The following is a 124,822-nucleotide window of genomic DNA, read 5'->3' as shown; positions in this document are numbered from 1 at the left end:
CCAGAGTGGTTCAGGCAGGGCTGAAGGTGAGGGTGGTCACCGGGCCCCAGAAGGCCGGGGTGGGCCTGGCAGAGGAAGAGCGGCGATGGAAGCTGCTGTAGCTCGTCCCCGGGGTGAGCGGGCACCAGGTGGCCTAGGACCTGCTGGAGATGTAGCGCCCTTGGCTGTAAGGCCTAGACGTGGACAAGTGGTGCTGTATCCTTTTCATGGAGCCTCCCTGGGCACGGTCAGTGGTATGGTGGTGGGAAACTTGCCGGCAGCCTGAAGAAGGGATAGAAGGGAGCATGTCGGCGACCCGGGGCAGCAGGATTGGGCACCCTGGTCGGAAAGGGAGTTGTCAAGGCCCGAGGAGCCTGGAGGGAGGGGGAAGATGGACCGAAGGATTAGGGAGGCAGCTCAGGGTGGTCACAGGTTGTGGTCGGGAGCATGGGCATCCTGGGGTAAAAACGGGCCTCTTAGGTGTGAGGAAGCCCGAGATATCAGCAGATGCAGTAATGGACGGTGCCTTAACCGTGTCTCTCCCAGCACACTCAGAGTGCCTTTCCAGTCGCCCCTGGAGGCAGACATGGCTCGCAGATCTCTGCTCCCAGATGCCCAACGCCACCAAGGATTGATTCGGAAGGAATTTGCGGTGAATGGCAGTGACCTGCTTGTGTCAGTTCCAGACGAGTTTGCTTTGGGGAGTTGGGGGTGGCAGGCGCTGTGGTCTGAGCTCCCTCTTAAGCATGCTGTGATGGAGACACTGAGGGGCTTGGTCTAAGGAGGGGGGCTGGTACCCTGGACCTACAGGAGCAATCTTCCCTTTCACCTGATTTTCTTTTCCCTGCTTTTAGTAGATGGACTGCTGAAGACCTTGCTTTCATCCGACTTTCCATGAACCCATTCCTCGATCAGCTTTCCCTGGTGATTCGGAACATTCGGAGCCTTGGGCTCCCACCTCGCCGAAGCCTAAGCTGAGGAGAGGGGCTGAGGCCTAACCTTGTGTCCCCTACTCAGTGGGCATAGGGAATTCAACCTAAGAGTCATTGCCACTTTGTTATTTGAGTGTAAGTTTTTGCCTGTACTGGCCTTTGGTCTCTTGGTTCACTTACTTTGTTTCCCTGCTGCTTGAGGAGTGGGATGCTTCAGTGTTTATTACAGCAGAAAATAAAACTAAGTCACGTTTTGTGCCCCAGTTTCTTTTTAGCTAAGGCACTTCTGGATTTTAAAAACACTTTTTATCTTTGTTCTTGTGTTAGAGGGAAGGTTCTGAAATTCAGATGTTTGAATTCAATTACAAGGGAATTGAAAACAATTTTGGAAAATGAAAATCGGACCCTATATTCAGCACTAAATACTGTCAACATTTAATAATATTTTCTGGTTGTACTTGCAGATTAAAGTATAACAGCATGTGATGCAGAAGTTATCAAGTTTAAATTTTTTCCTGAATTTTTTTCATTTAATATACTAGCTTTTGCACTTTCTAAAATATCTTAAGAAATGTGTTATTGAATAGATAGAAGATGCATCATAATGTAATTATTGGGACTTCCCAGGCAGTCCAGTGGATAAGACTCTGCACTTCCAGCGTAAGGGCTGCAGGTTCAATCCCTGGCAGCAGACCTAAGATCCCACATGTCATGTGGCATGGCCAAAAAATTAAGATTGTGTCTTTAAATTTAAAAAAAAAAAACAATAATTATGGGACATTTGTTTCCACTTTTTTCAGTACTATGGTTAATGATTTAGTGGAATTTATAAATCTTTCCATTAATGGTTATTTCCTTAAAGTATTAATATATTCCAAGAATTAGAAATACAGACCTAAATGTCTACTTGTTTCTTTTAATTTATCTTTTTAATTGGAGGCTAATTACTTTACAGTATTGTATTGGTTTTGCCATACATTGACATGTCCAGGCTCCCTGCTGGGGTCCTCTTGGCCACAGAGCAGGGGACAGACACAGGCAGTAGAGCAGGTCTTCGCACACCCTAAAACTGACTGGGGGCCAGAATCAACAGAAACTGGGAAGGTGGGAAGGTGGGACTGGGATGATCCACACACAGGAAAGGGTCAGCCACTGCTGGAGCCTCTCCCCCTCCTGTGGGGCTAGGAGTTGGGGAAGGCCGCTGGCCTTGGATCTGGAGGGCTGAGCGGACTCTCTGGCCAGGGGGTGGGGCTCAGGGGCCGAATTGAAGTACAACCCCTGATGCAGTCACCTCCCGTGGCACCAGTGGTCCCTGGCAGATGAACCCAATGCCCAGGCAGTGCTGCCCCAGCCCCATGGTCTCCCCCAGCTGTACCTTGCCTGTTGACTTGACCCCCTTCCAGACAGAAGTAGACCAGCAGGCTGATACAGGGTCACCTCCCAGTTGAGGTACCCTGGTACCTCCAGCCCTCCGGACAGCCTCAAGACACTGTTCCTGGGGAGGGAAAGGCCATGAGAGTTGTGCCAGCAGAGGGCAAGACACTGCGGGTGTCCAGGGCAACATGGCCCTTCCCTTGAGTCTAGCTGGTTCCTCTGGTGCTTCTGAGGGGCACGGGGCACGCCCACAGCCTGGAGTCCCTGCAGTCTCTGTGCCCGGACCCCAGGCGGCCCTGCCCCATGACTTCCGCAGTGGGCCCAACATTAGTCCCCGCTTCCCTCCCCAGGTGGTCAGGAACAGCCCACTCCACATCCCTGGTCTCGCACCCCCATATGTATGCACCTGCACATGCCCACATGCACAGAAAAGGACGCAGACTTGAGCTATGTGTGGGAGACAAATGGGATCGACCAGGCCTGGCCCTGGTGCTCGACTCCCTTCCAGATGTTGAAGTCAGCAGGATGGTCACATGTGAACATGGCAGCAGAGGTGTAAAGGGAAGGGGCTCACTTGATGTTTCCACATTTGGCAGGAAACATTGACGTGCTCATAAACACCTAAGAGGTACATCCGGGGACCTGCGTCAGGGCCTGATTGCGCAGGCATTCTCAGTGCCCATAGTGACGTCACCCGCCCAGGGGCGTGGTTTCCTTTGGGTACCTCAGACGCTCCAGGTGGCAGTGGTGGGCTGACCTGCAGCGTGAGTGGTCATGGAGGCCGCAGACCCAGGTGCTGGCAGGGGTGGTGTGGCGGGAGATGCTGAAGGCCAGGGAGGTCTGGATGGGCCTGGTGACCCAAATGGCCCTGAAGGGCACGAGGGCCTCGGAGGTGCGGGAGAGGCGGGTGCGGCCGTGGCTGGAGCCCCGGAGCTGGTGCAGGCACCTCATGCTCCAGGACCTGGTGGAGACGCCATGCCAGGGCCGGGTGGTCACGCTGCTCCAGGACCAGGTGGACATATGGCGCCAGGGCCTGGTGTCCACGGTGCCCTGGGACCAGGAGGACACGCCAGGCTGTGGACTCTTGGACATGCTGCATCGGGACATGGTGGGTGTGTGCTGCCCATGGCCAGAGGACCAAGAAGCCAACTTCTCAATTTGTATCCTATTTGAAGAGAGGCCAGGGGTGTGGGGTGGAGCGAGGAGGAACAGGCCTCCTGTAAACAGTGGAATGGAGAGAAGACAGTCAGCCTGCAGATAGGAAGGGCTGTGGAAGGGGAGGCCAAGAAGATGGCTGGAGGGTCTGGCCTCGGGGGCATGGGTCAGGGGTGGCAGGGAGAGATGGAGTGGGGAGATGGCCTGAGGGACTGGAAGGGCGGGGAGCAGACTCAGGGTGGGGATGGAGACAAGTGAGAACGGCCAGAAGGAAACAGGACTCCGAATGAAGAGTAGGCCTGAGGCACAGGCAAGGTTGGTGTGAGATGGTCCCTTAACCTCGCCACCACCAGCTCCATCGTCGTGCTCTTCCCATCACCCATGGAGGCAGAGATGGCCCACCAGTCCCTGAGCCCACACATCCAGCCATACCACAGGGCAGTAGGGAAGGAGCTCACAGTGAACCACAGCATCCTAGCAATGTTAGTTTGCAAAGGGGCCTGGGTGGGTGGCAGGTGTCTGGAGTCATTCTAATAGTGAATTGGAGACCACCGAAATAGGAAGTCTAAGGATGTAGACATGTGCAGTGAGCCTATCACCAGCTGAGGGGGCAGAATTAGGGGAACAGTTCCCACATTTAATTTTAATTTCTTTTTCCCTCCCTTTCAGCCAGCTGACTGCTGAAGATGGTGGCCAGCTCCAAACTTCCATCATGTTCTGTCTCAAGCAGCTTTTCCTGTTGCTTGGGATCAACCAACCAATTACAGGGCACTTTGTGCCCCTGGTTATCCCTAAGCCTAAGCCAAGAAAGAGCGCCTAAGATTAACCTAGGCAGTGCATCCTTCCCCAGGGCATTGATTCCTACACTGGTTGCTGATTTATTATGAGGGCCTAATTGTTTGCTTATATTGGCTTTTGGGCACTCTTGGCCCTGTTGTTTTCAACTGGCTGGAGGAGGAGGGTGTTTCAATATTTCTTGTAGCATAAAATAAAGCTGAACTATCATTCTGTGTCTGAATATACTTTCAAATACTGTGCCTCCACAGTTTCTTGCCTTGGAGAACCAAGGATACTTGGTTTCAAGGAAAGGGTCTGGGCTTCAGATAGTCTAGTAGGACAATGTAATTGAAGACAATTTAGGAAATGGAAGAAAATTTAAATATATTATGGCTTCTCATTCAGCATTAACTGCTGTCAGCAGTTTGGAATATTTTTTTAGTTTTAAACTGGCATTTATATGGCTCAGCCAGTAAAAAATCCACCTGCAATGTGGGAGACCCAGGTTCGATCCCTGGGTTGGGAAGATCCCCTGAGAAGGGAAAGGCTATACATTCCAGCATTCTGACCTGAATGTTTATCCATCTATTTGCCATGAAGTGATGGGACCGGATGCCATGATCTTAGTTTTCTAAATGTTGAGCTTTAAACCAACTTTTTCACTCTCCTTTCACTTTCATCAAGAGACTCTTTAGTTCTTCTTCACTTTCTGCCATAAGGGTGGTCTCATCTGCATATCTGAGGTTATTGATATTTCTCCCAGCAATCTTGATTCCAGCTTGTGCTTCTTCCAGCCCAGCATTTCTCATGATGTACTCTGCATCAAAGTTATAAAAGCAGGGTGACAATATACAGCCTTGACATACTCCTTTCCCTATTGGAACCAGTCTGTTGTTCCATGCCCAGTTCTAACTGTTGCTTCCTGACATGCATACAGATTTCTCAAGAGGAAGTTCAGGTGGTCTAGTATTCCCATCTCTTGTTAAACATTTAATATGTTTCCATTTGTCCCTAATAATGCTTCGGTGGAATTCTTCTGTATAAGTCTTTGCCTGACTGGTTATGTCCTCAAGATAGATTCCAAAGGGTAGAAGTACTGAGTTAAAAATTTACTTTTCTATTGATTTTTTAAGGTTATTTGCCTAGAGTAGGTAGTTGCTACTCAAAAGTGTGCCTCCCCCCCCCCCCCCAGTATTCTAGTTTGCCGACCACCTTTTATCAGTAGGTCTGATTCCTCCCAAAGTAAAAAGCTTAGCTTGCAGAAGATCAAACAACTCAGAAACACTAGAACTCTAACTTTATGGCCTATTGACCTTGTTTCAGATCAATGTAGAAAAGTTTGGGGACAATTAGTTAAGTCTTTAGGGGAGCAGTTAGCTTCCTCCAATGTCTAGTATTTCCTGCAACCTCACCAAATTTGCTGATAGTTTTAGTAGTTCTGTGAATTACACTGCATTTTCTACATGTATGATCAGGTTATCTGCAGATAAGGTGTGCACAGTCACTCAGTTGTGTCTGACTCTTTGCAACCGCATGGATTATAGCCTGCCAGGTTCCTCTGTCCATGGAATTTTCCAGGTAAGAACACTCGAGTGGGTTGTCATCCTCCAGGGGATCTTCCTGACCTAGGAATCGAGCCCACATCTGCATTGGCAAGCAGATTCTTTACCACTGTGCCATCTGGGAAGTGGCACAGTGTTAAAACAGAAAGAAAGTAAATGTGCATCTTCACTGAATAAAGATTCAGTAAATCAGAATAAGCCCATCCCTTGAGGGCTCAGTGGTAAAGAACCCACCTTCCAATGCAAGAGACTAAGATTCCATCCCTGATTCAGGAAGATCCCCTGGAGTAGGAAAGGACAACTGATCCAGTATTCTTCCCTGGGAAATCCCATGGACAGAGGATTCTGGTGGGCTGCAATCCATAGGGTTGTGGAATAGAATACAATTGAGCAACTAAACAACAAAACAATAAAGAAATCAGAAGAAGTTGAGAATCTGTGTGAGGAGATGATACATTCCTGTTTTAAGAGTATGCTCCCACTATGTGACTGGGTATTACTTTTGACCTTTTTTTAATTTGTGTGGGTCTCAGTTGCAGCATGCAGGATCTTCAATGCATCATGTGGGCTCTTATTTAATAGTTGCAGCATGTGGGATCTAGTCAGCTCACAAGGAATTGAACCTGGGCCACCTGCATTGGAATTGTGGAGTCTTAGCCAATGGACCACCAGGGAAGTCCCTGACATAAGTATTTTCTTTATTTCGGATAATAATCGTCTGCTCTGTTAGATTAACGGGCTTCCCAGGTGGCACAGTGGTAAAGAATCCGCCTGCTAATGCAGGAGATGCAAAAGATGCAGTTTCAAACCCTGGATGGAGAAGATCCCTTTAGAAGGAAATGGCAACCCAATCCAGTATTCTTGCCTGGAAAATTCCAGGGACAGAGGAGACTGGTGGTCTACATTCTATGGGGTTGCAAAGAGTTGAACATGACTGAGTGACTGAGCATGCACGCTCTATTAGATTAAGAAATAATCTTTCCCAGTCTTTCCTTTAGAACATTGGAAATTGATTTTGAACTTGATGTAAAGTGTATACCACTGTCAAGGACATGTATGAGTTTTGTAACCCAGCAACCATTTTCCTTCTCTTGGTACTGGTATGCTGTCACCCTGGAAAATTGCCCCTTTCCTTTTCTCTCAGCCGTTGTGACTGTGATAGAGTTGACTTCACCTCTGATTCCAGGGGTGGGCATGTGGCCCAGGCCTGCCCAATTGGAGCACTGCTTTCCTCCAGCTGTGGTGATATCATCCAACCAGTGACACTTTGGGTCTCTAGGAGAGACAGGCTGGCAAAAGACAGAGGGGGAGTTGGAGCAAGAAGGCAAATCTCAGGGAACAAAATGCTGGATCCAGCCATGCCTAAAGACAAACTACTTTTGTACCTTGTAATTACACAGACCCAGAAATTCTCCCTTTGGCTTAAAAACCAATGTGGATATTCTTGGTCATTTTTGTTCTACTTGTTTTTCACTTGCAATAGCAAAGTCTTGACTATTAGTGAATTGAAGAATCATAATTTTCTTTCTTACTTAATTAACGTGGTCTGAAGACTTGGTCCTTCATTATTACTTCAAGGGAGAAATAGGCCTATTTTGTTACTAAGGGATTAGTTCCTTGCTAATCAACCCATATCATGGTAGAAAAGGAGCCCAATGAGTCAAAGGAGGGGAGGGACACTGCAAGGGGCAGCTGGATTAAGGGGAGAAGGAGGGTGACCATCCCTTTCCAGACAGGGCACCCAGAATTGACCCAAAATTGGGCCATATAGTAGATATGGCAAAGCCTGTGTCATCCACAGTACTTTAAGAGCTGTATAATATTCCTCAGAATGCATAATCCATAGTTATTTTAACCAATCTCTTGTATATAGGTCTTTAGGCTGTTTGAAATTTGTCAGTATTATAAACAAAGCTGAAATGGATATCCCGTACATTTGCTTTTGTGTAACACATTATGTGGAGAAGGAAATGGCAACCCACTCCAGTATTCTGGCCTGGGAAATCCCATGGACAGAGGAGCCTGGTGGGCTACAGTCCATGGGTTTTAAGAGTCAGACATGCCTGAGTGACTAAACTACTACCACCAACACATGATGTACAATAATTCTGATTTAACAAGGATTGTTGTGTCAAAAAGTAATTTCTTTTTAAAATGTTTTATACATGTTACCAAATTGCCCTCCAAAAAGGTTGCATGAATTTGATTCCAACCGGTTGGGTATGAAAGTGTCCAGCTTCTGACTTACTACCCTGATGTTGTCAGCTTGTTGTTTAGTCGCTAAGTTGTGCCCAACTCTTTTGCAACCCCATGAACTGTAGCATAGCAGGCTCCTCTGTCTATGTCCATGGGGTTTTCCAGACAAGATAATGGAATGGGTTGCCATTTCTTTCTTCAGGGGATATTCCTGAGCCAGGGATTGAATTCATGTCTCGTGCTTGGCAGGTAGATTCTTTATTTTACCACCGAGCCACCTGGGAAGCCCATTTGTCAGCTTAGCCTGGCATAATAAAATAATAATAAAATACCACAGACCAGTGGTTTAAGGGCTTCCCTGGTGGTTCAGCTGGTAAAGAATCCTCCTGCAATGCAGGAGACCCTGGTTCGATTCCTGGGTTGGGAAGATCCCCTGGAGAAGGGATAGGCCACCCACTTCAGTGTTCTTGGGCTTCCCTGGTGGCTCAGATGGTAAAGAATCTTCCTGCAATTTGGGAGACCTGGGTTCAATCCCTGGGTTGGGAAGATCCCCTGTAGGAGGGCAAGGCAACCCACTCCAGTATTCTTGCCTGGAGAATCCCTGTGGACAGAGGAGCCTGGCAGGCTACAGTCCATGGGGTTGCAAAGAGTTGGACATGGCTGAGCGACTAAGCATAGCACATTAGGAACAATGTTTATGAAAAAATTTGCCAATTTAGGGGCGGTCCTATGATGGCAGAGGAATAGGACAGGGAGACCACTTTCTCCCCCACAAATTCATCAAAAGATCATTTGAATGCTGAGCAACTTACACAAAACAACTTCTGAACACTGGCGGAGGACACCAGGCACCCAGAAAGGCAGTCCATTCTCTTCAAAAGGAGGTAGGACAAAATATAAAAGACATAAAGAGAGACAAAAGAGTTAGGGATGGAGACCCATCCTGGGGAAGGAGTCATGAAGGAGGAGAAGTTTCCAAACAGCAGGAAACCCTCTCACCAGCGTGTCTGTGGGGAGTTTTGGAATCTCAGAGGGCAACAAAACTGAGATAAAGAAAACAAAAAGAAAACCCACAGAATACGCACCTAACCACCACTCCCAGCAGAGAAGTACCCCAGATGCTTGCGTCCGCAACCAGCAAGTGGCGGCTGGACAGGGAGGCGCGGGTTGCATGCCTAGGGTAAGGCCCAGGCCTGAATGCCCTGAGGACAACCTGAGGGAGCTAACATGAGATAGCAACCCAGCCCCAGAGATGGCACCCTCCACCAAACTGTGAGCAGGCCTCCAGTTGCTAATCACGTCTTCCTGGGATCCTGGACAGTTGACATCTGCCAGGAGTGTCGCAGCCTGACATCAGCTCCCCAGAGGAGATACACCAGAGACGGCGCTCTCATGGCGCACCTGGGACACCGAGCAGCTGGGACTATGGAGGAGACTAAGACGCACGGCCCACCTGGGATAGTGCACTTGCCAAGCACCTGGTCGCATGAGCTGCTTGGACCTGGGAACGGCAAAAAACGCACGCCCAACCAAGTCCGTGCCCTTGCAGAATGCCTGAGAACCTGAATCTGAGCAGCTCAGTCCTGGGAAGTGAACAAAACACAGGGCCCGCATTGAACAGTTCCCATGCAGAGCAACCTGGAGCCTTAGCAGTGTAGACCAGGAAAATACACGCCACCGTGAGCTGGGGCAAACCCCATGTGGTCCATACACTATGAACACTCCCCACACATGCCAGTGATATTTGTTTGCAGTGTTCTTAAAGAGATGGGAATACCAGACCACCTCACTGCCCTCTTGAGAAATCTCCATGCAGGTCAGGAAGCAAGAGTTAGAACTGGACATGGAACAACAGACTGGTTCCAAATAGAAAAGGAGTATAACAAGGCTGTATATTGTCACCCTGCTTATTTAACTTACATGCAGAGTACATCCTGTGAAATGCCGGGCTGGATGAAGTACAAGCTGGAATCAAGACTTCTGAGAAAAATATCAATAACCTCAGATATGCAAATGAAAGTGAAGAGAGAGTGAAAAAGTTGGCTTAAAGCTCAAAATTCAGAAAACTAAGAGCATGGCATCTGGTCCCTTCAATTCATGGCAAATAGATGGGTAAACAGTGGAAACAGTGACAGGCTTTATTTTTGGTGGCTCCAAAATCACTGCAGATAGTGACTTCAGTCATGAAATTAAAACACGCTTACTCCTTGGAAGAAAAGTTATGACCAACCAAGACAGCATATTAAAAATCAGACATTACTTTGCCAACAAAGGTCTGTCTAGTCAAGGCTATGGTTTTTCCACTAGTCATGTATGGATGTGACAGTTGGACTATACAGAAAGCTGAGCGCCGAAGAATTGATGCTTTTGAACTGTGGTGTTGGAGAAGACTCTTGAGAGTCCCCTGGACTGCAAAGAGATCCAACCAGTTCATCCTAAAGGAGATCACTCCTGAATGTCCACTGGAAGAACTGATGTTGAAGCTGAAACTCCAATACTTTGGCCACCTGATGCGAAGAGCTGACTCATTTGAAAAGACCCTGATGCTGGGAAAGACTGAAGGCAGGAGAAGGGGATGACAGAGGATGAGATGGTTGGATGGCATCACCGACTCAATGGACATGAGTTTGAGTAAACTCTGGGAGTTGGTGATGGACAGGGAGGCCTGGCGTGCTACAGTCCATGGGGTCGCAAAGAGTCGGACACGATTGAGTGACTGAACTGAACTGAACTCCCTCCCCACAACTGAACAAGTGAGCCTAAATAAGTGACCACTTTCGCCCCCTTGTGTCAAGGTGAAAATTAGAAACTAAAGAGACGTGCAAACAGAGAAAGCCAAAATAAACAAAGAAGAGGGAACTGCTCTGCAAGTGACAGGTGCAACAGATTAAAACCCTGTATTTAAAATTGACTAAGCATTGGAGGGGCCTGAAGACCTTGAGAAGAAGTGTAAGCTGGAACAAGGAACTATCTGAAACTAAACTGACCCCACACTGCCCTCAACAGCTCCAGAGAAATACCTAGATACATTTTTACTATTACCATTTTTTAATCTTTTTTAGTTTTTTTTTAGTTCTTTATTACTCCTTTTTCATTTTTATAACCTACTATTACCTTTCAAAAAAGACCCTACTATTAAAGCAAATTTCATAGATAAAGATAGATAGATTTTATTTTGTATTTTTAATATTGTATTTTTGAGAATCTAACCTGAAAATAGACACTAGAGTTTCAATCTTTGTTCTTTGGTATTGTTATTCATTTTGTTCCTTTTAGAATACAATCTTCAGTGAGTGTTTTTGCTTAGGGGTATGATTACTGGCTAAATTGCTCTCTCCCCTTTTGACTCTTCCTCTTCTCCTCCTGGTCACCTCTATCTCCCTCCTCCCTCTTCTCTTCTCCATGTAACTCTGTGAACCTCTTTGGATGCTGCTCACTGTGGAGAATCTTTTCACCATTAACCTAGATTTTTTATCATCTGTGCTACATGGATGGAGAAGTCTTGAGGCTACTGTAAGAATAAGACTGCATGCCAGAGGTAGGAGGCTTAAATCCAAAACTTGAGAACACCAGAAAACTCCTGACTCCAGGGAACATGAAGTGACAAGAGCTCATCCAAAAGCCTCCATACCTACACGGAAACCAAGCTCCACCCAAGAGCCAACAAGTTCCAGAGCAAGACATACTGCGCTGATTCTCCAGCAACACAGGGACACAGCCCTGAGCATTAACTGCCCAAAGTCACGCCAAACTCATAGATACCCCAAAAATCACACTGGAAACTTCACTGCAATCCAGAGAGAAGAGATCCAGCTCCACCCACCAGAACACAGACACAAGTTTCCCTAACCAGGAAATCTTGACAAGCCACTCATCCAACCCACCCACAGGGAGCAACCTCCAAAATAAAGAGGAACCACAAACTTCCAGCCTAGAGAAAGACCACCCCAAACACAGCAATCTAAACAAATGAAAAGGCAGAGAAATAGTCAGCAGGTAAAGGAACATGATAAATGCCCACCAAACCAAACCAAAGATGAGGAGATAGGGAGTCTACCTGAAAAAGAATTCAGAATAATTATAGCAAAGATGATCCAAAATCTTGAAAACAAAATGGAGTTACAAATAAATAGACTAGAGACAAGGACTGAGAAGATGCAAGAAATGTTTAACAAGGACCTAGCAGAAATAGAAAAGAGTCAATCCATAATGAATAATGCAATAACTGAGATCAAAACCACTATGGAGGGAACCAACAGTAGAATAACTGAGGCAAAGGATAGGATAAGTGAGGTGGAAGATAGAATGGTGGAAATAAATGAGGCAGAGAGGAAAAAAGAATTAAAAGAAATGAGGACAGCCTCAGAGACCTCTGGGACAATGTTAAATGACCCAACATTCAAATCATAGGAGTCCCAGAAGAAGAATACAAAAAAAAGGGGGGGCATGGGAAAACACTTGAGGAGATAATAGTTGAAAACTTCCCTAAAATGGGGAAGGAAATAGCCACCCAAGTCCAAGAAACCCAGCAAGGATCTCATTCAAATATGAAGGAGAAATCAAAAGTTTTACAGACTAGCAAAAGCTGAGAGAATTCAGCACCACCAAACCAGCTCTTCAACAAATGCTAAAGGATCTTGTCTAGACAGGAAACACAGAAAAGGTTTATAAACTCGAACCCAAAATAACAAAGTAAATGGCAATGGGATCATGCTGCTGCTAAGTCGCTTCATGCCGGGGTCCAGCCTTGGCAGGATCCAGGGGGTACCCTCAGGATGAACGGCGTAGGCGAGAGAGAGAGAGAAGACACGTGAGACCAGCCTTGATAGGGCCAAGTCTCAGGATGACCAGAGAGAGAGAGAGAGCAGATGGGGGTATTTGCAGGGTCTGGCAATGGTTTATTTTTTACCATAGCTTTTATACCCTTACTCAGAACATTTTCAAGGTACAAGATGCTTACTCATGCTTACACAGGATTAGTATTATATCATTTTGTTTTTTAGGAAAAGCAGGATGTTTTTTGCTTTCTAATTCTATAGTAAATCTTAGCACATGATCTTCTGGCCTTGGGGCTTATTAACATTTTATGCAGGTCAGGTGACTGTAAACCTATTTTCTGTTTCTATGGTGACCTTAACTGAAAGGTAGCAGTCTCATAGGGCAACAGTACACAGTAGAAGTATAACCTTGTTAATATAAAAATGAATCCTTCTGCAGAAGTTGTCAGTTGCGTTTATCTAAGAAGTTTACCCCACACTGACTCTGCAACTTTGGTGAGGCAGCCCCTGCCTAGCACTCTTGTCTAATAATTAACAACCGTTTCATTGTTACCACACTAGGGCTAAGCTCTTATTTTTCTAGATCTATATTAACAATGGTTTCTATAACACAACCTTAGCACATTAAAAGCAAAAACACAGCAAGCAAAACACAGCAAGCAAACGTCAACCCAATAACCACCTTTAGAATAATTTTTCTTATGGTTTCTAATAGGACTCCTTCACCCCTCAAAAAGGCTCTATGTCTATTAGGGCTTTTATATAATCAGGTTCTTTATGCTATTTTATGATTAGGATATTATAAGCAATCATGCATATTAGTACCAAGGGCATAAACGCATTTGGCAAACAAACTACCAGCAAAGGACTTTAAATTAAAACACTCCTTTCACCCTGGATAATCTCATGAAATACCACCACCTGGGAAACTTATTGATTAAAGTTCTAAATTGATTCTTATTTGGGAAGAGATCAGGGAAGGCCTTCTGCCTGTGCCACAGAAATTAGGGAGTAGTCTATTGAAGCAAGCATCAGAAAGACAGATATTATCTTTAAGGTGAGCACCGGGGGCAACTTTTCAGAATCCCTGAAAACCTGATCTGCCTTGCCTGTCAGGCTTTCTCCTCGTGACCTGTCATGGGTGGGATCTCATGAGCTGGCCTTTTCGAAACCCCTGAAAACCTGATCCGCCTTGCCTGTCAGGTTTTCTCCCTCATGACCTTGTCATGGGTAGGGTCTCATGTGTTGGCTCCCGGCAGCTTGAGTCGTGTCCGACTCTGTGTGACCCCATAGATGGCAGCCCACCAGGCCCCCCTGTCCCTGGGATTCTCCAGGCAAGAACATTGGAGTGGGTTGCCATTTCCTTCTCCAATGCATGAAAGGAAAAGTGAAAGTGAAGTCGCTCAGTCGTGTCCGACTCTTAGCGACCCCATGGACTACAGCCTACCAGGCACCTCCATCCACGGAATTTTCCAGGCAAGAGAACTGGAGTGGGTTGCCATTGCCTTCTCTGCAATGGGCTCATACTTATCAATAATTACCTTAAATGTAAATAGGTTGAATACCCCAACCAAAAGACAAAGACTGGCTGAATGGATACAAAACCAAGACCCCTATATATGCTGTCAACAAGAGACCCACCTCAAACCTAGGGACACATACAGACTGAAAGTGAAGGGCTGGAAAAAGATATTCCATGCAAATAGAGACCAAAAGAAAGCAGGAGTAGCAATACTCATATCAGATAAAATAGACTTTGAAATAAAGGCCGTGAAAAGAGACAAAGAAGGACACTAACGTATTGATCAAAGGATCAATCCAAGAAGAAGATATAACAATTATATAAGCACCCAACATAGGAGAAGCACAATATGTAAGGGAAATGCTAACAAGTATGAAAAGGGAAATTAACAGTAACAAAATAATAGTGGGAGACTTTAATACCCCACTCACACCTATGGATAGATCAACCAAACAGAAAATTAGCAAGGAAACACTAACTTTAAATGGACCAGTTAGACCTAATTGATATCTGTGGGACATTTCACCCCAAAACAATGAATTTCACCTTTTTCTCAAGTGTACATGGAACATTCTCCAGGATAGATCACATCCTGGGCCATAAATCTAGCCTTGGTAAATTTTTAAAAAATGTAATCATTTCAAGCATCTTTTCTGATCACAATGCAGTAAGATTAGATGTCAACTACAGGAAAAAAAACTATTAAAAATATAAACATATGGAGGCTAAAGAACATGCTTCAGAATAACCAACAAATCACAGAAGAAATCAAAAAAGAAATCAAAGTATGCATAGAAACAAATGAAAATGAAAACACAACCCAAAACCTATGGGATTCAGTAAAAGCAGTGCTAAAGGGAAGTTTCATAGCAATACAAGCTTACCTCAAGAAACAAGAGAAAAATCAAATACATAACCTAACTTTACACCTAAAGCAACAAGAAAAAGAATAAATTAAAAACTCCAGGGTTAGTAGAAGGAAAGAAATCATTAAAATTAGGGTAGAAATAAGTGAAAAAGAAACAAAGGAGACTACTGCAAAACTCACCAAAACTAAAAGCTGGTTCTTTCAGAAGATAAATAAAATAGACAAACCAGTAGCCAGACATATCACGAAAAAAATGGAGATGAATCAAATCAACAAAATTAGAAATGAAAATGGAGAAATCACAATAGACAACACAGAAATACAAAGGATTGTAAGAAACTACTATCAGCAACTATATGCCAATAAAATGGACAACTTGGAAGAAATGGACAAATTCTTATAAAAGTATAACTTTCCAAAACTGAACCAGGAAGAAATAGAAAATCTTAACAGACCCATCACAAGCACAGAAATTGAAACAGGAATCAAAAATCTTTCAACAAACAAAAGCCCAGAACCAGATGGCTTCACAGCTGAATTCCACCAAAAATTTAGAGAAGAGCTAACATCTATCCTACTCAAACTCTTCCAGAAAATTGCAGAGGAAGGTAAACTGCCAAACTCATTCTATGAGGCATCCAACACCCTAATACCAAAACCAGACAAAGATGCCAAAAAAGGAAACTACAGGCCAATATCACTGATGAACACAGGAGCAAAAATCCTCAACAAAATTCTAGCAAACAGAATCCAACAACATATTAAAATGATCATACACCGTGACCAAGTGGGTTTATCACAGGGATGCAAGGATTCTTCAGTATTCACAAATCAATCCATGTGATACGCCACATTAACAAATTGAAAGATAAAAACCATATGATTGTCTCAATAGATGCAGAGAAAGCCTTTGACAAAATTCAACACCCATTTATGATAAAAACCCTCCAGAAAGCAGGCATGGAAGGAACATACTTCAACATGATAAAAGCCATATATGATAAACCCACAGCAAACATTATCCTCAATGGTGAAAAACTGACAGCATTTCCCCTAAAGTCAGGGTTCCCAATCTCAGCACTACTATTAACATAGTTTTGGAAGTTTTGGCCATAGCAATCAGAGCAGAAAAAGAAATAAAAGGACTCCAGATTGGAAAAGAAGTAAAACTCTCACTGTTTGCAAATGAGATGATCCTCTACATAGAAAACCCTAAAGACTCCACCAGAAAATTACTAGAGGTAATCAACGAATATAGTAAAGTTGCAGGATATAAAATTAACACACAGAAATCCCTTGCATTCCTATAAACTAACAATGAGAAAACAGAAAGAGAAATTAAGGAAACAATTCCATTCACCATTGCGAGGAAAAGAATAAAATACTTAGGAATATATCTACCTAAAGAAACAATGACCTATATAAAAAATTATAAAACACTGATGAAAGAAATCAAAGAGGACACAAATAGATGGGGAAATAGACCATCTTCATGGATCAGAAGAATCAATATAGTGAAAATGAGTACACTTTCTAACACCATACACAAAAATAAACACAAAATGAACTAAAGATCTAAATTTAAGACCAGAAACTATAAAACTCCTAGAGGAAAACATAGGCAAAACACTTTCCGACATAAATCATAGAAGGATCCTCCATGACCCACCTCCCAGAGTAATGGAAATAGAAGCAAAAAGAAACAAATGGGACCTAACTAAACTGAAAAGCTTTTGCACAATGAAGGAAACTATAAGAAAGATGAAAAGACAGCCTTCAGAATGGGAGAAAATAATAGCAAATGAAGCAACTGACAAAGAATTCATCTCAAATATATACAAGCAGCTCATGCACCTCAATTCCAGAAAAATAAATGACCCAATCAAAAAATGGGCCAAAGAACTAAACAGACATTTCTCCAAAGAAGACATACAGATGGCTAACAAACACATGAAAAATGCTCAACATCACTCATTACCGGAGAAATGCAAATCAAAACCACAATGAGATACCATCTCACACCGGTCAGAATGGCTGCTATCAAAAAGTCTACAAACAATAAATGCTGGAGAGGGTGCAGAGAAAAGAGAACCCTCTTAAACTGTTGGTGGGAATGCAAACTAGTACAGCCACTATGGAGAACAGTGTGGAGATTCCTTAAAAAACTGGGAATAGAACTCCCATATGACTCAGCAATCCCACTGCTGGGCATACGCACTGAGGAAACCAGAACTGAAAGAGACAAGTGTACCCCAGTGTTCATTGCAGCACTGTTTACAATAACTAGGACATGCAAGCAACCTAGATATCCATCGGCAGACAAATGGATAAGAAAGCTGTGGTACATATACACAATGTAATATTACTCAGCTATTAAAAAGAATGCATTTAAATCAGTTCTAATGAGGTGGATGAAACTGGAGCCTATTATACAGAGTGAAGTAAGTCAGAAAGAAAAACACCAATACAGTATATTAGTGCATATATATGGAGTTTAGAAAGATGGTATATGCTATATGACCCAGCAACCCCACGCCTGGGCATACACACCGAGGAAACCAGATCTGAAAGAGACACGTGCACCCCAATGTTCATCGCAGCACTGTTTATAATAGCCAGGACATGGAAGCAACCTAGATGCCCATCAGCAGATGAAAGTATAAGGAAGCTGTGGTACATATACACAATGGAATATTACTCAGTCATTAAAAAGAATTCATTTGAATCAGTTCTAATGAGATGGATGAAACTGGAGCCCATTATACAGAGTGAAGTAAGCCAGAAAGATAAAGACCTATACAGTATACTAACACATATATATGGAATTTAATAAGATGGTAATGATAACCCTATATGCAAAACAGAAAAAGAGACACAGACATACAGAACAGACTTTTGGACTCTGTGGGAGAAGGCGAGGGTGGGATGTTCTGAGAGAATAGCATTGAAACAAGTATACTATCAAGGGTGAAACAGATCACCAGCCCAGGTTGGATACATGAGACAAGTGCTCAGGGCTGGTGCAATGGGAAGACCCAGAGGGATGGGATGGGGAGGGAGGTGGGAGGGGGGATCGGGATGGGGAACACATGTAAATCCATGGCTGATTCATGTCAATGTATGGCAAAAACCACTACAATATTGTAAAGTAATTAGCCTCCAACTAATAAAAATAAATGGAGAAAAAAAAAGAAAGATGGTAACCATGACCCTATGTGCGAGACAGCAAAAGAACACAGATGTATAGAACAGACTTTTGGACTCTGTGGGAGAAGGCGAGGGTGGGATGATTTGAGAGGATAGCCTTGAAACATGTATATTACCATATGTGAAATAGATCACCAGTCCAGGTTCAATGCATGAGACAGGGTGCTCAAGGCCAGCAAACTGGGACCACCCTAAGGGGAGGGATAGGGAGGGGGGTGGGAGGGAGGTTCAGGATGGGGGATACATGTACACCCATGGCTGATTCTTGTCAATATATGGCAAAAATCACTACAATGTTGCAAAGTAATTAGCCTCCAATTAAAACAAATAAATTAAAAAAACTAAAAACAGAACTACCACATGACCCAGCCATCCCACTTCTGAGCATATACCCAGAAAAAAACATAATTCAAAAATATATATGCACTCCAGTGTTCACAGCAGCACTTTTTATATCCAAGACAGGGAAGCAATCTAAATGTCCATCAATAGACAAATGGATTTAAAAAGATGTGGTATATATATACAGTGAAATATCAGCCATAAAAGAGAAAAGAAAACATCCCATTTGCAGCAATATGGATGGACATAAAGATTGTGATACTGAGTGAAGTCAGTCAGGGAAAGCAATATCATATGATATTGCTTATATGTGAAATCTAAAAAAAATGGTAGAAATGAACTTATTTACAAAACAGAAATAGAGTCAGAGATGTAGAAAACAAACTTATGGTAACCAGGGAGACAGCAGGGGGTGGGTGGGAACAAATTGGGAGATTGGGATTGACATATACACTCTACTATATATAAAATAGATAACTAATAAGCACCTACTGTATAGCACAGGGAACACTACTCAGTACTCTGTAATGGCCTATATGGAAAAGAATCTAAAAAAGAGTGGATATATGTATAAGTGAATCATTTTGTTGTACACCTGAAACTAACACAGAATTGTAAATCAACTATTGTTGTTCAGTCGCCTGGTTGTGTTCGACTCTTTGCGACCCCATAGACTTCAGCACCCCAGGTCTCTCTATCCCTCACCATCTCCTGGAGTTTGCCCAAGTTCATTTCTGATGCTGTCCAGCCATCTCATCCTCTGACTCCCTATTCTCCTTCTGCCCTCAATCTTTCCCAGCATCAGGGACTTTTCCAATGAGTCGTCTGTTCGCATCAGATGACCAAAATACTGGAGCTTCAGCTTCAGCATCTGTCCTTCCAGTGAATATTCAGGGTTTTCCTTTAGGATTGACTTATTTCATCTCCTTTCTGTCCAAGGCACTTTCAGGAGTCTTCTCTAGCACCACTGCTCGAAGGCATCAATTCTTTGGCACTCAGCTTTCTTTTTTTTTTTTTTTATTTTTTTTTTTTTTTTTTTTTTTTGGCACTCAGCTTTCTTAACTGTCTAGCTCTCACAACCATACGTGACCACTGGGAAGACCTTAGCCTTGACTATAGGGACCTTTGTCGGCAGAGTAATGTCTCTGATTTCAACAGCCTGTCTAGGTTTGTCATCCTTTTCTTGCCAATCATCTTCTGATTTCATGGCTGCAGTCACCATCTGTGGTGATTTTGAAGCCCAAGAAGAGGAAATCTACAACTACTTGTACCTTTCCCCCTTCTATTTGCCATGCAGTAATGGGGCTGGATCATGATTTTTTTAAATATTTAGTCTTAAGCCAGATTTTTCATTCTCCTCCTTCACCCTCATCAAGAGGCTCTTTAGTTCCTCTTTGCTTTCTGCCGTTAAGAGTGGTATCATCTGCGTATCTGAGGTTGTTGATGTTTCTCCCGCCTATCTTGATTTTGGCTTGTAACTCATCCAGCTTGGCATTTCATGATGTGCTCACCATATAGATCAAACAGACAGCATTTAGATTAAGCAGACAGCCCTGTAGTTTTCCTTTCTCAATCTTGAACCAATCAGTTGTTCCATATAGGGTTCTACCTGTTGCTTTTTGACCTGCATACAGGTTTCTCAGGAGACAGGTAAGATGGTCTGGAATTCCCATCTCTCTAAAAGCTTTCCACAGTTTGTCATGATCCACATAGTCAAAGGCCTTAGCACAGTCGATGAAAGAGAGGTAGATGTTTTTCTGAAACTACCTTGCTTTCTCTATGATCCAGCAAATGTTGAAAATTTGACCTCTAGTTCCTCTTCCTTTTCTAAAATGGACTTCTCTGGTGGCTCAGACGGTAAAGCATCTGCCTACAATGCAGGAGATCCAGGTTTGATCCCTGGGTCAGGAAGATCCTCTGGAGAAGGAAATGGAAACCCACTCCAGTACTCTTGCCTGGAAAATCCCATGGATGGAGGAGTGTGATAGGCTACAGTCCATGGGGTCACAAAGAGTTGGACATGACTGAGAGACTTCACTTTCACTTTCTTTCTTGTGGACATCTGGAAGCTCTTGGTTGGCATAATGCTGAAGCCTAGCATGCAAGATTTTAAGCATGACCTTACTAGCATGGGACATGATTTGGCCCCTTTCATGCATCATAGCCTTGTTGTGGCAAAGGGGCTTGCATAACTCAATGAAGCTATGAGCCATGACGTACAGAGCCACCCAAGACAGATGGGTCATAGCAGAAGAGTTCTGACAAAACGTGATCCACTGGAGGAGGGAATGGCAAACCACCCCAGTATACTTGCCGTGAGAACCTCATGAACTGTAAAAAAAAAAAAAGGCCAAATCAATGATACTGCAATATAAATTAAAAAAAAAAACATGTCATTTGCAAATATTTTCTCCCATTCAGTAGGTGACCTTTTTGTTTTTATCAATAGTTTCCTTCACTGTGGAAAATTTCCTGTTTGAATAGGTCCCATTTGTGTATTTCTGCTTGTATTTCTGTTTCCTGGGATGTCCTATGCAACCTGTCCTGTTCAGGGTGCCTTGTGGCATTGAGTGCTTGGTGGTTTAACTGTATACTGTTCACTGTCCTTAAGAAGTTGTTTTGTGGGGATTCTTTGGCACCTCCTTTTGCTAGGCATTTAATGGTACTATTATGGGATGGATTGTGCCTCAGACTGAATGTTTGTGTCCTCTCAAAATTCATGTGTTGAAATCCTGACCTGAAAAATGATGGACTTTGGAGGTGGGCCTTTGGGAGATGATCTGGGTCATGAGAGTAGAGCCCTCATGAATGGGATTAGTGCCCTGACAAAAGAGACCCCAAAGAGCTCGCTCACCCATTCTGCCATGTGAGGACACAAGAAGGTGGTTGTTTATGAAGTACAAGTAGGCCATTTCCAGACACAAGTTCTGTTGGTATCATGACCTTGGACTTCCAGCCTGTCTGTAGTAGACTGTGCTAGTCTGCGATAGCAGCCCAACCTGACTAGCCAGTGTCCCCCAAAAGATGTTTAAGACCTAAGCTCCACTGCCTGTAAATGTGACCATATTTGGAAATGGGGTCTCTTTAGATGTAATCAAGTTAAGATGTAGTCATACATCTTGGGGTGTATTAGGCTTGGGGTGGCCCTAATCCAATGATTGGTGCCCTTATAAGAAAAGAAAATGAGACATAGAGACACACAGGGAGAAGGCCATATAAAAACAAGGCAGAGACTGAAGTGACACATCTAAGAGTCAAAAAACACCAAGGACCACAGGCCACCAATGTGAGGCTGGGAGCAAGGTGTGGAACAGGATTGCCCTCAGAGTCTGAAGCATGAGGTGCCCCTGCTCCCAACTGGATTTCAGAAAGAGAATAAATCTTTGTTAAGCTGTCCAGTTTGTGGTCATGGGTTACAGCAGCCCTGAGAAAGTCACATGGGTGCCAGCAGCCCAGGAACTCTTGGAACCAAATTTAGGCCTTGAAGTCCCTAAAGCACCCCAGCTATTCAAACCCAGACAGCACAGAGCGAGGCCCACAGCCCCAAACTCATGCTTTGCTCTCCTGTGTCTGTGAGCACCTCATCAACACTCCCTGCAGCCCCAGCACCGGGGTGAGTTGGGTTGACTTTCGGCCTCCCTTGTGTTCAGTTCCAGAACCAACATCCTTGGGGCACAGTAGCCTCAGTGGCCTCCTTCTCAGACTCTCATTTCCTCTCAGCTTTCACTCTCTTGTTGGTTCTCAACTGCTTTAACAGACTTGAAGAATACTTCATCTGTCATCTGTAGTTATTTTCAGCAGAAAAATCTGACTACTACTGCCCATGGTTAGAGAAGCCCAGGCTTGTTCTGTCACACTCCTGGATGCTGACAGAATCCTCATTCTGGTACAGCAGACATCTACGTGAGTCTGAGAGATCAATCCCCACCTTGCCCCAGACCCACAACGCTCAGACGCAATGGAACCCGCAGAATTCACAGAACAGCCCCATCCCTGGGTCTCCCCGCTTCCAGACGCCCAGTCCTACCACACGCCCTGTGCTCTGCTCCACCCAGGATGCGGTAGTATCGGCTGTGCCTGCACCCCGCCCCTGACACGCACACCCCTGTCTGTGGGGGGTTCTCCTCTAAGGAAAGGACAGACCGGGGGCACCTGCATTGAGAGACCAAGGCAGACAGTCTCCTGTTCTCTTCTGACTTGCGGTTGAGTGCACACAGGGCTTCTCAGCAAGCTCATTGCCTATCCTCGCGCTGGTCCAGGGGTTCCGCCCTCTAGTGGACAGAGATGTAAAACAAATCAGAAATGATTGGAGACTCCAACAGGGCAATGGATTTAGGATGGAGACTTTAAATGAAGGTGATGTTTCAACTCCAAGCTGAACAACAGAAAGAAACCAGTCACGCAAAGATTTGGGAAAGGGCATTCCCTGCCATACGTAGGGCTGGGGAGGAGGGGGGCAACAGGGGCAAAAGCCTAAAGATACCGTCAAGGAAGGGGAAGAGGGTGACATTGACTCTTGGTAGGAACATGCCATTCAACCTCTGGCACTCAGGGATGGCCAACTGTGGCTGACTTCTTGCAGCCTAAGGTCGGGACCCTGGGCTGATCCAGCTCCCTTTTGAGTCCCTGTCTGAGAAAACAGGGCTGGCAAGAGAATGTAGTTTGTTCCAGCTAACATTTGACTGAGCAACCCCCCTTTCTCCGAGTCTTTCCTAAGAAGGCTCCCCACATGTGAACCCCTGCTCTGTCCCTTTGAGATGTCCATGTACCTCCAACAACCCAGAAGAGGCCTTCTTGGGGACCTGAGAGCCATTCCCTTGAAATGGAATCCTCAGGAAGGACAGGGCCTGAGTCTCCCCATCTCTGAGTAGGATGGAATCATAACATCCAAGAACTGACCCCGGGGACGGATGCTGCTGACCTCACCACATTGACCCTGACCAACCCGCCATGAGTTTTCACTTGAGACCCTGCTCGCTGACCCCACCTCACTCTCCTTTCAAATCACCGGGACCCCTGTTCCTATCAGAAGGGTGCCCGGCGCTTTCACCTGCTGACAGTGGTTACCAAATAAAACCAGTTCCTACCCCTTTACCTGAAGGCCGGCTGAGCTGCTCCTCGACTGCATATCCTAATGCTGCTGACACGAGACAGACGAGGACTGGGAGGGCAGAGATGTGGAGTTAGTATCTATTGGGGACCAGGTTTCCATTAGGGAAGACGAAAAGGTTCTGGGAATGGATGGTGGGGTGGTTGCCCAACCATGTGAATATGCTTCTTGCCACTGAACTGAACTGCACTGAACTGTGCACTTAAAATGGTTAAAATGGTAAATCTTATGTGTATTTTACTACCAAAAAAAAAAAAAAAAACACCTGCACCATGAAGTGTTTGGGGAACACCTTTGAAAATAAACTTTTAACAATCAGCTTTTAAAAACATAATTTGCAGCTTGGAATTACATGCTTTTAGGTTTAAAGAGTGAGTCACATTATCTTTGAAGTTGCAGGAATTAACGAGCAGTTAGTTAGCAGTCAGTATGTGTGTGTGTGTGTGTGTGTGTATCTGTGTTTTGTTGTGAGCACCCAATGCAGTCCCTGGGGATGTGCTCAGAGAAGTGCAACTGTTAGGAAGTCAGTGCTCACCAATGACTGGGTAACACAAGCACAAAAGCCAGGGGTGGCCACCCCTGTGGTTAGCAGAGCAGTTAATGCAACTGAGAACATGGGCACCTCTGCCATAGAGCACTGTTTAAGATGCTTGTGGCAGCCCCACACCACCACTAGACTCTTAGGAAATCACTTTTGCTTCTCACTCTATGTTCAGTTGGTTGCACTTAGCTGCTCTCAGAGTCAGCAGGGAAGGTCACAGCACAGGTCAGTGTGTGGTCAGCACTTTTTCTCATCCCATTCTGAGTATCCACACAATGGTAACCTCGATGGGGCTAAAGAAGTCTTTGCAAAGAAATGAAGAAATGCAACAAAGGCTCATGATGGTTCGCCACAAGCAAAACAAATGCAGATGGACTGCAACTGAGTCCCATCGGCTGCAGCAGGGCCACCTGGCCCACCCCATGGATGCAGTGGCAATGTGCTCCAAATTGTACCCACCTGGATTTGGGGGGCCGCCCCCCACACACACAGTGTAGTGTGCAGTTTGACCCTAGGTTGAGATGTCTGCCTTGGAGTCTTGTGGTTTCTATCTTGACTCCAGTTCTAGCTCTGCCCTGGCCAAGGCTGTTCAAGCGGCCCCCTTGCCATAGCTTCACCACCATGAAGGAAGGAGACACTCGGCTACGTCAGGGCAGAGGTTGCAGAAACCATGAAGCAGCCACACTGCACACCACCCGCCTGCAAAACACGGCTGCTGCAGTCCTATTTCCTTTCCTCTGATTCTCCATCCACCCCGGGGGAACAGCATGCAAACAACAGTCTGCTCTCAGCAGCGACTGAAATGGAAGTCAAACCTTGGATGGTCTCATTTTATGGATGAGGAGCCTGAGACTCAGAAAGGTAGTCACCAGTACAAGCCTCACACCGCAGATGGGCCTAGGGAACACACTGCTGGGCTCCAGCTCCTCTCCAAGGAGCCACTGCTGCTCTCTGCGCCTCAGCAAAGCCTGCCGAGGGACGTGTCAGGCCTGGCCCTTCCAATGATGTCCTTTTGCGGCCAAGGAAGCCACTCAGCCCTGACGCCTTTCTGACCCATCAGCGGGTAGGGGACCACGGAAGGCCTCCAATTCACCACGGAGGTGGAGCAGCAGCTGTTTTCTAACAGCAGACTCCTATATGCTGTCACCTAAATGCTCTCTTCGGCCTCCTATCAAATAGAGCTAGGGACTTCTCTGGTGGTCCAGTGGGTAAGAATCCGCCTGCCAGTGTGGGGAGCCCTGGGCCGGGAAGACCCCACATGCCAATGAGCAACTACTGAGCCTGCTCACCTAGAGCCCAGGCTCTGCAACAAGAGAAGACACTGTAGGGAGAAGCCGGCGCACAGCAACTAGAAAAAGCCCTCGGAACAACAAAGACCCAGCAGAGCCGAAAAGAAAGAAGTAAGACATTTTTGAAAAAAAGACAGCTAGGCATCCCACATTATGGGTGGAAATGTGTTCCCTCCAAGAAGACACCAGGCAGTCCTCACCCGCTGGCCCTGAGGATGCCACCACATGTGGAGACTAGGTCTTCTCAGGGGTGACTGAGTTAAAGGGAGGTCACGAGGGTGGCCCTAATCCAATGGGACTGTGTCCTTATAAAAGTGGACACTTAGAGACTCAGACACGCATGGAGGGAAGACAACATGAAGACACAGGGCACAGACAGCCTCTCCCATCCCAGGAGAGAGGCCTGGAACACACCCTCCCTCACGGCCATCAGGAGAAACTGACCCTGCCCAGGCCTGGATCGTGGACTTCCGGCCTCCACGACTGGGAGACAATACGTTTCTGTTGTTTGCAGCACAACCCCCCCAAGTGTGCACACACAGCTCGGAAGCAAGCAGTCTGCCCTCGTACCATCTGCTGCCAGCCACTCGCAGGCAAACCCCTTGGCTGCACCCACCCCAGACCAAGTTCACAGGAACATACACTCTCTATCTATCAAAGTAATACATACAAATGAGGGGCATCTGGAAAATACATAAACACGTAAGGTAAACTTAAATCACTGGTAATCCTACCACCACAGCTATCCAAATGGTAGCAGGGCGCGCACAACAGCTCTCCCTCTTTTATTGGGGTCACACTTCATACATCGCTGCATCTGCTGGCTTTTTCACACCCACGTGATCGAGTGGGTTCCAGGTGACGAGGTATCCACCACTCCAGAAGTGCTGCCTCCTACTCCACAGCCTTTGGTGGCTACAGATGCTACTGCAGCCAGCACCCTGACAGTGCCGAAGTCGCCGGGTTAAGGAGGCTGGGACACTCCCTATGTGCTTGTCCATCCCGCCCGACCAGCCCCATGGCAATGGGTCCCCACACCTTGTCAACAGGGCACAGGAAGTCGGCATTTGTTGCCATTTTGACATCACTTTTTGTCTAGTTTGAGTCTGTGTTGTTCTAGTCATTCATGAGGAAGAAATGCTTTTGTATTGTGCTTATTTGATTGCTCTTAACATGCCTTTTCTTAACCAGGTAATGGAGCAGGGTGTGTGGAAGCAATGGGCAATGCCAACATGGAGGTCCTATCTGTCCATCTACACCACCCAAACCCACAGTCGTGAGGGTCCAGGGGCCACAGCTGACCCTGCAGGCAGGCTGCTTCCCTCACGGGAGGAATCCAGCCCCTTGTTTCAGAAGGCTGGTTGAAAACCCTCAGTCTCTCACGTCCCGTCAGCCCCACGGGAGGCAGGAGGCCGGGTGTGAGGGGTGCCCAGCCTGCAGGAAGAGAAGGTTCCAGACAACAGAGGGTCCCAGCTGGTGCCTGGTCCCCAGCCAGCCCCAAAGCAGCTGCTTTGGGGCACAGGTGGAACGTGTGTGAAGCTCCCACTACAGTCGCTGTGCTGCCTAGGTGGGGGCGTCTGCCCGAGCTGTAGCAACACTCCTGGGTTGAGGGCGCAGAGAATGTCCACCTCACACCACTCTGGGGTCTCTCCTTCTTTCAGAGGAGGAGGCTGGTCAGAGAAGCACTCTGGTGCACCTGTCATCATCTTAGAAGCACGAAACCAATCCCTACCCAGCCAGGAGCCACCACCCAGGATGCAAGTGGTCCAACAGAGCCACCCTCTTTCTTTTTCCAAGCTGCGTGCATCAGCCCCAGCAGGGGTGTCCAGCTGGAGATGACAGGGCCTGAAGCTCGACAGTCCCTGAGCCTGCAAGCACCTACCCCACTTTCAACTCTGTTTTTCCTCACCTCAGTGTCACCTGCCTCTGCAGAGCACAGCGGTCACCATCACCCCGGAAAACAAGCCCTCTGACAGAGCTGCCAATCCCAGAGATGCCTGCATTCGAACGCATCTGTCCTTATCTGTAGGCTCCAGAAGATGACCCTGTGCTGGGCTGAACGGTGGCCAACACAGATGCACATGTCCTGGCCCCCAGAACGTGTGACTGTGATCTTACTTGGGAAAAGGGTCTTTGTGGATGTGATGAAAGCAAGCATCTGGAGACGAAGTCATCCTGGATGACTCGGGGTGGGGGAGGCTCCAAATCCAGTAAGTGTCCTTGAAAGAGAAGAAAGACATGCAGACAGAAGTGGAGACCACGTAGAGACAGAGGCAGACGCTGGAGAGACACGTCCACCTACCAAGAACACTGAGGAAGACCACTGGGAGCTGGAAGAGAGGCCTCTAGAAGGAACAAAGCCTGCCCACACCTGGATTTCAGACTTAGGCCTCCAGAAGTGGGAAAGAATGAATTCTAGATGGTTTAAGCCACCAAGTTTGTAGTCACCTGCTCCAGCAACAACAGGAAACTAATACATTCCCCCAAAATGGCAAGTGCTCTTGTAGAAAAATTGCAGGATATGGTTTGAAAGAGCATCCATGAGCAGAGAACCTCTCTGTGCCTTTAACATGTTCCTGAGGACCATTTGCAACTGAACACTTGGGCTTCAGGAAGTAGACCAGTCTACCCCTGCAGATGACAAGAAAGCCCCCAGCCCAGGTTTATTTTCAGAACAGGATGCTGGCTGGGTCATCATCCATCCAGACTGATATCCCAATCCTAGTCCGCCCTGGCACTGCCAGATAGCAGGGAGTCCCACACAAAACCCAGGGACGGGAGTCTGTGCCATCCCGTTTCCAACCAGGCAGCCCCCAGGGCACAGAGGGATGCTGAGCGCTGAGAAGGAAACCACAATTATAGGGTTGATACCCACAGCATTGACATCCTCGGAAATATCCAGATTCTTGCAAAACTATAAGGAAGAGTTCTCTGGTGTTGGTACTCTGCCAGAAATGGTGAAGTGGCTTCTGTTGGCCAGGCTGGGGCATCTGGGACTGGCACAGGGAATAGCATCACAGACTTTGGTGGCAGCGCTTCTGGGGAGGACCAGGGTGAACTGCAGCGTCAGGCAGCACGGGGCAAGTGTACCTGTGGCATGCATACCTCCTCAGACCAAGAGGTGGTGACAACGCTGTGCAGGATAAACAGAACGACAAGAGAACAGGCTCCAGTGCAAACACACCGGTACCAAGTCAGGAGGAAGAGATAACTGCAGGTTACATCACACACAAAAAGAGTCGATCCCCCAATGACCAAAGAGCTCTTGTAAGTCAAGGAATAAAAGACTAACAGCCCAACAGAAAAATAGGTAAAAAAAATCCAAGCAGGCAATTTATACCAGAACTGAAAAGGACCCTTCAAGCTCTGAAGAGCTAAGTCAAGCTCACTCTTAACTGAGAGGAGCTCACTCTTGGACACCCATCATTCATGGCAGAGCTGTGGGGAGAGCAGGAAGGCACACCAGGGTAGGGGCCCCAGCGCTGTCTAGCCCCATGGATACTCAATGGTGCTGCTTTGAAGGATCCAATCCAAGGTACGTATGAGAGATGCACAAGGATTTTGTACCACAGCGATAACCCCGATGTCCATTAGTAGCAGACAATGTCAGTCCCATGTGCTGCAGCTGCCAAGGGAACAGCACCCAGCTTACAAGACCTGCGCCCCGGACACTGGGCCAGGTGGCTGGGAGGAAGGCTCTGCCCACCTCAGCCTGGGAAGCCGGTGTCCAGGAGCTCCAGCTGTGGCTTGTGACCTTCCCAGCAAAGGTGGAAAAAGTGTGAACCCCAGAGCCAAGCAGCTCAGGCAGACAGAACGAATCAAAAGGGCACAGTGGTGAGCCACACTGGGGCTCCGTGTTGCCCTAAGTGAAGTGAACCTGTGGACGAGGGTGTAGAAGCATGGGGCCCTGTTGCTAGGTCTTGGGGCTCAGAGAGGGCGCCCACTCTGTGTCAGCTGCCCCTAGTTCAGGCCCAGGCAGACAGGAGAGGAAAGCAGCAGAGAGCACAGTCCTGGGCTGCCTGGCGGCCTGCAGCCCTACTCGATGCACTCCATGACGTGTATCTGCAGGGTGTCCATGTCAGGAGCCTGATACTGACACTTGGGGCAGCAGAAGTTGGGCGGCTCGTCAGGGGGGCTTCTCCTCTGGCTGGGCAGGGTCAGGTGAAAGGAGTGATGAGCTGGGGAAAGAGATCAGGCACCAGTTGGGGTGGGCTTTGTGTGTGCGTCCCCCTGCACCAAGTGTGGGGCAAGGCGAGGACCAACACCTGGGCTATGATCACCTGAGTCACCAAGGCTAGCATCTCCCCTTTCGGCCTGCCCCTGGGGTGCGGGTGTACTGATGGGGAGAAGGGGGCCACGTCCAGTTCCCTCTTCCCCCATAGTATTGGGATCCATCATGCCTCCTCCCACTGCTCGCTCACCTGGGGCAGGGGCTAAGGGGGGCTGGGAGACCTCAACGTGCCGTTTCCTCATGTCTTCAATCCTTTGAGAAAAGAAAAGAAAGCGTCCAATCAACACATCTGGGTCACGTCTCCAGCATGCACAAGGCTGGGGGAAGGATGGGATGCAAGGCGGGGAGGGGGAGGCCAGCCCCCCTTGACCCAACGGGCCCAGGACCCAGCGCCACTGCTTGTGGGGCCTGTACTCCAACACCCACCTGGCTGACTCCTGACAGCTGGTCTTCAGCCTGCTGTATTCCCTCTGCAGCTGCTCCAGCTGTTCTTGTAGGAATTCCTTCTTCTCAGCCAGCTTCTCCCGGGCCTGCCTCTCAGCCTGGAAGTCCGCCTTGTAGATATCCGCCTGGCAAAACCAAGAGAGGGGTGGCGTGTGCTGTCCATCGGCCACTCTGTGCCAGGCCCGGGGAACAGACAGGGGACAACAGAGCCCCTCAGCACAAAGACGGTCCCCACCAGGGCGTTGCGAGTTCAAGGAACGTCTCGAAGGGCTCAGAGGCTTTCTAAGAGGTCACTGCCAAATGACGCCCGAGACGTGCCTAGTCCTAGCCCTCGTGTCCTAGCCTGCGCCCCCGCAGGCCAGCCACAGGGGTAAGCCCTCACCTGGGCTTTTAGCACCGGGACAGTCTCCATCACGATCTTGTGCTGTTCCGCCTCCTCCTTCAGCTTGTCGATCACTTCCTGTTTGGCTACCAGGGCCTCCTCGGCCTGCTGGAGCTGCTGCTTGAGATCTTCCAGCTGCAGTCCCTAGATGTGGGGGACAGGGAGCTGACGGAGCCTCATCCAGCCCGGCCATGGAGGCCGGGCCGTCCCCGGGCCGGCTGCTGCTCCTGGGGAGGAGGACCAAGAGGAACCAAAGACGGGGTGCTGTGCAAGGCATGGGAAAGGCAGAGGAGGCCAGAAAGAACCGCTGGAGTCACCTGACACAACCTCCCCCAGGCTGACATTCCATCCTGAGCTGTACAGTCCTCCTCCAACACTCCAAGGGACAGGGGCCACTCACTCCACACGCACCAGTCTCATGCCCTAGTGCTCCACTACGTGCCTGCTAAGCCGAGTCTCATAGGTCCTCCTGCGACGCCACCTCACAGATGCCCCACAACCCCCTTTCCTGCCCGGGCCTCCGCCCCACCCACAGAGACACACTCACACACACAGATGCACGCACACGCACACACACACACACACACACAAACACCCAGCCTTCCCTCTTGAGGTCAAAGGGCCACGGTTTTGTAACTAATTCTTCATCATGTGACCCAGTTTCAGGCTTTACCCTTATAAGTCTCTTCCAGGTATGTTTCTGTTTTAACTATATCCTTGAAATGTGATCACTAAAAACTACACTCAGGATAGGTCTGATGATGACCAACGAGGCACAGGGCTCCCAGCTACCTTCAATACTGGTACGGAAACATTCCCAAGGGACGCCTGGCAGGCGGAAGCAGCCATGGAGACAAGCATGATCCTGCTCAGAGCAGAGAATCTGGAGCCCCGCCCCCAGTCCACCATGGGCAGCAAACAACACAGTCCAAGCATCTCCACCTCCCCCCAGTCTGGCCTGACCTGTCACTCCAGGGCCCTGACCAAGCTCTAGGATGAATCGAATATCCCTCTCCAAAGCTAGCTCTGTGAGTCTGTTAAGGCAGGGCCTTGACTTCCAATATCCCGGATCTGGCGGGGAGGGGATCAGCTCCCAGACTGCAGGGAGAGGAGACAGGGGCAGGTCAGTCCCCAACACCCAGAGGACACCTCTCCTGTACTCACTCGGTTCCGCTCACTGCTCACCATGCTGCTCTTGATGTGGTTGTCATACTCTTGGAAGAGCTGGTGATAGGCCACCTGTAGCTGGGCCAGCTTCCGCCTGAGGAAAAGAAACCACGTTGTCCTGATCCAGCCACAGCGTTCAATTCCACCCCCTTCCTTCTCCTCAAGGCCAAAGGCCAGAATGAGGCTTTTGGGGTGCCTCCGGGTCTTGCAAGCCGTCAGCTCCGAGGCAAGTTTTGCTACCTAGTTCATATCCTTTTCCTTAAATCACACGTTTTCGAAAAAGTATAGAAAGCAATGTGTATCACAAAGCAGAGCTTTGGTCCAACTACACATCTCTGTCAGGTTGGCTTTTCTTCATGTACTTCAATCAAAACATATCACAACAAAAACTAAATAACTTCAATCAAAACACTATAACAACAAAAAAGAAAAACAATAAAAAACCTGTCACAACAGACTGACCGAAGCAGCAGCAGACAGGAGAGTCCAGCAGTTTTTAGTGAACCAGAGACAATAACGAATGAAATTTATAAAAATGTAATACAACATCAGTCTCAAAGTATTTATTCTGGAAGACATAGTTCTTTTTCAGAAGAATATGTATTTTTATGTGCAAAAAATAAAACTAAAGACAGCTGTCCTGTCCCCTTCAAAAAAGTCAACTTCATGAAAATCCAGAAAAGCAGGAGGATGGTTTAAGATGAAAGAAGACTCAAAAGACACCCCAACAAAGATAAAGCAGGATCCTCAACAGGACGCTGTGAATATGTGGGCCAGAGGGTGGAATCAGAATGTGGACGGGAGAGTAAAGGATGTCACCCTCTCCAGGACGCCTCTCTGGGGTGTGACGATGGTCAGGGACAGCGTTGGGCTCCCCCCAACAGCAGCCCACTTACTTCTCCTCTGAGGCGGCCTGGCGCTCCATGCGCAGGGCAGCCTCCATGTTCTGGTTCTGCAGGCGCAGCTGGTCCACCTGCACGCTGTGCCGCTGCTGCAGGGCCTCCCGCTCGCTCTCCAGCTGCCGGGCCTGCTCGCTGGCCGCCCGGGCCCTGCGAAGAAGCGGAGGTCACAGGCAGGCCGAGGGCGGGGGGCTACCGGCCAGCCCAGCACCCCCGCCACATGGTGCCGAGACAGACACCAGGGCGGGGGACCAGTCCTGGCACAGAGCGACGAAGGGGGAGGACTCCAGGTGACACTGGGATGGGCGCTAGCCGGGGAGACAGGACGACTGTGGGGCGCCTGGCTCAGGGTGGGTTTGGGCTGGGGACAGCCATCCAGGAAGGCTGTTCTGGGGGTGAAGGAGGTGGTCCCAGGGGAGAGGAGCCCCAGGACCTGCCCATGAGGTTACAACAGGCGGGTGCTGGGTGTGCTGGCCAGAGCCGTCTAGTGGACGGGTCAGGAGGGACTGCAAGGAAAGAAGCAGAGACAGCCAGCCTTGATAGAATTTCTAGAAGGTGGAGAGGGAGAAGTAACAAATGGGGGGCAGCAAGAAAGGGGCACTGCTCCAGAAGCCATGCAGGCTCCACACCTGCCCAAAGAGCCTCCGACTTCCTGCCTGCGGGGACACAGCACTGATGGCCCAGCACCCCCCACCGCCCCGGGTCTCCTATGTCCACACAGCACCCTGCACTCTGGGTCCAGGCTTCGGCCAGGCCACCTGCTGGACTGAGGCTGCCTCAGCCCCACTGCAGGGTGATGGCGAGGGGCTGCTGGAGATCGGCTCTGGTCCCAGCATCTCTCCACGCCTGGGCCAGTCTAACAGACGCAGATCCCGTCTGTGAGCTGACAAAACCCAGCCCTGTCACTGCCATCATCGGATGGGACTGCCACCTGCCAGGGGCCCGATGGGAGACGCCTCCTGCCCTGAGCTGTCTAGCTCAGCAGGTACGTGCTCAGCCAAGGGGGTAGGAGTGGAGGTGGAGTGATAGGAAAGCAAGGCACCCAAGAGCCTATAATTGCTGGAATAACGGCCCTCCAGGGTCGTTAGAGGACCAAAAGCAGTTACAAAACTGCACTGACAGCATCCCAACTCCAGCAGCTTCTTTTAGGTGCAAAGAAAAAAAGATAGGCAGAGAAGATACCAGAGTGTCCTAAAAATTACATGTGCCTTTTCGCAACATGGAGTGACAGAGGCATGTCTGGGAAGACGGCAGGATGTAACAATCCCAGAGCCAGCAGGCTCAGCCTTGAGTGGCCTCCCCCCTCACCGTCTCTTTCCTAGAGGGCAGCAAACTCACACGTGCTTACCTCCTGCCTGCTCCCCCAGCCGCCTTCAGGAAGGCATCCCAGACACCACCCGGGGCACCCTGATCACCTCTCGTGCTGTGAGAGCTGGGGCCACCCTGTAGCCCGAACCCATCAGTCTGGGGCATCTGCAGTGGGGCAGCGTGAGAACCACAGAAACATCCGTGCCCTTTGACCCAATAACCTCACTTGCAGGAAACTCCCTCTGCAGAAGAGAGCAACCAGAGGACCTAAGGACGCTAACTACAAAAGGGCTGGTGTGCAAGGCTGGCCTGGGGGTGGTGCCTGAGCAGTAGGCTGGTGTGAGTCCTTGACATCGATGAGACACTTTCCCTACTGATAAGGGTGGTCTCTGTGCCTCAGCTGTTGGCACCACACGGTGGTTTATGGGGCGCACCTGCTTTCCTCTGGGGGTCGGGAAGTTTGGCATGTGAATGACAGCCATCAACCATCAATAATACTCGCGGTGCCGAGTCTCGAGTGGGCTCCCTAGGTCTCCAGGGGGACCTCTGTTGCTGCCGGTGAAGTAACCGTGCTGGGGGCCCCCTCAAGGGAGGGGGACAGGGAACCAAAGGCGTGGGGGTCTTCACCCCTGACCTGTGTCTTCTGCCCTTGGGGGTCCTGGTGTATGCCCATTCCTTGTCATCAACCTCAGCTGGGAGGGCTTCCCTGCAGCCCACAGGCTTGCCCTTCCATGCCACTCCAGAAACACCCACTCAGTAAAGAAGCCAAACTCCAGCAGAAGATCAGAGAGCCCACAGGTGCACTGGGACCCAGATCCTGGACACCCAGTACCCCCAGTCCTGTGTGTCCTGTCACAGAGGACATCTCCAGAGGCTCCCAAAGGGTCCTGTTGTCCCTGGCAGTGGCCTTGGACTGGGATCACCCTCCCTGCCACCTCACCTGCTCTCCAAAGCCTGGCGCTCCTTAGTGGCAGCCTCCAAGCGACTCTGGCTCTCCTGCAGCTCCCCCAGCAAGGATGTCACCTGGGCTTTCACTGAGGCCTTGTCCTCAGCCATCTGCTGCATGAAAAAAAAAAAAAGAGCCACTATCTGTCAGCAGTGGTTTCTTGCCAGCTGCTTGCCCCTTGCACCCTCAAGTCCCAGGGGAAGCCTGGAAACACAGTGACAGGCCTCCTGAGGGCTGCCCTCAGCAGCCCCCCTCACCTAACCTCCACCTCTGGAAGCATCTCCCCCTCATCCAGGCAACTGAAGCGGTGGAAAGAGATCCCGTCCTGTGAGCCCCTCCTCCCAGGCCTTCCTCATCCCCGCAGATGGGGGGAAAGGAGAGGCAGGGACGTGGGAGCCTTTCCACCTCTGAGATTCAGTGCTAGGGAAGGCAAGACTCAAACAGAGTGACAAAGATACACACTCCACTCCACGGGCCCCAGGCCACTGGAAGGTGATGTGGACAGACACCATTTCCAGAAGACTTGTACAGCAACAAGATGCAAGAGTTGGCCCAACTCCCCTTTGCCCAGCTCCCCTCATCAAGCTGTCCAGACTACAGTCCCCTGAGACCGAGGCCTGCTCAAGCCCTGGGTCAAGCCCCAGTCCTCGGCTTTCCCCGCCCCTCAGTACCAACCACCACACAGACCTCCCAGCCAGGCCTGGGGGCCTGCACATGCGCACTGATGCACTCACACACATGCACCCAGCCCCATCCACCATTCCTTCTCAAGGGCAGTCTCGAGCCCGTGACCCTCTCCATGTACACGCATGTGAGGATGACCTGCTCTGTCTTAAGGCCTTCAGTACCCTCCACAGGCTGAGAGTTTCCAGAGTCCCACCTCCAGGACCGACTTGTCTCTTGCAACCCAACTTAGCTATCTGACTGCCTGTCTAACTTCTCCACCTTGAAGCCCATGGGCACACCCTATGGATTAACGCCCACACTGCAGCCCACCACTGGGCCCAGCCTGAGAGCCCCTTGCTGGTAGGCTGCAATAAGCTTGCTCAGGCTCCCAGTTCCACCCCTGTGGCTGTAGGAGTTCCCCAGGGCTACCCAAAAAGACCACAAATTTGGCAGGCGGTTAAGATAACAGGAACAGATTGCTTTCTAGAGGCCAGGAGCCCAAGAGCAAGGTGTCAGCAGTGCTGGATCGTTCTGAGGACTTCGGGGAAGGATCAGCTCCAGGCCACTGCCTTGACTTCTGGGGGTGGCCAGCGGTCCTTGGTATTCATCAGCTGTAGCTGCATCACTCCATCTCTGCCTCCATCATCATGTGACCATCTTCCCTGTGAGTCTGTTTCTCTTCTAAGGACACCAGTCATTGGATTTAAACCCATCCTCAGCTACTGTGTCCTCACCTTAACTTGGTTATATCTGCAAAGACCTCATGTTTAACTAAGGTCACATTCTGAGGTACTAGGGTTTAGGATATGGACATTTCTTTGGGGGAAACATAACAATCCATAATATCCCCCACACTCCAGAGGAATCCACATAGCACAGCTCCCTCCCCCGGTTCCTGTCACACTCAGGATCAAAGCCTGAATCCTTCCACTGGCTTACTAATCCCACATGACTTGTCCCCACCATGACTACCTCCTCAGCCCCTCTCCATTCTGCCCCAGCTATGCTTGCCTCTTTAGTCTTCCCTGAACATTACAGGTATGCTCCTGCCTCAGGACCTTTGCACATACTTTCCTCTCCTCTAAAACAGTCTTTCCCCAGATATCCATATGGCTCATGTCCTCACTGTCTTCCAGGCTTACTCGACGGCAACTTAGTGAGGCCTTCCCCACCTAAGAGTGCAAATAGCCCACACCACCTGTCCTGTTAGATGAATATCTCCACTTGGCTATCTAGTCATCCTCTCAAAACTAACCTCGGTAAAACTACACTCCTGATCATCCCCAGAGGCCAGTTCCACTCATGGCCTTCCTTGTTACCAGTAGATGGCTAACCCATGATCTAGTTGGCAGGACAAAACCTTCAAGTCTTTCTTGAGTCCCATCTATCTCTCACAGCTCATGTCGGATACATCAGGAAATCCTGTCAAGATGTATCTTAGAATCTATTTGATGACACTTAGCAGGTCGGAGAAGGCAATGGCACCCCACTCCAGTACTCTTGCCTGGAAAATCCCATGGACAGAGGAGCCTGGTAGGCTGCAGTCCATGAGGTCGCTAAGAGTCGGACACGACTGAGCAACTTCACTTTCACTTTTCACTCTCATGCGCTGGAAATGGCAACCCACTCCAGTGTTCTGGCCTGGAGAATCCCAGGGACGGGGTAGCCTGGTGGGCTGCCGTCTATGGGGTCGCACAGAGTTGGACATGACTGAAGTGACTTAGCAGCAGCAGCAGGTAATGGTACTATTTTACGTGTGACAGTGCTGTTGTGGTTATGTTTCTTTCAAAGTCATTTCTTAGAGATCCACATGGAACTTTTTATGGAAGAAATCACACGGTGTCTGGAATCTGGTTCTAAAAAATGGGTAAAATCCTAGGTATCTACCTGAAAGAAATGAAAACTCATGTCGGCACAGGAATGTTCATAGCAGCATTACTCCTAACAGTCAGAATGGAAATGACCTACATGTCCATCAAATGAAGACTGAATAAAAAAATACGTAGTCTCTCTCTATACTGGAATATCATCCAGCCATAAAGTGAAATGAGGTACTTGGACAAACTACAGCATGGATGAACCTCAAAAACATGATGCTGAGTGAAAGTAGCCAGACACAAGAGCCACACATTGCAGGATTCCACTCACAGGAGATGTGCAGGTACCTGGGGCTTGGGGGGATGGGACTGCGGAGTGACCACTCATGGGGACACTGTTTCTTCCTAGGGTTTCTTCTTGTGGTTTTGGAACTACATAAAGGAAAGAGATGGTTGGCCAACTCTAAGACTATACCAAAAACTACTGAATTCTACACTTTCAAGGGGGGAATTTTATGGTATATGAGTTTTATTCTGGTTTCTCCAGGGTTAGCATCTTACCCCCATCACCTGCTGTCCATGTGCAAGAGTTTCTCTTATGTACACACCTGAGGTACAACTGACGAGGTGAGGGTAACCTGAACTTTCAACTTGAAGAAAAAATGCCAGGTGGTTTTTCAAAGCAGTGTCACCAACTGATGCTTCCAGCAGCAACATGAAGCCATGGCCTCTCCAATACCCACTACTGTCAGACTTGTCAGCTACCAATAGGGCTTTGGCAGTGGCTCTGATCGCTACTGTGAAGACAGCATCCCATCCCGTGAGTACAGGGCAGGCAGATGCTCTGCAGGCATTCTGAGAACAGCAGCCTTCTCCTCCTCCCTTCTGCACTGGTTCAGGGTGGTAGTGGCTTTACTGGTGGCCCCAAGGTGGTATGGCCATGGCCTAACCTGCAATTAGGCCTAACTTGAGCGCCGAAGAATTGATGCTTTTGAACTATGATGTTGGAAAAGACTCTTGAGAGTCCCTTGGACTGCTAGGAGATCCAACCAGTCCAGCCTAAAGGAAATCAGTCCTGAATGTTCATTGCAAGGACTGATGCTGAAGCTGAAACTCCAATACTTTGGCCACCTGATGCGAAGAACTGACTCACTGGAAAAGACCCTGATGCTGGGAAAGATTGAAGGCAGAAGGAGAAGGGGACGACAGAGGATGAGATGGTTGGATGGCATCACTGACTCAATGGACATGAGTTTTGAGTAAACTCTGGGAATTGGTGATGGACAGGGAGGCCTGGTGTGCTGCAACTCATGGGGTCGCAAAGAGTCGGAAACAACTGAGTGACTGAACTAAGCTAAACTAACCCGCAGTACGTGTCAATGGCATCTGATCTGGAGACACGGTCACTGCAGATGTGGTGGTGTGAAGATGAGGTCATACTGGAGGAGGGCGGGCCTCTGATCCAGTGACTGCTGAGAACTACAAAAGACTCGGACACTTGAGCAAGTTCTACTGTGATTTCTTGCAGCCTAAGGTCACGACCCTAGGCTGACCCAGCTCCCTTTTCAGTTCCCATCTGAGAAAACAGGGCCGGCAAAAGAATGTACGGTTTGTTCCAACCAACATTTGACTGAGCCCCCTCTCTCTGAGTCTTTCCTAAGAAGGCTCCCCACATGTGAACCCCTACTCTGTCCCTTTGAGATGTCCGTGTACCTCCAACAACTCAGGAGAGGCTTTCTCGGGACCTGAGAGCCATTCCTTTGAAACGGAATCCTCAGGAAGGACAGGGCCTGAGTCTCCCCATCTCTGAGTAGGATGGAATCATAACATCCAAGAACTAACCCCAGGGACGGACATTGCTGACCTCACCACATTGACCCTGACCAACCCACCATGGGTTTTCACTCGAGACCCTGCTCACTGACCCCACCTCACTCTCCCTTCAAACCACCGGCACCCCTGTGCCAATCAGAAGGGTGCCTGGCGCTTTTGCCTGCTGACAGTGGTTACCAAACAAAACCGGTTCCTACCCCTTTACCTAAAGGCCAGGTGAGCTGCTCTTTGACACTTGTGTCTTCATAAGAAGATGAGGAAAGATGCCCAGACACCCGGGGTGAAGGCCACGTGACAGTGTGTTTGCAAACCATGGAACACTGAGTCCTCCCAGCCAGTACCTGAGGCTAGGAGACAGGCGTGGACCAGATCCTGCCCTCAGAAGGAACCGTACCTGTCCATGCCTGGATCATGGACTTCCGGCCTCCACAACTGGCAGACTACACGTTTCTGTGGCTTCTGACTACCCTGTTTGTGGTACTCCGTTACAGTAGCCCCAGGAACCTGAGACACTTCCCAAGGGCCCCGCTGGGCTGTCTACGCCGCCAGCAGCATGATTTCTGGCCGGACCCTGGGCCACACATACCAGCTTGATCTCCAGGGCCCAAAGATCAAGTACCTAAGGTGAGCCATGCAGGCGCCCCAAGCCTCCAGGAGTGACCCCCCCGCCACAAGTCCCCAGAGGGCACACTGTCATGCATGGCCCCGTCTCTCCTGGACTTGCCCTACGTTCCTTTAGCTTTGCTGATTTCAACCCGTATCCCAGCCAGCGGCTCACCCTAATGCCATAACTGGGAGGACAACAGCTTTCCCCAACTCCAGGAGCCCCCTACCCCGGCACCCCCAGGCAGGCGGCCAGGTCCCTACCTGCTGGCACGTCTTCAGGCACTCCACCTCCTTCAGGGCCTGCTCCCTCTGCTGGCGCAGTTCACGCTTCTCCAGGCTCAGCCTCACCACCAAGTCCCGGGCCTCCTGGAACTTCTGCATGAGGAAGGCCTTCTCCTCCCTCTGGCTGCCCTGGAAACGTTGCAGCTCCTCACAGCGCTCGCGCAGCATCTGGTTGCTCTGGCGGATGGCGTCTGCAAAGATGGCTGGGGCCAGGTGAGCCCAGGGCCTGCGGCCCCCCACCACCCCGAGGACTCCCCCACTGGGATGACTCCCCAATGCTCCCTTGTTTTGCCAGTCACTTTCAAGGTCAGCTGCACAAATGACATGCCCCCAGTGTCCATGAGACCTTCACTTAAAAGCACGTGTCAAGGAGTCCCTAGTGGCCTCATGGTTGGGATCCAGTGCTTTTACTGCCCTGGCCCGGGTTCAATTCCTGGTCAGGGAACTGAGGTCCCACAAGCCGCACAGTGTGGCAAAAAAAAAAAAAAAAAAAAAAAGTCAAATGTCAGTTTCTCTGTTCTTTGTAAGTGACTCTGAAACTCATCTGCCTTCTGTGTGGGTCAGAGCAGGCCCCTGGGTCACTGCCTTCGGGATCAGACTGGGGGCAAACTTCCCTGAGCTCTGCTGGCCCCAGACTGAGGGAGGTCTTGGGGGGGGCAGGGCCAGAAGTCTGGGAGCAAGTGAGTTCTCTGAGCCTCACCATCCTCATGTATACATTCAATGGGGACAAGCATCCCCATCTCACAGAGACAGGACAGATAACATGGAAAAGCAGCCAAAGTGCCTGGTGCATGAGACAGCTTCAAGAACCACTTTGTCCTCCTCTTCCCGGGCAGTCAGCAAGGGCTGAGGAAAGGAGGGCCACCCACCCGGGGACAGCCCCAGGCAGCAGCCCACCATGGGTACTGACAAAATGGATCCATGGCTTGTGAAGGTGCTAGCCACCACAGAACTGGATTAGAGGGGGCCCCCTCTCTGGTCAGAACCCCTGACGAGCTAAATAGGCCTACTGATGGAACATTCTTTAGCTAGAACTGCAATGGCTCCTGAGCCTGGCTCCAGAGCCATCTTCTACGCACCACTGTCCCTGTGAGACTCCAGCCCTGCAAGGGAGCAAATGATCTGAGACAGGACTTCCTGCCTCAGGCCCACAGTACCCCCACCGGCCCCCACTGTCCTGGGGATGAGCTCAGACCACACATGTAGCTGTGGAGAGTGAGCTGTCTCCCTGCCCCAAACCTGGCTGCCAGCTCAATGTGGCCCCAACACAGAAACATATTTAACGACATCTGAGGGATATTGTTGGTTGTCTTAACTGCGGGGGGGGGGGGCGATTGAGAGGCTCATGCTCCACCCACAGTGACCCGGACGTCCCTTCCCCAAAGCACCCAAGGGCCCTTCCTAGGAAGCCCCTGCCTAGCCCAGAGCAGACCACGCCCCTTCCAGATAGCCGCACCCTTGCTCAGATAGCCGCACCCCTTTCCAGGATACTGTTTGATGCTTCTGTCCACGGGGTCACAGAGAGTCAGACACACGACTGAGCGACCGAATAACAACAATGGCTGATCAGTACGGAAGCACAGGGGCCTGGCGGTCTTGGCCCGACAGGGACAACCCAGAAAGGTCACCTCAGCTCCAGAGCTCCTTGGAGAGGGGGCAGCCCAGCTTCTCCCTCTGCCCGTCCCTGGTTCTGCACTGCCCTGCCCTTCCCATCACATCCCCTCCCCTCCTCAGTGTTGGTCCTGACTCTAAACATTCTGGATGGCACTCTGTAGCTAAGAGCCACTTCCAGAGAACCCCAAGGGAAACGAAGGAGGAGGCTGGCTAAGCCAGAGCCACGAACTGGCTCTCAGGCGCCTGCCCAACCCAGTCCCAGAAAATGCAGAGGCACTGGGTGAGTAGGGTCAATCCTCCAGCAGGACCTGCTTCCCAGACATTTGACTCTGCCCACCTGCTGTCGCCCTCACCTCGGAGCTCTTGATTCTCCTCCAGACAGCGCTGGAAGGTCTCAGGGGTGCCCTGCTCTGAAGGCACGTGGAGCATGGTTGGCTTCCCCAGAGAAGACTCTTCACCCAGCATGTCCTGGTCCCCTGCTGGGCCACCACTCGGCTGCACCATCTCACACAGTGGACTCTTCCAGGGGGGCCTGCTCATCCAACACGTCAGGGCCTGAAAGAGAGTTAGCAGGGGGAGGATATGAAGAGACCTATGCAGAATTCTCCTACCCTGCAGGATGAGGAGTCCTGGCGTCACACTTCAAGCAGAATATGAGCATGCTGGCAAGTGGAAAGAGATGCTAACATGGGCTTTCTGGTCTAAGAGGTAGCACATAATCCCATTCCAAAGGGAGGTGCAGGCTCTTCTGTGGGGCTTGGAAAGGTAATGGTTCAGCACTGCTTGTAAACTGTAAGCTGAAGTTAAGAACATCACCAGAGAGGAGAAATCACAGAGAAAATTGGTTTTGGAGGGATATGTCGGTGTGCTGGAAATCCTACCCCCCCATACACACACTTCCAAGCATGAGTGGAGGTGAGTGGCCCCTCACCTAGTATAGTGAGTTGAATGATGACCCCCAATAAAGTATGTCCATGTTCTGACACCCAGAACCTGTGACTGTGAACTGCAGAAAAGGGTCTTTGCAGATGCGATAAAATTAAGGATCTGGAGATAAGATAATCCTGGATGAGAAAGGCCCTAAATCCAACAAATGTCCTTATGAGACACAGAAGAGGAGAGACACAGACACAGAGGAGACGCCACATGAAAATAGAGGCAGAGACAGGAGGGATGTGGCCACAAGCCCAGGGACCCCTGGAGCCCCCAGAGGCTGGACAAAGCCCAAAGGACCCTGCCCTGGAGCCTCCGAAGGAAGCATGGCCTTACCAACACCTTGACCTCAGGCTCTTGGTTTCCAGAGCCAGGAAAGGATAAACTTCTGTTGTTTTAAGCCCCTGCCCCCGCTCGTGGCCATCTCTTACAGCAACCCTAGGAAATCCATAGACAAGTAAGAGGGTCTTCACAGAGATCACTTGGAGCCTGGTGAGTGTTCTTTGGAACAGAGGGGCTGAAGTGGATCATCCCGTATTTGATGTGTACTGAGACATCTGAAAGCAGGGCCTGGACTCACAGATGAAGGCAGGGAGGCAGAGAAAGCCTGAGCCATTTGTGTTCTCTTGTGACCTGGAGTACAGAGAGGGAGTCTACACCAGACAGCATCAACCTGGAGCCCTTTTAAGTCCTGCCCAAGAAGACTGGCTACATGAAGAGGAAGCTAATCCCAAGAGAAGTTTCCAGGAGTAGGGCCTGAGCTGCAGCCAGAGACTAGAACACCAAACGAACTTGGACATTTCACTATTACACTGATGCTTCACTAAACACCTTACTAACCCACTGGCAGTATCTGATGGATCACTGATCCCTGATTGCAGAACAGCCCACTCTCCTGGTTTCCCGCCTACCTCACTGGCTGCTCCCTCTCAGGCTCTTTCACTGGCCCATCCTCATCAACCCAGCCCTTCATGTGGTTGTGCCCCAGGGCTCTGTCCTGGGACCTTTTCTCTAACTTCAGTCACTCCAATACTAATTCCATCCAGACTCAAAACTGTAGCCCTCATCTTAACGCTGATGATGCCCCAAATCAGAACTCTTTCCTGAACTCCCAACTCACACATCAAATTCCAGATCTCCACTTGGATATCTAGTCATCCTTTCAAAACTAACCTCGGTAAAACTACACTCCTGATCATCCCCAGAGGCCAGTTCCATTCATGGCCTTCTTTGTTACCAGTAGATGGCTAACCCATGCTCTAGTCAGCAGAACAAAACCTTCAAGTCCTTCTTGAGTCCCATCTATCTCTCACAACTCATGTCGGATCCATCAGGAAATCCTGTGAAAATGTATCTTAGAATCTATTTGATGACACTTAGCAGGTAATGGTACTCTTTTACATGTGATAGTGCTGGGGTGGTTATGTTTCTTTCAAAGTCATTTATTAGAGATGCACACGGAAATGTTTATGAAAGAAATCACATGGTGTCTGGGTTTGGTTCTAAATAATGGGTGAACTCCTACGTATCTACCTAAAAGAAATGAAAACTCATGTCCGCACAGGAATGTTTGTAGCAGCATTACTCCTAACAGCCAGAGTGGAAATGACCCAGATGTTTATCAACTGATAAACAGACAAAATCTAGCACACTCCCACGCTGCAACATTATGCTAATAAAAAGAAACAACTCATAAAAGACCACATATTATGATTCCACTTACGTGAAATGTCCAGAATAGGTAAATACATAGAGACAGAAAGACTAGTGGATGCTTAGAGCAGGGGTAGATGGTGTGGTGAGAGTGATGGCTGAAGTTTATGGGGTTTCTTTTTGGAGTGATGAAAATGTTCTGGAATTAATGGTGATAGTTGTGTAAGTCTGTGAATGCACTGAAAAACCAGTGAAGTGTATACTTTAAATGGATGATTTGCGAGGATGATATTTGGATGATATTGGATGATATTTGGATGACAATGTGAATTATATTTCAACAAAGCTGTTTTTGAGGAGTATGAATTAAAAATAGCCACGAGTTGGTAACTGTTGAAGCTGGGAAGTGAGTACATTGAATTTACTAGACCATTCTACTTTTCTACGCCTTTGAAATTTTACACAATAAAATGATAAAAGTAATATCAACGTTCACTTAATTACTGTAATAACCTCCTAAAAGTCACCTGGCTCCTACACGTGCCACCCCCATAGTCAGTTCTCCCCACTGTGCCAGACCAGTCAGCCTAAAAGGTGATTCTGATCACATCCCTCCTCTGCTGGGATCCCTATCATAGATCCTCATTGCCAACAGCTTAAAACCCAAAGTCCCTACCACTACCTACAAGGCCATGCACTATCTGTTCTCCCATTAAAGTGAAAGTCGCTCAGTTGTGTCCGACTCTTTGCGACCCCATGGACTGTACAGTTCATGGAATTCTCCAGGCCAGAATACTTGACTGGGTAGCCTTTCCCTTCTCCAGGGGATCTTCCCAACCCAGGGATCGAACCCAGGTCTCCCACATTGCAGGCGGATTCTTTACCAACTGAGACACCAGGGAAGCCCAAGAATACTGGAATGGGTAGCCTATCCCTTCTCGAGAGGACCTTCCCGACCCAGGAATCAAACCGGCTTCCACTCTTAAGTATTCTCCTCGCTCACTCTACTCCAGGTATAGCGGCCTCGTTACTGAGTTACTGAACATGTCAGGATGGCTCATTCATCCCCAAGTCACAGAAGATACGAGATCCAGGAGACACTCATCGTTTTGCAAAGGAGCAAAATGATGCACATGAGGTAAAATACTTAGTCGGCAAGTCATATTTGACGCCTTTTTAAAGAACTTTAACCTGAAATGCACAGACGATGAACAGAAAATGTCTCCGACCTATAAGAGTCATTCACAAACTAGGGGTGTGGACAAGACGCGCTGGCGGAGGAAGAAAAGGCGGAAACAAACCCGCTCGCCGCCAAAGTAACCTGAGTCCTCAATCGGCCTGCCTCCACCGGTGTTCTGGAAGTGCGCAGCAGAACCCGGCCGGACCGAACAAGAGGGAGAAGCCTGGTCATCCGGGGGGGGGGGGGGCGGTATCGGAGGCGGCAGAACGCCCACCGATGATACCCTGTCTTCGGAAGAGGGCCACACCTGTCAGCTGAGTCGGTCCGACGTGAGAAGGGCGGCAACAGCGGGCCCCGAGCGTTCCTCGGACCCCCGGCGCTCCGAGAAAATCCGGGTTCCGCTGTAGCCCTTCCCTTCTCCCGCTGCCAACTTCTCACTTCCGGCTTCCGGTGTCTAAGCTGTGGGATCCGGAAGTAAAAGGCTCAGGTCCCGCCCCTGCCCGACCGGCCAACGGAAGGTACAAAGGAGGCTGCCCAAGACAGAAACCTGAACCTGACAGCGTTGGTTGGCCTGTGGGACATTCCCCAGTAATTAGCGTCGCGACCTGCATTCCTCCTTGTCTGTCCAGCAGGGGCGGCACCCAGCCACCAGACGTTTGGCCGTTCCCCCCCGCCCCCCGCTAGGGTTGGAACCACGACGAGGCTATTATCTAAGAGGGCCGGTTTGACCTGCTCCGGCGACCTGTCCGGCGAAGGGACGGAGCTGCAGAAGACCCCACCCACCAAAGGGTCAAGGGGCGGGGTCAAGCAGCTGGCGGAAGTGGAGACCTGCGCAGGACCTCCCCGGGGCCCCGCGCCGAAAGCCGGACTCTAGGGGCGGGGTCGGGCCAGGGATGGGGACGCGGGCGAGCTGCGGGGAGCTGCAGGCGGACTCGCGAGGTAGCGGGGACACGGCGCAGCCGCAGCTGAGACAGCAGGCGGCCCGCGGCTCAGCGGCCGGCGCAGGTGCTCGAGGGGCAGGGCGGGCCAGGGCTGGGGCCTCCACGCGGAGCGGGGGGAGGGCCCGAGGTGGGGGGAGGGCCCCGGCCTGGCCGGGATGCGCGCGCACCTGCCCGCGCCCTCGACCCTCCCCGCCCCACGAGGGAGGGGCCTGCGGAGGCCACACCCCCGTATCTCGCCTGAGGCCGGTCAGCTCAGCCCGGGTTCCCGCCCCCGCCGGTTAAATGGGCTGGCGGGGCACAGCCCGGGGAAACGGCCGGGGACTCGGGGTCTGCGGGCGTGTCGGGTGAGAGCGGCGAAGCACAGGTAACCGAGTGGGCGGTCACGGTGCTGCGAGGCACTTTGATTGCCCAGACTTGGGAACGGGGCAAAATCCAGAGGGTGTAACCGAACTCCTGGTACCCTGCGTTGCCCTCATGGGACCCCCGAGGAGACAGAGACCCCGAGAGGGCCAGGGACTTGCTGGGGGTCTGCCCAGCGTGGCAGGAGGAGGGCTGGAGCAACACTCCCATCAGCTGCACTACCTCGCACGCCTCGCATGCTCCAGCTCATTGTGGAGTTTCTGCCTGCATTCTGGGCGACATGGTCTTAGGCAGATCGTATGCTGCTCCAGCGGCGTTTTACTCAGTCGCCCCAGAGCTGAGGCCCTAGTAAGAATCCAGTAATGCTTTGGGTCATTTTGTAATATACACCACGGAAGAAGGTTGCCCAGAGAGGATGGCCGGAGCCCAGGGCCAGCAGTTTGTAATCTCCTGAACATCCTGCTCCCCGGGTATTCACAGTCAGTGGTTTCAGTAATGAAACATCTGCTGGAGGAGAGCCCAAAGGACCCCTCCAGAAAGGGACCAGCTTCTCAGTGCTCTTCTCAGCTCCTGCCTTGTCAACTGAGTTTTTCCTTCACTAGAGAGCGCCATGGCAGAGCAGGTGGCTCTGAGCCGGACCCAGGTGTGCGGGATCCTGCGAGAAGAGCTGTACCAGGGTGATGACTTCCATCAGGCCGATACCCACATCTTTATCATCATGGGTGCATCGGTGAGTCTCCCCTACCAAGCCCCACAGCTTAAAAGCAGCAGAAGGGACCTCACGGTGCCTGTGGTTTCCCAACTGCTTGCCACTGGGCCCCTCGGGCTCTTGCTCCTGCTCAGGGGCCGCTGTCAACCGGTTACCACCCAGTGTACACACACCATGAGGCGTTTCTGAAGTGCGTGTGTAGCCATTGAGTGTAGACCTCTGTCCTGGAGCTGGGAGGCCCTTCAAGACTATCTGGTTGGACTTCCTCCTCCACAGGGAAGACAGAGAGGTAAACAGGGGAAGCAGTCCATTCCAGAAGGATGTTTTCCAAACATGTTTCTGACTTGACAGATGTCACACAGTCAGTGCCAAAGGTAGGATCCAGGGCCCAATCTCTACCTTGTCTGTCTACCCTCAAGCTCCCTGAGGACACACACTTGACCCTTCTTGAAACCCCATCTCTTTGCCCTGACTTCCAAGGCCTCCCGAGGAGCTGAGACCAGCCCCATTGTCCAGCTAGTGGAACTGCCACTTTGCTGTGATCAGAAAGGCCAGAGACTAGAAGCAAAGGCAGAAACAGAGCATGCTGACCATACATGTCGGGGGTGACGGAACATGAGAGGGTGGGTGGGTCCTCGGAGAGCCATGACTGGCCCTCCTCCCCGACTAAAAGCACTCCCTCTGTGTGCCACGTGGAAATAAGATCAACTCGGTGGCAAGACATGAGAAAGGGCTGGAACACTGTCAACATTTCATCTCGAAGGGAAACTTTGCACCCTGGACGGGACTGAGAATCTGCTCCCTGGGATTACGAGCATCTCTGCTGGTGACTTACTGTATAAACCTGAAGCGAGAGCTCCACCAAGCTAGTGAGCTCTTTCTTCACAGGGCAGGCATGGCCTCTCTGTCCCTTCCACACCCTGTCCCCTCAGCTCTGGAGGAATTTGGCTCTTCATTCATGTATCGTAACAGGCCAACACCCTTTGCAGAACATGCTTCCTGCCAGTTGTGTGATTTTGGTCAGAACTTGGAAAAAGAGCCAGAATGCAGAGCAGGGGGCTTTGTGGAGTGAGGAGGGCTGTGCTGGTGGAAGGGAAGGCTGCCTGAAACTCTCCCCTGACCGTCTTATCACCCCAAGACTGTAGGGTGCCCAGGAGGGGCGCACAAGGGGCAGCTTAGCCCCCACCCTGGCCCCAGCCTCGTCCCTTAGAGGAGCCAGAAACCTTAACACCTGGGACTTGGTCCAAGAAATAGGTTGACAAAGAAAGTTACTTGGGATTATTTTTCCTCCTTCCCCCAGCCCCATCCCAGCCTGTCCCAAGACACTCCAGCAGAGGGTCCCCGGCCTCAGTAAATGGCCTATGACCCCAGACCTTCAACTCCGATTAAACACCTCACTGAGAGCATCCAAGTGTGTTCTGTGGCCTGGGCCAAGTGTCTCCTCCTCTCTCAACCCCGCGGTCTCCACTTGGCAATAGAAGTCTTTGGAGCACCAAGGGCCCCTGGGGCTCTGCTGAGCCGATTCAGTGACTCCTCCCTGCCTTCATATGTGGCAGCCTTGACGTTGGGCAACACTGTTTCTTTGCAATACAAGCAGTTCCCCTTTGCTGTTCTCTGCTCCAAGAGCAATCAGCAGAGGCTTCTAGGGCAGAAAGGGGAAGTGCCGGCTGCAGCCAGGCAGGGCGGGGCCGGGGGAGGACCAGGGCTTAGGAAGAAGAACCTTTTTTTGTTGTTGTTTTATTTCTCCCCTTCCTGCTGGGATGTGTGGGAGGCAGGCTGGCAGAACAAACCTGCTTCTCTGGGAGACCAGGGAGTTCTCCGCAGCACAGCAGGCACCTGCCCTGAGGCCCCCCCCCCACAACGTGGGAGCCGTGCCTGGGGGCTGGGCCCCAAGGTGAGCGCGTGTGACAGCAAACACTGCCAGGCCTTCACGCCCCTGGCCTTGAGAGGCGCCAAGACCCGCAGAGCCAGGGCCTTGGAGCAGAGCCTGCGATTCCAAAAAGGATGAGCTGTCCTCCACTGCTCTCCTCCCTGCCGGCCTTGCCCAACCCGCATCCAGCACGCGCCCAGGTTCCTCCCCGTCCGAAGGCTGGCCAGACCCGATGGCCTTGCAGCTGCAGCCGCTCCCTGCTCCCTCCTCTGGACTCCCACCCTCAGTAGGAGGGCAGTGGAGAAACTTACTGGACCTGGTCTGGAGTCTTCTGGAACCCGAGAACCCATTTCTCCTTCCAGACTGGTGTTGAGAGAGGAACCCTGGGCCTGCCGGACTGGAGCCACTCTAACCCCCAGCGGAAACAGAGAGAGCGACTGGGATGAGAGAAAGAACAGGCTGAGGAGCCCCCCTCAGGCAGAAGTGGCTCACTGCAGGGTCCGCAGGGCAGCCTTCGCCTCTGGGCCTCAGTTTCCCCATCTGGGCCATGGGCTCGATGAGTGCTCCAGGGCCCATCCTGGAGATGGGGTCCTGCCAGGGCTGAGCTGGAGGACCCGGGCCCTCTCTCCTCTGGGGGTGCTTCTGGGCCGCCTCTCCTCCGGGGGCAATAAGATTCCTGCTGTGTCATGATGACTCTGACGCTCCCCCAAAGGGCTGATGAGTCATGAGCCCCGCGGCCCAGAAGGGAGGCTGAGCAGATCCTTGACCCGAGGGTGATAGAGCCCACCCCTGCCCAGCCTCCCCAGTTCTACTTCCGTGTGCTCCACCCTAAAACCCTGTGAGACCGAGGGCTCCTTAAGCTGGAGACATGAGATAAGATCGGGGTGCTGGCAGGCCAGATGTAAGTGGCTGGAAATCTGCAGCAGGCCCTGCTCCTGCTAAGTCACCACATGGCCCCAGATTCCTCCAGACCCCGCGAGTGCTGTGCTCTCGGCCCACGTTACTTCTGGCAGATCAATCAGGCCCAGGCTCCTGGGTAGGGGGGGCCCCCTAGGCCTCTGCGCCCCCCCACCAGTCCAGTTCCTACCTCGCTTCTCCCTCGGGTGAGTGACTCAGAGCCCCAGGCTGCTGGTGGCAGGGCTGAGCTGAACAAGGCAAGCAGGTTCCACCCCTTGCTAATCCCGAAGGGACCAGTGAGGGCAGACTGGTGTGGGGCGCCGTGACTCAGCAGACGGGACACTGGCCTACTGGAATTTGATCGGAAGCAAACATTCCTCTGGGCCAGGCAGGCCGGGAGGTGACCACTGATGGGGGACTGATGGCTTCTCCTGCTGGAGCCCCACGACAGGAGGGGGGTGGCAGAAAGCGGGCACTGCTGGGCACTGGGAGGAGAGGGGCCATAGGGTTGCAGCTGGGCTCCAGGGAGACCCCAGCCGGGGGTCAGAGACCAACCTTGAGGTGCTGCTGTCTCCGGGCTTCCCAGGGAAGGTGGCCAGCAGGAGGGGGCCCTGCTCCAGAGCCCTTGGCAATCAGTTTTGAGCGGCTGGCAGACAGGGGGCAGGGGCTGCGACACAGGGCACCCTGGTTTGGGAGCCACCCACTGGAGCACTCCAGGTTCCACTGGAGTCCAGAGGTGGTGGAGAGATACTGGCCCATGTGGGCTGGACACTAGCCAAGACCTGGACTGGAACAAACATGTAGACTCGTTCACATGCAGGTGCCGGCTTGGCCCAGGAGACAGAGGGTGAAGCCACAAACGGGGACTGAGCGTGCAAACCTCAAAAGTGGCCCGTCCTCGCCCCCAGCCAGAGGGGGACTCGCCTACCTGGTAGCTCCCCGAGTACTTTCCTCACGGCCCATCTAGGGGTACAGGTTGCAATCGGTTCTGGTCCTGGAGCTCCTCTCTGCAACAGTCCACAGATGTTACCACGTCCAGTGCTGACGTGACTCCTAAAGGGTCATTTTGCCCTGAAGCCTCAGGTCCTCACCCCTGGAGATGGTTTTCCTACCTGGGGTGAATCTAACAGCTCTGCCCAGCAGCCCTCACTGATGTCAGGGCAGGGGGCATGAAAGGGTGTCTGCTCTGCACCCAGGCCATGCTCAGGCTCACCACCTCTTCCACCCAGAGTGGAGAATTCCTTTGTCAGGTCACCAAAAGCAAACATGTGGCTGCAGCTATGGCAGCTAAACCGGCCTGGAGAGAGGGACTGGGTGACTTCGTGGGATGACCACATTGTTGCTCACAGTTGCTGTGTCTTCACACACTTGCCGTTATCTTGGAAAGTTTCACACAGTCAACAGCAAGCGTGATACGCAGCCAGGGCCGCCATCTGCTCAGTTCTTCTTTTCAGTCTTTTTATGTGTAGGCAACATTCACATACATCAAAAGACATCTTTTCTGTCCAATCAGTTCCGACCTTTATAACCAGAGACAACGTTTCCATCTCCCCAGCCAGTCCACCTCCTGCTCTGGACTCACTTCTGTCACTGTGGCTCTGTTTTGCCTTTTCTAAAGCTTCCCTTAAATGGACTCAGGGTGTTGAGTCTTGTGTGTCCAGCATTCTGGTTCTGAGAATCGCTTGTGCTGAGTAGGTCACTGGCTCATCCCTTTTTTCTTGGTTTGTAATCTTTGTTCTTGTCTCCTGCGCAGCTTGCAGGATCTTAGTTCCCCGACCAGGGATCGAACCCGAAACCCCATGTGGTGGAGTCCTAACCACTGGACCACCAGGGTATCCCCCTGGCTCATCCCTTGGTATTGCTGAGTTGGTGTCCCACTGTGTGGATATCCAGCTTGTCCATTCCCTGTTGATGGCCTTTCACTGTGTCCCAGCTCAGGGCTATTGGGAATTATGGCTGCTGTGAACCTTGGTGCAAGTGTTTGCTCCACACCACCTCCGACACCAGATGGGGTTAGTTTTTTTCAGATTACAACCTTCCAGGTGAGGGTCAAGCTGGATCTCACTGTGGTTTAATTTGTATTTTTGTGACAACTGGTCATCTTGAACACTTTCTTGTGTGTTTAGTAACCATCGATTCATCTTGTGAAGTATGTGGTCAAGCCTTTACCGATCTTGAATTCTTTTTCTGTTTTGTTGTAGAGTGGGTTTTTTTCTTTTTAATTGACCTTTTTAACCACGTTCAAGTGTACTAACCAGTGGCATTTAACACATTTCATGATATTGAGGGGAGTGGGTTATATATTCTAGATACTACATGTGGTGAATGTTTTCTCCCAGTCTGTGGCTTGTCTATTCATCTTGTGTTTTGTTTTGTTTTGTTTCCCAATTCATCTTCTTAATAGTGTCTTATGATGACCAAGAGTTTCTAATTTTGCTCAAGCCTTCATTCATCCACTTTTCCAGTTACTGCACTCTGTGTCCTAGCTAAGAAATCTGTTTCTACTGCCATCTACTAACTTTTTCAAACCTAAAATCTCATTAATTGTAATAATTGGCATAAAGCTTAGTTTCAAGTGGTTTTCTTTCTTTAAATGGACAGGTGGTCAGCTAGAGACCAGGCCTGCATGACACTTCCTTCCCACCTTGTCATGTGTCTTGTTCTCTGCCTGCCGCTGGTGGGGCTTCTGTTGGGGTGTTGAGTAAAGAGCCAAAGACAGGCCCTCTTTTCTTGCTCCTGGTTGTTGAAAGAGGATTATTTCAACCTTTCCCTACAGTATATGATGTTTGTGGAGTTTTTAACAGGGGCTGCTTAGCAAGGTGAGAAAGTTCCCTTTTATGCCTAGTCTGGGAAAAGGTCCTATCATGCTAGGTGTTTAAATTTCTGGAACATTTAATATCCGTCTGGTGAGTTTTAACAAGGTTCCTAGATTAAAGACTCTAAAGGAGTAGACATATGACTTAGAGCTTTTTTTCCTCTAATCTGTTCATGTAGTGAATGTTAATGATTTTTTTTTTTTTTTTTTTGCTTTTCAGTATCAAACCAAGCTTTCACTTGCAGGATGATCCCAACTTAGTTCGGACATACTCCATGTTTGACATTGCAGGGTTGGGTTTTCTGGTATCTCCTGCAGAACTGTTTGCACCTGTATCTGTGTTCTTGATGAGATAGGCTAGGGACCACCTCTGCGCATTTCTCAGCCTCTCTGGCCGCAGGGTCCCAGGGCCACCACGCAGCTTGGCTCCCCAGTCAGGCTTTGCCTCCGACTGGTGGTCTCTGTCCGTGGCATTTTGTGAGACCTGTTGGCAGAGCTGTCTCTGTCAGGGGTGGTTGTCAGGGGCCGAGCTGGGCTTGCTGGGAAGGGTGTGAACATCATCCTGTCTCCATAATGACCATTACCTCCCCAAGTCACTCGCTCCATTGTGGTATATTGGAATTTTCCAGAAAAGTGTCCATTTCATATAACTTGTGAGATGTGGGATAAGGTTGTTCACAAAACCCTCTGCGGTCTTTCCTGTCAGTAGTTTTGTCCCACTGCCCCCATGATTCTTGGTAACTTTTTAAAAAGCAATCTTGCCCAGGGGTCTGTTTGAATTAATTTAATTAGTCTTTTTCAAAAACCAAAATGGGGCTTTGTTGAGCTGTTCTTTTGGCTTGTTTTCCATTTTATTCATTTTTACTTTGCAGTGTTTCCTGCCTTGTAATTTGTTTGGCTTTTAAATTTTGCTGTCTATTTTCTAGGGCTTCCCTGGTGGCTCAGTAGTAAAGAATCTGCCTGCAATGCAGGAGACTTGGGTTCAATCCCTGAGCCAGGAAGATCTCCTGGAGGAGGTAACGGCTACCCACTCCAGTATCCTTGCCTGGCGCATTCCATGGACAGCAGAGCCTGACGGGCTGCAGTCCATGGGGTCGCAAAGAGTCGGACATGACCGAGCGACAATGGATGGTCTTTTCGAACTTTCTCAGTTAAATGCTGAGTTCATCAGCTTTGAGCCATTCTTTTTTTTTTTTTTTGCTAACATAAGCATTTAAAGTCATACCTCAGTTTTGTCACGTGCTACTTCCAATGCCATTCAGTTCCAGTGAGTCTAGTATTTTCTTTAGCCCATGAGCTCTTTAGAAGCAGGCTTCTTGTGTTGGTTTTGGTTTTGCCCATTCAACCACAAGACGAGTCTCTGGATCACGGGACCAGCAGGTTAATGGGTTATCTCCTGGCCAGCGTGAGGTCTCTTTCCCTTAAGGTGCCCCCCAGCAATGTGCAGGTACTCCAGGCCAGGGTCAAGGGCTAGACTGGGCCCCAGTTCAAGCAGCTCAGGCTGCACACAGGGGGCAGGACAAGAGTGCGCAGGTCTCCCCCCATGGGGGTGATCTGGGGCATGTCCTCAGCTCCTAACCACACCTGTTTCTCTGCCTCAGGGGGACCTGGCCAAGAAGAAGATCTACCCCACCATCTGGTAAGCCTGTGTCCCCACCGCCCCCTGAGGCCCCGTGCCCCCTCGCCCTTGCCACAGCCGTGCTCTGCCCTCAGGTGGCTGTTCCGGGATGGCCTTTTGCCCGAAGACACCTACATCGTGGGCTATGCCCGCTCCCGCCTCACAGTGGCTGACATCCGCAAGCAGAGCGAGCCCTTCTTCAAAGTGAGTGGCTTCTGGAGTCTCGGCAGATGGCACACCCCCTCTCCCTGTCCCATCACAGAGGCCCTTTGTCCCACCCCTCCTGTGCCAGGCCACCCCTTCCCTGGCACCTCCCAGCCCCCTATGACCTGGGCTCACCACTTCCTTCCCACTGTACCCTGTGACCTCTCAAACATGGAGATGCCTACCTTCTCTCAACACACAGTACTTGGGTGGCATGACTTTGGAGAGAGGGCTTTCTCCCAGGTCCCAATTTGCTGGACTCTGGCTTCTGTCTTAGGGCAATGAGGCCCCCACCCACCACCCCCATGGGCATGCAGAGCTGGAGCTGTAAGTGACCCCAGTGCGAGGCTAGGATGGCTGACCTCTCAGGGAGCCCGCTCTGCCTGTGGGCTCACAGGAGAGGAAGGGCAGGGGGCCAAGATCCTTGTGTCCGTGTTGCCCAGGCTACCCCGGAGGAGAAGTCCAAGCTGGAGGAGTTCTTTGCCCGCAACTCCTACGTGGCCGGCCAGTATGATGACGCCGCCTCCTACGAGCGCCTCAACAGCCACATAAATGCCCTTCATCAGGGCACACAGACCAACCGCCTCTTCTACCTGGCCTTGCCCCCAACTGTCTACGAGGCTGTCACCAAAAACATCCACGAGACCTGCATGAGCCATACGTAAGGCTGGTCTTTCTCCCTCCCTTCCTGCCTCCAGGGTGTGCCCTACCCTGGTGCGACCTGCCCCAGCAAGCTAAGCAAAGCCCACGGGGCCAACCGGCCTAGGGAGTCTGAAAAAGATAGATGGCCCTGGTTTACTTCCATGAATTCAGTCTGCAGAGAACGGGCATTTTCCGTTTTCTGGAAGTTCCCCAAAAATGCTCACACCCTTATTTACCATCCAGATCCCTATATAGACCCTCAGGGTCAGCTCGCAGAAATCCCACTGTCCCTGGCAGCAGTCCCGACTAACACCACAAGGTGGTAGTGTTGCTCCACGAAACTTTTTCACTGCTGCCGGTTTATTCTCAGGCTCTCGGCATTTCCCACGGTCCCCTCAACCACCACGAGGTGGTAGCATTGCTCCGCGAAACTTTCGCGGCTGATGGCTCACTCTCAGGCTTTTGGCACTTCCCACGGTCTCCTCGACCACCACCAGGGGGCGGTGTTGCTCCATGGGAACCCTGCTGCCTGTGACACAGTAGCACCTGTGTGCTTGCTTATGTCTCTCAAGCCAGGGCCGTGTCTGTTTCACTTTGTCCCAGGTTTGGATGTGGAATGGCCGCATTAACTCTCCGTTAGGATAAAGGGGGCTTCCCTTGTAGCTCAGTCGGTAAAGCATCTGCCTGCAGTGCAGGAGACCCAGGTTCGATCCCTGGGTGGGGAAGATCCCCTAGGGAAGGACATGGCGACCCACTCTAGTATCTTTCTCTGGAAAATCTCATGGACAGAGGAGCCTGGTGGCCTGCAGTCCATGGGGTCACAAAGAGTTGGGCACGACTGAGCAACTAACACTTACTTCCCCAGGTTCAAACTCTCAGGGGGAGCTTTGCCTTTGGTATCCCCTCCCCCTATTTCCCCACTAGCTCAGGGCACCCCCAGACCCCACAGGACCCCTGCATTGCCAGGAGGGAGCAGAGAGGGCAGGAGGCGCTCCTCCTACTCGCCTGCTGGTCAGGCTAGAAGGCTTCCAAGGAAGCTTTGAGCCGAGGACTGGGAATTAGAAGGGGTGTCCTCTGGGCAGAGCCTGGAGGAGACCCATCCCTGCAGAACTTGGCTGGCCCAGCTGACTGCTGAGAGGAGGCGGGGAGTCTCTGCCTTCACTCCCTAGGGAATGGAGGGTGGACAGGGATTGGATGCTGAGCCCTGCCCCCCACCCAGGGAGGGTGATGCAGTTTTGGGCTCTCACAGAGGTTGGAACCGCATCATCGTGGAGAAGCCCTTCGGGAGGGACCTGCAGAGCTCCGACCGACTGTCCAACCACATCTCTTCCCTGTTCCGTGAGGACCAAATCTACCGCATCGACCACTACCTGGGCAAAGAGATGGTCCAGAACCTCATGGTGCTGAGGTGCGCTGGGGCCGGGGCTGGGGCCTAGGGGTCCTGGGCAGCCCCTTTCTGATGCACAGTCAGCCTCTATGTGCCCCTACCCCAGGTTTGCCAACAGGATCTTCGGGCCCATTTGGAACCGGGACAACATCGCCTGCGTCATCCTCACCTTCAAAGAGCCCTTTGGCACTGAGGGTCGTGGGGGCTACTTTGATGAATTTGGGATCATCCGGTGAGAGCCCAGCTCCCTTATCTGGGGAGCTGGGCACAGGCACCATCCCACTCCCCTGCAGGTCCCCCCGCCCCACTCTGGGTTCCTGGCCCCCCAAGGTTCAAGTTGGGCAGCATGAGGGTCTGAGCAGTCAGTGGGGACTGTAAAGGGTGGGGTCACTGTCTTCTACCTTTACTTAAAGGGACCTGGCAGACATTGGGGATCAGGAAGGAAGCTCACTGCTGGTTGCTGGAAGGCCAAGTTTGAGGCCCTGAGTGCCCGGAAGGTGGCCGACAGGGAGGGGCTAAGGGAGCTCACACCTCACTCCTTCCTGCCCCCAGGGACGTGATGCAGAACCACCTCCTGCAGATGCTGTGTCTGGTGGCCATGGAGAAGCCTGCCTCCACCGACTCGGATGACGTGCGTGATGAGAAGGTAGGTGGGGCCGCCCCCTCCCTGCCCAGCCCCCTTTCCCTAGTCACCCATCCTGAGCACCAGATGCCCTGGGCCAGGAGGTGGGCAGCCTGTCAGAGAACTGGCAGGGCCATGTGACCAGGCTTCTCCTGGAGAAGAAGCAAGGGTGGGGTGAGGTGGTCCCAGAGAGCCCTCGTGGGACAGAGCCTGAAGCCTGGCTTTGGCAGCAGGAGCAAAGCTGCACACAGGACACCTCCTGACTATCGGGGCCACTCACCCATCCAGGAAGGCCACTCCTGGGCGTTAACATGGCTCCCTGGCACCCAGTGTTCTCTTTACCCAAGGGCTTTGTCTTCCCGGCTCTCGTGTAGGTCAAGGTGTTGAAATGTATCTCAGAGGTGCAGGCGAGCAACGTGGTCCTGGGCCAGTATGTGGGGAACCCCGACGGAGAGGGGGAGGCCACCAAAGGGTACCTGGATGACCCCACGGTGCCCCGTGGGTCTACCACGGCCACCTTTGCGGCCGCCGTCCTCTACGTGGAGAACGAGCGCTGGGACGGTAGGTGGTGCTGCCGCCCCGCGGGGATGGGAGCCGGCCCCTGCAGCCGGCCAAGCGCTCCCCAAAGCCGGCTGTGTCCATCCCCCATCTCCTCACAGGGGTGCCCTTCATCCTGCGCTGCGGCAAAGCCCTGAACGAGCGCAAGGCCGAGGTGCGCCTACAGTTCCGTGACGTGGCCGGGGACATCTTCCGGCAGCAGTGCAAGCGCAACGAGCTGGTGATCCGCGTGCAGCCCAATGAGGCTGTGTACACCAAGATGATGACCAAGAAGCCCGGCATGTTCTTCAACCCCGAGGAGTCGGAGCTTGACCTGACCTATGGCAACCGATACAAGGTGGGCGCCTGCCTGCCCCCTGGGCAGGGGCGGCGGCCCAGGGCTCCGCAGGGCTCAGCACCTTGGTGACACCCTGTGGCCTGCCCGCAGAATGTGAAGCTCCCTGACGCCTACGAGCGCCTCATCCTGGACGTCTTTTGCGGGAGCCAGATGCACTTCGTACGCAGGTGAGGAAAGGCTCCCTCCTCTCTCCTCCCCCTCCCTCCTCTCCAGTACCCTCTCCATCCCCTTGACCCACCATCCCCCTCTTCATCCCCCTCCCTCCCCCCTACACCCTCCCTCTCCCTCCTCCATCCCTCTCCCTCCGTGGTCCCACTGGCCTCCCATCCCCACCCCTGTCCCTTCAGTGATGAACTGCGGGAGGCCTGGCGAATCTTCACTCCACTGCTGCACCACATCGAACGTGAGAAGGCCCAGCCCATCCCTTACGTGTATGGCAGGTATGTCTAGTAGGAGTTGAGGGGGACAAGACAGGGTGTGGATGGGGGGTGACGGGGGCAGGGGGGTAAGGGGGCACCTTGGGACTCAGGACTCCCTCACCGCTCCCCACCACCTATCCCCCTGCCAGCCGGGGCCCTGTGGAGGCAGACGAGCTGATGAAGCGTGTGGGCTTCCAGTACGAGGGCACCTACAAGTGGGTGAACCCCCACAAGCTCTGAGCCGGCTCCCCCTCCCATGTGCCTTGGCCCCGCCCACCTCTCTCCCTCCACATACCCCCCACCAGACCCAGCTCCAGAGGACTCGGGACCACCGCCCCCAGCCCCACATTCCTGCCCCGGGCTGGGGCCACCCCCCCACCCGCCCCTCAGCCCAATCACATTCCTCGGCCAGCCAGCACTGTGAACCCACCCGCACCCTGCCCCAGCCAGCCTGTGTCCCCGGAACTGAGCCCCCCCGCCACCCGGAGCAAGCAAGAGGAGGACTATAGTTGGGGAAGACGGGGGCAAGGTCCTCAGAAGGCCGGGGATGCAGCCCCCGCACCCCTAATCTCGGCGCCACTCCACATTCCTGGTCCCCCCGTGAAAGGGACCTCCATGCCGCCCAGCACCCTCCCTGCGCTGGGCCCTCCGAACGTCTGTGTGCCCCCCAGCCCCCCCACCACCATAACTCAGCACTCCACAGCCGCCACGTCTCACCCCCACAAACCCGCCCCCCCCCCCGCCCCAAGGTGGCACCCTCGCCACCGGAAAAGCGAAAGCAGCAAAGTGCCATTAAATCAGCAAACTTAAGCCACCCGGCTCTGGGTCCTTTCTTGCCTCCTGCGACTGTGGAGGGGCGACCCTGCGGCTGCCTGCCCACCTGCCCTGTCCCCAGCATCAGCTCACCCCAACGCCCACTTCCCTTGCCGCCGGGTTGGGTGGGCACGTGGGTGACCTCCGCCCCTGACCACACATCCTGCCCCAACCGAGCTATGGGATCTTGTCAGAAGACCACTTGCGGCATAAGAACAGGTCATGTTCCTTTACCCCCCCCCCCACTCCTGCCATGACAAAGTATTTAGGAAGGAGTAGCTAAGGGACTTGGGGGCAGAAACCAAGGAGGACAGGCGAGTCCAGGGCACACAACAGCCTGACACCACAGAGAGGCACACAGCTGGCCTTCGCGCCTGAGACCAAGGGCAGGCCCCCTCCAGGGGCTCTGCTGGCTTCCTTGAGCCTGGCCGCCTCTGGCTCCGTCTTCACATAAGCTTCTCCCTTGAATAGGACACCAGTCATCCTGGACTGGAGGCCCGATCTCCCCCAGGATAACCTTAATCTCAACTAGCCGGATTATCTCTGCACACGCCTCATTGCTGAACAAGGGCACGTCCCAAGGGGCCAGGTGAGCCTGCCCACCAAAGGCAGCGCCGCCCCACCCCCCGGGTGTCTGTCCGGCCCGTCCCCTTGACAAAGCACCAGGAAGGGGGCTGCAGCCGCTCCTGTGGTCCCTGCCCTGAGCCTGAGTTCTGGGACGTGTGGCTGACCTGAAGCACACAGATAGGATGCTCCTTGTTTGCCGGGATGTTTCATGGAAGCACCAAGCCAGCCGCCCAACATGTGACCTGGGCAGGCAAGGTCCACTGCCCGAGTCCCCATGGCTATCAGGGGTCACGGGGCCAGGAAGGCCTGTGACCGTGGGGCCAGGCCCGCAGGCTGTTTGTTGGCAAGAGCTTGGCCACCGTGGCTCCTCACGAGCTGTGTAGGGAGACCGCCAGGTTCAGGTGGACCTAGACAGAGCAGAAGGACTTGCTGAGCCGGGGACAGCTGGAATCCAGACCCCATGGTGCCTTCAGGTCCTCACAGAGCAGCTGAGAAGGCCCCGTGTGGACAGGCCGAGAGGCCACACTTCATTTGGGGTGGGGACGCTGGCCTTGGTTCTCTTCCCTGTGCCGGCCTGAGGAAGGGGCAGTGAGTAGTCAAGAGTCACAGAGGGTGTCCTAGAGATCCCTTTGCTCCTCTCTAATGCTCTGGCTCCTGCATAGCTACAGAGAGTCCTGTCCTGTCCTGGACGCTATGGGGCAGCTGTGTGCCCACAGAGGCCAGACGCTGTGCTTAGTAGCTCAGTCATGTCTGATTCTTCACGACCCTGTGGACTGTAGCCCACCAGGCTCCTCTGTCCATGGAATTCTCCAGGCCAGAACACTGGAGTGGGTTGCCATTCCCTTCTTCCAGGGGCTCTTCCCCACCCAGGGATCGAACCATGGTCTCTGGCATTGCAGGTGGATTCTTTACCATCTGAGCCACCAGGGAAGCCCTCAGGGGAAAAAGCAAAGAAACGAAGGAGCTTTTCTTGACCCTGCTGGGGTCTTTGTGCTCAGGGCCCCCTCACACAGCTCCACAGACACCTACAGACTTTGGGGGACCCAGTAGAGTTGAGTGCTGGGGAGAGTCGTCCCAAGCCCCTTGGGAAGCCTTCCAGGATGGCATCACTGAGGACACTTAACAGCGTGGAGGATCCATGTAGGGGCAGGAACTGGAAGTGGAGGAGAGACTAAGCTCCTCCTGGGCCCCCAACATGTGATGACCACGTGGGATCAGGGAGGGTGGGGTGGGGACCCCCGATCTGATCCTCTCTGAGTGTCCCCACCATGACAGAGGGCCCAGGCCATGGCAGTTAGTGGATAGCTCAGATCTGGGCTCTACCCTGTGGCAGAGATGAGAGGGCCCTGGTAAGGATGCTCAACTCTCACCGGATGCCCGGTGCCAATGAAGGACCTGAGAGGGACAGTAGCTGTAATCTCGGCTCTAGGAGCTTGCAATGCAGAAGAAGCATGAGATTCTGGTTGTTGTTCATTCACTCAGGCGTGTCTGGCTCCTTGAGAACACATGGACTGCAGCACACCAGGCTTCCCTGTCCTTCACCATCTCCCAGAGTTTGCTCAAACTCTTGTCCATTGAGTCGGTGATGCCATCCAACCATCTCATCCTCTGTCGTCCCCTTCTCCTCCTGTCCTCAGTCTTTCCCAACATCAGGGTCTTTTCCAATGAGAAAAGGCTCTTTGCATCAGGTGGCCAAAGTATTGGAGCTTCAGCTTCAGCATCACTCCTTCCAATGAGTATTCAGGGTTGATTTCCTTTAGGATGGACTGGTTTGATCTCCTTGCTGTCCAAGGGACTCTCAAGAGTGTTCTCCAGCACCACAGTTTGAAAGCATCAATTCTTTGGCACTCAGCCTTTGTTATTGTCCACGTCTCACATCTGTACATGATTACTGCAAAAACCATAGCTTTGACTAGATGGAACTTTGTCAGCAAAATGATGTCTCTGCTTTTTAATACGCTGTCTGGTTTTGTCATAGTTTTTCTTCCAAGGAGCAAGCGTCTTTTAACTTCATGGCTGAAGGCACCATCTGTAGTGATTGTGGAGCCCAAGAAAATAGTCTGTCACTGTTTCCATTGTTTCCCCATCCATTTGCCATGAAGTGATGGAACCAGATGCCATGATCTTAGTTTTTTGAATGTTGAGTTTGAAGCCAGCTTTTTTCACTCTTCTCTTTCAACCTCATCAAGAGGCTCTTTAGTTCCTCTTTGCTTCCTGCCATAAGGGTGGTATCATCTGCATATCTGAGGTTATTGATATTTCTCCCATCAGTCTTGATTCCAGCTTGTGATCCATCCAGCGTGGCATTTCTCATGATGTACTATACAAATAAGTTAAATAATCAGGGTGACAATATACTGCCTTGACGTACTCCTTTTCCTATTTGGAACCAGTCTGTTGTTCCATGTCCAGTTCTAACTGTTGCTTCCTGACCTGCATACAGGTTTCTTAAGAGGCAGGTCAGGTGGTCTGGTATTCCCATCTCTTTAAGAATTTTCCAGTTTGTTGTGATCCACACAGTCAGAGACTTTAGTGTAGTCAATGAAGCAGAAGTAGATGTTTTTCTGAAATTGGCTTTTTCTATGATCCAACAGATGTTGGCAATTTGATCTCTGGTTCTTCTGCCTTTTCTAAATCCAGCTTGTACATCTGGAAGTTCTAAGTTCACATACTATTGAAGCCTAGCTTGAAGGATTTTGAACATTACTTTGCTAGCATGTGAAATGAGTGCAATTGTAGGGTAGTTTGAACATTCTTTGGCACATTGCCTTTCTTTGTGATTGGAATGAAAACTGACCTTTTGCAGTCCTGTGGCCACTGCTGAGTTTTCCAAATTTACTGGCACATTGAGTGCAGCACTTTCCCAGCATCATCTTTTAGGATTTGAAACAGCTCAACTGGAATTCCAACACCTCCACTCGCTTTGTTCATCATGATGCTTCCTAAGGCCCACTTGACTTCACACTCAAGGATGTCTGGCTCTAGGTGAGTGATCACACCATTGTGGCTATCTGGGTCATTAAGACCTTTTTGTATAGTTCTATGTATTCTTGCTACCTCTTAATATCTTCTGCTTCTGTTAGGTCCATACCGCGTCTGTCCTTTATTGTGCCCATCTTTGCATGAAATGTTCCCTTGGTGTCTCTAATTTTTTTAAGAGGTCTCTAGTCTTTCCCATTCTATTGTTTTCCACTTTCTTTTGCATTGTTCACTTAAGAAGCCTTTCTTACCTCTCCTTGCTATTCTTTGGAACTCTGTGTTCAATTGAGTATATCTTTCCCTTTCTCCATTACTGGTTCTGGTTAAGAGCATTCAACTGTCACCTCCATTCCAGGTGCCTACAAGGGGCACAAGCTTGAAGCGGGGGAGGACCCTGTGAGGACAGTCACTGGTCCCCTCATCCCTGAATAGTCCTTAGGGCCTCACTGAGGCACACCTTGGTACCTACTCTGGCAGTGGCAGAGGTGTCCTTCCTTGGGTGAGGGCATTCAACTGTCACTGGCGACCCGGTTGCCTAATCTAAGGTCCAGGCAAGAGGTCCCGTTTGCGGACAGTCACCTGTTACCTCAGCTGCGGGTGCCTACTTGGGAGTAGAGGCAGGAGATGCCAGCACAAGGGCATGAGCACACAGGCCCCCGTGAGCCCTGTCACTTGACAACTCCGCATGCGACATCTGCACAGAGAGGGCAACGAGGGATTGGCTGAGGGTGCAGGTTCTGGGTGCCCACAGTTGGCACAAGGAGCCAAGCAAACCAGGAACTAGCACTGCGGCTATGGGAGCTGCCCTGGGGACGAGCAGGAGGGCCCAGAGGGGACATTCTGCACTGGGGCGTGTGGGTTGTGAGGGTCTCATCCTCTCTAAGTCCCCGTAGAAAAATATTCCCAGAGAAACAAAGCCACCCCCTGAAGCACAGAAGACTGGGGAGGAGTCCTGGGCCTCTGGCCCTGCACCAGTGTGGTATCCCTGGGGTTGATGAATGTGTCGTTGGGCCCTCAGGGGGACTCATTAAACCAGCCTTTCCAAAATGTCTGCTCTGAGCAAGACGTAAACAGAGTCCTCTAAGCACTAGCAGTCTCCCCGCTGCCTGGTGCCTGGCTGGCAGCTCCAGAGTGGGGACCAGCCTCCAGCTTTGGCTATTGGGCACCACAACACCCAGCATTGCAGGAAAGACCAGCGAGGATGGCATGGTGCCCAGGGCTTGGTACTCACAGACAGGTGGTGTTGTCCAGTCAGTCATGTCTGACTCTTTGTGACCCCATGGACTTCAGCATCCCAGGCTTCCCTGTCCTTCACCATCTCCCGGAAGTTGCTCAAACTCATGTACATTGAGTTGGTGATGCCATCCAACCATCTCATCCTCTGTTGTCCCCTTTTCCTCCTGCATTCAATCTCCCAACATCAGGGTCTTTTCCAATGAGTCAGTTCTTCGCATCAAGTGGCCAAAGTACTGGAGCTTCAGCTTCAGCATCAGTCCTTCCAATAAATATTTAGGACTGATGTCCTTTAGGATTTTCTGGTTTGATCTCCCTGCAGTCCAAGGGACTCTCAAGAGTCTTCAGCACCACAGTTTAAAAGCATCAATTCTTCAGTGCTCAGCTTTCTTTATAGTCCAACTCTCACATCCATACATGACTACTGGAAAAACCATAGCTTTGAGTAGATGGACCTTTGTTGGCAAAGTGCTTTCTCTGCTTTTTAATACTCGTCTAGGTTTGTGATACCTTTTCTTCCAAGGAGCCAGCATATTTGAATTTCATAGCTGCAGTCAACATTTGCAGTGATTTTGGAGCCCAGGAAAATAAAGTCTATCACCATTTCCATTGTTTCCCCATCTATTTGTCAAGAAGTGATGGGATCAGATGCCATGATCTCACAGATAGGTGAGAGCTTGGCAAATGATCAGTACTACATGATCCCAAATACTAATCGCTGACAGCTGCAGCAGGGGACTGAAACATCACCTTGATCTTATATGGAGAATGGGTGGGGTGGGGTGGAGTGTTGTGGATGCCAGTGTAGAAGTTCCTGTATGCTAACCAGAGCTCTGTCACTTGTCTAGCTCTATCAACTTTCTCTGGTATTTTTGGTTCTTTCCTTAGGGAATTTTCCCATAAGTGAGGTGATTGGGTCAAAGGGCACGAACGTTTCTGTGGTTCTCACGCCACCGGGCTGCAGACGCCCCAGACCGATGGGTTCAGGCTACAGGGTAGCCCCAGCTCTCCAAGCCCAGGTAGTGATCAGGGTGCCGCAGGCGGTGTCTGGGGTGCCTTCCTGAAGGAGGCTGGGCAAGCAGGCAGGAGGTAAGCGCGTGTGAGCATGCCGCTCTCTGGAAAACAGACCGGCCAGCGGGGAGGCCGCTCAAGGCTGAGCCTGCTGGCTCCTGGATCGTCGCATCCTGCAGTTTCCCCAGACACGCCTCTGCCACTCCGTGTTGCGAAAACGTACAGATTTGAACTTTGAAAGAATTTCTCATTACGTACCCGGATCCCGCCGCCCATTTGTAGGCTTCAGATCTGAGCACACTGCAGGAGCGTAGCCCCGCCCTCAAAGCCTGGGAAGGCGGGGCTCTCACCTCTGAGCGAAGTCTCAGGGGAGACGTCAGGGGCGGGGCCGACCGTGGCCCCTCCCCTCCGGAACCCTGCCCGGGGGCTCCGCCGGAGCGCGCGTCGGGGGTGGGGCCAATTCTGGCCCCTCCTACCCGGTAGCCGGCTGCCCAGCGCTAGCCGGTGACGGCGGTGGCAGTCGCGGGCCGTGCTCTCGCCCCGGGTCGCCATTGCCGGGCCTCTTGAGCTGCCCCGCGCAGCTCCCTGGCCTCGCCAAGTACAGCGAGGCGGCTGGCCTCACGACGCTGCCCCCGATCCGGCTCGCATCCCTCCCCCGCGGCGTCAGGCAAGTCTCCGGCCGGCCCGGCCCGCGTCGCCGGCCTCCATGCCTGGAGGGGTGGGGGCGGCCTCCCGCGGGAGGGACCCGCATCTGGGAGAACCACTTCCACTCTCCAATCCCAGAGGCTCCCGGGGGCTCGATCGTGAGCCGCCCGGTTCCCGCATTCCCTCCGGTCCCAGCCGGGCTCCTCTCCACCTCCCCGAGGGGCCTGACCAGGGAGTTGGACCAGCAAATCGGTGCACCGATCACGCCCGCACCATAACTGGGGCCCACCACGAGGTCGTCCCTGACCGCCACCCAAACCTGCTGTTCTGCTTTGTTGCCCCCTCCCCAGAGTGCAGGGTCCCTAAAGGCTGCACCTGTCGGCTGCCCCAGCCCAGCGAGAGAAGTGGACATGAGGTTGGCAGGTGGGTGGCTTCCACCGTGAAAGGGAGAGACTTGGAAAGCAGACTCGGCTGGAGGCCCAGCTGCCCGGAGGTCTTTCTGGAAGGGCGGGGAGGGCAGGAGTGATGGGACCACTGGGTTTGTTGGGTTTTGCAGAAACTCTAGTGCAATGACCTTGAGCAAATCCTTTCACTTCTGAGGACTTCAGCTCCCAGCTCTCTCAGTCGTTTGAAGAGTGGTACGATAGTCTGTTTCTCCCAAACAGGGTGACTGGCCACTCTTTGGAAAAAGAGCTATGTGAGAGACGCCCCAAGGAGTGCAGCAGCTGGGTGGACAGGGAGATGCAGTGGTCTTAGACAAGAAGCTGATCAAAGTGGCCCTGGGCTCTGATGGGAACCCACTGCCAGTTCTGCTGTTGCCTGGACAGTTGAGACGAAGCAGGCTTGGGGTCCCATCAGTTTCGGGGTGGACTTCCTAGCGGCGAAGGTTGCAGCACTACGAATGTATCCCAGGGAGGCTGGCCCATGAGGAACTGGCTGGGAAATGTGGCCTCAAGAGTGGTCAGGGCTGGGCTGGGAAAACAAGAGTCACTGCTCTGTGAATGTCAGTTCAAGGCTGGGAGCAGAGGAGGGCACTTATACAGATAGTGGAGGCAGGAAGGGAGAGTGAGAGAAGGGTATGGACACAGGATTTGGGGACTCCCCATGTCACTCTGCCATGTTTTCACTTGCTGCACTGTATGAATGGAGGGCTCATTTGCTGAAAGACAAAATACCGGAAGAATAGAGTTTACTTATTTGGGGTAGAAGAGAGAAGATGAGTTCTGTTTTAATATTTAGTTTGAGACACCTGTGAAATATCCAAATAGCAATAGTGAAGTAGCAGTTGGCTATATAGATATGGCTCAGAAGACAGGACAGAGCCAGAGATAAACGTTAAGGACAAGGAGATGGATGACATGATCTGGGAAGAATCCATGGAAGGAGATGAGAAGGCCATGTGGGACAGAAACCAGGACAACGCAGGTCTTCAGGGCAGAGTCTCGGAGGACAAGAAGGGTGAGGAGCATCCTATGGGCTTCCAGGGTGCCAGCCTAAAAGGGTTTCTGCGGGAGGGCTTCAGCCTGGAGACAACGAGGGCCCACAGATAACCCCGGGGCGCTGACCCCAAGAAGGTCCTGCACTGGGGGCCTTGGCGACAGGCTGTCCTATGGGGCTGATGGAAGCCCGGGCAGAGGGAAGGAGATCGGAAGACAGAGGGACCAGGAGGGAAGTCTATGCAAGGAGGAAGGAGCCAGCCTATGTGACTCTGGAGGGGCCTGCGAGGAGGGAAAGGGAGCGGATGGAGGCCAGCGGCCAGCTGGGGACGTGATCCCCAAGGAGGCCTGTCCTCCTGCATCTTCGGAGGACGGGAGATATTGACAATAGAGGACGAAGAGTGAGACAGAGTGAGCTATTCCAAGAACCCCAGGCAGGGTGGGGAGCTGGGTGCCCAGCTCACAGCAGGGGAAGGGAGGGCTGCCTGGTCTTCTAAAGGGGTAGGAGCCTTCTCCTCCATTGTTGCAGGAGAAAGGAGGGCAGGGCGGTGGAGACTCAAATGCATGGGGACCTCAGGGGTTAGGGGGCTTCTCCATCAGCACGGGAAGGGGGCAAAGCCCTCTCGAGTAGGGGCTCTGGAAGTCCCCTCCACACCGCCAGGGAGAACCAAGCCAAGAGCCTTCCAGGTGCAGTGGTCTTTCCTCCTTCACCCACCAGGAGCTGATCCCCCTCTCGTGCCTGGTGGGCGGCCGCAGGTCCTCCCCCTTTCTGTTCTCCCATCCCTTCCTCCCCAGCGGATGAGGAGTCCGCTCATGAGAAGGCCTGGGGTCGTCTGGGAGCTCGCTGCCCTCAGAGGTGGCCTTGCTCATCTCTGTCCTGCCTCCAGGCCCCCTTCGCATCGTGGCCCTGGTCATCACCGTGGCTGTCACCTGGATCGTAGTCAGCATCCTCCTCGGTGGCCTTGGCTTTCCTCGGATCCAGCAACTCTTCACCAGTGAGTGTGGGACTTTCCCTCGCCCCGCTACAAGGGTCACTGGCGGCAGGCACCCGGACCTGCAGACTGAGGCTCAAGAGAGGGCTGGCAATAGTCTGGTTTGTCTGTCTCTCCCGGGGGGACACTGAGAGCTTTCCCTGCTGGTCTGCCTCTTGGCGTCCGGCATAGCCTGACCCTTGCCACCCAGTTGCTTTGGCTGGACACACCAATCCCCACTCATTAGAATTCATTCAGTTCAGTTGGAGTCACTGGGGCCTGAGTAGGGGGTGGGGGGGGCCTCGGCTGAATCTTGGGGATGACGCCCTTGTTGGTCCCCGGAGGCTTTCCACTGGGTTCTGAGATGGGGAGGGAACTTGACCCCTTCTTGCCGGGGACACCTCACCTCTAAGGACTTTTCACGAGTCCCATCTACCCTTACCTGGAGCAGAGAGCTTTGCATGTGAACGTTTAGACTTGCCCAGGAATGTATGTGCCAGGCATAGACCCTGGCCCCTGATCCTGGCTTGCCCTCCACGTTGACTTCCTGGTACAGGACCAGGCTGCCCTACTAACAGAAACAACTCTCTGTACCCACAGGCCAAGAGAACTCAGTGACTGCAGGTAAGGTTCCTCTCACCACTGCTGCTGCAGTGTGCCTACCCCCTCTGACAACCTTTGTGACAGCCATGCTTGTACCCAGCCCACCAGGGTTTCTCTTCTCCATTTACCCCTCCCCATACTATAGCCCACTGGAGATGCTTGCATGCTGGGAGTCCAGAGAACAAGTTACCTCCTTCCAGAATACCTAGGGGGTCAGGCATAGGGTAGACATCACCATTCTGAAAGGGAGGAATTGTAAGGAATAAAGAGGTCATCAGTCTCAAGCAAGTCCAAATCCCAGCAGAGCAGATCCATTCCATTTCAAAGCCTAAGAAGAATCCCTGGGCCTTTGAGGGGGTGGAGGTTGGTGGGGCTCTGGAACACAGAGGACGATCTTACCCTCCCTCTGGGCCCAAGCCAACTGTGGCCTCTGCAGCTATTGACCGGCCTTTGGAATTATCCTTCCTCCCTTCCATCCTTTGTCTCTCTCAGTCCAGCCTGGAAGTGTTCCTACTTGTATACAAGTCTCAAAAACCTTGTTGATCTCCTGTGGAATTCATGAGGATCTAAGCCATAGACTAGAGAGTCCTCCAGATCATTCCTGGATAACGTCATCTCTCTCTCCTGGTTTCTGATGACACAGCTGAGTGGGTCCACAAGTCACCCGCCTAGCTCTTAACAAACAGGTGTCCAGCCACACCCTGGGTTTTGTCTACTGAGCATGCCCTTCTCATTCGTTTTTTTTTTTTTTTTTTTTTTGCAATATGGTTAGGCTGAGAATTTTCCAGACCTTCACTTCTGGTTCTTTCATGCTTAACTGGCCTCTCTTCCCTCCCGTGTTATTGTGAGTGACAAGGAGAAATCCTCAACACTCTGCTTAGAAATCTCCAAGTTCAGCCCTCATGAGTTGTACCTTCCACAAAACACTAGAACACAATTTGGCCAAGTTCCTTGCCACTTGATGACAAGGGTGGCCTTTTGGCCAGTGTCCTCAAACACATTCCTCATTTCTGTCTGAGAGTTCACCAGAAGCACCTTTAGCATTCACATTTCTAGTGACATTCTGGGCACAGTGATGTGTGTATTCTCCACTAGGGTAGAAGCTTTCTCTACTGTTCTTCTCCCTTCTTTCTGAGCCCTTAGCAGAATTACCTCTAATGGCCATATGTCTACTAACAGTCTCTTCAAGGCAATCTAGACCTTTTCTAAGAAGTACCTCAGAATCCTACAGCCTCTACCCATTACCCGGTTGGAGAGTCATTTCCACATTTTGGGGGATTTATTACAGTAGCACCACACTTCCTAGTCTCAAACTCTGTATCAATTTCCTGGGGTGGGCATACCAAAATGGCAGAAACTGGGTAGTTTAAACAGTAGAAGGGTGTTCTTTCTGTTCTGGAAGCTCCAAGTCTGAGATCTAGGTATTGAAAGGCTACTCTCATCCCAGAGGCTCAAGGGGAGGCTCCTTCTGGCATCTTCCAGCTTCTGGTAGCCCCAGGTGGCCCCTGGCTTGTGACTTCATCCCTTCTGTCTCAGCGCCCATCTTCACGTGGCCTTCTCCTCCACGTCTGTGTCTTCTGTCTTCTAAGACCACAAGTCATTAGATTTAAAGTGATTACTGAAGTTGCTCAGTCATGTCCAACTCTTTGTGACCCCATGGACTGTAGCCTACCAGGCTCCTCTGTCCATGGGATTTTCCAGGCAAGAGTACTGGAGCAGGTGGCCATTTCCTTCTCCAGTCATTAGATTTAGGGCCCACCCTATTCCAGGGTGATCTCCTCTAAATGAATTATTATGTCAGTAACCCTGTTTCCACTGAAGGTCACATTTTGAGGTCCTGGGGCTTCAGAGCCTCTTCTGTGGGAACACAGTTCACCTCATAACACACCATCCTCCTGGTGGCTCTCCTACTATCCCCTGTTCTCCCACCAGTGGCCAAAGAGCCTCCCTGGGGGTCCCTGACCTCGACCTGAGCCATGTCTCCTCCGCACCCCAGTTCCCTGGTCTGTGATCACTCATTCGTCCCTATGGGCTGGGCCTGACCACCCCCTCTCAGGTGTCCAGTGCCTCCAGGGCCAGGCCCAGGAATCATGCTGGTTGTCCCCACAGAGCCGCGGGCCAGGAAGTACAAATGCGGTCTGCCCCAGCCATGCCCCGAGGAGCACCTGGCCTTCCGTGTGGTCAGTGGTGCTGCCAATGTCATTGGACCCAAGATCTGCCTGGAAGACAGGATGTGAGCCTCTCGGGACGGGGCGGGGGTGGGGTGGGGAGGGAAGCAGGGGCTGTGTGCTGTTGATGGGCCATTGGAAAGCTCTGTCCCCCTACCAGGCTCATGAGCAGTGTCAAGGACAACGTGGGCCGGGGACTGAACATCGCCCTGGTGAATGGTGAGTTCCCCACGGAGGAGAGACACAAAGCTGGGTGGCAGCCTGCCACCTTCTGTCCACATGCCCACTCTGGGAAGTCCCAGTGGGGCCTGGGGCAGTGGGGGATGGTGTTTGGAAACTGAAGGCTCCACAGAGGAGGTGACCCGATGGACGAGAGCAGGGTAGCAATGAAGATCTCAAACTTTACAGGGATGGGAGGCTGCTGCCTGGGGAGCCCCCAGAGGGCCACCAATGCCTGGCAGCCTCGGGTGGGTCCTGGCATGTGAACCAGCAGCATGGTGGGCATGCACATGTTGGGGGTGTGGCGGGGAGGAGCTTCTGGAAGGGCTGCTGATTCTGGTAGGCTCCAAGTGGCATCACCCTGGCAGCTCCTGCAGCAGTGCCCAATTCTTCCCTCTACCCAGGGGTAAATGGAGACCTCATCGAGGCCCGCGCCTTCGACATGTGGGCGGGAGGTGAGTCAGGCCGCCGCTACCACTTTCTGACTGTGGGAATGACAGCTCCTTTGCCCTGAATGCTGTTCCCTCTGTAGGTTCCCCCAGGCAGCTCAAGCACTCCCTTGCATTCAGAAAAGGTGGGGAGAAGGACCGGTGTACGGTCAGGGCTTTGGCCCTGGCTTCTTACTTGTTTTCTGGGCTTCCCTGGTAGCTCAGATGGTAAAGCATCTGCCTGTAATGTGGGAGACTTGGGTTCGATCCCTGGGTCCGATCCCTGGGTCGGGAAGATCCCCTGGAGAAGGAAATGGCAACCCTCTCCAGTACACTTGCCTGGAGAAATCCCATGGACGAAGGAACCCGGTGGGCTACAGTCCATGGGGTTGCAAAGAGTCAGCCACGACTGAGCCCTTTTTCTTTCTTTCCTTACTTGTTTCCTAAACTCTTCTATTTCTTCTTATTTGGTTTCTAAACTCACTTGGTGACCTGGCTTGGCATGAATCCCTGGCCCACTCCCTGCTTTAGTTTCCTCATTTGAAGAACAGGGGTTGGTGAGGGAGGGGTGCTCAGAGGTGGCCAGTGCTCCATGGGACCTGTCCCCCCAGATGTCAACGACCTGCTGAAGTTCATCCGACCACTTCACGAGGGCACCCTGGTGTTTGTGGCTTCCTACGACGACCCAGCCACCAAGTAAGTGATGGCCGAGGCTGACCTCAGCCTCATCCATCTAGGGTCATGGCTCACCTCTCTTCCTTCTGTGCGGCAGGATGAATGAAGAGACCCGGAAGCTTTTCAGTGATCTGGGCAGCAAGAACGTCAAGGACCTGGCCTTCCGGGACAGCTGGGTGTTTGTGGGGGCCAAGGGTGTGCAGAACAAGAGCCCCTTTGAGCAGGTATGAGCACGAAGCCTGGTACCCCCACTGCCTGGCCCAGAGCAGTCTGCCCGCCCCTCTGGCCTGCATCCTCCAAGGTCCCCTTCTGTTTATGCCACGGCCTTCCCTGAATTCTGCCCAGCACACCTCCCCCTGCCCCATGGTGGTCCTGGCTCCCTCACCATCTGCACAGGGAGGGCAGTAACTGATCTTCTCTCTCTTGTCTGGATTCCCCCTAAAGAACCTTTGAACGGGAAAACTTTCACATGAGCAAGAGTCACGGTTAAGACACCTCCTCTTATATATCTTCAAGATGCTCATCAGACGTCTTAGCAGTCCTTTGGTTAAGACTCCCTGCTTCCACTGTCAGGGGCAGGAGGCAGGGGGCATGGGTTCTATCCCTGGTCAGGGAACTGAGATCCCTCATGCCACATGATACAGTACCACCCCTACCCCCAAAAGACTCTCAGTGATGTCCCATCCCTGCCAAACCCAGGACCCCAGTTCACCCTGTACACCCTGCTCCCCAGCTGCCCTAATTGGGAAACCCCCAAACCCTGCTACCCACAACAGGGCAAGGCAAACAGGCCGTTCCAGTGGTTTCTGGAAGGCTCCAGCTGCCAAAAGAGTGGCTCGGCTCCCAGACAAGAAATGTCCCTTTGGGCCTCACTCTTGGCACAGCTTTCATGGGCTCCCTGCAAGCGAGGTGAGGGCTGGGACACACCCCGTCCTTCCCTTCCCAGCATGGGCCAGGCCCACTGGAGTTCCAAGAAGCTGACCCCCTCCAGCTGTAAGGGGACAGCTGCCGCCATCTTTACATGAAAACACTGAGGCACTGGCAGATGGGGCTGGGTGCCCAGAGAGTGCCCGCTTGGTTGACCCCGGCCCAAGGGGACAGAGGGTCTATCTGGCCCCGGTGGCTGAGGACTGAGTCCATGCCTTCTTCTACCCCACAGCACGTGAAGAATAGCAAGCACACCAATAAGTATGAAGGCTGGCCCGAGGCGCTGGAAATGGAGGGCTGCATTCCCAGGAGGCCTGCAGCCAGCTAGGGGCCAGGCTCACAGACGAGACTGAGCAAGGCTGCGTGTGCCCGGCCCCTGATGAGGCGCCAGCACAGGGCTAAGGCCCCGACCTCACGCCCAGCACGTTGGGGCTTTGAGGTGGTGACCAGCGACCAGACCATGACTAGTAGTGGGGCTGCGCAGCAGACCCTGTCGCACTTTGTGTCTGGGGGGAACCCCAAGTACCCGTCTCCTATTCTGAAAGCTGCTCCCCTAGTCCACCCCCAGCCAGGCGAGTCCCAAGCACCTGCAGCCCCAGGTTTGGTAGTGGCTGCCTAGAAGGTTCGGGCACCTTCCAGAACCTCTACATCCCAGAGTGCATTGCGGCTCCATGGGCCAGGCCTGTTTCTAGCATGATTTGTCGTGCTGGGCCACCTGGCCACCTCCAGGGAGGGGCGGCCACCTTGGAGCCAGGCCAGCTGTGTGCTGAAGTTGTGGCCTGATGGCAGTCTCTGGAGTGGCGGGTGGCCACCCCTGTGGTTTGTCAGAGGGCCTGCCTTCTCCATGACCTCTTAATAAACTGGTGGCCCCAATAGGATGAAGTGTGTTCAGAGGGGCAGTCAGGGTTGTTGGTGTCCTGGGGGAGGGACAGATCCCCAAGGCTCAACCGACTCGCCTCCACACCTTTCATAGGGGGCCTGTGTCTCCAGGGCGCATGTCGTCCACAGGCCCCTCTGCCCAATGGGCATCCCTGTAGTTTTGCCTGGAAAACTGATTCTGGCTGCCAGAAACTGGCTGAATCCCTTGGACACAGGCCTGTAGGGACAGGAGTGGAGATTCAAATCAATCCAGGAGGCTTCCCCCTCCCGCCCGGCCTCCCTCAAGAGCTGGCATGTCTCCCCGCAGTGCTCAGCTTTAGATAGCTTTGAAATCAGGGCACGAGAGATCAAGGTGGGGGGCCAATTGGCACTTCTCAGAGATCACAGCTCTATTTCCCTGCATTGGGTGAGAACCAGCAAGAAATAATAAGGAGTTTTGCTGGAAAAGTGCACAACGGGGTGCAGAAATGGCCTGGTGTTAGGAAAAGGAGGGAAGGCAGTTTGGACTTCCCAGGTAGAGGAATCCATCAGGCACCAGCCAGGTCGCGTTGAGGGTGCCATGGCGGGGGGCAGTGGACATTTGAGTCCCCCTCTAGGGGTTAAGTGCTGCCGGAGTGTGAGTGCATCATCAGAAAAGAAAGGTATTTAAAAAAAAAGAAAGAAAGAAAAGGAAGGTATTTAAGGAGGCGCAGAAGAGAGAGAAGCCCGGGATGGCCCAGGAAGAGAGGCTGTGGCTGTGGGGCCACGGTCACGGCCATGAAGGGTCAGAGAGTTGCAGATGTGAGGGCGGCCTGGATTGCTTGCCTGGGAGATGGTGATCACACGAGCTGAAGATCAGCCTGACCCCGTGCCAAGAACTTGAGGTGTTTTCATTTTTACATTGACTTTGTTTTCTAGAATTTTAGGTTCCCAGCAAAGTTGAGCAGAAAGTCCAGAGTTCCCTCATACAGCCTCCACTGGAACATCATCACCACCCAAAGTCCAGGGTGGACATTGGGGTTCCCTCTTGGTGTCGTGCACTCTGTTTGACAAGTGTTCATAACGACAAGTGATAGCTGAGTCACTAAGTCATGTCTGACTCTTCTGACCCCATGGACTGTAGCCTGCTAGGCTTCTCTGTCCATGAGATTCTCCAGGCAAGGATACTGGAGTGGGTTGCCATTTCCTTCCCCAGGGAATCTTTCTGACCCAGGAAATTGAACTCAGGTCTCCTGCATTGCAGGCAGACTCTTTACCAAGTGAGCTACGAGGGAAGATGCAATGACCAAGTACTTACCATTATAGTATCATCTATGTTATTCATCTTTTTTTAACCTTCTATTATGGACATTTCCAACATCCTCCAAAGTAGAGAGAATAATCTGATGGATCTGGATGTACCCATTGGGGCTGCCACAAGGATCAACATGTGGCCAGTGCTTCATCTGCATGTGTTACCTGCTCGGTCCTCACAGCAACCCCAGTGAGCAAGTGCTGCTGTGACCCCAGTTTAGAGAAGAAAAATGGTCCCTGGTATGCTTAGGAAAGCTTCCCTGGGGCTGGGAGGTTAGAAGCCAGCTAAATAGGGCCCCACAAAGTTACTGACTCGCCCCAGATGAAATGCACCTTAGTCAAGGGACAAACTACAAGGCTGGGAGGTGCCTCTTATCTGCTATGCCAGCTGACCTGCCCCAGACCTTCATCGCTTATGCTGGATTCACACAGATGGAAGCGGCAGGCCAGCTTTATCCCCCACATGGCCCAACACACGCCAGGATGCTGACAATGGGGTGGTGTGCAGCCCGCCAGACCTTCCAAAGTAGTGGGCTGTCTTTCTACACCCAGTGGTCCTCCTCCACCAGGGTTTTGTCCCCCAGGCCTACCCTCAGGAGTTAAGACATCCTCAGTTACAGTTATAAGAGCCAGGGTCCCAACCCAACTGGCACATGCAAAAATAAAGCCATGATAGCAGAGGGAGCCTGAATTTTCCTGTAACAGACCCCCAACGCCTACAGGTGACTCCAGCTCCAGTCATGTCCTCAGGGCTCTCGTATGTTGGCTTCCCTTTTTTTTGTATTCGTGTCGTTTTCAAACGTGCTGTCTTCCCGGGCAGGGGGAGCACCCCAGCAAGAAAGAATTCCCATCTTCCCAGTTCCTAGGGAACTACCTCTCATTGGTCCAGATTGGATTATGGGTTTATCTTTGCCTCAATCTGTGTGGCCCTGATTGGCTACCTCTGTGTCATGCACCCCCAGAGGCCAGCATTGGGGTCATCTACATGCAAACCTTGTGTACTGAGCGAGAGTGGAAGAGAGATGGCCCCCTAAAGAAAACTCAGGCACCACGACCTGTAGCTGGGCTTGTAAAAACGCCAGTTGTCACTACATTTCCCGGTAAATACCAAATGCATCCCATACTCATGCTTGCATAAAATATGCCTTCCATGCCTGCTTATTTATTGCACAGTCTTCCTGGAGGCCCCTGCCTGGAGAGCAGGAGGTAAGTCCACCTCTCAGGGTCATCACTGTGCTGTTAGCGGGATGGCGGTGGGTCTCCCGTCTGAAGTGCCCTGATGTTCTTTTAGATGTAACTATCATTTGTTCCATCTGTTTCTTGGTCCAGATTATTTCTCCTTTGGAACTAGATATCCTTGACTGACTCATAGAGACCTTCCTTCTCTAGGGTAAATTATTAATCCTCGAAACTAACTACAAACATTCTTATTTTTTGTTGTTGTTGTTCAGTCACTAAGTCGTGTCCAACTATTTGTGACCCCATGACTTTAATTTAGTCGCCCCTTTTTCCTGGAGGGAAGGCCTCCAAATTCCTTCAGGTCAGACACCCCACCAGCCCCCTCTGGCTTTTCAGGGAAGGCTGGAGAGACTGACGATAACGGGGAGCAGCCTTCTAACTACATTTGTTCTCCTTGACCCCTGACACCAATTCTCATCCAGTTGGGAATATAAAAATGAAGGGTTCCTCAAGGGTGAACACATCGTTTAGGTTATCCATCCCCCTTCTCCCTCTGGCCACTTTTACCCCATCCTCAGACGACAGCACCACTGCTCCTTTGCAAAATTGCAGTCTTCAACCTAGCATGTGCCAAGCTCAGCCCTCTCACCTGTGCCAGCCTGCTTCCATCAGGACCTCTCAACCCCATTTGAGAGGGACAGTACAGACTTTCTGAAATACCAAGTCCACACACACACAAAAGGTTTATGTCTTAACTGAGGCTAAAGAACAGCCTAGAGCTACAGCTCTGAATGTTTCTTGATCACTGGCATAAACCCTCTTGAGTGTGCACCCCACCATGTGTGTCTATCTGCTTACACATCACATGCATGCACTAATCTGAACTTTATAACACACATACACAAATACAGTTCTCAAAAACTAAGGCTAAATTAAAATTAATAGATTTCTTTTTAGATGATTACAGTTATTATTTATTGGGAAAATAAATAAAAGTAGAGATGCTACAGGTCTTTTTGGACATTCTCTACAATGTGTCTTAGGAACCTTCTTGGGGCAAGAACCTGCAACTTTGGGCACCACTGGCCTCCATCACAGCCCTGACAAGAGGTTCCTCCAGAGCAGTGGGTAGCTATTGTCCCGCTGCCTGAGTGTGGTTGCCCAGCAACCTTTGGGAACACACAAATCTTTGATTATACACTTGCTCACTGTCTTCCCACGTCCACGTTCTACACCCTCACTACCTTTTTGCCCTTCCTTAAGCCATGTGTTTGCACTCCTCCGTGAAACCTTAGGACCTTGCTGGTGGCCCCAAATAGTTTTGAAACCTCCGGACCTTACTGGTGGCCCCAAATAGTTTTGAAACCTCCAGACCTTGCTGGTGGCCCCAAATAGTTTTGAAACGTTCAGAAATCCACTGATCTTACACAGGGTGGAAATAGGCGCTTGGTCGATGCTTGAACGTAGGAAGGTGGAACATGGCCGAGACTGGGTCCCAGAGTATGGCTCCGTCAGAGTCGGCCCTCTGGCCACAGGGCTAGCGCCCTGAGCAGGCAAGTGACAGAAACCCTGATTCCCGGGTCCTGCCATTAAGCAGCAGCTCCCGGGCGTCCTAGCTTGGCTAAGGGCTAAGCATGTGTCCCACTGACCCCAGAGGTCGCAGCGTGGTTGGGAAGGACTGGGGTGCCTACCCGGTGTGGGTCGCCCCGGCAGCGACCACAGAACACTGGGATACGCGTCTCGCTAGCCACACGAGACAGTCACCCGGCCCACCCCGACCCGGAAGGCGGTCAGGCCGGCGCGCGCGCATGCAGAACCGTCGCTCCCATGTTACGTCACATCCGGTCTGGGCCCGCCCCGGCGGTGAGAGGTGAGGGGGCCGCCATGGGGTAGGCGGGGCGGGAGTGTAGGGCGGGGGCGGAGGCGGTGCTTCGTCGAGCTCGGGGCGGGGCCCCGGCTGGCGGTCTCTCGGGCGTCCGCCGGCCCGGCGGGCGCTGGCTCCGGCGCCGAGCTTCCGGGCCGCCGAGGCAAGTGAGAGCCTCAGGCCGGAAGGGCGGGCGGAAGGCGGCTTCTGGCTCCGGCCGGTTTCCGCCCTCGCTTGCTGTGGCGGCCGGGCGCCGCGGAGAAGGGTAGCCGCCGGGCGTTTGTGCAGCCGTGGGGACCGCGAGTGGCGTGAGGGATCCCAAGGCCGCCCAGGCGGGTCGCCAGCCTGCCGGCTGCAGGGCTCTCCTCCCCGCCTCCCTCCCCAGTTTCTGCCCGAGCTCTGATCTGCCCTGTCCGACAACTTCCGGACTCCCAGGTAGGGAGGAGCCCCGGGTCAGCACTGCCAACTGCACCGACACCGAACATTCAGCCAGTGTGAGAAAAGCTGCTGACCCGGGGTTCCCTCCCTCGTCTTGGGGAGTATCTGCCCAAACTCTCCTGGCACCTCAAGCAGAAATGGTGGGATCTGGGCCAGATCCCCCACACAGTGACTCAAAGCCACCAGCGGTACTGGAACGACGGGGTGCATGGCCCTTTGCCTCCTCTGCCTTCTGAACTGGTTCACAACAGACCGGTGGCTTCAGTCTCGGGTGCCTTCATTTCTTCCCTGTGAGTCCCCTCCACTGTACTCCTGCTCCCTCTGGTTTTCCTGCCTCCCTCTTCAGTGGTGAGACCCAAGGCTGGATCAAGGCCTCCAGGGTAAGTGACCCAAACGCCAAGCCAGGAGAGGCTATGGCATCCCAGGGTGGTAGAGGATGAGTTTCCCAGGGATGAGCCTTCTGCTGAACCAGCCCTCCACCACCTATTTCCACTGCTCCCCAGTCTCAAATGAGACTATCCCTGATAGGATCTAGAGACGCAGGGGCCTCGTCCAAGACTCAGACAACGCCAGGCATGAGTCAGTCAGCAGTAAGGATGAAGAATTACTGTGTCCTCATCTTGGTTGCCCCAGTTCCTGCAGGACAATAGGGTGCGGGCTGCCCAAATTGAGAAGTGGAAAGAGGCAGACGTCCTTCTTTCCCCTTGAGGCAGCCCGCCCCTCTAGAAACACTCCTCAAGCCTAGTTCTAGGCTCTGGTAGGGGTCTGCATGGGCATGGGAGGAGTCCCTGAACTATGAGCAGAGCCTCTCAGATGTGGCACAGTGGCTCTAGGAACTCCAATTCTGGGCCTGCCAGGGGAGTGAGAGCTCTGACAGAAAGGGGAGAAACCTCTCAGTAGACACGTGGCCCTATCTGATCCCTTTCTGCTGCCCTTTCTGGCAACTTCCCTGGGGAGAGGGGGACCTGCTTCCTCCCAGAACCTCCATCTTGCCACTGTCAGCAGGTAGTTAGGCCACATGCAGCAGCACCGTTCACATGGCAGTGGTGAACGTCAGCACATGGGGCCTTTGGCCTGGGGGTAACCCGCTGCCCACACCACTTTGCCGGCTGCTCTCTGCCAGTCAGATGACACTCAGATGCCATGAGCTGGTCTGCTCTCATCGGGCCTGCTTCCTGGGCATCCCTGGGGTGTCCTTCAGAGATTTCCTCCTGGTTGTGGTACTGCCACAACTGTGCCTCTCAAAGCAAGTGGGGCACAGGCTAGCGGTGACAAGATTGGGGCTGGCTCTCCCTGGTGGCTGATCATGGCTGATCCCCTGGTGTCAGGCCATCTCTGAATTGTGGAAATCAGCCTGAATCAGCAGGCCAAAGGCGAGGTGGCCCTTCTGGGGAAGCTTAAGGCAGTTGTGACTGGGGAAGGGACACCCCAGTGGCACTCAAGGGCCAGCACTAGGCATTCCCTTTCCATCCCCAGGCTTGCAGCAAGGGACCCTGCTGAGTCTCCCAGCAGTGGAACTTCTCAGTCATGCTCCTGGGCTCACAGCTGCTTGCCCTCACCAGCCACCACCATGTCCCTTCTCTTCTCAGGAAGAGCTCTACCATCAAGAAAGGCAGCCCAGCGCCAGGCCTCGCCCATGGACCCTTCTCAGGACCACCCAACGGCACCAGCAGGGCTGGTCTCCTAAGCCGCAGAGGGCCTGCACGCCCCACCCTTCGAAAGGAGCCATGGTGTTTAGGAGTGGTGAAGGCCGCTCCCTGCAGTGGCCTGGCCCGGAAGGGGGCACTGGTTGCACGGGCCCCCAAAGCATGCTCAGGGCCACCCTACTGCTTGTCAGCTTGCTCTGGGGGGCCCGGGGAACAGCCAGTGCCAGTCTCAGCCCAACTCTGGGCCATCCCGTGCCCCTGACCAGGGCCCGCTACCTGAGCATTGGAGATGGCTCTGTGATGGAGTTTGAGTTCCCAGAAGAGAGCGAGGGCATCATTGTGATCACAAGCCAGTACCCAGGCCAGGGCAATAGGACGGGGCCCAGCCCCGTGCTGAGGGTCACCTCCCTGGACCCAGAGGTGCTGACCATCAAGAATGTGAGTGCTATAGCCTGGGGCAGCGGCGGCAGCTTCGTGGTGAGCATCCGCTCGGGCCTGCCTGGGATAGCCCCACTCCACATCCAGCTCACGGACCCCCATGAGGCCCCGCCCAGGCTGATCGAGGAGCGGAGAGATTTCTGCATCAAGGTCTCACCCGCTGAAGACACCCCCACCACCCTCGGCACTGACCTGGTCCACTTCTCAGAGAACCCAATCCTCTACTTGCTCCTGCCTCTTATCTTCGTCAATAAGTGTTCATTTGGGTGCAAAGTGGAGCTCGAGGTGCTGAAGGGGCTCTTGCAGAACCCCCAGCCCATGCTGCTGGGCCTTCTAGGCCAGTTTCTAGTCATGCCCTTCTATGCTTTTCTGATGGCTAAGGTCTTCATGCTGCCCAAGGCCCTGGCTCTGGGCCTCATCATCACTTGCTCGTCGCCCGGCGGCGGGGGGAGCTACCTCTTCAGCCTCCTCCTTGGAGGGGACGTCACTCTGGCCATCTCCATGACTTTCATCTCAACGGTGGCTGCCACTGGCTTCCTGCCACTGTCCTCAGCCGTCTACAGTCGCCTGCTCAGCATCCATGAAACACTTCATGTGCCCATTTCCAAGATCCTGGGGACCCTGCTGTTCATTGCCATCCCCATCGCAGCAGGCGTGGTAATCAAGTCCAAGCTCCCCAAGTTCTCGCAGCTATTGCTGCATGTCATCAAGCCCTTCAGCTTTGTGCTGCTCCTGGGTGGCCTCTTCCTGGCCTACCGCATGGGGGTCTTCATCCTGGCAGGCGTCAGGCTGCCTATCGTGTTGGTGGGCTTCACGGTACCCCTGGTCGGCCTCCTGGTGGGCTACGGCCTGGCCACATGCCTGAAGCTGCCAGTGGCCCAGCGGCGGACTGTCAGCATTGAGGTGGGGGTGCAGAACAGCCTGCTGGCCTTGGCCATGCTGCAGCTGTCCCTCCGCCGCCTCCAGGCTGACTACGCCTCCCAGGCCCCTTTCCTTGTGGCACTTAGTGGCACCTCGGAGATGCTGGCCTTAGTAATTGGCCACTTCATCTATAGCAGTGTGTGCTCCGTTCCCTGAGGCCCCCTGGGTCAAGCTTTTGCCAGGCACCCCTATCCCCCAACCTCCACCAACTGTCCCCACCATTCTTGTGTACCAAAGGCCTTTAGTTCTCATGCACTATGCACAAGGAAAAAAAATCCAGGCTTATTTTTTTTACTCGTTTTTTATTCTCCAGCTTTCAGTGCCAAAGAGGCCATGCTGAATACTGTAGGCAGGCACTGCCCAGAAAATATATTTCAATAAAACAGAGAAGCAAGCTTGGGTCCCTTGCTGTCTTTGCCCTCTGAGGCCTGCGGGTCGGGGAAGGAAAGGCGTGGTGTGGCCAGGTAGGTGTGGGCCAGGGTAGAGGGCTGGCTTGGGCGACACAGTGACTCTGGCCAGAATTAGCCCTCCTCGCCCCTGCATCGCCTCAGAGCTGTTACCTCTCTGAGAAGGAGCAGTGGGAAGGGCAGAGGCCAGACTCTCCCCGCCAGATATCAAGCTCAGTTGCTTTTCCACAGGTGGACTAAAAAGGAGGCCGGCGGGTGGCGAAGCGAGCTCGGCGGGGCCGGGTCTTCTGCGGGCTCCATGAGAGACAGGGGATGGGATGGGCATCAGCGTTGAAATGCTCTGCCCGCGGACAGGGGCACGCGAACTCCCGGCCCGCTGTCTCCCCGGGCCCAGCTCGTCCCTCCACCCTTTCCCCTCTCCGCGGGCTTCTGGGATCCGTTGCCCTGGGGTCCGCGGAGGACGGTCCAGGTTATGGGGGGAGGGGCCTGCGACGCCGAGGGGCGGGGCTGCGACGCCGGGCGCGCCCCTCGCGAGGCTTCCGGCGGCGGCGGGCGGTTCCGGCGCGCGCCCGGGGCGGCGGCGCGCGGCGGGGGGCCTTCGGGGTGCGCGCCGGCCCGAGTGGACGCCTCGGCGGCCGCCATGCAGCTAACGGTGAAGGCACTCCAGGGCCGCGAGTGCAGCCTTCAGGTAGCATCGCCGGGCTGGGTCGCGCGGTCTGCCCCGCGGGCGCGGGATCGGGCCGCGGGCGGGGACAGACCTGGCGGGCCGGCCGCCCCGGGAGAGGTCGGGAGAGCCGTCCTCCGCGCGGGCCGCGGCCTTACCTCCCGCCCACCTTTCTCGGCCGGGACAGGTGTCAGAGGACGAGCTGGTGTCCACGCTGAAACATCTGGTCTCCGAGAAGCTGAACATCCCTGTCCGCCAGCAGCGGCTGCTGTTCAAGGGCAAGGCCCTGGCAGGTAACCAGGGAAAGGGGACGCCGGGGGAGACCCGCGGGAAGTCAGGGGACAGGGCGTCCAGCCCAGGCCCGGGCAGCAGTGTAGGTGGAGGGGGCTCTGGCTAGGTGACCCTCCCACCCTGGGAGGTCACCGCAGCGCTTCACCTAGGCTCCCCGAGGCCTCGCAGCGCCGTGGGCAGTGCGACCGTGGGCTCCATCAGTCTCTCTCTCTCGGTCAGATGGGAAAAGACTCTCCGATTACAGCATAGGGCCGAATTCCAAGCTCAACCTAGTGGTCAAACCTCTGGAGAAGGTGTTACTGGAAGAAAGCACCGCGCGGAAAACGGTCGAGGCCCCGGCCCCACCGCCCGCCGCCTGGCCGCTCATTTCCAGAGTCCTGGCCCGGCACTTCAGCGCCGCCGATGCCAGCAGAGTCCTGGATCAACTCCAGAGGGTGAGAATCGTGGCCCGGGACCTCCGCGTCCTGCTCACCTGCCTCTGTCCCAGCGCCCCCCGCCCAGTCGCACCCCTGAATCCTTCTGGCTTTCTCTCTTCAGGATTATGAGCGGTCCCTGAGCCGCCTGACGCTGGATGACATTGAACGCTTGGCTGGCCGCTTCCTGCACCCCGAAGCGACTGAAGCTATGGAGAAGGGGTTCTCCAAGTAGGATTCTCAGAGTGTGGGGAGGAGCCTGGCCGGGCCACAAGCTGCATGTAGCATTAAATGTCTTCTTGTATTGCAACTTGGCTCATAATACTGCCTGGCGGGTACCCGGGTACCTGTATCTGGCTCATGTTAGGTGCCAGGCCCCACTCAAAGCTCTTGACCCGGGTTGGCTCCCACATGTTGCACAAAAGGTGAGACAGCCAAGGCTCCTAGCGGGGAAGTTGAGGAGCCAGATTCTGAGTCCAGCCAGCTTCCAGAAGTGCTTCAGGGTGAGAGCGAGAAAGGGGTCGTTCAGACGGGTTCTGAGGACACGGGCGGCCATGGACATTCCAGGTTTAGCCCACTGAGGAGAAACCCTCGAGCAATACCTTTTCCAGGCCTGGAAGGGGAAGCAGCTAGCCCCTGATGCCCAATCCTGTCACCTCATCCTTGGCAGGTCCAGCATTGGCAAGAGTTCAGGTGACAGCCAGCCTTGGGCCCCCTTAGTGGCTGCAACCAGTGTGCACTCAAAGGGAAGGCGGGCTGGGGAGTTCTGGGATGTCACCCGGCTCTGGGGAGTGACCTTAGGCAAGTCCCTGTGCTGCGTTGGTCCCCAGCCATCGACTCTGCCTAGTGAGGGCTCCTCTTGAGACTCTCTCAGTTTCCTTTAGCTCCAAAGCCTGAGGTTAGGAGTCTGCAGGCATCCTATCCCTGTGTCCCAGATACAAACTGAGGCCAAATGCTGAGTGATGGCCAAGCGTGGCCCAGAGACAGAGTGTCCTGGCCCTTAGTGTCACAGCTTTTCTCTGGGCACCCCCTTCTGCTTGTCTCCTCCCAGACACAAGCGGTCTGTGACCTTTAGAGATGACAGGTGACGGTCTCAAGGTGACTCGAGCAGGCCCCTGTACCCTTTGCCCATCCTCTGCCACATGTGGACAGGGCCTCCCACTGTACAAACTACTCACTGTCTGAGAGGGAACCTGGGTGGGGGCAGAAGCTGGTGGGTGGGCCGTAGAGATCGTCCAGGCACCTGCTACTCGGAGGAGGGTACCTGGGCCACCCTCCAGCCTGGGCCTCATGGGGTAAGTGCTGGGTCCCCAGATGGGGAGGACGGACAGTGGCTCAAGGGCCAAAGGCTTTGAAGAGCAGGTGGAAGTCCATGGTTCCACCCAGGAGCTGGGCATGCACTGCCGCAGGGCCCATGCAATAGACTTCCCTACGCTTTCATTTCTTTGCAGTCAGGAAATTTTATATTGACCTTTTCCGTCACACTAGAGGTGTATGTGAGACTTTGATCTGAAAGGAACTCTATTAGCTGAGCTGCTTTTGGTTTCCCCATCATTGATTTAACCATTACAGGACATTGGTTTAAGCAATAAAGGAAAGATATTGGTTTGCGAAACTGAGAAGTCCAGGGGTATTGGCAGCAGATAAACGATTTCCCCAAATACCCAGTTTCTTCCTACCTCCCCTCTGCACTCTGCAGTGTCTGCTTCATCCCAGGCCTCTACCTCAGGATCAGAAGATGGCTGCCTGCAGCTTCCACCGAACCCCTCGGTCACAGCCAGCACGGAGCACCTTCCCGTCCTCTAGCGTAGCTTCCTCCTCAGCTGCCCCAGCAAATAAATGCTGTCCCTTTTGGATGCTTGGAACCGAGTGCCTTCATCATTTTGTCGGGGGCTTGGGTGGGCTGTGGAAGGGAGAGGGCGACTCTCAGAAAGGCCGGGTCCTCGGGGAGGGCTGACGCGTATAGACAGGTCTTGTCGACAGACACAAGAGACAGGCGGTGAGTCTTGTGTGCCTCCCGACTGAGCGGTGTTGACCCTGTGGTGGCTAGGAGCCATCTTCTGGGTGCAGGAAGTCATCGGGGACCTCAGGCTGCCCATGGAGACAGGAGTGGCATCTCCCAGGTGTATAGCAGGTGCCTTGCTGACCGACGGGCCCGATTCCACGGCCCTGTGTGGCTTTCCACAACGTTCCAGAGGGCCTGTGGACACACTGTCCCAGACACTGCGAGGATGCATGAAATTACTTCCCAGGGAGCATGACCAAAGAAAGAGGGGAAAGGACTGAACCTGGGGGGACTTCACCAACTGGAGACATTGCAGAGGCTGAGGTGCCCCTGCAGACGCAAGGCCACAGGGAGAGCTTGGTGTCAGAGGCCAGGAAGGCCCCTCCAGCCAGGGTACAGAGTGTCTAGTGCTGCCAAGAAGCAAAAGCGAGGGCAGCCTCCTCTCAAGCTAACAAGAAGGTCATTGGCGATGTTTTAGGGCAAGAAGCCACTGCATGGTGGAGAGGGGGAAAGGTCTTGCCAGTGACTGGAGACCCCTGGTTCCAGAAGCTTGTCTGGGCAGGAGTGTGTAGCTACAGGGGGTAGGGGGGAGACAGGGAAGAGGTGCTGGGATGAGAGATGGGAGGCCGGTGGGAAGGGGCCATGGAGGCTCTGGTCTAGGCCTTGTGCCATGATGAGAGGATAGAATGGCCACGGGCTGCACCCTGCCTTTGTCCTTAGGTTCTGAGGGGGGTGTATGCCCCCATGTACCCTGCAGGCTCCAAATGCTGCAATATCCTTCCACAGGGGCCGGAATGTTTATGGCCAGCACTGTGCCCCCTGAGCCAAGTGTCTGCCCCAGAGGTGGGCACTGACCCCCCCCCCATTACCCCCCCATCCCCTGGCCTGAGACCACTCTCTCCTCCTCATGGAGGGGACTTGAAACAGCCCCACTAGGAGATAGCAGGGCAAGTGAAACGCCTAGCTGAAGTGGCCCCAGACAGCAACGGTCTGGCACCTGGAATAAGATGCCTGTGGTGCCACTTGCCATGGGCACACTGGCAGAGGGGCAGGCTCAGAGGAAATCAGTGTTTCCTTTGGGGTGGGGCTCGCTGAGCTGGAAAACGCCCAGACGACGATCAGCTGCTGCGCGCACAATTTGCTGGTGCCTTGCTTTCCATGCAGGCCTGGACAAAAGCCAGTCCCATCAGGTCCAGTAGGTCTGACAAGTGCTGCTCAGCACGGGTCAGGCCCTGCCAGCAGGAGGTGCGAAGGCCATGGTGGCCTCTGTGCCCTGAGCCTTGGAAAGCCTGTAGGAGAGATGCTCAGCCCTCTTCCCCTGTCCCCCTCCAGGGTCCAGCCAGAGCGGCCTCCCGGCCTGCCCTGGGCCACCTCTTCTGCCTGCCTTCTCCAACTTTTCTTTTTTTAATTGTATTTAATTTTATTTTTTTTCCTCTCCAACTTTTCTTTTTTTTTTTTCCTCCCCAACTTTTCCTTCCACTTCCCCTAGCTCTGGGCTTCCCTTTTGCTCAGTTGGTAAAGGATCCGCCTGTATTGCAGGTGACCCCGGTTCAGTTCTTAGATCGGGAAGATCCGCTGGAGAAGGGACAGGCTACCCACTCCAGTATTCTTGGGCTTCCCTGGTGGCTCAGCTGGGAAAGAATCTGCCTGCAATGAGGAAGACCTGGGTTTGATCCCTGGGCTGGGAAGATCGCCTGGAGAAGGGACTGGCTACCCACTCCAGTATTCTGGCCTGGAAGATTCCAGGGACTACAGTCCATGGGGTCACAGAGAGTCGGACACGACTGAGCGGCTTTCACTTTCACTTTTCACCTGTGCTGGCTTTCCCCCAACACACCCATCTCCTACTCTTGGGGGACCCTGAGGCTCCGTCCCCAGATCTCTTCTCTGGATCTCTCACTTCCTGGGGAACCTGTCCGCCTTCATTCCCATTTCTGTGCTTTGTGTCCATGTCTGCAGCTCACCCCAGACCCGTCTCTGAGCTTCAGGCCACAGCTCTAGGTTGTGACTCTGAAGCCGTGCCCGGCTTCCCTGCAGACACCTCCTGTCACCCCTTTAGTGCTTGTGATGTCGGTGGCATGGGGACTGGAAGACACAGTTCCTTCCTGCCTGGCACCCATGTGCCCAAGGTGAAAGGCAACACCACTGGGTCAGGCTTTTGACAACAGGAAGTGGGAGGCCACCTTCGCCTCTCCTAACTCTCCCTTGTCCACGGGCCATCAGGCAACAATGCTTTTGGAAGAGTCCAGGGCACTGGCCTCATAGCAAGTCCCAGGGTCTGGATTCACCTCCTTCCCTCCTGGTTAGATTCAGCTTAGGCTTTCTGAGGAGAGCGGCCACCCAGGGCAGGCTGTGTCCCTCCACACACAGTGTGAGGGAGGCCCGGTTTGATCACTCGGTCTCTCCCTTGTAAAGCTGCCTTCTCCCTTCCTAACGCACAGGTCATCTGGGTGATATCTTGAGAGCCAGGGACTCTCTTTTCCCCAACAACCTCTCTCTCATGGTCTTACCACCCAAGGATGCTCCCCAGCTGTATCAGTTCAACTGGACGAATTGCACTGGTGGTTGCAAAATGGTGATTTTCTTGTGCTTTCTTGCTTTCTACAATTACTAGTTGGCATTTCTCTACAAAGAGCTTTCCCTTTTCCCTGTTGTCTTTTCTTAGTTGTCATGGTGGACACTTTTTTTTTTATTCAATAACTTAGAATCTAAGAGTGTCATTTTGGAGACAGTTTTTACTGGACTGTAGCATACATACAGTAATAGGCATAAGTCATCAATATACAGCTCAACAGAATTTTACACCCATGTGTGCATCCCCTCCAGATTGAAATATATACATAATGTCTGCATATATATTACCTTCCCTGGTGCCTCCTCTCCAAAAAGTTTAATAACCTTTTGGGTGCTCAAATTGTTCTAGCCTTGGTTCTTTCCAGTTGGCTTCCATGTCTCTTTCATATACCTCATCCTTTTCCTTTTCAAGCATATCCTTCCTTTCTGACACTACAAGGTGCTCCAGGCTCCTCTTGTATTTTTTCCTGACCCATACCTAGAATCTTCCATTTCTCCAAGGAGCTCTGGTTCCTTTTAGTGGAGACTGGTGTTGAGAACCAAGTTCTGGGTACAGGGAACATTCTTTGCTACTGGAGTGTCATTGCTTCTAGACTCTCACTGGACAAAACTAGGCAATCTATTTTTTTAAGAATTCATACTGTGATCCCCAATTCCAGTCTGGTAGCACAGTTATATCTCATCTTCCCTCATTCCACATTGATGTTCCTAACAACAACAACAACAAAAAGAGTATATGGATATGTTTACTCATCTCTTCTAGTAGATACAGTCTACCTTGCAGTATACCCAAAGTAGCTTCACAATCACCTCAGGACTATCATTACCAACAACAAGCATACTGAGAATAAAGCTGATTCTTTCTGTCCTTAGAATATATCCCATAAAGGAAGCACTGTCAGAGAGTGAGTTTGAAAGTTTCCTGACTTATTTTCTCTGTGTGGCTTTGTTACTAACTGGATATGCAGTTAGGCTCACTTACTTTTGTTTTTATTCCGCTTTAGCATTTTTCCCCTCTTTCAAATGTGTTTTTGAACATATAAAATATGTTATGGTTCAAAGTCAAAACTACACAAAAAGATATTAATATTTTACAAGAAATCCTATACCCATCTCAACCCCCTATCAGTGAGAATTTTCACTAGTTTCAGGGTTCTCTGTCCTCTTTATTTTTTTCCCAATAAGCATGTGTATCTGTGAATGTGTGTGCACAGGTCGTTTGCACTCAGCTTTTTTTTTTTCCCCACATAATAATATATTTTGAAAATCATTTCATTTTTCTTTATTTCATTTTTCATTAGAGATTTTCATTGTTTTTCACTGCTGCTTAGGACTGTTGTATGAATGAACCACAAGTGATTTCACCAATTCCATCCTGATGGACATATGTGTTACATCCAGTTGTTTTTTCTTTTTTAAAATTTTGGGCTGTGCTGGGTCTTTGTTGCTGCATGTGGGCTTTCTCTAGTTACAGTGCAAGGCTTTCTCATTACCATGGCTTCTGTTGTTGTGGAGCATGGGTTCTAGGGTGCGTGGGATTCAGTCGTCGTGGCACAGGGGCTCAGTAGTCGTGGAGCACGGGCTTAGTTGCCCCACAGCATGTGAAATCTTCTTAGACCAGGGATCGAACCCATGTCCCTGCAGGTAAATTCTTAACCACTGGACCACCAGGGAAGTCCAATGGACGTGGACACCAAGTCCATGTCCAATAGTTTTCTATTACTATTTACATTACGCTAAGTAACAGAGGATAAGGTGGTTGGGTGGCATCACCGACTCAATGGACATGAGTTTGAGTTGGTGATGGACAGGGAGGCCTGGCGTGCTGCAGTCCATGGGGTCTCAAAGAGTCAGACACGACTGAGTGACTGAACTGAACTGAACTGAAGTAATTTTGTGTATATGTTGTTTCATATTTGTGAAGTAATTGGTACATGTGGCATTGCTAGGCCCAAGACACTGAGGGGATGAGAAGGGGGTGACAGAGGATGAGATGGTTGGATGGCATCACCGACTCAATGGACATGAGTTTGAGCAAACTCCGGGAGATGGTGAAGGACAGGGAAGCCTGGTGTGCTGCAGTCCATGGGGTCACAGAGTCAGACACAACTGAGCACACATAATGCTGTTTCATCCAACAAGAAACAAACCACCTACTGCATAAACTACACAGAAAAGATATCAGAGACAATACAATGACAGTATAGAAGTGAACAAACTTATAATTTCAGATTATTAGAAATACAGCAAACTGAAATGGGCAAATGTGATGAAGAGTGCCTGGGGGTAGTATGTTAGATTGGTGATCCCAAAGGCCTCTTGGAGTTGACACCAGAGACTAGATCTTAATGACAAGAAGGAGCCAGCCACGGGAATGTCTGGAGACAGTCTTCCAAAAAGGAAAAGTAAGTCCAAAGGGATGGGGGCAGGCCACCCTTAGTCAAGAGCAGAGAGAAGTCCCTAGAGGCTGCACAGAGTAGGGAAGCAAGCAGGTAGAGGAATCCTGAGCCGGGTCACACAGGCCTTTTATAAGCTACAGGAAGGAGTTTGTCTTTGGTTTCAAAGACAACAGGAAACTGTTTTAGTACTTTAAAAGGGACATGATATGATGTGATATATATTAAAAGGGACATGATATGATGTGATATATATTAAAAATTAAAAAAAAATTAAGAACTGATTCTACTGTGGAGAACAGGATGTAGAGGAGCAAGCATAGAATAAAACTAGTCAGAAAGCTGTTCAAGGGGCTCCCCTGGTGAAAAAAAAAGTGAAAGTAGTAGTCACTCCGTTGTGTCCCACTCCAGGCTCCTCTGTCCATGGAATTCTCCAGGCAAGAATACTGAAGTGGGTAGACATTCCCTTCTCCAAGGGATCTTCCCCACCCAGGGATCGAACCTGGGTCTCCTGCACTGCAGGCAGATTCTTTACCATCTGAACCACCAGGGAAGCCCCAGTGGTAGAGAATCCGCCTGCCAATGCAGGAGACTTGGAAGCGCCGATCCAGGAAGATCCCACATGCTTGGGAACCACTAAGCCAGGCACCACAGCTACTGAGACTGTGCTCTAGAGCCCACGCGCTCTAGAGCCTGAACTCCGCCAACAAGAGAAGCCACTGCAATAAGCCCGCTTGCTGCAACTAGAGAAAAGCCCTCACAGCAAGGAAGACCCAGCACAGTCAAAAACAAATGAAATTATATGTGAAAAAAGAAAGCTTTTCAGGGAGATAGGGTGGCCACCGGTGGAGACTAGCAATGAAGGAGGAGAGGGTAGGCTGATTCAGGATGGATTTTGAGGGGTGATCCAACAGGCTTTGATAATCTACTTCACCTTTATGCCCTTCCTTATGATTACAAAGGAGGAAAACAGAAAACTAACAGGCCTATCACCATCAGAAATCTCATGTCACAAAAAAACTTATTTTTGATTAAAAATGCCGTATAAGGTTACTGTCAAAAACTTGAAGGAGAACAGAAAAGGGAAGCGAAAATCGAGTCATACAGTTTGCGAATGGCCCGAGCTGTGGGAAAGAAAGTGTTAGTCGCTCAGTCGTGCCCGACTCTGTGGTTTAGTCAGTAAGTCGTGTCCGACTCTTGCGACCCCACGAACTATAGCCCCCCAGGCTCTTCTGTCCATAGGATTCTCCAGGCAGGAATACTGGAGTGGGTTGCCATTTCCTCCTCCAGAGGATCTTCCTGACTCAGGGATCAAACCCGGATCTCTTGCATGGCAGGCAGATTCTTTACCCACTGAGCTACAAGGGAAGCCCGGAACTGTGGAAGGGAGACTCTTTTCTCTGCGGCCAACGGAGACCCCCACCTCGGCCGGCCGGCTCCACCGGACCTGTTTGCGCAGGCGCGTGGGGCGAGGTCGACGCGCGGGGCGGGGCCGGCGGCGGGGCGGGGTCGGCGCTTCAGGAAGGAGCCGCAGTTTCTCAGCCGCCTGCGGAGAGGGCGGGCGACGCCGAGCCCTGGAGCCCGTGGGTGGAATTGGAGGCGGAGCACGGCAGCCATGCAGGAGGCAGGCGGGGACGCAGGCGGAGGCGGCCGGGCGGGTGGCGCGGGAAGCCAGGGCCGGCGGGGTGTCGGGGGTTGCCGGGGTGGACCCCGCAGCGCGGGTGCTGCTTCCGCTGCAGACCACGGAGCTCCGGGTGTCGCGCCGGCCCAGCACTCTTTGGGGCCGGGCAGAGACCCGTGGTCCCCGGCCCAAAGGCCGGGAAGCCGACCATGCGTATTGTATCCTACTCGAGGGGCAGTGCGGCTTGGGCTGGGGGCTGCCTGCAGTGGGAGGTGGGACAAACGGACCGGCGGGTCAGGGGCTGTTGGGGAGTGGAATGGCCGGGGTGCCTGGGGCGGGCAGAGAATAGAGAGCTGAAGGGAGACTGGAGGCGGGGATGGGCCGGGGTGGCTTGGGTCGGGGGGAGAAATGGGATAACGGGGTGGCTGGGCTGGGTTAGGGCTAGGAGTGACCCGGAGGGGCTGGAAGCGGTTCTGAGACAAGGCCCAGAGCTCCAAATCCTTGTGGGTGGTACCTTAACCGAGTCTCCATCAGCACCCTAAACGTGCCTTTCCCGTCCGCCTTGGAGGCAGAGATTGCCCGTGGGTCCCTGGCCCCAGATGCCGAACCTCACCGTGGGGCGGTTGGGAAGGAGCTCACAGTGAGCGGCAGTGTCCTAGCGGTGTAAGTTGGAAAAGGGGCTGGTTGGAAGTGGTAGCAAGTGACCAAGCTCGCCGGGTGTGCTCTATTTGGACACACTCAAGGGCTGCGTTTATGGAGGTGATGCAGTGCGCTGGGCCCATCTCCACCTTGATTTTCTTTTTCTGTCACTTTCAGCTGCTGGAGAGCTGAAGATTGCCGCCTCCTTCGAATCTCCATTGTCAACTTTCTGGACCAGCTTTCTCTGGTGATGCGAACCATGCAGCGCTTTGGGCCCCCTGTTGCCCGCTAAGCCAGGGCTAGGGAAAGGGGGGTTAAGGTCTGACCTGGTGGCCCTTCCTAGACAGTGCATCCTTACTAGGGCAGTGATTCCTGCATTAGTTGCCGAGTTATTATGGGGACCTCATCTTTTGCCTGTACTGGCCCTTGGGTGCTCAAGGTCCATTTGCATTGTTTGGTGCTTAAATGTTTCTTAACTACTGAAAATAAAATTGATGTATGATGAGTTTATTTTCAACTATAGCACCCTCAAAATTCTTGCCTTTGTCCTTAGATTGAAGGGTTCTCTGATTCAGATAGTCAAGTAGTACAGTGTAAGTGAAGATAATCTAAGAAATGGAGGAGAATAGGTCCTGTCTCATTCAATTATTAGCTACTGTCAATATTTTGGAGCATTTTCTGAGTTTTATAGTTACATAGTAAACATGTAACAATAATATTTGATATTGTGCAAGTTTAGCATTTTTCCTGGTATTTCTCATCTAACATGAACTTTTTTCTAAAAACTCTTCAAAATCATTATTGAATGTTTAAACTATTTTCAGTCTTTGCCATATTATAGGTAATGATTCAGTGGAATGCTTGTATATAGATCTTTGCATGAATGATTAAGATTACAAGAAGTAGAATTAGTTAAATATTTAAAGCTCTCAATCTGAAGTATGTGAAATTATTCTCTATAAAATACCCTCCCACCAGAATTCTGGTTTCCCCCACATTAGTGTCACCATTAGGGGCTTCCCAGGTGGTGTAGTAGTAAAGAATCCACCTGCCAGTGTGGGAGGTGCAAGAGATGAGGGTTTGATCCCTGGTCCAGAAGATCCCCTGGAGGAGGAAATGGCAACCCACTCCATAATTCTTGCCTGGGGAATCCCATGGACAGAGGAGCCTGGTGGGATTCCATGGAGTCGAAAAGGGTCAGACACAATTGAGGGACTCAGCACAGCACAGCACTGCACAGGGGCACAATGACTGCAATGCACTCGGGACAGGAAAGAGTTGGCAGACATAAAGGTGTTTGGTGGCCATGAAGCCCTGGACCATTTTGAACAGAGTGGGGACAAGGGCCACCATGTTTATTAACAGGGTCCCGGTGCCTCTCATGGTGAGAAGAGGCTGAGGGCAGCCAGGGCAGAAATGGGGAGACTGGCATCCAGGCAAGAGACAAGGGCAGCTTGGACCACTCAGGGGCAGTGGAGGTGGGGAGAAGGGAGCAGCTTCTGAACATGTCTTAAAGGTGGAACCACCCGGCCTCGTTGATTGATTGGACATGGCCGCCCTGGACCACCTCAGATCCTCAGAAACCCCACAAGGAGTCACTTTTCCTCCTGTAGATGGCATCCAGCTCAAGCAGAGTCTGACAGTCTCCCCACCTGCTTCCACCTGCCCCGAGAACAAAGCCACATGCCAACTCCGTTTCCCAACATTTAATTAGGAAAAAAAATGACAGGGTCAAAGAAAATCTCATGCAGAAAAGAAAAGGGGGGCAAATCGGGTTTGTAGGAGCATGGACCAGGGCCGGGTTCCTCCGAGGAGGCAGAAGAACAAAGGAATAAGGCACTGCCACCTCTGCCCCTCAGCGTGTGCGCAGGGCAGGGCAGCGGAGGGTGAGTGGTCCGGGGGGCGTGCAGACCCCACAGACAGAGTTTGGCAGCAGGGCCCAGGGGAGCAGAGTCTGGTGCCCCCAGGCCCAAGTCTGGCCCTGGCAGGAGCTGATTCAAGCTCTCCAGGCCTCAGAGAACATGGCCTGGGAGGAGGCCCAGGCCCAGCCCAAGAAGTCTGGACGGGCTTGTGTGTCAGCTGCAGTGCCGTAGTCTGAGGGCACCTTTGGTGCCTTGCCCATCCCAAGTGCTGCTGGTGTCCAGGTCCTCTTCTGGAGATGGGCGGGGGCAGCCAGGGGAAGGGGCAGGGCCAGAGGTGAGGCCAAGGCTGACCCTGTCTCAAGGGGAGCCAGGAGGACTCAAGGAGAGGATGTGAGTGAGGTTGGGACATCTGGGGCAGGGGGGGCGGGTAAGGGGGAATGCTTATTTACAGATGGAGAGGTGAGTGGAGATAAATTAAATAAATAGGTGGTTGGGGCATAAATAGCAAGGGGTGATCACCAGACTGGGCAGGAGGGCAGGGGGAGGGTGGGGGTATTGCTGCTGCTGTGGTGGGGGGCTTGGTCCGGTCACCCCCTCCCCATGCAGGGCCCAAAGCAAGGCACTAATGAAGGGCCCCGGGCTGTGCTGGGGGTGTCTTGGCCCGGTGCCACCTGATCTGGGGCTCAGCCCGGGACCCAGGCCCGAGACGCCCCCTGGACGGGAGACTGTCTCAGGACTGAGATGCGCCCTTCTCTCCGGGTCGGCCGCCCTTAGCTGTTGCTGGACACGAGGCCAATGATCTGCTCCAGCTTCTGGCGCAGCTTGTGTTTCCGACAAGAGGCATCTCGGTCCAGGGCGCTGAGAACCTGTGAAAAAGGCCCCGAGCTGGGCTCTCAGGGGCAGCAGGCCGTTCCTCCCAGCCAAGCCCCCTGCTCCTCGGGGCAAGCTTTCCCCTCCCTCAGGCCTCAGGGTGTCCTTCCCTGCTGGCCAGGACCCTGGGCACGTGGCCTTCGAACAGCCCCTCTTTGACCCCAAATCCTCCAACCGCACAACTCTCGTCCCTCCTCTCCACGGCCAGGATGCAGCCCTGTCCAGGGGTGATGTGGACTCAAGGCTTCCCTTTCCCGTCCCCTGCAGACCCCCAATCCCACCCTAGACCTCTCCCATCCAAAGCAGCAGGCCTTCTCGGGCCTCATCTCCATTGACCATGGGCAGCACCCGATAGCCCATTACTCCTCCTAACAACTGGCGGGGGGTCCTCACGCATGTGATCCGGGCCCGTGTGTCACTTGGGGGGGAGTGTCCCTCCCGACCCTCCTCAGACTCCACAGCCAGCTCCCCTTCTGCTCTGCCGTGTCAGAGTGTCCCAGGACCCCAGGGCTCAGTGCCTGGGCCATGGTCCATCTAGCTGCCCGGGGAACCCCTTGGTGAGCTCCTCCAGGCTCAGGGCTCTCAGGCCCGTGTCCAGCTGAGGTTCACCGGTTCTCATCTCCAACCAGGAGCCGAGTCCTGAAGCCCACCCTCTGGCTTCCCTGTCTACTAAGGTTCCAGGCACAAATCAGGCAGGTGGCCTGACCCTGCCCACCTCTGGCCCCCACTGTGTTCCTGGCCCTTTAATTTCTCCCAACCAGAACTTGGTGCTTCAGCCAGTAGCTTCTCTCCTGGGGCCCTCACCTCCCCACATCTACAGAGAGTGTCACGTTTGCCATCCTGAGGGCTTGTTTGTGGGAGGAATTGTGAGTAATCCAAGAGCTGGTACCCCTGACTCCCATCATGCCCCTGCTTTTGCCACTGGTTGCACTCTCAAACTCGAGGGGCCTGCAGGGGTGGCACGCACCTCCTGACGGTACTTGGTGACGTAGAAATAGAGCTCACTGAGTGCACTCAGGACATTGAAGTCACTTGCATGGAGACGGGACTGCTCCACCAGATACGCATCCATGTCCTGGTCACTGATGGATGCCATCTTGGCTATATCCCGGTAGTACCTAATGGGATCCCGAAGAAGTCATGCTGGCATCTGCTGCAAAAGTCAAAGCCCTTGTCCTGGCTGCCAGGCCAGCCTCTGGGACTCCTTCCTGAAGCTGGCCCTTCATTAATATGAGCCAGCCTGGGCAGGGCCAGCTTCTACCCTCTCACCCAGTAGCTCTGTCCTGTGGGTGTCCAGGCCCCCCACCCACACACACTGGGGCCCACCTCTCCACCCAGCTCTTGTAGTTGGGGATGTCCTTGGCATAGAGCAACTTGTTGGAGGGCGAGTCCTTGCCCAGGCGGTGCTCCGACGTGGAGCAGGAGTCCATGAAGGTCTGGGCCACCACCGACAAGCAGGCGTCCGTGATGCTGCTCTTGTGGATGTCGAACACGAACTGCGGGTTCTTGATCACGTTCACCCAGAAGCGCAGGGGCAGGCTAGACAGAGGGACAAAGGCCCACAGCTCCCCAGTTTCCCCGTGCCACACCCTCCTGTCTGCTCACCTCCACAGGCCCACAGGCGGCAAGATGACACACTGAGAGCGGCCTTTAATTTTCGGCCTGACTTCAAGCAGTGAGAAGTAAGAGGAAATGGCATTCTGGCCTTGGTGATCTCAATGTTCCCCACACACACACACACATTCACCCCCTGGACCAGGCTTCCAGCATCTCTGCACTGTGCCAGTGGTATCACCAGGTGAGCAGCCAGGCCCAGTCAGTCAAGGGCACCTCTGAGTGCGGGCAGCACTATCTGCATCCCAGCCGCCCAAACCCCTGGCAGAGTGACAGACCCTTGCTCTCCCTACTTGGTGGCACCATCGATGCCAGGCCACTATCCTCCCCTGCTGGGATGAGCAGTCCAGCCCCCAGCCCCCACTGTCACCCTGACCAAGGTCCCCAAGTACCAGCCAAGCCTCCTCTTCCCACCCAGCCCTGGCCTGGAGGGCCAGTGCACAGTGGTACCAGTTGCTCTTCCAGGTGTGGCGCACATCGGGATCGCTGATCTGCCGCTGGTCGGCCTGCTCGTCCAGGAAGTCAAACATGTACTTAATGGCCAGTGGCAGGGCTGAGCCCCGGTGTGCTGTGCTGAACACGGTTTCAAAGAGGTCGTCCACGAACTTCTGCAGTGTACCCTGCAGGGGCACAGCAAGGGCACCAGCTGACAGGGAGCCAGGGGGAAATGTTCCCACAGCAGGACAGATGGGGATGGAGAGGCCTGACAGCGAGTAGGACTTCTCTGCCCGGCTAACAACACCCCTCAGATAGACTTGGCCTTGACCTCAGGGTGGTAGTTCCCATAGCCAAGGCCTTAAGACAGCCCCTTGGCATTGGAACAATCCAGTGGCCCCTTCCCCAGGCAGCCGGGGCCAGCCTGAGCGCCAAGTCCAGGACAGAAGGGACCCGCACTAAGGCCAGGATGGCACAGGGCAGGCGCACCTTGGTGGCTAGCAGCCGCGTCAGGTAGATCTCTGAGACCATCTTGCTGCCACGGTCACCCTCTCGGTGGTCGGCGTGGTCATGGTTCTTCACTAAGTGCCACAGCTTGGTTCCTGTCTCCTGGTCCGGGGTGATCATGGGCGCCCGAGAGCGGAGGCTGTCAGGGCTGCTGGCCGTGCGAAGCAAGCTCTCTGGGGCAGGGGATGGTGTGCCCCCTTAGGCCAGTGGGCCAGCCATCACCATGGCTCTCACCCCCTCTATCCCAGGAGCCCCGCACTTCTAGGCTCTAAAGAGCCCAGACCTCCTGAGGGCAGGGTCCAGGAAGGCTGCCTGCCCAGAGCAAGGGTTCCCCACCATGGCCGACACAGCCTGGAAGGGCACGAGGCCAGCAGATGCCACCACACCGAGGATACTTACCATAGCGGCTGAGGGAACGGGTGAAGGTGAAGGAGTTGGCCATGTTATAGGCTGACACTTGTTTGGGCACCAACGCCACCAAGGAACCGTCTGTCACCTGCAGATACCAGTGACAGAAAGGGGGCAATGCAGGAGGCTGAGAAGCCAAGAGGCCAACTCTGTGGGGGTATGTGGGGCAGCTCCCACACCTCCCAGAGGAGGACCTATGTTGTGGGGGCGATGGAGGGGAGGGGCTAGCACGGGGTTGCGGCCCCACAGGAGCACTGGTCATGGGTGGCCGGCCCTCCAGCTCCTCACCTGGTAGTGGGCCAGCGAGTTGACCCTCTTCCAGTCACACTCAATCTTGGTGGTGACGTCCTCGTCCTGGAGGATGACACGGGCCATGCGGCCCTGGCGCCACTCTGTGGGCCACAGACAGCTCAGTGGGGGGGATCATGAACACCAGCCATGGTACCAGGAGGTGCAGGGGGCGGCTAGGAGGAGAAGGCAGGGGCCTCACCTAGGTCCATGTCCTCAGCTTTGGGGCGCTGGGAGTAAGGGATGCCCTTGTACACAGCATCAAGCAGCTTGTCTTTGGCCTGGGTGATACTGTCACAGTTGAGCACCTTCACGGGCACCTGAGCGCCGCCCTCGCTCTCCGGGCACACACAGTGCAGGGTCTGAGAGGGTGGGGGGGCCACAGGGTGGGTCCTGGGTGAGGCTTCCCCGCAGACCTGACACCCTGTCCACCTGACCACCCCCCCCCCAACCCCACACACCAGCGTCTTATAGTCGATCTGCTGCCGGATCAGCTTGTCCTCGCTCAGTGAGTACCGCGCCTCGCCCGTGATGGCGTCGATGGGGCCCTTCTCCATCTGCTGCTTGATGGCGCAGTACAGAAGGAAGAGCGGCTCCCCCGCGCACTCCTGGAGGCAGGGCCAGGCATACAGCTGACTGCTGGCAGGCCAGCAGCTTCCCCACCCTACCGCCCCCACCACCTGCCCTGTGAGCATGTGCACCTTCAGAAACTTATGCAGCAAAAAGGTGAACCAGTTGGTGAGCATCTTCTCAGCCACTGACTCAGTCCTGGAGAGAAAGGGGTGCTGGGGTCCTGGCCTGAAAGGGCCTCCCAAGGGGTGGGGCCTGGCCAGGACAGGGCTGGCCTGGGGGCTGGGGGGTGGAACCCAGTACCTGCGCAGAAGCAGCTTCGGGTGGTTCTTGCTCTCAAGGTTCTTCTCGATGAGGTCCGCCAGCAGCTGCTTAAGCAGACCCGTGGCGTAGTCGAGGCGGCTCTGCAGGGCCACCATGGTAAGGGAAGCCACAGTGCCCCGGTCACGCATGGAGAAGCTGCTCTGGGCCTCCAGGGTGTGGATGAAGGTGAGCACGAAGGCGCGGCTGTGCAGCAGCTGCCCGAAGAGACGCAGGGCCTTCTCAACATGGGGGGGGGTCTGGAGGCAACAGGGCGTCTCAGAGAGCAGAGGTGACCCTGCAGATGACAGGGCAAGGGCAGACAATGCCGGGGGAGTGTATGGGACGGGGTGGAACTCACATCCAGCTCCTTAAGCACTGGGTGGGCCTCGATCCCCGGGAAGAGCACCCGCACAGCGTAGGTCCGGTAGTCCAGGAAAGGGATCTGCACGCCATCCATGTGGTTCGTCAACTCATTGATGTCTGTCTGCAGCTCAGCAAAGGCTGGGGAGGGCCGGTGGGGCAGAGTGAGCAGGGCAGGAGTGGGGAGCCCCTGCGGCCTGCCCCGCACCCCACCTACACACAGGCACCTTCCTTGCACTCCAGGGCCACCCGGGACTCCAAGTTGTCCATCTGGAGCTGGAGCCGCTTGAGTGTGCGGTCGGCATCCTGAGTCTTACGTTTGTAGGCAACCAGTACAGCAGTGATGGCCAGCAGCAGGAGGCTGCCCCCTACTGCCAGCCCCACCATGGCCGGCAGGGTCAGCGCCCGCTCGGCTGTGATGTGCAGGGTGCCCAGCCAGAACTCCAGACCGCCCACCAACACCTGCGGGGACGGGCGCATGGTGAGGCGAGCCCCAGGCCTGCCCCAGGCTGCCCTGGTGGCCTCCCTGCCCTGTACCCACCATGACGGGCTGCCGGCCTGTCTGGCTGGGGGAGTCGCAGAGGAGTTGTGTGTCGGAGACTGTCAGCGCGCATGGCTGGCCCCCTATCAGCACCGTGTAGTTGAGGCGGGAGTTGCCAGCTGCTGCGGGGATCAGATTCTTGCCCTGCACATGGACACCCCAGTCAGCCAGGGCTCCCCCCTACCCTGGCCCTCCTGCCCTTTGCTCCTGCCCCAGCAGCACCTTTAGCACTACGTGGGAGCCCGGTTTGATGTCCAGCACCCCAGAGGGACCGAGAGGCTCAAAGCTGGGGTCGGGGTAGTAGGTGAAGGAGGACCGGTTGAGGGAGCGGGCGGTCTGCACGTGGTCCAGCAGGAAACCAAACTCATCCGGGTGCTCGCCCTGGGCCTGCGGCTGGGGCTGCCCCAGGAAGATGCCAGGGGCTTTACACAGCATGGCAGTGTCATTGATCACGTGGCATGTCTGTGGGGACAAAGGCAAGCAGTCCAGCACTTGAGGCCACAGCAGGCAGGGTGGCAGGGTGGGATGGGGGTGGGGGCGCAGCTGGCACTCACGTTGGTGGTCTCGATGCCTCGGTACTTGGCCCGGACCCGGGGCTCCTGGACCGTCAGCAAGTGGGTCCCACTCACGGTGATGGCAGTGCTTCCACTAGGGACAGGAGTGAGGGACTTCAGGGCTCCTCCCAACTGCCCCGAATGTGGCCCTCTCTCTACTTTCCCCATTGGAAGTGGAAGTGAAGTGAAAGTCACTCAGTCGTGTCCGACTCTTTGTGACCCAACAGACTATATAGTCCATGGAATTCTCCAGGCTAGAATACTGGAGTGGGCAGCCTTTCCCTTCTCCAGGGGATCTTCCCAACCCAGTGGCCCTGGAGCCTCCCTAACCCTGGGTCACCCAATGGGTGCCAACTGCCATGTGGTCATGGAGGAACCAGGCTCCCCTCTGCTGAGGAGGGCTCAGGCTCAGAGAGGGTGGAATTTTACGACTGGCGCTCAGAGACCTGGTCCCCAGCCTCCCCTCTTACTTGATGATGCTCCATGTGGGCTCGAGGCGCGTGACGGTGGGGTCCTGAGTGTAAGTGTAGACAACACCAGGACTGGAAATATTGGCACGGTCAATGGCCAGTGTAATGGGGGCCTGGCTCGGGCCCAGGGTGGAGACAGGCGAGATGCACACGATGACTTCAGCATCCCTCCTGCATCAGCAAGTGGGGACTTGGAGAGGGTGGCCCAGGGCTGCCTGCCATCTGCCGGCCTGAGGCCCCAGCTCCCAAACAACCCACCTGATGAACTGGCACTCGCCATCTCTCACGGTCACCATGACCCTGCTGCCGGCATCCAGAGCCCTTCCAGAGATGGTGAGCCGCGTGCCCCCGGAGGCCGGGCCCCGACTGGGACTCACACGGTCGAAAGTAGGCGTCTAGGAGAAGAGATCCTAAGGGGCAGGGCAAGGCAGTGGGGGCCAGGCTGCACACTACCCCCAGGAAGCGATGGGAGAGGAAACGGGTATGCACCCCACCCACCACAAAGGTGTAGAGCTGCTCAGACTGCGTGCGGAAGTCAGCTGAACAGTCGCCGACACAGAGCTCCACGGGCCCCGGTGGAGGGCTGGGTACCAGTGACTCTTCCATCTCACAGACGATCCTGGGGGTGGGGTCAGGGAAGGTCAGGCCCCAGAGGCCAGCCCCCAGTGGGGGATGAGGCCTGGTGTCCACCAGCTGGGCTGCACTCACCTCTCAGCACTGATGTACTCGGCAGGGATGGAGTTGCAGCGCACGCCAGCCACCCGCAGGCCCACCTCTCGGGAGGTGAGGCCCAGGTTCTCACCCACGATGGTGATCCAGGTGCCCCCTTCCTTGGGCCCCATGACTGGGTGGATCTGTGGAGCAGGATGGGAGGCGGAAGGGTAAGCTGAGTTGGCGGGTGCCCAGAGGGCAGTGGGTGGAGGGGAGACCGACCTGGGCAATGCGAGGGTGGCTGCAGCGAGCGCCCTTCTGGTTCGGGTGCATCCAGTTGGTCTTGGGGGCTGGGCAGTGGGCCCGCAGCTGGCACCTGTGCTCCGAGATGCACCAGCCACAGTTGAAGCGGGGGTCAGCCTTGAGGCAGAGGCCACAGCTGGGCCGCTGCGCCCAGCACTTGTACAAGAGGGCTGTGGGCACAGAGGGCATCGCTGGGGAGCAGTTACCGGCCCTGATGAAGGGTCCCCCTGCGGGACCCCGGCCCCAGCTTGTGCCTATGCTGCCCCAGGAAGTGAGGTCCTCAGCCCATCCCGCTGCTCACCTCGGAAGGTAACAGGCTTGTCGATGGGGAAATCGCCGTCCCAGACCACGGAGAAGTCCAGCTCAGTGTCACCGTACTCATCACCTTCATAGGAATACTGGGGGAGAAGGACCCGTGTGACCCTCATGAAGGTGCGCAGGCCACCCCCCCACCCTACTCAGGAATCCCCAGGAGGAGACTCAGAAGGTCCTCTGCCAGGATGAGCTGAGGCTTCCTGAAGAGTCTGCTGGGCACAGCCCGAACCCCCGAGACAGGTGGGGTGGGCCTCACCGAGGCATTCTGGCACTGCACGCTGCTGCTGTTGAAGCGTACAGCAGGGACCCGCTGCTGCCGGCCCTGCACGCGGACCACACACTCGTAGTTCTTCTGCCCTGACTGAGGCTGCGGCAGGTTCTTGGCCCGCAGGGTGAGGGGCTGCACAACGCCTACCGGGATCAGGAGGTCCCCGCTGGGCAGGATCGCAGGGCAGCCCTGAGGGGAAAACCCCCGCATTGAGGAGGCTCTGAGAAAACCCCAAGATGGAGGGTGGCAAAGCCAGGGGCCAGCCTGCAGGGAGCCTGGCCCCCTCGCGTGCAGTGCCCGCCTCACCTCAGGGCTGTGCACCCTGCCCTCCTGGAAGGAGCAGTCGTGGGGCTGGCTGGTACACACGTGGCGGTACTTACACCACTGGCAGGGGTAAGGGCTGCTGACGCAGGACATGCACCTGGAGGGGAGAGGCTTCAGAAATCACAGAGGAGACCAAGCTGGGACCTTCACTGTCCCTTGCGTGGGCCACACGGGAAGCCAAAGGAAAAAGGCACCCACGTCACAGCGAGCCACAGAGACGCGGGGACCAGGGGGCAGGCCAGCTACTACTCACGACTGGAGGACGCTGCAGTTGTAGAAGACGAAGTCAGCCCCAGCAAACCTCACGCCAGTCTCCTTGGAGAGCAGCTGCAGCCGCACAGTGTGGGTGGCCCCTGCAGCGAGCCCACGGCACCCTGTGTGAGCCATGGACAGACAGCACCCCCCACCCCCCACAGCCCCGGCCACTGACCATGCCCCCGGGTGAGAGCCCGGAGCTCCTGGAGGGAAGGTGAGGGGCAGCGTAACTCCCCAGAGGGCAGCAGGACGGCCTCACTCTGGGTCACTTCCTCAAAGGCACAGCTCACGCCCGCACTGAGGTCTGGCACGTTGCTCATGGCCACGGTCAGCTGCAGGAAGCCAAGGGCTTGGAGCAGGGTCCACTGCAGCATGTGGGCACCACGCCCCTGCCACATCCCCACCATGCCCCTCACCTGCACCCCGGGCGATGTCACTGACACATTGTTGGGCCAGACGTGCACCTGGACACACTTGCTGAGCGCCTCGGCGAAGCCATACGGGGCCATGGCGCCTGGACAGGCCCCTTGGCGGCAGCACCTGTGTGGGGTCAGGCCAGGCCCATCCCACAGCTGCCCTGGGGGCCAGGAAGGGGTGACGAGGGGGCAGCCGGCCCAGCCTATGGTGCCAGGCAACCACATGCCTCAGCTTCATCTCCGAGGGCCTGAGAGATGTCACTCGGGCCAGAGGTTCTGCTCATTAGCGGGAGAAAGTTGGACAGGAGGGAGAGGGAGGCTACGAGTCCACAGCTGTTGGGGTGGGCACATGGGAGAGGGTGGGCACCATGGCCCCCAGCTATGGGCAGAGCTGGGCAGGTCCTCACCTGTGCTGCAGCACGCACCAGCCACAGTGCGGGTCCCCCGAGCCCAGGCAGGCTGCGCAGCTCAGGTATTGCTCACAGGTCTCCACCGGGAGCTGGCTCACCTGGGCACAGCTGAGTTAGCACGTGCCATGCCCTGCCCCCGGCCCACCCCGCCACCTGCCCCGGGCCCACCTGCTTCTCACTCAGCAGGTAGATGTGCTGGTGGTCAGGGCTGAAGAGCAGGTCACGAAGTATGGGGCTGCCATCCACCACAGGCACCGTCTCGTACAGGTGAGCCTCCTGAGAGCTGTCAACCCGCACCTGGGCCACAAGACCAGCCACCTGATGCCACAGCAGCAGCCCACATACCCGGGCAGGCTCTTCAGCAGCCAGGGGCCCAGCCTTGTCCCATCATAGACAGACGGGGAAGGATGACACCAAGGCTGCCCCCTAGAGGCTCTTGGGGGTGTCACAGCCAGTCCAAAAAGGCTCACAGGGCACAGAGATGACCACACTTATGGCAGAAAGCAAAGAACTAAAGAACCTCTTGATGAAAGTGAAAGAGGAGAGTGAAAAGGCTGGCTTAGACCTCAATATTCAAAAAACAAATATCATGGCACCTGGTCCCATCGCTTCATGGCAAATAGATGGGGAAACAATGGAAACAGTGACAGACTTTATTTTCTTAGGCTCTAAAATCACTGCAGATGGTGACTGCAGCCATGAAATTAAAAGATGCTTGCTCCTTGGAAGAAAAGCTATGGCCAACCTAGACAGCATATTAAAAAGCAGAGAGGTTACTTTGCCAACAAAGGTCCGACTAGTCAAAGCTATGGTTTTCCCAGTAGTCATGTACGGATGTGAGAGTTGGACCATAAGGAAAGCTGAGAGCCAAAGAATTAATGCTTTTGAGATGTGGTGTTGGAGAAGACTCTTGAGAGTCCCTTGGATTGAAAAGAGATCAAACCAGTCCATCCTAAAGGAAATCAGTCCTGAATATTCATTAGGAGGACTAATACTGAAGCTGAAACTCTAATCCTTTGGCCACCTGATGCAGAGAACTGACTCACTGGAAAAAACCCTGATGCTGGGAAAGATTGAAGGTGGGAGGAGAAGGTGACAACAGAGAATGAGATGGTTGGATGGCATCACCAATTCAATGAACATGAGTTTCAGTAAACTCTAGGAGTTGGTGATGGACAGGGAGGCCTGGCATGCTACAGTCCATGGGGTCGCAAAGAATCAGACATGATTGAGTGACTGAACTGTGACTGTAGAGTTTGGGCACGGGGAAAAGATGAGATTTATAGGGGAAGGGGTTTTTGGGATGATGGCAATACCCTGGAACGAAGTAGTGTTCATGCCAGTGTAACTCTGCAAATGTACCAAAATCACAGAGATGCTTTATATGAGGGTAGAAGTGTGACACAGGAGTTATACCCCAATAAAGCTGTGAGAAATGTAACAAAAAGGACCTGGAGGGGAGTAGACCAGGCCCCCAAGAGTTCCCTGGACACTCCAGACCTCCCTAGGAATGGCCCACATCTCCCAGGTGAGCACGAGGAGAAGCTGGTAGTTGGTCTGGCTCCTTGTCCCTTTAGAAAACCTCAGAGCTCCCGGCCCCGAAACAGAAGCAACCCCTGGGCCTATCAGGGGACAAGATGGCAAAGGCAGTCAGGTTCACATTTGTTCCTTCATTCATTCAAGGAGGCTTCCCTAGTAGCTTGGTTGGTAAAGAATCTGCCTGCAGTGCAGGAGACCCGGGTTCAATCCCTGGGTCAGGAAGATCCCTGGAGAAGGGAACGGAAACCCACTCTAGTACTCTTGTCTGGAGAATTCCATGGACAGAGGACCTAGTGGGCTACAGTCTGTGGAATTGCAGAGTCGGACCCAACTGTGCAACTAACTTTCCTTTCCTTTTTCATTCAAGGAGGACCCAGCAATGATGGCTCCTGCTCTCCTGGCAGGGAAGCCCAGAGATAAGGACAGAGGCTTGGGTCAGCCACAGGAAGCCAGTGGTTCAGGCCACAACAGGCAGTGGCACCAGTGAGCGTGGGTGGCACAGGGGCGCACAGGGCTTGCCTGCACAGTCTTATCCCCACCCCTCATTCTGCATCTCAGCCTGCCCTGATGCCCACAGACTGGTGCCCACCTTCTTGAGACTGCCACCGCGAGTGCCAATGAAGACCACAGAGTGCTGCTGGTAGGTGTAGGCGGCCACGCTGGTCATGCCATCGGTACTGTCAGCTAGCAGGGGCAGCCCCTCAATCACGTGTAGGCCACCCAGTGGCTGGTTCAACACCAACCCACAGAAGTTTCCATTTATCTGCATGGGCTGGTGAAATAGGAGGGGTGCACACAGGTCAGCTCATGGGCACCCACTGGACGTCGGCTGCGAGATCCCACATTGTGGCAGGGAAGAGGACCCAGAACTCACTCCTTGCTAGCCAAGACCAACCAACCATTAGTCCCAGGACCCCACAGGAAATGGGGGGATGAGAAAGGAGCTGGAGGAAGGAGAGCAGGCAGGAGTGGGGAGTAGACAGCAAGGCCTGGGAGGCTGCCACTGATGCAGAATGTGAGGGGGCACCCGCAAGATAGAGATGGAGGAGCCAGCTGGGGACAGAGGGGCAGGAAGAGGAAGGGAGTGGTCCACAAACAGAGTGTGCCCACCCAGAGGACTGGCAGGGAGGCAGGCTGGCGAGGAAAGAGAATCTGCAAAGGAAGGGAGGGGATCACAGGGGGTGGGGGATTCTGGGCTAAGCTGTCACTCCCGAGACGGTCCAGAGGAGCATCTCCCAGGTGAGTGGGCCTGTCGAGCCTGGGACAGGCCAGCAGCCTACTGGCTGCTAGGTGACCACCAGGGCTGGCCCCGCAGACCCGGGAAAGGGCAGAGGGCCTTGCAGAGGGGCGGGGTGGGGGGTGGGCAGGGGCTCACAGTGTTGATGCAGGGCAGCTCCTTGTTTAGCAGCCAGGGCAGCGCCAGCGTGCCCTCCCCACGGTAGCAGGACTGGATGCGACGCCGGATGTGTGCATTGATGTTGCTGAGGGTAAAGAGGCAGAGGATGGTCTGCCGCGGTGGGCTGGCCCGGTTCTTCTGGCCCTGAGAGAAGACGGTGAAGAGTACGTCCTCGTCAGCCGGCACGCCCAGGGCCTGGGCCAGCAGCAGGCCGGGTTTGGCCAGGTGGGCGCTCTGCACCAGGCGGTACTCCACGCCGCGCCATGAGCAGCCGATGGGGAACTCCACGTATGAGTAGAACTCGGAGTCTCCTGAGCACATGCGCACAATCTTGGACGTGAAGAACTTCTCGCCCGCTGTGTCCAGCAGTGTCTGCTGGGTGTCCAGCTGCAGCGTCAGGAAGTACACAAAGGAGGCGCTCACAAAGCCATAGATGTAGTAGATGTCAAAGGCTGGGTACAGGGACAGCGTGTCCGAGGGGATCTTGATCTGCGAGGAGACGAACTCGTCCTGGTACACCTACAGAACAGGTGGGGGAGAGAGCCTGAGATGAGGCCAGGGTCCACCCGTGGCCTCCCCATCCATGGCCCCTGCCACACGCCCTGGCCTTAACCCCACAACAGGGTCCCTAAGGGGCTTCTGTCACAACCCCCCACCCATGCATGCACAGGACCCCATGCCAGAAAGACTCCAGAGGGCAAGCCATGACCCGGCCCGCCGTGCCATCCTCAGCAGCTTGTCCCATCTGGGACCAACCGGTCTCTTCCGGGGGCAGAGGCAGGATGCAGTGGAGGCAGGAGGGCACAGGGCCTGGCTCTCCAGAGGGGGGCAAAGGGAGGGGAGGGCAGGGGACGCCTGACGGCCAGGGGTGGGGCTCACCCACCAGACTGAACATATCCACACCATCCTCGTCCCGGATGAGCTTTCGGGAGCTCAGGGTGGGGAAGTACTCGGACTTGCCATCCACAGCCGTGCCTATGAACAGTTTGCTGGGCCCCTGGCCCTGCTCCACGATGACGCCAGCCATTGAGTCCGGCTCCTGGGCCCCTGACAGGTAGTGCTCCTTGCGGTGGTGGGGCTCACCCAGCTTGAAGAGGTCGTCCAGCCGCAGGAACTGGCAGATACCCTGCCAGATGCTGCCACAGGCCACCAAACGGCGGGCCGCATAGTCTATGAGCAGCAGCTTGTTCACGTTGTCCACGGGCGCCAGGCGGTGGGCACACACGCGCATGCTGGGGGGCGGATAGCAGCGGGCATTGTCTTCGACAGGCCCCGTGATATGGACCCGCAGCTCAGTCAGGTTGGGCGCCAGCTTGAAGATGTGGTTCACGGCGCCCACAAACACCTCCCCGGTCACCCGGTGCACAGCCAGGTGGGTGAGCGAGGTGTCCGTCACTGAAAAAGCAGGGAAGGGCCTGCGGCTGCCCAGGGCCCGCCCGGCAGCCAGGAGGAACAGCAGGATGAAGATGGTGGGCATGGCTGGTGGCTGTCCTGGGGGATGGGCCTGGAGAGAGACAGCAGGGGCCAGTCACAGGCCCACCCCCCGGCCTGGCCTCGGGCCTCTGGCCGGCCCAGAACCATGGCCCAGAGGGTGGAGGCCGGTCACCTGCCACCGCACCAGGGCCCCAGATGGCAGCCCCAGCTGGGAGAAAGGAGGGGCGTCCGCCAGGGTGCACAAGGGAGCCACAAGCACAGGCAGGCTTGGGGGCCATCAATCACCCCCCACCCACTGCTGGCAAGCAGCCGGGAGGCCTCGCCTCAGCTGGGCCACACCCAAGCGGGCCACGGCGCCAGATGCTGGGAGAGGCAGGGTGGGAGGCCCTCCAGGAAGGAGAAGCCGAACAGCAGATCCCAGGCCCGAGGGTGGCCAGCCACACACAGGCGCAACCCAACCGCGGGCCACTCAAGGCCACGGAGCTGCCTCTCACCCTAGTTGGGGAGGGGGGGCAGGGAGGAGACAAGGGAGTGAGAAAACGATGGCAAATGGGACGTTGGGGTGTCAGGACATCAGAGGTCTGAGGCATCAAAGCCTGAGCCCAGACAGCACCCAGGGACACCAATCCACCCTCCGCGCCCCAGCTGCCTCCTTGCCCCAAGGGCCTCTGTCTGCCGGCTGACCGGGAGCCTGCAATCTGGGCTACAAGCTGCCACACAAAAGCCGAGTGGTGCCGGCCCCCGCAGCAATGCACAGAGACAGACAGACGTCAGGCTCTGCCCAGGCACAACCGGATGGATGCCCAGGGCAGGGGTGCACGCAGCCCCCTCCAAAGCCAGACGGTAGCTGGTGAAGGGGAGAGGCAGGGTTGGCTGAGACTCTGGCGAGACAAACCGGGGGACCCCAGGAGCAGCACCGGGCTTGGCTGGGTCTTCACCCCGAGGCCACACCCAGCTCCAGGCAGCCAAGACAGCAGAGCCGTGGCGTGGCAGCCAACAGGGCAGGGCTCAGGGCCCCCCTATCGGTGCCCAAGCCCCAAGAGAGACACAAGTTACCCCACCTTGGAGGGGGTGGCGAGGAACCAAACCAAGGCAGCCCAGAAGAAACGGGGTGGGGGGGATTGCATTTGCCAGAACCAGGAGCAGACCCAGCTTGGAACTGCTAAGTTTCAGCTCAAGACCGCTCGGCTCTCCCAGGCTCTTTTGTCAAGGTCCGCATCCTGGACCCTGAATGCCAGAGCTGGAGAAGAAAGGAGGGCGGAGAAGCGGGGGTCGTCATGCCACCCTCACCTCCTCTGCAGCGCACGGGAATACAAGCCTAAGAAGGCGAACGGGACGGATCGGGAGGGATACCTGGAGAGGCACGCTGTGGAGCCCAAATGCCCGCTCCAAAGCACAGCCTGGAAGCGGGAGCCTCTGGCCAACCGAGCCTCTCTGAGCCAGCCCTGCGGAGCCCGAGGATGCGGGCAGACACTGGCAGAGACAGGGCTCCCGCACCCGCTCCCCAATGCCCCGCACGGTTCTGCCGGCCCGGTTTGCCCTGCCCCCAACCAGGGATACCGCCCCCCCCCCGCCGCCCACCCCCCCAGTGGACGGAGGCGCCGGGGCTGCTTCTCCACCACAAAGGGTCCCCACGGGTAGGGGGCTGGCCGCCGAGGCGCCGAGCACGAAGGACCAGTCGGGCGGGCGCCGGAGAAGGCGGGGGCAGGGCCCGACCCCTGGAAGGCCAAGGCGACCCCCGGGGATGCCCGACCCCGGGGCAGATGAGCAGGCTGGCCTCGCACGGGCGGCGGGGGCGGGGGGTGGTGGCAGGCACCTACCTGTCCCTCCGCGGCCGCCGGCTCCGGGTGGCCGCCCGTTGGCCACGTGGACGCGCCCTCGAGCCCCACACCGCCCCGCTCGCGCGCCCCCGCCGCCGCGCGCCCGCGCCGCCGCCGCCCACACTTTGGGGCCAGCCCGCGGCCGCCGGGGCCTTTTAAATCCGGACCGTACCACCGCGCCGGGCAGGGGTGCCCAGGGAGGGCCGAGCGTCAGGGCTCGCAGCCGGGGGTGGCCTGCCTCTCCCCGAGCCACGGGAGAGGCCCAGTGGCGCAGCTCCAGCCCCCGGCGAGCGGCTGGGGTTCCCCCCTACCCCCCGCAGCGATACGACCCTCCCCTCCACTCGCGACATGGCCGCGTCCAGGGCGCGCGCCCCTCCGCCCGCCGCCTCCCGCCACCTGGGGACCCGCGCGCGCCCGCGCCACACCCCCTTCGGGCCAGGGGTGCGCGCGGGCCTCGGGGTCGCGCAGACGCCTCCCGGGCGCTCGGAGGCGCGCCCAAGGCCACCTGCTGCCGGTTCGCAGCAACCCCCCCGCCCCGTCCCCGCCCACCCCGCACTCCGGTCAGGATCCTACAGGCACACACCAGCTCGGGACTCGCGGTCCTGACCCAGGACACTCTCCCGGAGAAGGTCCACTAATCCGGAGGGCCTGCGTCTGATAACATCCACGAGGACTGAGGCTGTCGGCTTTTACTACCTGGCCCCGTCCCCAGTGGCCCTGAATTGGAGATTTTCAGTCCCTTGGTTCCTTTTTCCTTTTCTTTTTATACAGCTTTATTGACCTATAATTCATCTATCATGTAAGTCCCTCATGTAAAGGGTAACATTCAATGACATTTAATATATTCACACAAAGTTGGGCAACCATTACTCCTGTTTGATTCCAAAACGTTCTCATCACCCCCAAAATAAATCTCTATGTACCCTTTAGCCAGCCATCAGTTCACCCCGTGTGAATTTTAGGATGGACTTTTCAGTTTCTGCAAAAAAAAAAAAAAAAAGCCAGTGGAAGTTTGATACGGATTGAATTCAATCTGTAAATCAATTCAGAGAATGTTGCCATCTTAACAAGGCTTCCAAGATGGTGCTAGTGGTAAAGAACCCACCTGCCAATGCAAGAGACATAAGAGATGTGAGTTAGATCTCTGGGTTGGGTAGACCCCTGTGGAGGAGGAAATGGCAACCCACTCCAGTGTTCTTGCCTGGAGAGTCCCATGAACAGAGGGACAAGAGGGACTGGTGGGCTACAGTCCATAGGGTCTCAAAGAGTCAGACACAACTGAAGCGACTTAGCATGCAGGCACACAACATCTTAACAAGATTTTTTCCATCCATGAATTTGGGATGTTGTGATGATGAATTCATGTGTATTAATTTCAACTTGGCTAGGCTATAGTTGGCAATTATTTAATCAAACACTCATCTAGCTGTTGCTCTGGAGAAATTTCGTAGGTGTGGTGAACATCAACAACTGGTTGACTTTATTTTTTTTTTTCTTTTCCGGTTGACTTTAAATTACACTCCATAATGTGGGTGAATCTTGTCCACTCGATTGAAGGCCTTAAAAGCAAAATCTGAGGTTCCCATGGAAAAAAGATATTCTGCCTCCAGACTGTAATGTAGAAGTCCTGCTTGAATCTGCAGCCTGTCAACCTGCCCTGTAAATTTTGGACTTTCCACCTTGTCAGTCCTCACAATCGCATGAGCTAATTCCTTAAAATTAATTGTGTGTGTATGTGTGTGTGTGTGTGTATCCTGTTCTGTTACTCCAGAGAACCCTGACTAAATAAATGTGTTTTCATTTATTCAGGTTTGCTTTATTTTCTTTCAGTGATATTGTCTAGTTTACAATGTACAAGTCTTGCATTTCTTTTTTTTTTTTTTTGATGGTTTATGTGAATTTCCTTTTCTTTTTATTTTTTTATTGAAGGATAATTGCTTTACAGAATTTTGTTGTTTTCTGGCAAACTTCAACATGAATCAGCCATAGGTATACATATATCCCCTCCCTTTTGAAACTCCCTCCCATCTCCCTCCCCATCCCACCCCTCTAGGTTGATACAGAGCCCCTGTTTGAGTTTCCTGAGCCATACAGCAAATTCCTGTTGGCTCCCTATTTTACATGGAAGTAAAATAGGTAAAATATTTTACATGGTAGTACCTATTTTATATGGAAGTCTTGCTATTTCTATTATTAATTTATTCCTAAGTATTTTATTCTTTATGATGCTATTGTAAAACAGAATTTTCACTGCTCAGGTATAGAAATACAATTGATTTTTGTGTAATGATGTTTCTTCCTGCAACTTTGCTGAACTCATTTATTAGCTCTACTGTTTTTTCCAGCACATGTAGTAAGATTTTGCATATACAAGATTATGTCATCTGAGAATAGAGATAGTTTTACTTCTTCCAATCTGCCTGACTATATTGCCCTGGCTACACCCTCAGATATGCAGATGAAACCACCCTTATGGCAGAAATTGAAGAGAAACTAAAGAGCCTCTTATGAAAGTGAAAGAGGAGAGTGGAAAAGCTGGCTTAAAACTCAACATACAAAAAACGAAGATCATGGCATCTGGTCCCATCACTTCATGGCAAATAGATGGGAAAACAATGGATATAGTGACAGACTTTATTTTCTTGGGCTCCAAAATCACTGCAGATGGTGAATGCAGACATGAAAGTAAAAGATGCTTACTCCTTGGAAGAAAAGCTATGACCAACCTAGACAGCATATTAAAAAGTAGAGACATTATTTTGCCAATAAAGGTCCGTATAGTCAAAGGTATGGTTTATCCAGTAGTCATGTAGAGATATGTGAGTTGGACCATAAAGAAGGGTGAGCGCCAAAGAATTGATGCTTTTGAACTGTGGTGTTGGAAAAGACTCCTGAGAATCCCTCAGACTGCAAGGAGATCAAACCAGTCAATCCTAAAGGAAATCAGTCCTGAATATTCATTGGAAGGACTGATGCGGAAGCTGAAGTTCCAATACTTTGACCACCTGATGCGAAGAACTGACTCATTGGAAAAGACCCTGATGCTGGGAAAGATTGCAGGCAGGAGAAGGGGATGACAGAGGATGCGATGGTTGGATGGCATCACTGACTCAATGGCCATGAGTTTGAGCAAGCTCTGGGAGTTGGCGATGGACAGGGAAGCCTGGCGTGCTGCAGTACATGGGGTTGCAAAGAGTTGAACACGACTGAGTGACTGAACTGAACACTCTCCAGTCAAATGTTGGATAGAAGTGGGCATTTTCTTTTTAACTTTATAATTTGAAAGTATTTCAGACTTACGGAAAAGCTATAAGAAATGTACAGAAAGCTCCCATGTACCCTTAACTCACATTCACCAAGAGTTCATATTTTGTTTCATTTGCTTTCTCATTCTCTTTGTCTCTTGTGGGTGCATATATTTTTATTTCATATATTAGAATAATATTTTCTCAGGCTTCCTTGGTGGCTCAGTGGTAAAGAATCCACCTGCCAATGCAGGAGACAAAGGTTTGATCCCTGGTCCGGGAAGATCCCACATACCTCAGAGCAATTAGCCTCATGTGCCACAACTATTGGCCCTGTGCTCTAGAGCTCAGAAGCCGGAACTACTGAAAACCACACACCCTAGAGCCTGTGCTCCACAAGAGAACAGCCACTGCAATGAGAAGCCCGTGCAGCAGCAAAGACCCAGCACAGCCAAAAACAAATAAGTAAAAGAAGAAAAAAACCTATGAGGCTGATATTCTGAACAAATTATAATGAAAATATTTTCTCAACTACATCTAAGTTGCATACAGCTTACCCCTTAATCCCTAAATACTACCCTCTGTGTTTCATAACTATAGCATAATTGGCTTCCCTGGAGGCTCAGCTCATAAAGAGTCCGTCTGCAATGCAGGAGACCTGGGTTCCATCCTTGGGTTGGGAAGATCTGCTGGAGAAGGGAAAGGCTGCCCACTCCAGTATTCTGGCCTGGAGAATTCCATGGACTGTATAGTCCATGGGGTTGCAAAACGTCAGACACGACTGAGTGACTTTCACTCACTCGCTCACAGCATAATTACTGTACTATAGTAATTATAGCCTCTTACATAACCATAGTATAACTCTCAACATCAGAAATGTTAATGTTGATATAATGATATTATTTTATCTAAGGTCTTGTTAAAATTTCACCAATGGTCCCCATGATGTCCTTTATAGTTTTGTTTTTTTCCGATCCAGGATCCAGTCTAGGACCCCACACGGCATTTCATTCTCAAGTCTCATTGGCCCCCTTTAATTTGGAAGACTCCTGCTTTTCTTGGCCTTTCAGAACATGGACATTTTTGAAGAGTGCAGGCCAGGTATTTGGTGGACCATCCTCGGGTTGCATATGTCTGATGTTTTCTCAGGGCAAGATTCAGGCTGTATGTGGTGGGAGGTTTACCAGGCCCTCTCTGTGCTTCTTATCAAGAGGCAAGTGTTATTGTTTTGTCCCTTTACTGTGATGTTAACTTTAAGCATTTGGTTAAGGTGGTAACTACCAGTTTCTCAATGGGTTTCCCTGATAGTTCAGTTGGTAAAGAATCTGCGTGCAATGCAGGAGATCCAGTTCAATTCCTGGGTGGGGAAGATCCCCTGGAGAAGGGATAGGCTAGCCAATCCAGTATTCTTGGGCTTCCCTTGTGGCTCAGCTGGTAAAGAATCTGCCTGCAGTGCAGGAGACCTGGGTTTGATCCCTGGGTCAGGAAGATCCCCTGGAGAAGGGAAAGGCTACCCACTCCAGTATTCTGGCCTGGAAAATTCCAAGGGGGGTCGCAAAGAGTCAGACAGGACTGAACGACTTTCCTTTCACCAGTTTCTCAAATGAACAGTTACTAGTTTTCCCCTTGTAACTAAAAAATAGTTTGTAGAAAGGTACTTTGAAACTAGGTAAATATTCTCTTCTTCATCAAAATGTCACCTACTCACTGATAACTCTTGCCTGAATCAAGAATTACTCTAATGCCTCCCTGGTGTCTCAGACGGTAAAGAATCTTCCTGCCAATGCAGGAGACCTGGGTTTGATCCCTGGGTCAGGAAGATGCCCTGGAGAAGGGAAAGGCTACCCACTCCAGTATTCTGGCCTGGAAAATTCCAAGGGGGGTCGCAAAGAGTCAGACACGACTGAGCGACTTTCACTTTCACCAGTTTCTCAAATGGACAGTTACTATTTTTCCCTTTGTAACTAAAAAATAGTTTGTAGGAAGGTACTTTGAAACTAGGTAAATATTCTCTTCTTCATCAAAATGTCACCTCCTCACCGATAACTCTTGCCTGAATCATACTCTAATGCCTCCCTGGTGTCTCAGACAGTAAAGAATCTGCCTGCCAATGCAGGAGACCTGGGTTTGATCCCTGGGTCAGGAAGATCCCCTGGAGAAGGGAATGGCTACACACTCCAGTGTTCTTCCCTGGAGAAGTCCATGGACAGAGGAGCCTAGTGGGCTACAGTCCATGGGGTCACAAAGAGTTGGACATGAATTTCACTTCCATAGTTGCTCAGTTCCAAACCTCAAGATGATGGTTACAAAACAGTGCTTTTTCTCCCTTCATGATCCCTCCTACTCAATGGCATCCTTCTTTCAGAAAGAACTCCTCTGTTTATCTATCTATATATAGATTATCTGTGTGGACTCATGGATGTGGATTTTATTCGATGGATTGTAATCCATTAATTTTTTTTATCATACTACGTGGAATGTGGGATCTTACTAATAGTTCCCCGTGCTGTGTGTGCTAAGTCGCTTCAGTCCTGTCTGAATCTGTGCAACCATATGGACTGTAGACAGCCAGGCTCCTCTGTCCATGGGATTCTCCAGGCAAGAATACTGGAGTGGGTTGCCATGCCCTTCTTCAGGGGATCTTGCCAACCTAGGGATTGAACCCACATCTCCTGCATTGGCAGGCGGGTTCTTTACCACTAGGGCCACCTGGGAAACCCCTACACACAGGCTATGTATATAAAAATGTCCTGAATACATACTGATGGCCCCACTCCAATTCCACACCAAAACTTCCTAGCCTTTCCCCAGTGTATATTTGTATCTCCCTTTAGCATTGGGAGACCTGGCTCCCAACACCACTGATGTACTGACTCATTTGCCTGATCCTCTAATAATGCATAGAGAGCACTTTCAGAATCAAGTATTCGTCCCTAGGACAAACAAACCTAAGAGGAGTCTAAAATTTCCTTGCAGGATTTTTTTTTTTCCTTGCAGGATTTTTGTTTAGTTTCTTTTGTCTTAAAACTGAAGGTATAAAGTGAAAGTGTGGTGTTTAAACACTGTTTGCAGGAACTTCCCTGGTGGTCCAGTGACTAAGACTCCATGCTCCCAATGCAGGGCACCCGGGTTTGATCTGTGGTCAGGGAACTAAGATCCAACATGCCATGCAGCACAGCAACAAAGAAATGGGGATGTTTGTCTAATTTTTATTGATTTGCAGGAGTTTGTGTATGTCTGTGTGAATGTGTTCTGGTACCACCCCTCTGTCATAAAAATATTTTCTTTTCTCAAATCTACTGGCTTGTGTTTTCATTTTCATATCTCTTAAAGAGCAAAAGTTTTCATTTTTGTATCCTGTGCAAGAAAACTTTGCCAAGATTGCCTAGAGCAAGGTTACAAAGATTTCCCCCCTTGTTTCATTTATATGCTTTTTTAAGTTTTAGCTTTTACTTTTAGGTCTACAACCCATGTCAAATTCATTTTTCTCCATGGTCTAAGTAAGGGCTATTCGTTTCCTGTGGCTGTCAAAACAAAGTTCCACAAACTGAGTAGCTAAAACAACAGATATTTATTCTCTGCTTTTTTTTTTTTTATCCCTACCCCCTCTTCTCTCCTTTTGAGGTGATAAAATTATTCTGGGAGTAGATAGGGGTGATGACTTCACAACATTGTGAAATGTACTCAATGCCACTGAAATGTGCATTTTTAAATGGTTAATGGTTATTTTTATGTTATGTGAATTTTTCCTCAATTGAAAAAAAAAAATCTCCCAGTGAGAGACCACATGTGCCATCTCAGGTTGCATAAGTGTCCCCCCTCTTCAGGAGTGACAGTACCATGTTGGTGAAGCTGGGGAGCCAGGATTCTCACCCGGTGATCATGCTACAAATAGGAGGGGTGTAGGGAGAAAAATCTATCACTCTCTGGAAACTTAATTATGCCTTCCCTGGTGGTCCAGTGGTTAAGACTCAGTGCTTCCACTGCAGGGAGCATGGGTTCAATCCTTGGGCAGAGAACTAGGAATCCTTCAAGCTGCACAGAGGCGGAGGCTGTTGGGAAATGTCTTCTTTTTGATTTTATTTATTTGACCGCATTGGGTTTTCATCGCATCATGCATCCCTCAGAAACCATCCAGCCCTGGGTGAGCCACTGAAGGGCTCCCTCTCCGCAGGAAGCCACTCTTCTGGTAGCTTCTCAAAGAGGGCAGTAGAGGGTTGGTGCAGGCCAGAGGATTCCCTCTCTGGGGTTTCTGGAACCCCACAAAAGGCCCCATTGACTTTCTCAGAGTTGCCCCCCACATCCAGGGCTTAGGGCCAGGCCTACCTACCCCTCCCCGCTGTGCCCCAGGAGCTGGCCTATGCTCCCCTCCTCCCTCCTCCAAGTGACCCCAGATGGCCCTGCCTCAGACAGAGTGAGGAAGCCCAAATGACAGCTCCTAGCTGCCAGATGGGCCTCCCCAGGACAGGGCTGACAGCGCCCTGCCACAAATGAGGAAAGCAAGGGAGACTGCACTGGGCGGAGCCCACCATTACCATCAATTCTGCCCAGCGGCCTGGGAGGTGGGGCCGGACCCAGAGCTGGCATGCTCACAACTGGCTGTGGGCTATCCACTGCCCTTTGGAGGCAAAGCGAAGAAGGGTGGACAGCTTACCTTCCTCAGCCTCCTGGAGCTGGGTCCAGGAGAATTAAGAGTTGGCAAGGAAAAAAAAAAAAAGAGTTGGCAAGGGCCGCTGAGGTGGGGCATGAATGACACCCTCAAGCGAGGGCCTGCGCCCCTGGGGGCGATGAGAGCAGCCAGCCCCAGGGCAGTGTGTACAGAGCTTGCCAGGGTTAGCTGGGCAAGCAGTGGGTACAGGGCACCCACAGTGGCCTTCCTGTGTCAGCACTGGGGAGAAATGCTGTGATGGGAACACAGGGCAGCTGGGAGCCACAGGACAGCTATGGCCTTTATGGAATGGGCCGCTGGGAGACACAAAGGAGACCGAGGGGCCTGGGTGGGCAGCCCAGGGAGGAATGGCCTTCCTACCCACATAGGGGCTGTGGTGGGGACAGGCTGGCTACAGGGACAGTTGGGCCTGCCTAGGCCCCCAGTGGATCACAAGTGCCCCCTCCTGCCTCCACAGATTCATGTTTCTACCCAATCTCCTTCCACCCTCAAATCCCTGAAAAACACACTCTTTCTTGCAAGACACAGAAAGCAGAGATACTGTATAATTCTGTTTATAGAAACTTCCAGAATAAGCAAATCCAAACAGACAGGAAATAGACTAATGGGTGTGAGGGGCTGGCTGCTAATGGACGTGGAGTCTCTTTCAGGAGTGATTCACAACACCGTGAATGTACGCAATACCCCTGTGTGGTGTACTTTCACATGATCACAACGGTGAATTTCATTGTAAGTGAATTTTAGCTTGATCAAAAAAAGTTTTTAGACAAAACACACATCGGGTGCTCCAAGTGTCATGAAAGAAAGGCAAGAAACAACAGCGCCAGGGCAGGGGCTGAGCAGGTCTGATCCCATCTTAGGAGCGGGGAGCCGGGCACCCGGAGTCCTGGGCCCAGAGGAGGGGACCGCGGGGAGCCGGGCCACACTGCCGCCACATCATCGGATCTGGTGTGGGACGAGGGGACAGAGGAGGAGAGGTGAGCAGAGTGGGGCTGGGTGGGCCTCCAGCCTGCCAGCCCGGCTGGGCTTCCACCCTGCACTCGAGGGCTTCCATACCGTGTACTTGTCCCACTTCTTCTCGGGGTCATAGGGCTCCCAGCGGCTGGCGGGGAAGATGTGCTTGTTTTTCTCGTACCAGCTCCGCAGCACCACCTTGCCTGCATGCGACTGAGGACGGGACGAGGCCCAGATGCTGCTGCTCAGGGCCGCTGGATGCCCGACCCCTCCTCCCCGCCCAGGTGGGCCCCAAGCATACCTCATCCTTCTCCACAGTGGCGTCACTGAGCAGCCGCACATCATCATGAACGTCAAAATTGAAGAGGGGCCCTGCAGGGACAAGGGTCCAGGCCTCCCTCTCAGCTGCCACCCTACAACAGGGGCAAGCTCGGGGAGGAGGGCGCAGCCAGGCGCACTCACCACTTTTCCCTCGAGCCTTGGTGACGATGAAGTCGTAGAAGCTGTGGTGCTACAAGCCGAGCACAGGAAAGTGACAGCAAGTGACTCATTTCGGTGTCTTGCAGCTACCTGCCTGCAAGCCCGGCTCCGACCCTGCTCACCTGAACCAAAGACCCCGAGCAGAAGGGGCCCCCTCGAACTCCCTGGGTGCACCAAAGCCTGAGACCCTCCCTACCACCCCACCTAGGGCTGCAAGGACACAGAAGGGACTAACGTGAGGTATGATTAAGTCCTCCTTGATGTACATGAGCTGCTCCACCCCTGCCGATCTGAGGAAGAAAAGACGAGGAAGCCGCTGGCCAAGGATACCAGACACCAGAGCCGGAGGCCTACGAGGCTAGCAGGCAGCCCAGGCCAGAAGGCGCTTCCTACCCCAGCTCCCCATGGGGAGAGGGATGGAAAACGGGGCCTGAACTCCTTTCTCGGGAGCGCAGTGCCCAGCATTCTGCAAGCAGGAGCTGCCACTTGGGGGTCCCAGGTGCCAGGCTGAGGCTGCAGAATCTGGTGCACACGCTCACATGTACTCACACGCCCACGCAGCCCCACCTGAGTTCGCTGAAGTCTTTGCGCAGGATCTCAAGTGCCTTCTGCAGGAATTGCTGCATTGTGTTGCCCTTCTTCATCTGTGTGAACAGGCATGCGGGAAACCAAGGGGTTGGGAAAGGAGGATGGAAGCCCAGAGAGGGGCCCTCGAGATGGCAGGCACCCCGGAACACTCACTGCCCTCTTCCCTGCTCCCCCCAGGCCACTCATGCCAAGGGGTCTGTGGGCTTTGTCAGGACTAAGTTTCTTCCCACTGGAAGGCTGGGCTCAAGAGCAAGGGAAATGGGGTGCAGGCCTCACATCGCCTACCTTGACTGTGCGCCGGTGCCCAGAGCCATCCCAGTAACTGAAGGTGATCTCAATCTCCTCACCTACAAGACAGACCTGCTGCTTGGCCTCCAGACCCCTGCCAGCTCCCTGGGGCTCAGGGCACTGCCCAAAGCAGCATTCATAGGAAAGCAGGCACGGCCCCTGCCCCAGGCTACACGCGCGTCCCACTCCAGGAGCTCTCACTCTTAATCTTCTCTTGCTTGGCTTCCCACTCTTGCCGTAGCTCCTCCCGGAGCCGATTCTCCTCCTCCTGGAAGAGAAATGGGCAAAGCAGGGAGGCCCAGGGCTGCTCAGGGGGCACACGTGGCCCCTGCTTCCTGACTGAAAGCCTCTGCCAGGGTCACGCCGCCTTTACCTCCCGGTCTCGGTCAGGCAAGAAACTTGTGTCCACATCTGGGTTCTTTCCCATTTTCCTCTTCTTTGTGGTGATCTCTGGAGCAAAAGAAGACACAAGAAGTCAACAGTATGATGGCCCTTGCCTCAGGAGGACAACTGTATCAACTCTATCAATTGTCAGAGGAAGGACGTCATGCCATGTCACATAACCTCTGGAAAAATCCACAGCACCGTCATGAAAGAACAAGAGTACAGAAGGCCAAGAATGTCTTCACAGGATTATGAAGATGGTTTTGACCTCGCGGACCTCTCCAAAGGGTCTCAGAAACCCTAGCATCATTAGATCATTCTTTGAGAACCGCCGACCTAGAAGATGAGCCCATACTCCAGGGCAAGGGTTCCAGAGCCTGGATAACTTACAAAAATTCCACACCGGGGACTTCCCTGGTGGTCCAGTGGCTACGACTCCATGCTCCCAATACAAGGGGCCTAGGTTCAACTCTGGTCAGGGAACTAGATTCCACATGCCACAACTAAGTTTGCATGGCACAGCTAAGAGTTCACAAGCTGCAACTACAGATCCCATAAGAGAGATCCAGTGTAGCCAAATAAATATTTTAAAACATTCTACACTGGCTACCGACGGCCAGGCCCCCAAAACAAAATCTCCAGGGGGAGGGGAAGCACCCACAAAGCCCCAATGACACAGTGAGGTTGAAAGCCTCCTTCTAGACCCGTGCTGTCCCAAAGGTAGCCTCTGCCACACAGATGCAGCTAACACCCAATACAACTGACCTGCCAATGGGAATGTTTTAGACACCAAATACTTAATGTTACTAAATAGTACAAAGACTATCCCGGGGTTTCCCCCAAGAAGCTGGCAGGCTCTTCGTTCTTTTTCCTGACAGCACTGGCTGCTCCCCTCAAAGCTGTCCCTGTGCCAACCCCTGCCTCGGTTCTACCATACGGATCCCAGACCATTAGGCTTTCTAACCACCCACTGGCTCCAGGCCTGCAGCTGCACCCTCCCTAGTCCTAAAATGTGTGCACTCCCGCCAGCTCCACTTCTGGGCACACTCATCTCTCAACTCTACATGCCTCCTGACTCCCCACATCTCTGGGTGCTAATGAAATTCCCCTCACCCTGAAGGCCCAACTCAAATCATCCCCTCTCCCCTGGCCCCAGTGAGCTGCTCTGTCCAATTAGCAGCCACTTAATGTCTGTGGTTGTGTCAATTTACACTGAAATTATTCAAACACAATTAACAGTTTGGTGCCCCAGTCACATGAGCCTCACACCCCGCCCAGGGACTGCACACCCGGTTCCCATTCAGTCTGCCACCAGAAAGCAAGCCCTCCACTGAGCTTTGCCACGGTGAAGACTTGGCTCTCTCTCTCCTGCCCCAACTTCTGAGGTTCAAGGCCCCAGATGTGGTGAGCAGTCAAGGTTGTTGGTGGATGTGCTTCTTCACTCAAGACCCAGTATCAAGGACAGAGCTCTGCCTGCTGAACCCATCCCCAGCCTGCCCTCACCTTCCCTTTCCAGCTCCTCCTCGTCCACAGCCACCTCCTCCTCCTCCTCGCCTGCCTCCTCTTCTTCCTCCAGGGTGAAGGACAAGCTGGAGATCTTCCGCTTGGCCTCCTTCTTGCGCTCCTTTTCTCGCAGCTTCTCCAGCTTCCTGCCAAGGCATGGGGGGCTACCATGCATGTCCCCACCCCTAAGGCCCATTTCCCGACCCAGAGCTACCTGTGTGCTCAGTGCAGGGCAGGTCCCAGGCAGTGCAGACCCAGAGTCCTACTGCCCTGGGTCCCTTCAAGTTCACCAGCAGGGCTCTGACCCCCCCACCCCCGGCTTCCATAAGCAGGAATGGCCTCACCCGCCCTCAAACATGAGCTCCATCTGGAGGGGAGGACCCACAGCTGCAGCTCCTTTGACTGCTCCTTCTTGGCGAGTTGCTTCTCCCGCTCCTTCACCAGCGCCTCCTGCTTAGCCTTCATGTCGTTCAGGGTCACAAGACCTGCGAGTTAAGGAGACAGGGGGGTGAAAGGCGGTCACGCAGAGCGAACCATGCAGCGGGCCTCAGGCCGGGAGTGGGGGCACGAATGCTTTGCGTACCCACAGTGCTGGACTTGAGCTCGGCCTCCACGGCATCGTAGTGCGCAGAGAACTTCTTGTCAATGTTGGACTTCATTATGTTCTCCTGTCCAGGAGGCAGAGCAGGGATGATGGCCACCTGCCACCCCACCGTGGAAGTGGGGACCTGGGTTCTCATCCCAAATGGGTCCTTAGACTATGATGTGGCTTTGGAAAAGACATGGCCCCTTTGCCTGATGGAGGGTCCCACGGGGCTGTGAGAGGCTCTTCCAAGTGCCCAGGCAGCCAAGTGGGGTGGTTTCCCTGCACTGTTCTGGTCCGTCCACATATCCTGCTCACTCAGTAGCCTGGATGCGTGGGTCCTACCTGCCTTTGGTGTTTTTCACACTCAGCTCTTGAGCTGAAGCTCTGGAGACCCAAGGCAAGGAATGACAAGAAAAAGTGGAGAGCAGCTGGGGGCCTAGACCCTCACTGAGCAGTGTGGCTCCCTCATGAGGCCCCCTCGCTCCAGGCCTGCCCCATTCCACTGCATACCACTGTATGGACCTCCACAGAGAGATGAACCTCTGTCTGGCCACACAGCAACAGCCGGGTTGGGGTTTGAGTGTAAACTGAGGCAGCAGTCGGGCCTCAGCGTGCAGCCACTTCTCGGCTGCCACAGGACCCAAGGCCCCCAAAGACCTAAGTGGGGTGGCCCATCGCCAGCGGCCACTCACAGAAGCCCTTAGTGACCCGCTAGCACCTAGGACCCTCCTGCCTGCCTGTTAGTTGAAACGGGTTCAGTGGCCGGCAGAGTGGTTGGGGCCCCGCCCTTCCTGATAGCCACTGAACCCAGGCAGAGGCCTGACTCTCGGGGCTGAGGGGTCAGAGAGACAGGAGGATGCTGTCTCAATCGCCCCAATTGCCACACATGGAACCATTTAATGTGGCTCCTTCCTGTTG

At 53.4% G+C, this 124,822-nt stretch overlaps 10 protein-coding genes and 1 non-coding gene across 25 annotated transcripts; 7 read left to right on the top strand and 4 right to left on the bottom strand.

Moving 5' to 3' along the window:
- The first annotated feature begins 19 nt into the window (after positions 1–19).
- Positions 20–1,145, top strand: LOC122434424 (EKC/KEOPS complex subunit LAGE3-like). Of its 2 annotated transcripts, none has more exons than XM_043457775.1 (3): positions 20–195; positions 526–654; positions 837–1,145. In XM_043457775.1, the coding sequence occupies exons 1-3, from the start codon at positions 86–88 to the stop codon at positions 955–957; spliced, it is 360 nt and encodes a 119-aa protein (XP_043313710.1). In that variant the 5' UTR covers positions 20–85; the 3' UTR covers positions 958–1,145. The 2 variants fall into 2 exon arrangements, with proteins under 2 accessions (XP_043313710.1, XP_043313709.1); XM_043457774.1 differs by having other exon boundaries at positions 834–1,139.
- Positions 1,146–28,939: 27,794 nt separating this feature from the next.
- Positions 28,940–50,581, bottom strand: IKBKG (inhibitor of nuclear factor kappa B kinase regulatory subunit gamma). Of its 7 annotated transcripts, none has more exons than XM_043458012.1 (10): positions 50,561–50,581; positions 42,181–42,382; positions 40,193–40,404; positions 35,004–35,122; positions 32,753–32,905; positions 31,854–31,950; positions 30,690–30,833; positions 30,290–30,432; positions 30,054–30,115; positions 28,940–29,810 (listed from the first exon to the last, which is right to left on the bottom strand). In XM_043458012.1, the coding sequence occupies exons 2-10, from the start codon at positions 42,365–42,367 to the stop codon at positions 29,668–29,670; spliced, it is 1,260 nt and encodes a 419-aa protein (XP_043313947.1). In that variant the 5' UTR covers positions 42,368–42,382; positions 50,561–50,581; the 3' UTR covers positions 28,940–29,667. The 7 variants fall into 7 exon arrangements, with proteins under 7 accessions (XP_043313947.1, XP_043313945.1, XP_043313942.1 ...); XM_043458010.1 differs by lacking the exon at positions 50,561–50,581 and adding an exon at positions 49,785–49,872; XM_043458007.1 differs by lacking the exon at positions 50,561–50,581 and adding an exon at positions 45,735–46,258 and having other exon boundaries at positions 35,004–35,119.
- G6PD (glucose-6-phosphate dehydrogenase) lies at positions 46,263–59,788 on the top strand. 3 transcript variants are annotated; one of them, XM_043458003.1, is made up of 14 exons: positions 46,383–46,598; positions 47,497–47,624; positions 54,112–54,201; positions 54,787–54,824; positions 54,899–55,007; positions 55,451–55,668; positions 56,899–57,057; positions 57,143–57,268; positions 57,589–57,682; positions 58,033–58,219; positions 58,318–58,553; positions 58,644–58,720; positions 58,901–58,993; positions 59,122–59,788. In XM_043458003.1, the coding sequence occupies exons 1-14, from the start codon at positions 46,487–46,489 to the stop codon at positions 59,210–59,212; spliced, it is 1,758 nt and encodes a 585-aa protein (XP_043313938.1). In that variant the 5' UTR covers positions 46,383–46,486; the 3' UTR covers positions 59,213–59,788. The 3 variants fall into 3 exon arrangements, with proteins under 3 accessions (XP_043313939.1, XP_043313938.1, XP_043313940.1); XM_043458005.1 differs by lacking the exon at positions 46,383–46,598 and adding an exon at positions 46,744–46,898; XM_043458004.1 differs by lacking the exon at positions 54,112–54,201 and having other exon boundaries at positions 46,263–46,598.
- Positions 56,303–56,374, top strand: TRNAC-GCA. Its single transcript has one exon. It is a non-coding gene; the product is annotated as a tRNA-Cys (tRNA).
- Positions 59,789–66,030: 6,242 nt separating the features above from the next.
- Positions 66,031–74,520, top strand: FAM3A (FAM3 metabolism regulating signaling molecule A). Of its 3 annotated transcripts, XM_043458190.1 has the most exons (10): positions 66,031–66,242; positions 66,571–66,643; positions 68,544–68,651; positions 69,228–69,251; positions 71,340–71,463; positions 71,559–71,617; positions 72,022–72,072; positions 72,657–72,741; positions 72,818–72,944; positions 73,880–74,520. In XM_043458190.1, the coding sequence occupies exons 2-10, from the start codon at positions 66,631–66,633 to the stop codon at positions 73,973–73,975; spliced, it is 687 nt and encodes a 228-aa protein (XP_043314125.1). In that variant the 5' UTR covers positions 66,031–66,242; positions 66,571–66,630; the 3' UTR covers positions 73,976–74,520. The 3 variants fall into 3 exon arrangements, with proteins under 3 accessions (XP_043314125.1, XP_043314126.1, XP_043314124.1); XM_043458191.1 differs by lacking the exon at positions 66,031–66,242 and having other exon boundaries at positions 66,480–66,643; XM_043458189.1 differs by lacking the exons at positions 66,031–66,242; positions 66,571–66,643 and adding an exon at positions 66,758–67,678.
- Positions 74,521–78,904: 4,384 nt separating this feature from the next.
- SLC10A3 (solute carrier family 10 member 3) lies at positions 78,905–82,679 on the top strand. The gene is made up of 2 exons (XM_043458188.1): positions 78,905–79,659; positions 80,869–82,679. The coding sequence occupies exon 2, from the start codon at positions 81,007–81,009 to the stop codon at positions 82,438–82,440; it is 1,434 nt and encodes a 477-aa protein (XP_043314123.1). The 5' UTR covers positions 78,905–79,659; positions 80,869–81,006; the 3' UTR covers positions 82,441–82,679.
- A 536-nt stretch (positions 82,680–83,215) lies between these two features.
- On the top strand, positions 83,216–85,924 carry UBL4A (ubiquitin like 4A). 3 transcript variants are annotated; one of them, XR_006267432.1, is made up of 5 exons: positions 83,216–83,379; positions 83,543–83,648; positions 83,866–84,080; positions 84,184–84,484; positions 85,759–85,924. XR_006267432.1 is itself a non-coding variant. In XM_043458192.1 (5 exons), exons 1-5 carry the CDS (start codon positions 83,332–83,334, stop codon positions 85,868–85,870), a joined length of 588 nt encoding a protein of 195 aa, XP_043314127.1. In that variant the 5' UTR covers positions 83,216–83,331; the 3' UTR covers positions 85,871–85,924. The 3 variants fall into 3 exon arrangements, 2 of the variants coding, with proteins under 2 accessions (XP_043314127.1, XP_043314128.1); XM_043458192.1 differs by having other exon boundaries at positions 84,184–84,290; XM_043458193.1 differs by having other exon boundaries at positions 84,184–85,924.
- Positions 85,925–92,634: 6,710 nt separating this feature from the next.
- Positions 92,635–94,227, top strand: LAGE3 (L antigen family member 3). Its single transcript, XM_043458477.1, has 3 exons — positions 92,635–92,873; positions 93,190–93,318; positions 93,472–94,227. Exons 1-3 carry the CDS (start codon positions 92,650–92,652, stop codon positions 93,584–93,586), a joined length of 468 nt encoding a protein of 155 aa, XP_043314412.1. The 5' UTR covers positions 92,635–92,649; the 3' UTR covers positions 93,587–94,227.
- A 758-nt stretch (positions 94,228–94,985) lies between these two features.
- PLXNA3 (plexin A3) lies at positions 94,986–111,355 on the bottom strand. 2 transcript variants are annotated; one of them, XM_043458962.1, is made up of 33 exons: positions 111,208–111,355; positions 108,837–109,457; positions 107,933–108,472; positions 107,147–107,329; positions 105,187–105,315; positions 105,016–105,116; positions 104,609–104,732; positions 104,368–104,524; positions 104,191–104,290; positions 103,920–104,034; positions 103,602–103,802; positions 103,332–103,428; positions 103,010–103,200; positions 102,785–102,930; positions 102,575–102,695; positions 102,335–102,471; positions 102,077–102,247; positions 101,607–101,700; positions 101,275–101,514; positions 101,053–101,196; positions 100,739–100,973; positions 100,510–100,652; positions 100,152–100,408; positions 99,980–100,046; positions 99,740–99,886; positions 99,481–99,640; positions 99,279–99,382; positions 98,982–99,078; positions 98,565–98,755; positions 98,091–98,260; positions 97,353–97,565; positions 96,994–97,144; positions 94,986–96,022 (listed from the first exon to the last, which is right to left on the bottom strand). In XM_043458962.1, exons 2-33 carry the CDS (start codon positions 109,428–109,430, stop codon positions 95,927–95,929), a joined length of 5,616 nt encoding a protein of 1,871 aa, XP_043314897.1. In that variant the 5' UTR covers positions 109,431–109,457; positions 111,208–111,355; the 3' UTR covers positions 94,986–95,926. The 2 variants fall into 2 exon arrangements, with proteins under 2 accessions (XP_043314897.1, XP_043314898.1); XM_043458963.1 differs by having other exon boundaries at positions 100,152–100,366.
- LOC122435775 (translation initiation factor IF-2-like) lies at positions 109,470–111,557 on the bottom strand. Its single transcript, XM_043459862.1, has 3 exons — positions 111,380–111,557; positions 110,741–111,330; positions 109,470–110,627 (listed from the first exon to the last, which is right to left on the bottom strand). Exons 1-3 carry the CDS (start codon positions 111,555–111,557, stop codon positions 110,562–110,564), a joined length of 834 nt encoding a protein of 277 aa, XP_043315797.1. The 3' UTR covers positions 109,470–110,561.
- An 8,102-nt stretch (positions 111,558–119,659) lies between these two features.
- Positions 119,660–124,073, bottom strand: FAM50A (family with sequence similarity 50 member A). The gene is made up of 12 exons (XM_043459624.1): positions 123,902–124,073; positions 123,704–123,803; positions 123,319–123,464; positions 121,805–121,881; positions 121,633–121,699; positions 121,429–121,490; positions 121,123–121,199; positions 120,791–120,845; positions 120,538–120,586; positions 120,377–120,447; positions 120,178–120,288; positions 119,660–120,066 (listed from the first exon to the last, which is right to left on the bottom strand). The coding sequence occupies exons 1-12, from the start codon at positions 124,056–124,058 to the stop codon at positions 120,058–120,060; spliced, it is 981 nt and encodes a 326-aa protein (XP_043315559.1). The 5' UTR covers positions 124,059–124,073; the 3' UTR covers positions 119,660–120,057.
- Positions 124,074–124,822: the final 749 nt, after the last annotated feature.

Source organism: Cervus canadensis, chromosome X, assembly GCF_019320065.1.
Source record: "Cervus canadensis isolate Bull #8, Minnesota chromosome X, ASM1932006v1, whole genome shotgun sequence".
Lineage (NCBI taxonomy): Eukaryota > Metazoa > Chordata > Mammalia > Artiodactyla > Cervidae > Cervus > Cervus canadensis.
This window is presented reverse-complemented; position numbering and strand designations above follow the sequence as displayed.

Bases quoted from the DNA above. Each gene is read 5' to 3' on its own strand.
- LOC122434424 (XM_043457774.1), top strand. From the start codon at position 86: ATGGAAGCTGCTGTAGCTCGTCCCCGGGGTGAGCGGGCACCAGGTGGC. The intron at 196-525 runs GTATCCTTTTCA...TGTCTCTCCCAG, and splicing joins AGACGTGGACAAGTGGTGCT to CACACTCAGAGTGCCTTTCC. The intron at 655-833 runs GTCAGTTCCAGA...CCCTGCTTTTAG, and splicing joins AATGGCAGTGACCTGCTTGT to TAGATGGACTGCTGAAGACC.
- IKBKG (XM_043458006.1), bottom strand. From the start codon at position 45,824: ATGACCAGGCTTCTCCCTCTTGTTCGGTCCGGCCGGGTTCTGCTGCGC. The intron at 32,906-35,003 runs GTGAGGTGGCAG...GCTTCTTCGCAG, and splicing joins CGCCAGGCTTTGGAGAGCAG to GGCCCGGGCGGCCAGCGAGC. The intron at 30,116-30,289 runs GTGGGTGTTGGA...CTTTTCTCAAAG, and splicing joins AGCTGTCAGGAGTCAGCCAG to GATTGAAGACATGAGGAAAC.
- G6PD (XM_043458003.1), top strand. From the start codon at position 46,487: ATGGGGACGCGGGCGAGCTGCGGGGAGCTGCAGGCGGACTCGCGAGGT. The intron at 47,625-54,111 runs GTGAGTCTCCCC...TCTATTTTCTAG, and splicing joins TTATCATCATGGGTGCATCG to GGCTTCCCTGGTGGCTCAGT. The intron at 58,721-58,900 runs GTGAGGAAAGGC...CTGTCCCTTCAG, and splicing joins CAGATGCACTTCGTACGCAG to TGATGAACTGCGGGAGGCCT.
- FAM3A (XM_043458189.1), top strand. From the start codon at position 67,570: ATGGATGACATGATCTGGGAAGAATCCATGGAAGGAGATGAGAAGGCC. The intron at 72,073-72,656 runs GTGAGTCAGGCC...CTGTCCCCCCAG, and splicing joins CTTCGACATGTGGGCGGGAG to ATGTCAACGACCTGCTGAAG. The intron at 72,945-73,879 runs GTATGAGCACGA...TCTACCCCACAG, and splicing joins ACAAGAGCCCCTTTGAGCAG to CACGTGAAGAATAGCAAGCA.
- SLC10A3 (XM_043458188.1), top strand. From the start codon at position 81,007: ATGGTGTTTAGGAGTGGTGAAGGCCGCTCCCTGCAGTGGCCTGGCCCG.
- UBL4A (XM_043458192.1), top strand. From the start codon at position 83,332: ATGCAGCTAACGGTGAAGGCACTCCAGGGCCGCGAGTGCAGCCTTCAG. The intron at 83,380-83,542 runs GTAGCATCGCCG...CGGCCGGGACAG, and splicing joins GCCGCGAGTGCAGCCTTCAG to GTGTCAGAGGACGAGCTGGT. The intron at 84,081-84,183 runs GTGAGAATCGTG...TTCTCTCTTCAG, and splicing joins TCCTGGATCAACTCCAGAGG to GATTATGAGCGGTCCCTGAG.
- LAGE3 (XM_043458477.1), top strand. From the start codon at position 92,650: ATGCAGGAGGCAGGCGGGGACGCAGGCGGAGGCGGCCGGGCGGGTGGC. The intron at 92,874-93,189 runs GTATCCTACTCG...AGTCTCCATCAG, and splicing joins GGAAGCCGACCATGCGTATT to CACCCTAAACGTGCCTTTCC. The intron at 93,319-93,471 runs GTAAGTTGGAAA...TGTCACTTTCAG, and splicing joins AGCGGCAGTGTCCTAGCGGT to CTGCTGGAGAGCTGAAGATT.
- PLXNA3 (XM_043458962.1), bottom strand. From the start codon at position 109,430: ATGCCCACCATCTTCATCCTGCTGTTCCTCCTGGCTGCCGGGCGGGCC. The intron at 104,291-104,367 runs GTCAGTGGCCGG...GGCTCGCTGCAG, and splicing joins GGCTCTCACCCGGGGGCATG to GGGCCACCCACACTGTGCGG. The intron at 101,701-102,076 runs GTAAGAGGGGAG...TCCTGTCCCTAG, and splicing joins CCCACATGGAGCATCATCAA to TGGAAGCACTGCCATCACCG.
- LOC122435775 (XM_043459862.1), bottom strand. From the start codon at position 111,557: ATGTCGCGAGTGGAGGGGAGGGTCGTATCGCTGCGGGGGGTAGGGGGG. The intron at 111,331-111,379 runs GTACGGTCCGGA...CTGGCCCCAAAG, and splicing joins CACCCCTGCCCGGCGCGGTG to TGTGGGCGGCGGCGGCGCGG. The intron at 110,628-110,740 runs GTATCCCTCCCG...TTTCTTCTCCAG, and splicing joins TCCACAGCGTGCCTCTCCAG to CTCTGGCATTCAGGGTCCAG.
- FAM50A (XM_043459624.1), bottom strand. From the start codon at position 124,058: ATGAGAACCCAGGTCCCCACTTCCACGGTGGGGTGGCAGGTGGCCATC. The intron at 123,804-123,901 runs GTACGCAAAGCA...CTTAACTCGCAG, and splicing joins GCTCAAGTCCAGCACTGTGG to GTCTTGTGACCCTGAACGAC. The intron at 121,882-123,318 runs GTGAGGGCAGGC...CTTTTGCTCCAG, and splicing joins GGAGGAGCTGGAAAGGGAAG to AGATCACCACAAAGAAGAGG.